This window comes from Furipterus horrens, unplaced genomic scaffold, assembly GCF_987537825.1.
Source record: "Furipterus horrens unplaced genomic scaffold, mFurHor1.1.pri manual_scaffold_7, whole genome shotgun sequence".
In the NCBI taxonomy this organism is placed as follows: Eukaryota; Metazoa; Chordata; class Mammalia; order Chiroptera; family Furipteridae; genus Furipterus; species Furipterus horrens.
In genome coordinates, this window is record NW_028327177.1 from 74,108,375 (window position 1) to 74,252,553 (window position 144,179).

The 144,179-nt window shown below is 39.0% G+C and overlaps 3 protein-coding genes and 1 pseudogene across 5 annotated transcripts; 1 reads left to right on the forward strand and 3 right to left on the reverse strand.

Moving 5' to 3' along the window:
• Window positions 1-981: 981 nt before the first annotated feature.
• NBN (nibrin) lies at window positions 982-69,823 on the reverse strand. 2 transcript variants are annotated; one of them, XM_090283816.1, is made up of 16 exons: window positions 69,680-69,823; window positions 68,614-68,744; window positions 67,727-67,875; window positions 67,156-67,315; window positions 62,709-62,812; window positions 52,745-52,862; window positions 51,967-52,157; window positions 49,988-50,085; window positions 44,053-44,182; window positions 42,309-42,584; window positions 38,117-38,555; window positions 27,560-27,631; window positions 25,987-26,142; window positions 21,122-21,235; window positions 2,441-2,490; window positions 982-1,165 (listed from the first exon to the last, which is right to left on the reverse strand). In XM_090283816.1, exons 1-16 carry the CDS (start codon window positions 69,714-69,716, stop codon window positions 1,135-1,137), a joined length of 2,256 nt encoding a protein of 751 aa, XP_090139942.1. In that variant the 5' UTR covers window positions 69,717-69,823; the 3' UTR covers window positions 982-1,134. The 2 variants fall into 2 exon arrangements, with proteins under 2 accessions (XP_090139942.1, XP_090139943.1); XM_090283817.1 differs by lacking the exon at window positions 21,122-21,235.
• An 8,462-nt stretch (window positions 69,824-78,285) lies between these two features.
• DECR1 (2,4-dienoyl-CoA reductase 1) lies at window positions 78,286-107,699 on the forward strand. Of its 2 annotated transcripts, XM_090283818.1 has the most exons (10): window positions 78,287-78,423; window positions 90,205-90,407; window positions 95,141-95,198; window positions 95,313-95,399; window positions 96,271-96,418; window positions 100,827-100,926; window positions 104,978-105,050; window positions 106,812-106,958; window positions 107,383-107,445; window positions 107,546-107,699. In XM_090283818.1, exons 1-10 carry the CDS (start codon window positions 78,373-78,375, stop codon window positions 107,603-107,605), a joined length of 990 nt encoding a protein of 329 aa, XP_090139944.1. In that variant the 5' UTR covers window positions 78,287-78,372; the 3' UTR covers window positions 107,606-107,699. The 2 variants fall into 2 exon arrangements, with proteins under 2 accessions (XP_090139945.1, XP_090139944.1); XM_090283819.1 differs by lacking the exon at window positions 107,546-107,699 and having other exon boundaries at window positions 78,286-78,423; window positions 106,812-106,929; window positions 107,383-107,447.
• A 5,400-nt stretch (window positions 107,700-113,099) lies between these two features.
• On the reverse strand, window positions 113,100-134,554 carry CALB1 (calbindin 1). The gene is made up of 11 exons (XM_090282919.1): window positions 134,382-134,554; window positions 133,898-133,974; window positions 128,153-128,227; window positions 121,245-121,328; window positions 121,081-121,137; window positions 117,875-117,952; window positions 115,416-115,471; window positions 115,289-115,328; window positions 115,106-115,159; window positions 114,271-114,342; window positions 113,100-113,967 (listed from the first exon to the last, which is right to left on the reverse strand). The coding sequence occupies exons 1-11, from the start codon at window positions 134,458-134,460 to the stop codon at window positions 113,854-113,856; spliced, it is 786 nt and encodes a 261-aa protein (XP_090139045.1). The 5' UTR covers window positions 134,461-134,554; the 3' UTR covers window positions 113,100-113,853.
• LOC150004646 (tubulin alpha-1A chain-like) lies at window positions 128,782-130,171 on the reverse strand (annotated as a pseudogene).
• Window positions 134,555-144,179: the final 9,625 nt, after the last annotated feature.

Genomic DNA, 144,179 nt, shown 5'->3' on the forward strand with positions numbered 1-144,179 from the left:
AGGGGAATGGTACACAGCTTCACAAGAAGGGCTGACTCAAGTTGTGCAGGGCAGAGCTAACAGCCTTAGGAAACTGTGCAGCACTGCAGCGCCTATGCAAAGCAGCTGGAGACTCCTTCCATCTGTTTAACAATACTTTCTATGCTAAACAGACTAAAAGGAATTATAAGATTCTGACTGTCACTTCCCAGAGAGTAGAAAACAGTGCTCATGAATCTAAATATTCAGTGTGTGGAGGGCTTGCTTGTATATAATACATATTTAATAATGTTTCCTAAACAAAAATCTTGAAGGGCTAATGAAACAAAGCTAACACGTTTACAAGCTATCTCCTAAAAGGAAACGACATTATGTTCTGAGGGCTTGTCTAATTACCTTAGCCAGATACTTACATGTGGTGACTTCCCTTGACTGGATATGGAGGAACATTGTATCTTCCAGGAAGACCCAGCAAGGGCTCTTCCACAAGTTTGATGAAGTCTTCCACATTGTCTCCAGTTTCCAGTACCAGAACATGTGGTAACATCTTCACCACCTTTGAAACCCATTTCATTCGGGTCACTTCAGGTCAGAGAAGGCCACTTGCATGGAAAAGAAACAAAACAAAACAAAACAAAACAAAAAAATCTCCCAATGTATGCAGTGAAAAAGAGTAAAGTGCAGAAATCTTCATATGTTATACTATCATTTTTGTAGGAAATTAATGAAAGATGATATTCATAGAAATTCAATCATTGAAAACCTTTGGAAAGACTGATAAGAAATCAGTATCATGGATTTATTTCTGAAGAGGGGAACCAATAGCTAGGAGAGTGGTGGAAGGGGGACATTTTAATCCTTACCCTTTTATACTTTTAAGACTATTCTAACTACTCACTAATAAACAAAAAACAAATTTAAAAATGAAAAAGATTACCATAAGTGATGAGATGACAAAGACTGAAAACAACAAACCATACTACTTGTCACACACAAAAGAAATGGAGTTTTGTCCATTTTATTTAACAAGTTCAGGTCACAGAATCTTTGTAACTTGAAATCCCTTTATCTACTATACACATGTATCCCAGAGGAAACAGGAAGTAATGCTTGACAGGAAAGCATTTTTCCACTGCTTCTTTATAAAATCCTCAGTTATCGTTTCCTTTTTACGTTAGGATTGTATCTGCAAAGGAAAAAATGGGTTAAACAATATCTAGGTAAATGATGGCATTTATTTTACTCTGAAGTTAAAGGCCTTTCAGCAAAAAGAAAAAGAACTCATAAACATGGACAACAGTGAGGTCATTACTGGGGGGTGGGGGGTGGCTGGAGGATGGGGGTATAAGGAGACAAAATGGCAATGGGAAAAAATACAATAAAGATGAAATTAAAAAAATAGTTACATGGCTTTCAAAATATAGGCAATATTAGCAAACAATTTTATCCTTAGCACCAGATGTTATTCACTAATATTTTTACTTTCATTTATCTCTTTGATGTTGCTTTGATAAATACTTGATAAAAATAAAGCATGATCAATAAAAAAATCTATGTAAAAGAATAAAATGATTAACAAGAACAATTATTTAAAAATAAATATGTGTTTATATTTCTTCCAGCATGGCTTCAAAGATTTCTCCACTCTCCCCCTCCCCGAATTAAAATATACCATTTGCACAAAAGAGCAATAATGAGCCTAAAACATAATTATTTCACAAAATGTTCTCCTATAGCAATTAAACAAATGTAGCTGGGCAACCAGATTATTTCACTTGAATAGTTATGAAAAACCAGCACTGTTTGTCAACATTTTGACCATTGATTCATATCGTCAATAATGAAATTAAGGAATCAAATAGGCTGCAAAACAGACTCAAAAATGTATTACCATTTTCATTTTGCCTTAAGTAAGTCTGGAAAAATGTCATTCTCCCCTAACCACACTATCTACCTACAATAGAGTATTTGAGAGTGGGTTTGTTGGGCCTGTAAGAATGCTGAAAATATGTCATTAGAACTCTTCTAAACCTCCCACAAGAACCTGCTTTGAAACTAATCCAGCCTCTTGTTTCTATATGTATGCAATTAAAGCTCAGCAAATGCTCTGGTATTTTACTTGTCTTAATTCAAAACCTATTCAGTCATAATTCTACTCAGAGTTGAAAATCTCACAAATTTTTCAGCCAAATTCACCTGGCTTGGGAACCTTCTTCTACTTGAATGCCCCCATACAAATTTCACTGAATCAACCCCAAACTTCGAAGCTATATCCAGTAAACCCAACAAATAGGGGCTCAAATAGTAAAAACAAATCTATGTTAAAACATTCTTTAGGTAAAGGGACTAAGTCTTTATTTCTAAGGACAGAAAAAAAAACAAATATTTAATCTACATGAATAGAACTGAATTTTATATATATCTCTCTAAGATTCATGAGAAAGCTGAAATTCAACTTTACCTAAAGAGATCATCAGCAAGAAACTCTTCTTCTGCATGTTGATTTTGCACCTGTGAAAATTAACATACCTTCAAGCATTTGCTCAATGATGCATGCATAGTTAATGAATTGCTATAAAAACCCTTCAATGACTTCTTCCACTGACCAAAGAAAACAAAACTCTCCATAGCCTGGCTCTTTTCTACTTCTTTTCTTTCCTTTTTATTGAATTTATTGGGATGATACTGGTTAATAGAATTATACACGTTTCGGTGCATAATTCTATAACACATCATCTGTACACTGTATTGTGTATTCACCACCCCAAGTCAAGTCTCTGTCCATCACCATTTCCTTTCTAGTTTTACATCACTTCCATCTCCTCTTAATGAACCATGTATGCCAGTCAAAACTGAATCACACAAAAAGAAAAAGACAAAAACAAAACAAAAAGCCAGATTCACCACCTAATACTGTGATTACCTCTGCTTTCGTTCATGTTCCTCCCTCTGCCCCCAAAATTACCTCTTACCCTTCCCATATCTACCATGTTTTAAAGTACATCCATTCAATATACACATCCTTCACCTCTTAATGACTCTGTGCTCCCCTACATTTAAAAATAACATCTATTGTGAAGAACTCCCATGAAACATCAGCTGAACAGCTCCTATGTTAATTTCTACACATCCTCTCCAAAGACCAGAAGTTCTTTAAAGGCAGATATGGTTTACTATTACTGTTAAGAGTCCAGATACTACCTTAAAAATCTTTCTTAAAAAGCTCATTTATTCTTCATATAACCTCATTACTATTTTTACACTAATATCCCCATTTTAACCAATAAGGGAACAGAGATGATCAAAGGGCTGTCATCTGGATGAGCTGGGACTTGACCAGGTCTAGTCAACAAAAGCACCAGCTCTCAACCAGGCTCTTATGCTGCTGCTGTCTTTGCAAAGAACCTGCAGGGTTCAAACTTACAGAGTGATTTTCCATTCATACACTGAAACAATAAATGAAATTACACCTTTTCTTTCCACATTTTCTCAAAAGTACAACAGAACACATATAAGAAGACACATGATTTTCACAAAGCAGCTGTCAAAAAAGGTGCTGTTATTATTGTCCTAAATATTCTTACGGCCTTTCTAACAGGAGATTTTAAAGTTATAATATAGTAAAGAAAAAGGTAAGAAAATCAGCCTTACTTAAATACATCTTAGTAGAAATAGTAAGTAAAACAGTATTAAGAAATAAGAAATCTTCCTATTACTGGGTTCAAAATGCAAATCAGGCTGGATAGAGTTCAACAAATTATTATGCTTAGTGCATGAAATGAAAATATACTAAATTCGAGAAAACTTCAGGAACTGACTCACTACTGGCCCACAGCAGCAGTAGAGAAAGAAGGGCTGAAAAGAACAAAAGGCAGGGAATATAGAAGAGCAGCTGGGCAAGCCCAGTGAGATGAGATATTACATACAGAAGTTGTAGCCACACAGAAGAAAGTCTAGTCTATTATCTTAGTAAATCCTCCTAAAACATCCAAAACTGTTCTAGCAAAAAACAGGAGAGATTTGGTAGAGTAAATCTAGAACACAGGCTCTCCCTCCTTCAATTCTAATGAAATAAACAGAACGTAGGAAAAAGTCAGCAGCTGTACCGTCACTCTCCCAACAGCCACAATTATTCAGGAGCAGACCCCATGCACAGACTTCACAAAGGTGGCCGTGCAAAAAAACAGAAGACTGATGGAACAGACTCATGACACTAACCCATTCAAAGATGCCACAGAATCAAGAAAACCTGAAAATTCTTACTAATATCCCAAATTTGGGGAAAAGCTGGCTAAGTAGGAAAGAGAGAAGGACTGCAGGTGGGCTGTGGGAGGGATCAATGGCTGGAGGCTAGTCAGTGGGAGCAACACTGACACATTAGCAAATAACACAAGAGCCAGGTAATTCTCCTCTGGGACAGGATGCACTCTCTCTACTGGGAGTGCACTTCATTTCAACCCCAGGACTAGTGCCCACAGCTGCAGCTGAGCCCTCCCCTCGACTCAAGTGTCTCCATGCTACAGAGACTAGATAGGACTCAGAATGGACCTCAGACCAAGCAGCTGCTGCACAAATGGATGGTGTGGACCCACCAGATAATTCCGTACTTCACGAGCAAGCTAAAGGGTGGGAGTTATTTCAACTACATTCAATTTCTGCCTTACAGATAGGCTTTAGAATGTAATCCCTGAGTAAAATGGCACGCGAAATTTCATATAGCAAAGAAAATATCTGGACAGGTTACTTTACTTTCAACAGCTGTAAGACAAAAGAAAACAGCAAAGCCACTCAACATCCCAGAGGAGAAAAAATAGGAAAATTAGAATAGAACTTGCAAAAGAGGTGAAGAACCTAATCTGTAAGAAACAATAATTCAAGAATAAAAGATAGAGATCATTCTAAGAAGCACCAACAAACAATAGGAGTCACAAAAATGGGGAGAGAAACAAACCCTCATCGAAAGGAAAGGTAGAATCCCCAGAAAGTGCTAAATGAAATAGAGGGGAGCAAACTATCAGATATGGAATTCAAAACATGGATTATGGAGAAGCTCAATGAGCTCAGCGGAAACTACAAAGAACTCCAGAAAAACTACAAGGAACTTACTGAGAATTACACCAGCATCAAAAAGGACATAGAAGCTATCAATAAGAGCCAGGAGGAAATGAAGAATACAATCTCTGAATTGAAGAACACAGTAGAAGGAATTAAAAGCAGGCTAGAGGAAGCAGAAGATCGGATCAGCGAGCTGGAAGACAATGTAGACAAAAACTCGCAGACAGTGCAACAAAATGAAAAAAGATTGAACAAGACTGAAGAGGCTCTAAGACAGCTGCAGGACAACATGAAACATAATAATATCCGTATCATAGGAATTCCAGAAGGGGAAGAAGAAGAGCAAGGGATAGAAAACCTCTTTGAAAAACTAATGACAGAAAACGTCCCTAACATGAGGAGAGAAAGAGTCACCCAAGTTCAGGAAGCACAGAGGGTCCCAATGAAGATTAATCCCAACAGGCCCACTTCAAGATACATCATAATTAAAATGGCAACATTCAAAGACAAAGAGAGAATCCTAAAAGCAGCAAGAGAGAAACAACTAATAACATACAAGGGAGCTCCAACAAGGCTATCAACAGATTTCTCAGCAGAAACACTACAAGCCAGAAGGGAATGGCAAAAAATATTCCAAGCAATGAAAAACAAAGGGCTACAACTAAGAATACTCTACCCAGCAAGACTCTCATTCAAAATGGAAGGTGAAATAAGGAGTTCCCAAGAGAAAAGAAGGCTAAAAGAATACATCTCCACCAAACCAGCATTGCAAGAGATGCTTAACAGTCTGCTTTAAGAAGATGAAGAAACAGAGAGAGACAGAGAGGAACACGAGTACAAAGGGGGGAAATGACAATGAATAAGTACTGAAAGAAAGAAGGAACTTCTACCATTTGCAACAACATGGATGGAACTAGAGAGAATTATGCTTAGCAAAATAAGCCAGGCAACGAAAGAAAAATACCTTATGCTATCACCTATTACAGGAAACTAATGAACAACACAAACAAATGAGCAAAATTGAACCAGAGGGCATAAGCCTATGATCTCATTACCTGAGTGATTGTCTGTACTATAGGCCTCACTTAATCCTGTCTGCAGTCCTGAGACTCAATGGTTTGGCTGAACTAAGTGGCTGGGTTGGTGAAGAATGGGGTGGTCTGTGGGCTTCACTTTAAAACTGGTTTCTCTTTTCTGTCCTAATGGTTTGGACAGAAAGAGCCCAGAGGTCTGAGAGGGGGGAAACCTAAAATATTTCCCTCAGCCCACACTAAATATAATGGGCAAAAGGGTTTTAGACAGGTGAGATGTACCTGGCACACCTTCCTCCAAAGAAGCCCTTCTTTTCGCTAATGTGGGACATTGAAAAATTAATACCTGCCTTTTGTCATCTAGTGGTTACGGATTGAATGATGTCTTTTAGCCCTGTTGCCAAATCTGTTGCCTCCAGAATACAACAAGGATGCCAGCCTGTTAAATCAAGCACGCCGTTTTCGGGGACAACAAACTGACCTGGAGTCTACATGATTCTTCCCCATGTGGGAAGGCCACCCTCCCCTCCACACCCCCACTCTTATTAGGGATTTCTGGACCCAAGAGTAGGTAGGACGATGACCATGTCCAGCTTGAAGCAGCTAGAAGAGCTCAAGACCTTCGCCCCATGTCCTCTATAAGATTATAAAGGGTCTTAAGTCTGAGAGGGAGGGACTGTTCTTTTTTATTGTTAAATTAATTAATTAATTAATTAATTAATTATTTTTAAAAAGAAGAAAAAGAATATATGAAACTGTGAGGCAGGAGAGCTTGTATGTACGACCCATGGGCATGGACTTGGGGGCTATTGTTTGGGGGAGTGCTGGGTGGAGGGGAGCAAAGGGGAAGAAATTGGAACTATTGTAACAATATAATCAATAAAATATACTTAAAAAGAATAAAAGATAAACAAATTAATAAGAACATAAAAGCAATAAAATAAGAAATTCAAGTGATAGAAAACCATACTGAAAAGGAAACAAATGCTATATAAGCAAACATTTCAGATTTAAATAAATTAGAAATAGCTAACACTGACTGACTCACTGTTATAAATGCTTTATACGTAGTATTAGAATGTACAGGGACTTGGAGGACCTGGGCCACTGCCTGTGCTAAAACAAAGAGGGTATGCATCACCAGCCATGCACCCGATCACAAGGTTCCCTATTAACAGAAGTGAATAAGGCTCAGCCACCAGCATCCAGTTGAGGACTAGTTACACCCCCAGTACACCTTCCTCTTTCCCTTAATCATTTTCCAGAAACAAGGACCATAATTCTCCTGACAGCCATACCTAGTCAGAGAACATTGTTCTTCTGCAAACACCTATACCCTGAACTCTGGAGCCAACCAGCAGGGTGACCCATTCCCCTTAGGGTCTGCTCCACACCCTTAAAAATCCCTCTATCCTTTCCCTTGGGGCTGCAGTCTACTCAGACTCAGCCCACCTGCTTGAACATCCTCCAATAAAGGCTTTGAACTGGTCCATCCGACTCCTCCCTTCTTCCGGACACAACCCTAATACCTTATTCAATCTTTGCAGAAAATCTATGAAGCAGAGGTGCTATGAAACGGAGGCATAAATAATTTACCCAAGGTAACAGGTCACATAGCTGGTGAAAAACAGAACACGCACAACTGAAATCTGAATTTCTGACAAAGAGGAAGAGCTTAAAAAATCACAATGAATGCAGAAGAAATTAATCCGGAAGGCCAAGATGACCTAATAAAAAGGGTTGTTGGGTCTTAAACACAGAGAACCCAGCAAATATAAAAACGTTTTTAAAGAGATAACAGAAAAGTTCCTTGAAATAGAAAGACTGCATCAGCAGGTCACAATGCAGTGCTCAATTCCAGGGAAATAAAGGAATAAGCAGCACTGAAGTGTGCTCTGACTAAAACCAACTTTTGGGCCTAAGAAGAATATCGCGGGCATCCGAATCACCTAAAAAGATGGGGAAACAGGTGGAGGAAGTACAAATAATTTCCTTAATCTTCACAGCAGGGAGCCAACAAATAGTTTCTAAATTCAAAATATGCAGTTTGTTACAAACACTGATTTTGAGCAGGTTATTAGTCTTAGAGGGATATCAGGGAATGAACCACCCTGGGGAGGAACAGGGACACAAAGGCAGCAGGCTTCCAATTTCACTTCCTCCTGCCAACCCCCCCCACCCCCGCTCCGGCCCTCAGTAAAGACATGTCTGCAATATTACTCAATCGTTAAATGGGAATTGGGGGCTGTAGGATTTTAGCTTCTTCATTCTTTTGGGTACTACCATGAATCTTTGGAATGCACATTTACAAAAGATTAAAGCTAAGTATTCTTTTAAAAAAAAGAGAGAGCTGTGACTCTATTCTTCCATTTTTTGACAGTAAATATCCTGAGTGACCTTCGTAGCAATTTTTTAAAATTATAAAAAAGCATTTTAAAAAACAATTTGTTGGAAGACTGCATTAAACCCACAATAAAGTAAAATACAAACCCTGAGAGGTTACCTGGTAGAACAGCCAGCTTTAGCCCTGTGCCATGGTATCTGCAAACCATAAGAAAACCAAGGCTCTGCTCTGATGTCTTCATGGGGATTAATGACAAGAAAGAAAATCCAGACAGGGACTTAAAGATGTCAACACGTAAGGGTGACAAAGGGAAAAACTTTGCAACGTAAAAGGCAAAGAAACTTGCCTGTCCTGGACCCTGGCATAGGGTAAAGGGAAAAAAAAAAATCTCACGTAGTTTATAAAAACAAGCCAGCCTTCACTCAGGCTTCTAGGCCAAATACATATTAGCTACCTGAGTAATCCAAAAAAATCACATCACAGATTAATGTAGTCTCATTGTTGGTAGATGTCAGAACATGGAAGCAGCTAAAATGTACACCTGGACTTTTGGTATATGCTAATCAACCTGACCCTGGATTTAGCCATTCCCAAAGGATATACTGATGGACTGAACCCATTCCCAGGGGAAATGGTAATAGACCTAGTCCGATATGTTAACTAACCTGGTGTGTGGGTGTGGCGGTTTGGGGGGAGGAATGAGATGTAAATGACCTACTGAATATGTTGATAAGCAAATTCACCCTTACTGAAAGGTGTGTTTTACAAGTATAAAAAACAGGTGCCTCCTGAAGTATGGGCGGTGGTTCCTACAGACCCACAAGGAGGACCGGGAGTCACCTTTCCCCTGCTTCCCTTGCTCTCCTTGCTCCGATAGGCCCTTGAGTCTGTCCAGGAGTTGCCTCGTCCCTTAACCCCCTTCCCTCTTCCTTTGGTTCCTCAATAAACCAGTTATTTGCCTCCATAGTAGTCTCCGGGTGATTTCTGAGCAGACATTTTGGTGCTGAAAGGCAGGAGGTGCTCCAAGAATGGTCAATGACAGCTTGCAGGCAGAGGAGCAGTGGGCTGCAGCAGCACATCCCAGGCTTACCCCCTGACAGGCCTGCTGGAACCCTCTCACCCCTGCCTCTTGCACCTTGCTCGAGAGATCTGCTTGTCTGACGACTTCTGCCTCCAGACCTTTTGCCATGGCCTGCCCTCCATCCACCAACTAGCTGAGTTTTGTTTCATTGGGTGAGTCTCTCGTCAGGTTGACCTCGTTTTCTGTTCGAAAATCCTAGGCCTAGGTAGGTCTTCCTTGGGGCCATTCGCCTCGTTGAACTTCCAGCGTTGAACTTCCAGCGGTGGTAGGAGACACCCACCCCCTGGACAGTTCATTTAAGACCTTTGTACCTCAGAGCTTTCGTGCTCGGTTGAACTTCCTGAGGCGGCTGGGGATGCCCTCCCCCTGGACAGTTCGCTCGAGGCCTTTGCACCTCATAGAATCAGGGGCTTAAGTGGGGACACCCCTTAACCTTCCTGATTCATTCCATCTCAAGGCTCGCCCTCTGTGTTGTTACTCTCAGTACCATGGGAGCACATCAGTCCCTACTTCCAAAGGACTCCCCTTCGGGTTGTCGCTGTTGGAATCTTTGGACCTTTCAAATAAGAGTCCCAGGTAAAGCTAAAAAGCTAATTTCTCTCCCCACTGTTGCCTGGCCTCAATAGCCTGTTGATAACAATGAAGTTGGCCAGAACATGAAACATTTGACCCTCAAATTCTTACCAATCTCGACAACTACTTCAGGTGTAATGGGAAGTGGTCCGAAGTTCCATACATGGAGGCCTTTTTTTATTATTCGCAGCAGACTGTCCCTTTGCTCCTCCTGCTACCCCAACTTATTCTCCTTCACCTGACCTCTGCCTATATTTCCTCTGCAACAATAAACTCCCCTGACACCACAGCCCCCACCCTACCCTGTCCTTGACTTTTTACAGAAACAGATCCCTCAGACCATGGACACCCTCATATGCCCTCTCTCCTGGTCAACAGCTCCCTCCACTTCTCCCCTGGTAAACTCTTTCACCCTATCCTCTCCTGACTCACTGGTGGAAGGCAAACCATTGCCATCCCCGGACTCCACCCCTCTAATTTCACCTCCCTGCACCCATTCTCGGGCCGCACTCACACTGTCATTCTCCCTGCCATCCTCAGGACTGTACCCTCTGTGAAGTGGCAGGAGCCGAGGGCATTGTCTGGGTACATGTCCCCTTTTCCCTCACGGATTTAGCCCAAAGTGAGCACCATCTAGGGTCTTATACCACAGATCCTACCCACTTTTGCAAGGGGTTAACATATCAAGATGTCTACGTCATCCTAACCACTTCCACCACCCCAGAGGAAAAGGAGCATATTCTGCCACCTCTATATTTGCGGACACTCTACAAGCCCAGGATCCCAACAGAAATCCAGCTGGACCCATTGCAGTCCCAACTGCAGATCCTCACTGGAACTATCAGTCAGGGTCCCCTGATTTGGCTAAGATGTCTCATTTTCTCACATGCCTAATTGAAGGTATGCATAGGGCTGCCCTTAAAGCCATCAATTATGACAAAATCCTAGAAATTACGCAGGAGTTCTCTGATAATCCAGCTTCATTCATGAATTGCCTTACAGAGGCTGTTCTCAAGTACACCGACTTGGACCCCAACTCGGAAGAAAGCAAGGTCTATTTTAATACCCATTTTATTATATACTCTGCCGCCGATATTAGAAGAAAGTTATGGAAGCTGGAGGATGGACCCAAAACTCCCCAAAGGGATCTAATTTGGATTGCTTTCCAAGTCTTTAATAACAGAGAAGAGGAGGAAAAACAACAAAAATTAAAAAGGGACCAGCAAAAATACCTTATGTTAACTACTGCCATTAAGGGTCAGCCAATGCAAAGTCAGGGGAACAAAGGCTTGCCTAAGCCTCCTCTAGAACTGTGCTTCAAGTGTAAGCAAACAGGTCGTTGGGCACAACAATGCTCCCAACCGTGGCCACTGCCAGGTCCTTGTCCATCCTGCATACAGAAGGGACACTGGAAGGTCGACTGTCCTTTGGCTTCTAACTGGGGGGCCAGTAGACTGCTTCTGAACTGTTTAGCTCAACCTGAAAGAGAACCTGAAAGGGACGAAGACTTCAACATTCCCCATCTGCTGGGGCTCGCCACAGACAACTGATGTTGCCTGGGCTCGGAGGCCCCGTCTCTAACCATCTCAACAGCTGAAATCAGGGTAATCATGGCAGTGGCAGGTAAGTTGGTCTCCTTTCTTGTGGACATGGAGGCAACCTATTTTGTTCTTATTGAATACACAGGTGTTTTATACCCACCCCCCATCTCTGTTATTGGAATTAACGGGGTCTGTAATAAAACCCTAGCTACCAAATCTCTCACATGTACATTACGGTCCTTAACCTTCACGCATTCTTTCCTAGTTATGCCTGAATGCCCAGTTTCCCTCTTGGGTAGAGACATCCTAGACAAACTAGGAGCATCCCTGTCTCTTAATCTAGATGGAGGGGCTAAGGCCTACTCCATTTTCCTTTTGGCTTTAGCACAAGAAGCTTCCCAGGGAGATACCCCTCATCAGCTGTACCATCATAGTGTGAATATTAACCCCCTTGTTTGGGATACTGAGAACCCAACAGTAGCCAGACAGCAACAGCCGGTATGGGTCACCCTCAAGACTAGGGCTTCATTCCCCAGTCAGTCTCAGTATCCTCTCAGCGCACAAGCTATGTGGGGCCAGTCATTCACTGCCTGCTCAAAACCGGACTCCTCTGACCAGCAAACTGCCCGCCAATACTCCCATCCTAGCTATTAAAAAACCCAATGGGTCTTTTTGCCTAGTTCAGGATCTTTAGGCAGTCAATGAAGTTACTATCCTGATCCCTCCCACCATCCCCAACCCATACAACTTACTCAATTCTATCCCACCTGGCACAACGGTCTTCACCATCTTGGACCTTAAAGATGCCTTTTTCACCATCTCGCTCAGCCCTGATTCCCAGGACCTCTTTACTTGGATGGATCCAGATACCCAAAAAGTTCAACAACTTACCTGGACTGTCCTGCCACAAGGCTTTCAGAATAGCCCCTACTTGTTCAGACAGGGATTAGCACAGGATTTAGCACAAACTGACCTGCCTGCCAGTCATCTCATCCAATATGTAGATGATCTGTTGCTGTGTAGCATCTTCAGAAAAAGACTCTCATTTGCACATGGCCCTCCTTCTCAACTTTTTGGCTGACAAGGGATACTGGGTCTCTCCACAAGGGGCAATTTACCCAACAAGTCACTTATCTAGGATTAACTTTAACACCTTATTCAAAAGGCCCGAGGAATGAAAGAAAGATGCTTATAGAAACCCTTCAGTTTCCAGCCACCAAGGCAGACCTCCTCTCCTTCCTAGGATTGGCCAATTTTTTCCAGAGTTGGATCCCTGCTTTTGGGGCTATCACTGATAGCCAAGCCCTTCTATCAGGCAACAACAGGCAACCTTACGGACCCCCTAGATCCTTCCTCAAGCCTTAAACGTTCCTTTAACAGATTGCAACAGGCCCTGATCTCGGCACCTGCATTGGCTCTTTGGCATCCTGAGAAACCATTCCATCTTTATGTTGACTCTAATCATGGTTTTGTCTTATGTGTCCTCACCCAGCGCATGGGTGTCTCAAGTACAGGCCATCGCTTATCTCTCTAAGCTGCTAGACTCCTCCTCACTTGGATGGCCGACCTGCTTGTGAGTTCTTGCAGAAGCCGCTTTGCTGGTTCATGATGCCCTTAATTTAATTCCTTTTGCAGTAATCCACATTGTAGCTTCTCATTCTCTCAAGAATCTGCTCATGCATCAAGCAGTAGTGGCAGCCTCACCCTCCCGCATCCAATTTCTGCATGTCATTCTTGTAGAAAACCCCAACATTCATTTAGAACATGGCAATGCTATCAACCCAGCCAAGTTCCTCCACCTGGCATAGACCTCTTCGACAGCCACATCCTTACATGACTGCATGGAAATTGTACTCTTTTCTAATTCCCTTCCCCAGCCTCCAAGACTTCCCCTTGTCTGGGTCTGTACCTACCCGGTACATTGATGGCAGTTCCCTAAAGGCCCCAGAACATGGGGTAGGATATGCTATTGTAAGCCTTAATAAGGTAGTAGAGTGGGGGCCTTTACCTCCTGGGACTACCTCCCAATAGGTTGAGCTCATTGCCCTCACCAGGGCTCTCCATAAAGCTGCAGGCATGGAAACGAACATTTATACTGACTAAATATGCTTTCTGTATCTTGCATTCCCATGCTCTAATTTGGAGAGAATGGGGATATCTCACAGCTAAGCAATCTTCAATAGTCAACACAAAGCTAATCCTAAAACTTTTACAAGCAGCTCAATTACCAAAGAAGGCTTCTATCATCTACTGCCGAGGACATCAGCACGATAACACCCATGTAACTCAAGGCAATGCTAAAGCTGACTATGAAGTGCAGTTACAGGCTCGACAAACTAAACTCTGTTTTCTCCTGCTGGACAACACCCCCTCATATATGGACCAGGAGCACCAGGAATATGGCCATGGGAGCCACCCTTTGCAATGGATGGTTTACCCTCAATGGACACATCATCCTTCCCCAGGGCCACGAAGACATCCTACATTCTTTACACCAACAAACCCACCTGGGACCTACGGCTCTCAATAATCTGTTGACACCCACACTATATAACACCCGACTTCTTAGCACTCTCACCAAGATCACTCGTCAATGTTCAGTTTGCCAAAAGAAGACAGCTCAAGGGTGAGTTAGACCTCCACTGTTCCCTACTCACCAGGCCAGGGGAGAAGTTCCAGGACAAGATGGCAAACTGACTTCACCCACATGCCACCAGTTAAGAAGGTCAAGTATCTACTAGTGTTAGTGGATACCTTTTCCAGTTGGGTGGAAGATTTTCCTACTATATCAGAAGGAGCAAATGGCATTTTTTGTGTTTTACTAACAGAAATTATTCCTAGGTTTGGACTGCCTCAATCCCTCTAATCTGATAATGGCCTGACCTTTGTTTCTAAAATTACTTCACAGGTCAGCATTACCTGGAAACTGCATGTTCCCTACTTGGCCTCAGTCCTCAGGGAAGGTAGAACGCATGAATGGGCTTCTTAAAAGCAACTTAACTCGGCCTGCTTTTCAGGTCCAGGAACCCTGGCCCCATCTGCTGCCTGTGGCTCTCCTCCACATTCGAGCCACCCCACCCTGTGAGCCCCACTTACTTAGCCCCTTTGAACTCATGGATGGGAGACCTTATATTCTAAGAAATTTACCAGATAATCCCATTTCCCTAGGAGATTACCTCCCTGCTCTCAAAGCTACACAACAAGTCCTGTGGGAACACACTGACTGCGCCCATCCTAACCCCCAAGAAGGTCGCTTTCTGGCACCGGTAAATCCTGGGGACTGGGTTTATCTCAGGTGGCTCACTCACAAACTGCTCACACCCCGCTAGGAAGGTCCCTATTTAGTCCTACTAACTACACCCATGGCAGCCAAACTCATAGGTCAGGCAGCCTGGGTACATCTTTCTCGCTTTAAACAGAGTCATCTTGGTACCTACCTCCTTGAAGACACCACTGAGGACACTGAAACCCCTGACTATGAGTGTACTCCCTCAGGACCACTTCGCCTGACCATCTCCGAAAGGCAAAAGGAGCCTGACCCCTGGTGAAATCTGCCTTTGAATGTTTGCTATTGTATAAGTCCTGTAGGAAATTTGACTGGTAATCTCTCTTATTTTTGAGTCATAATGTATATCCTCCTTTTATTCTGCCCCCTTCTCAATGTTCTCTCATCTACCTACCTAACCCCCACTCCTGATCCCTCAAGACTATGCTCCATCTTATTCTTGGCTTATCGAAATTTATAGGCTAGTAATTATTCTGACTCTCAGTGTTGGCTTTGCATGACCCTGAATCCACAGACACACTCAGCTGTTCCTATACAGAATACAGTGTGGGGATCTATTAACATCTCTCTTTTCTCCAACAACTCATAGAAACCTGACACCCTCTGGCTCCCTGCTCTCTAGAGATCAGAGGCCTTAGCCAACCAATATTTGAAAAACCTCTCCACTTATACTTCTAAGTCCTTATTTATCGCAGGTCCAGTCTTCACCGGGGTCTCTATCCCCCAAGGCTAACAAGTACCTATTTGTTTCTTATACTCAATATTCAGGATCTTCTAGCCCGATAGGTCACCTGCCAGCTCTCCTGTGCAACTTCACCATCAATATAACATGCCAGGAGCAACACAAGAATCACCCATCTTGTCTTAACCTAGTGTCAAAATTTACATACCCTCTCCAATTCATGTCTCCTCCCCTACTAAGACTTGTTGGGACTTCCAGTCATACCTCCTGTTCCTGAAGCCCCTCTCCCTTGCTGTTCCCCTCTGGCACCTCAGATTCTGACTCTCCTGCGAGTGCCAACTGTCACCAGTGGTCTAATCTTTTTCTCAACCTGCAAGGTCCTTTTATAGCAAATTCCATAGTACCTGGACCCATCCATGGAATGACTTGGGCAGAGACTATCTCGGTCTGGGAAAGAAACCCATACAGCACCTTGAGGAGGTACCTGGAACATATATGGGGCACTCAATACAGGCACATCTCTGACAACTCTAAGGCTCAGTTACCGTCTTCATCTTCAGGTCTGCCTACGACATTTTGGCGTCTTCTTTCTGTGTGAATCACAAGCCTACCTCTGTCTACCTACCAACTGACAGAGACCTGCACAATAGCCTTTCAAGCCCCTCCCCTACAGGTGATACCACCCAACTCAAAGATTCCCAGTCCCCTTTCTACAGCAATAAGAGCAAAGCGAGCTCCAGTACTAATCCCCACCTTGGCAGCCCTTGACGTTACTACTGGAGTCGCAATGGGAGCAGCAGTGCTGGGAACTTCCCTCAAATAACATCAGGAACTATCCCTAGAACTTGAACAAAGCCTAGAGGATACGGCCCTGGCTATTTCTAAACTTGAAAATCAGGTCAACTCCCTAGCCAGAGTTGTCCTTCAGAATATAAAGGCTTTAGACTTCCTTACTGCCCACAAAGGGGGTACCTGTGCCTTTTTGGGGGAAAACTGCTTTTTTTATGTTAACCAATCTGGAATAGTACAGGACATGGTTAAGAGGCTAATGGATCGAGCTGCCCAATTAAAGGATAAGGTGAGCAGCTCACCAGACTCATGGTTTGACTTCACTGTCCCTCTGAAGGCCATCCTTCTACCCCTTCTTACACCTTTGCTAACAATACTTTTAGCTTTCATTCTAGGACCCTGCCTCCTGTGACACCTTGTCAGCTTCATCAAAAGGACCGTCAATATAGCTACGGTATAGACAGCTCACACCCTTATTCTCCTGTCTACTTCTCAGTACCAACCCCTGCCAGCACAAGAAACACTGGAAATTTAGACATGGAGGGCAACGTACACTCTTAACTATGCCCATATGTCAGCAGGAAGTAGTACGACTGCAACACCTTTTTGCCCTAAACCCTCCACCCGTGACCCTGGACCTCAGCATCACTCTTTTTATTACAAACAAAAGACTGGAAATGTCAGAACATGAAGGCAGCTAGAATGCACACATGGACTTCTGGTATATGCTAATCAACTGGCCCTGGACTTAGCCATTCCCAAAGGATATGCTGATGGGCTGAACCTGTTCCCAGAGGACTCGGTAATGGACCTGGCTCGGTACTACGTTAACTAACCTGGTGTGTGGGGGGAAGCAATGAGATGTAAATGACCTACTGAATATGTTGATAAGCAAACTCACCCTTACAGAAAGGTGTGTTTCACAAGTATCAAAAAAGGGCGGTGATTCCTACAAGCCCACGAGAAGGAACAGGAATCTCCATTCCCCCATTCCCTTGCTCCTACAAGCCCATAAGTGGGTTTGGGAGTTGCCTCTCCCCTTAACCCTCTTCCTCCTTTCCTTTGGTCCCTCAATAAACAAGTTATTTGCTTTCACAGCGGTCTCTGGGTGATTTTCTCAGAACAGGGCTGCCCTGACAGTAGAACAACACTGGCAGGCACAAACACATCTTTTCTAGAGGAAATAAACCTGAACTCAGGACACAAGGAATTCCCATAGATCAAGTTGCAAGGAAAATGAGGGTGGACATTCAAATGCCATGAAGTATATACTGGGAAACAAGGCACCATAAGAGAGAACTAGCAGAAAGAGAAGACAAACACTTTAGGTATTGGTATCATCAGGCAAAGAATACAAAAGAGCTTAAAAATAGCAGCAGGAAACAAAAAAGATTTAGAAAAGAATGAAACAGACTTCCAGAAATGAAAAAATGTATTAAACTGTAAGACAATATGAAGAAATTACCAAGAAAATAAATATGCAAAATTATAGAACTCTAAAGCAATTTCAAATATCAAAATTATGTTGTGGTTCCTACTTCTTTAATCAATTCATAGTATTTTAAACCCTACAAGTATAAAGTACATAGAAAAGCACATATTTGATCAGAAATTTGTATGCTTGCATTAAGTGTATAAACATGAGCGAGATTATAAAATAATTGGGCTTTGCCTGAAAATACTCCACAAAAAGAAAAAAAGTTGGGAAAGAGAGTAGATAAAGCAAGACGTGCACAGTGTTGATGATGCTGAAGTTGTGTGCTGGGGGTGTTTTTTTTTTTTACTATTCTCTTTACTTGGTGTGTATTTAAAAACTTTCTATAATAAAAAGTTTAAGAACCGAAACTAAATATTAAAAATCATTACTACTCAACTATTAATATTATCTAACAATTTCTTTTACCTTTTCAAAACTTAGAAAGACTCTTTGGAGAAAAATGCGATAGATAAGTTTACAACTACCAATGAAATAAGGCATTAAGGCAAGTTTCCCTCAGAAGCATCTGTCAACAGTATAACTGACTTTAAAGTTCTCCCCACCCTCAAGATGCTGTGCTCATGTATCATTAAATCAAAGTGTAAAAACTTAACTACAAAGAATGAAGTTATAACCTAACCTAATACTACATCCAAAAATTAACTCAAAATGAATCAAGGGTCTAAATGTAAGAGTTAAAACTAAAAAACGCTTAGAAGAAAACATAGGGGGAAAGCTTCCAGATATTGGATTTGGCAATGATTGCTTGAATAGAACACCAAAAACACAGGTAACAAAAGAAAAAAAAAATAGATTAACTGAACTACATCAAAATTTAAAACTTCTGTGTACCAAAGAACACAATCAACAGAGAGAAAAGGCAACCCAGAGAAAAGAAGAAAATATTTGCAAGTCAGGTTATCTGAAAAGGGGTTAGTATCCAGAATATAGAAAGAACTCTTAGAACTCAACAACAAAATATAAACAATGATTAAAAATGGGAAAGGATTTGAATAGACATTTATCAAAAGAATACATACAAATGACCAACATGCATATGAGAAGATGCTCAACATCATTAATCCTTAGGGAAATACATAATCAAATGAGATACTACCTCACACCCATTAGGATGTTTACTAGCAAAAAGCCAGAAAATAACAAGAGTTGGAGAGGATGTGCAGAAATTAGAACCCTTGTGCACTTTTGGTGGGTATGTAAAATGGTATAGCTGCTACTGAAAGCAGTATCAAGGCTCCTTTAAGAAACACAGAACAGACCCCGAATAGCAAAAGCAATCTTGAAACAGAAGAACACAGCAGGAGGAATCACAATACCAGATATCAAACAATACTACAAAGCCACTGTAATCAAAACAGTATGGTACTGGCATAAGAACAGACATATAGATCAGTGGAACAGAATAGGGAGTCCAGAATCAAACCCAGGCCTCTATGGTCAACTAATCTTTGATAAAGGAGGAAGGAACATAAAATGGAGTGAGAAGAGCCTCTTTAACAAATGGTGCTGGGAGAGCTGGATAGGGACCTGCAAAAAAATGAAACTAGACCACCAACTTACACCACACACCAGAATAAACTCAAGATGGATCAAAGACTTAAATGTAAGCCGTGACACCATAAAAGTCCTAGAGGAAAACATAGGCAAGAAAATATCAGATATCTCACGTAACAATCTCTTCACGGATACATCTCCTAAAGCAAGAGAAATAAAGGAAAAAATAAATAAATGGTATTACATCAAACTGAAGAGTTTCTGCTCAGCAAAAGAAAACATCAGCAAGATGAAAAGGAAACCAACCATATGGGAAAACATATTGCCAATGACATCACAGACAGGGGACTGATTTCCAAAATATATAAAGAGCTGATACGACTCAACATCAAGAAAACAAACAACCCAATTAAAAAATGGGCAAAGGACCTGAACAAACACTTCTCCAAAGAGGACATACAGAAGGTCCATAGACACATGAAAAAATGCTCAACATCATTAGCCATCAGGGAGATGCAAATAAAAACCACAATGAGATACCACTTTACACCAGTCAGAATGGCCATCATCAACAAATCAACAAACAACAAGTGCTGGCGAGGATGTGGAGAAACGGGAACCCTACTGCACTGTTTGTGGGAATGCAGACTGGTGCAGCCACTATGGAGAACAGTATGGAATTACCTCAAAAGATTAAAAATGGAACTGCCTTTTGAACCAGCGACTCCACTACTAGGATTATACCCGAAAATCTTGAAACACCAATTCAAAAGAACCTATGCACTCCTATGTTCATTGCAGCACTGTTTACAATAGTCAAGTGCTGGAAACAACCTAAGTGCCCATCATCTGTAGATGAGTGGATCAAAAAACTGTGGTACATTTACACAATGGAATACTATGTAGCAGAAAGAAAGAAGGAACTCCTGCCATTTGCAACAACATGGATGGAACTAGAGAGAATTATGCTTAGTGAAATAAGCCAGGCAAAGAAAGAAAAATACCATATGATATCACCTAATACAGGAAACTAAAGAACAACACAAACAAAGGAACTAAATAGAACAAAGAGCAGAATAGCAGTCAATAGGGGGGAGGGGAGAGAGAGAGAAGGGGGATAAGTAAGGGAAGGGATTAGTCAAAGAACCCATATAAAAGACTCATGGACATGGACAACGGGGAGGGATATGATTGCGGGAGAGGGGGTGGGTTGGGTGGGGGAGAGAAATTAGGGGAAAAGGGGACAACTGTAATTGAAAAACCAAAAAAAAAAAAAACCAAAAAAAAAACAAAAAAAAAAACCAAGAAACAGAGAACAAAAAGACATTACAGAAAACAGGAAAAAGGTAGTATTCAAGAAAAGAGAAATTCTCTGAACTGCTGAAAGACAATTCCCAGAACTAGAAAGCCCAGTCCTTTCCACTATATCGATATATTTGTAATATCTATCCCTCCATATGACTATATGATCATTCGTCTTTAGTTTCCTTTTAAATTTTTGTGGCTTAAGTCTTTTTCTTCCCTTTACATGAGGATGTAAACTTAAATCATTTGTTTAGGTCCCACTTTTTAAACAAATAAATGTAGAAGTCCCTTAAAGAAGTGTTATGGAAAGGTGCAAATGAATCTTAATGCTCTGTAACTCAGGAATTTTCCTGAATAACCAACCTCAGGTCACTTAAGTTTGGTTTTAAAGAATTTACTCTAAGGAAACCACAATAATTAAAATGCAAATCAAACATGTTACCAGGCCTCACTTTCTACTAACCTCCATTTCCTGCTTTAACCACTCTTCTAATTCTGTATTCTTTCGAGAATGATGAGCTATTAGATCTGATTCTCCAATGATCTGTGGAAATTTTCCTGCTCCAGGAAATGTGACCTGTTAAATAATAAGGTTAACTACGTTAACAATTTAAGACAATCATCGTAGGCAGATGTGGCTCCACATCAAAATTACAACTAAAATATACAACAACCATTAGCCAGAACTGTCAGAAATCGAGTTGAATGGAAGCCTGACAACTATGGACTTAAAGAAATCATGTCCATTAAGATGAGTGGGAAGGGCGCATATGCAGAACGGGCTAGTCTCTCACCCACTTGTGATGGATAAAGATGTGGGAAGGATATCTCAGGAGGAAGGGTCCCAGTCCCACACCAGCCCCCCCAGCCCAGGGTTCCAGTGCCAGAAAGGTAAGTTCCCACAACTTCTGGCTGCAAAAATCAGTGGGGATTGATTGGTGGAAGAAACTGATGGAGCCCCAAGCAGTTCATCGTAAAGAACCCACACATGGACTCATTTGCTCAGACTCACTCCCTCTGAGCTCCAGCACCACGATAGCAGCTTGAAAGGCACCAGTGGTATATAAGGAGGAACTGAAGTGTCTGGCATAAAGGTGAGCAGAGGCCATCACCTCTTTTCTAAATCCTCCCCACACAGAGCCTGCAAGCTAGCACCATATCTGAGACTCCATCAACCTGGCTAACACTGCTTGACCCATACTGAAGATTCCCAGAGACTCCGCCCCACCCAACTTACTGGCCCACACAAGCTGCTTTTCCATATGAATGTATGGTCTTGGCTCATGCTTAGTAACTTCCTAAATCCTATCAAACAAGCAACAGCTGGCCTCAGTGAGCTCTAGGCTGGAAACCACCAGCAGATAGCTCAGATTCACAGCTGAGCTTCGCCTGGGCCTCTCCAAGTCCAGCACAAGTAGCAGGAATAACAGATCGCCGTATAGATCAGGCAGGGTGGCCCGAGCAGAACATGGGTGGTGACTGACCTTGGTCTGCACCACCCAGGAAACCTCAGGGCCAGCGCACCCAGTGGACAGCTACAGACCACACTGGAGCACCACCACCCTGCCCCTGCACAGCTGCTGATCTTCCACAGAAGGCAGAGGTTAGTGGTAGTGGTCACAGCCAGTCTTTGCAGCTGAACGGCCTGAGTAAATTTCTCCCATTCATTTGCCAACAGAAACCAAAGCTCAACTAAAAGAGGGTATACTCAGCCCACACAAAGGGCGCACCTCAAGTAACAAGCTTGGGTGATAGGGGAGGCTGTGCCACTGGACCGCACAGGATACCTACTACATTAGGCCATATTACCAAGACACGGAGTCAAAGCAACTCCACTTTATACACAGAAACAAACACAGGGAGGCTGCCAAATTGAGGAGGCAAAGAAATATGGCCCAAATGAAAGAACAGAACAAACCGACAGAAAAGGAACTAAATAAAACAGAGATAGCCAACCTATCAGATGCAGAGTTCAAAACACTGGTGATTAGGATGCTCAGAGAAATGACTGAGTACAGCCACAAAATAAAGGAAGAAGTAAAGTCAAACAAAGAAAAATATACAGGGAGCCAACAGTGATGGGAAGGAAGCCGGGATTCAAATAAATGATTTGGAACTAAAAGGAAGAAATAAACATTCAACTGCAACAGAAGAAGAAAGAAGAACTGAAAAAAACAAGGAGAGGATTAGGAACCTCTGGGACAACTTTAAACATACCAACATCTGAATCACAGGGGTGCTGAAAGGAGAAGAGGAAGAGCAAGAAGTTGAAAACTTATTTGAAAAAGCAATGGAAGGAAATTTCCCTAATTTGACAAAGCAAATAGACATACAAGTCCAGAAAACACAGAGAATCCCAAACAAGTTGGATCCAAAGAGGACCACACCAAGACACATCATAATTAAAATGTCAAAGGTGAAAAATAAAGAGGGGATCTTAAAAGCAGTAAGAGAAAAGCAGAGAGTTATCTACGAAGGAGTTCCCATAAGACCCTCAGCTGATTTCTCAAAAGAAACTTTGCAGGCTAGAAGGGGCTGGCAAGAAGTACTCCCTCTCTATATCGCGGTTCACTTATTGCGACCTCACTGTATCACAGGATTTTTAAAAATATTATATTTATTTATTGTGGATTTTTCGCTATATCGCGGGATTTTGCGGTACTATATACACATGTTGTTAAAGTTACATAGGTTTAAGAGTGTAGAATATGTTTAAGAGCATAAGTAGTGTTTATAAAAGTGTGGAAAAGGTTAATAAGGGAGTAGGAAAGGTTAATAAAGGACTGGGAATGGTTTATAAGTGTGTGAGAAGGGTTTATAAAGCCTTAAAAAATATATAAATACTAAAATAAATGTAAGGTTCCTACTTCGTGGGAAGGTCTAGAATGTAATACCCATGATAAGTGAGGGAATACTGTATTCAAAGTGATGAAAAGCAAGGCCTATAACCAAGATTACTCTATCCATCAAAGCTTTCATTTAAAATGGAAGGACAGATAAAGTGCTTCCCAGACAAGGTAAAGCTAAAGAAGTTCGTCATCATCAACCCATTATTATATGAAAATGTTAAAGGGAATTTAAGAAAAAAAAAAAAAAGATCAAAACTATGAACATTAAAATGACAACAAACTCACGAGTATCAACTGAATTAAAACAGAACAACAACAACAACAAAAAAAAAACTAAGCAAACAACCAGAATAGGAACAGAATCATAAGTATGGGGATGATTTGGAGGGTAATCGGCAGGGAGGTGGAAGGGGGAGAAAGGAGGAAATGGGATCAAGAAGCATAATTGATAGGAACGAAATAGGGAGAAGTTAAAAATAGTATAGGAAAGAATGAAGCCAAAGAATTTACATGCATGACTCATTGGCATGAACTAAGAGGGGAGGGACTGTTGGAGGGAAGGAGGGTATTGTGCAGAGGAGGGCAATGGGAAAATAATTGGGACAACTGTAACAGCATAATCAATAAAATATACTTAAATTAAAAATAAAAAAACAAGGATTGTAAATCCTATGTAACCTAAGTGCCAAAGACATATATAATCCTATAAATGATAGTGCATGAAACAGAGTGGTAACTGTGTTACAGCCATGTGTTTTTGCCCTGTATTTTGACTATTATTATACTCGTATTTAGATATGTAACTGGAATTTATGTACTAAGAGAATTTAAGATTTTGATTTTGGAGGTTTTATTAAAAAATGATCTTAGCTCATCTTCCACAAATTAAAGCAACTCAAGGTGAACACACACACACTATAAAGTATTATTCTGTGTTCTAAAGATATCAAAGCCTAAATCCTTTCTAGAACTTGTGAATACTGAAGTATTCAAACTTTCTAATTTATACATCCCTAGCAAGAGATCTTGGAGATTTCAACAGCCTATACTTTTAATTGAAATTTTAATTGCTTACAAACAAAAAAGTGCTTAAAAAATACATGGAAATGCATAACAAACACACTGGTAATATTGTATTTAGGGCAAGTAATAAATTATTAATATTTATGGAACATATTTTCAAAATAGGAACTGGAAAGGAGATGTTAAATTTGTTTCATCATTAAGCAGTATTTAAAAAGTACAAATATAGCCATGTCATTCATTTGGGTATATAAAGAAAAACTTAAGACAAATTCTTTCATTAGAAGTAATCTAACATCTTTTCCTGCAAATTTTGGATTGAATTTCTTATTCACTCTCAAAAAAATTCCTTGTCAGGTTATTAGTATTTTTAAGGGTTTTAAGTTTTTCCCAACTACTTTCCAGAAGTTTGTACTGCTTTATATCTCTTGACCACTCCTTTGCCAATGGTGAATATTATTGTTTTTCCTTTGGTAACTCAATTAGTTTAAAATAAAATTAGTATGCATTTTGGATTTTGATTGAACAACGGGATTTTTTTAAGCAGGACACTGAACATGAAGTAAGCATGAGAAAAGAATGTCCCTGTGCAATTCATGAGCCACGGCTGAGGGGTGGGAAAAAGTAAATGAGCCATGTGATGGAGATATTTCCATCTTCCAGTCTAAGTAGAAGAGATTCTCCCTCTTAAATGGAATTTAGAACCCTATAGAGCCTGCTATAGTAAGCAGAAAACTAATTTAACTGAAACATGTTAATAGTAACTCACATTAGAGAAAAAAGCTCCAACACCTAATGGTTATAGCAAGAATCATACAGCTCTTGTTCTAGAGAAAACTGTTTTTGGAAAAATATTGTATTCTTATCAAATACATAAGCAAAAGCTAACAGTCAGTAGTAGGTTTACCGGTGGACAAAAATATCCCAGAATAGACAACAAAATAATACAGACTGGGTCAGAAATATTCTTTTAAGTACAGTGATAAAATAATAATCTTATTAGTTCTGACAAGAGGAGGAACTCAGGTCTGATGGTAATACACAGTGTATGAATTCATATTTTATTTTATATATATACGTTAATAATAAAATGCCCAGTTTTCTTATTCAATGTGTTCAGTTATTTTCAACAAATCTGTTATCTTCATAAAGTACTGCATTAAAGTACCCCTTCAGGTAGTAACAAATCAACACTAGAACTCAGAGGACCCTTTCAGTATGCTGATTATGGTGGGAAAATCAGGTAAACACACACTAAAGAACTCAGTCTTAATGAAGTTTGTTTCAGTCTAGGTGTTCCATATATTAACTGTTAGTTCATGTTAAAGTTTTTATGCAGAAGAAATAGCATCAATTCTCAACATGAAGTGCTTTTACTACTGGTTAAATATGCAGTATTTCTAAAAACATTTCAAACACAGCCCTCTTGTGATATTTTAATTAAAGGAATACATACCTTTCTGAATTTCTTGAAATTCTTTAGTTGACCATAATCATCACGTACACTGGGTACATTTCTGGAGGCACAGTTACTAACCACCAGTGATCTAAATTCAGTCAGTAACACCTTCCTTAGAGGCACCTCATCACCATACTGAAATCTGTGATTGTTCTTAATGGGGGTAAGATGGGATGGATAAGAGGAAAAAGGAAGAAAAAGCAGAATTACTTGTCATTTCATGATCTACAGAAACAAAGTCAAAATGTCTGGAAAAAAAAAAGTTTAAAAGGTTTATTTCGGGAATCTGAACTTTGTATTTGCAATCAAATCCTATCTATTTGAAAACCAGAAAAATTGTTTATTCAAGTACTCAATAACTTTAGAAATATTTTTAACACATTAATTTATGACAGAAGGCTAAAAGCCATATGGGTAGCTTTTAGTATGTATTTTAATAAATATCATCTCAATAAACAATTTATCTTCTTGTATATATTTTCTTGGCAAGAAATCTCAGTACTGTCTGCTTCTCATTAAAACTGTACTCCATCCCTGGCGGGGTGGCTCAGTTGGTTGGAGCATTGTCACATACACTAAGAAATTGTAGGTTTGAGTCCTGGTCAGAGACATTCCTAGGTTGTAGGTTAGATCCTTGGTGGGGGAACATACAGAAGGCAACCTGATCGATGTTTCTCTTTCACATTGATATTCCTCTTCCTCTCCCCCACTTCCTCTAACCTCTAAAATCAGTAAGCATATCCTTTGGCAAGGATAAAAGAAAGTACGCAAAAGAATATTATAAAATTCATTACACATGTTCTTATATTTAAGCTTTCTTAAATTTTCAATAATTTATATTTTTAAATTATTTTTGACATCTTAGAAAAATCAGTAATTAATTCTGGACACACTACTTTTTTAACTGAAAGTAACTTTTCATTCTGGATTAACAGTTATTAAATCACCCTGAAGATTCCTTCCTGTGGCAGACTGAGATTCTTTAAATCATTTGTTATTAAGAGTTACATATCAACATTGTCAGCTGCTCGGGCTGATCATATTTGTTTTTAAATTGCTTTATATATTTTCAGAGGGAAGTTGTTAACAGGACTAAGATAAAGACAGGGAGAGAAGAAAAAAGAATTCAAAAGGTTCATTGGATAGTGACAGACTGTAATCAGAAACTCTAATAAAATAACAACGGCCGCAGACTTTTCTCCTGTGTTTTAGAGTTTAGAAAAATTTCCCATCCATTACTTTACTTGATAGAAACAATAACACTGTTGGAAAAGTGCCAACTTCATTTTATAAACAAAAGACTTGAGGTTCATAAATGTGAGAATGATTTGTTCAAGGTCACTTATCTATGGAATAGAGGGCAGAGAATTACACTTGGGATTTTCTCCATATTCCTTTTGCTCTATCATGGTTATAATATGACCTATCCATTTCCAAAGAAGGCATAATTATGAGACCAAAATATAGAAAGAGAAATAGTTAATCCTAAGAATGTACACTGACAGAAACTGTTGAGATGATGGTTCATAAGTCAAACCTTTACAAAAATTAAATTAAAAAATTTCCTCACCAATGGGTCTTCTTTGGTTGACCATAGTAATTCTTTCTTGATCACACATTTCTTCTCAACTTCATTTTCTTGCTAAAGAAAAAATGTTGTTCAAAGGAGTTATAAAATACTACCTTTCTGAAACCCTCAGAGATAGTCATGCTCTTGGAGAGTTATCTGATTTTCAAGTATCTTTCCTAGAGGACTTTCAGTCAAGGTAGAGGCATAGGTAAACACGCTCTGTCTCCTTACACAACTACAGAAAAAATTACAACTAGACCTCAAAACAAATAACACCCAGCACCATCAGAAAACTGAGCTGTATGGAAGTCTGACAACCAGGGATTTAAAGAAGCCACATTCATCCAGATGGGTAGGATGGGTGGAGACACAAAGAGAGAGGCGGAGAGGCACAGAGAGGCGGCAGAACGGAGGGTCCCCTATTCATGTATGATGGATAAAAATTGGGAAGGATACCTCAGGAGCGAGGGATCCCAGCCCCTGACTGACCACACAGCCCAGGGCTCCAGTGCCAGGAAGATAAAATTCCCATCACTTCTGACTGTAAAAACCAGTGGGGGTTAGGGTGGCAGAAGAAATTGAGGGGTTCTCAGGAAACTCCGCTTAAAGGGCCTGCATGGACTTAGAACATATGCAGACCAACACCCTTTAGGATTCAGCACAAGGGCTAAAGCTGGAAGGGCACCAGGTGCATATGAGGAATAACTGAAGTCACTGGAAACAGGGCAAGTGCCGGGCAAACCTCCAGAAGCCAGGCAGCAGCATTGTGCCCTCTCCCACCCTTCCCCCAACACAGAGCCAAAAAGCAGTGAGGCAGGTTGTCTTTCCCTGGTGATTACTTAAGGCCCTGCCCCACACAATAAACGGGTGCCTCTTCTACAATAGGCCACACTACTTAGACAGGGAGACAAAGCAGCTCTACCTAATAAACAGAAATAAATGCAGCGAGGCTGCCAAATTGAGGAGGCAAAGAAATATGGCTCAAATGAAAGAATAGAACAAAACCCCAGAAAAAGAACTAAATGAAATGGATAGCCAACTTATCAGATGTAGAGTTCAAAACACTGGTTATCATGATACTCAAGAAACTCATTGAGTATGGCAACAGCATAAAAAAGACCCAGGCAGAAATGAAGGTTACATTAAGTGAAAAAAAGAAAAATCTACAAGGAACCAACAGTGGCAGAGATGAAGTTGAGATTCAAATAAACAATTTGGAACATAAGAAATAAGCATTCACAGTGCAGCTAACCGTCTTAAAAGTTTTTCACTTAAAATATGTTTTCACTTGAAAGTTAAACCATGTCTGTGGTATCATCAAAGATATTCAAGTTGCAGGCAAGTAGAATGTCAAGTGCCTTGCAACTGGATGTCTTTCCAATAAGACAGTCTTACAGATTTAGAGACTTGTTTGTGGGTTATGTTACATAAATTAACATGTGTTTTCTGTTTTCAAAGGGCATAAGCTTATGATCTCATTACCTGAGTGATTGTCTGTATGTATAAGCCTCACTTAATCCTCTCTGCAGCGTTGCCTCCTGAGACTCAACGGTTTGGCTGAACTAAATGTCTGGGTTGGTGAAGAATAGGGTGGTCTGTGGGCTTCACTTTAAAACTGGTTTCTCTTTTCTATCCTAATGGCTTGGACAGAAAAGGCCCAGAGGTCTGATAGGGGGGAAACCTAAACTATTTCCCTCAGCCCAAACTAAGTATAATGGGCAAAAGGGTTTTGGACAGGTGAGATGTGCCTAGCACACCTTCCTCCAAAGAAGCCCTTTTTTTCTTTTCTTTTTTTTTTTTTTTTTTCCCTAATGTGGAATATTGAAAAATTAATCCCTGCCTTTTGTCATCTAGTGGTTATGGATTGAATGATGTCTTTTAACCCTTTTTGCCAAATCTGTTGCCCCCAGGACACAAGGATGCCAGTCAGTTAAACCAAGCACGCCGTTGTCCGGAGACAGCCACTGACTTGGAGTCTGCACGATCCTTCCCCATGTGGGAAGGCCACCCTCCCCTCCACACCCCCACTCTTATTAGGGATTTCTGGACCCAAGGGTAGGTAGGACGACGACCATGTCCAGCTTGAATCAGCTAGAGGAGCTTGAGACCTTTGCCCATTGTCCTTTATAAGATTACAAAGGGTCTTAATATCTAAAAGGGAGGGATTGTTAATTTTTTTTATTGTTAAAATAATCACATAATTACTAAAAAAAGAAAAGAGAGAAGAAGAAAGCTTGTATGTATGAACCATAGGTATGGACTTGGGGGAGGATTGCTGGGGGAGAGAGATGCTGCGTGGAGGGGAGTAAAGGGGAGAAAATAGGAACTATTATAACAATATAATCAATAAAATACATTTAAAAAAAGAAATAAGCATTCAACTAGAACAGCAAGAAGAAAAGAACAATTGAAAATAATGAGGATAGTATAAGGAACCTCTGGGACATCTCCAAACGTACCAAATTCGGAATCATAGGGCTGCCAAAAGGGGAAGAAAAGAGCAAGAAACTGAAAACTTATTTGAAAAAATGAAAGAAAACTTCCCTAATTTGGCGAAGGAAATAAGACATACAAATCCAGGAAGCACAGAGTCCCAAACAAGTTGGAACCAAAGAGGAATAGACCAAGACACGTCATACTTAAAATGCCAAAGGCTGATTATAAAGAATCTTAAAAGCAGAAAGAGAAGAGTTACCTACAAAGGGGTTCTTATAAGGTCATCCGCTGATCTCTCAAAAGAAACTTTGCAGGCTAGAAGGGCTGGCAAGAAGTATTCAAAGTGATGAAAAGCAAGGACCTACAACCAAGACTACTCTATCCATCAAAGCTATCATTTAGAATGGAAGGGCAGATAAAGCACTTCCCAGACAAGGTAAAGCTAAAGGAGTTCATCATCACCAAACCATTATTACATGAAATGTTAAAGGGACTTCTTTAAGTAAAAGAAGATGATCAAAACTATGAACATTAATATGGCAACAAATTTACAGCTATTAACAACTGAATCTAAAAAACAAACTAAGCAAACAACCAACAGGAACAGAATCATAGATACAGAGATCATTGGAGGGGGAAGGGGGAAAATGGGTGAAAAAGTGCAGGGATTAAGAAGCATAACTGGTAGGTACAAAACAGATACAAAATAAAGACAGGGGGATGTTAAGAATAGTGTAGGAAATGAGAAGCCAAAGAACTTACATGCACGAACCATGGACATGAACTAAGAGGGTGGGAGCACTGCTGGATGGAATGAGGGTACCAGGAGGAAAAGGGCAAAGGGTGAAAAATTGGGGCAATTATCATAGCATAATCAATAAAATATACTTTTAAAACATATCTTTCTTAGAGAAACTATGAGATGAGAATAGAAATATACGTAGAAAATATAATGTAGTACGAGTTAGTCATAAGAACAAAGGGCTGGAAGCAATCTAAGGTCACGTAAGTAATATACGTAAGGAATACTTAATAATATGAGAAATGATCATAATGTGTCTAAAAATGGCTATAAAATTACATTAACGGTGGAGTCCATGTTTACATAATATGATTTAAAAAAGGAAGCACCAAAATTTTACCTATAGTTACAACAGAATTATCAGCAAATGTCACTTTTCTTTCTTATTTTCCATATTTCTATATTATTATCTATTACTTTTACAGTTAAAAATAAAAACAAACACTTTTAAGGGATTTTATTTAAATTTATGTTTAAAATTTCAGTTTAAATCACCCTTAATCCAAGAAGTTACTTTAATTATTTGAGATGTTTATCTGTAATAAACTGAAGACTGCCTTGTATATAATCATACTCTTCCTTTACATTCATATATCCAGACTATGTTCTGGACAAAACTGTATTACACAGATGGCTTTCTAATACTTGCAGTGAAAACTACAGTGCCTTTGGATACAATAGAGGTATACTATTTTACATAACATTTTCAACAATTCAGTAATAAAAATACAGAAAAATTTTAATAAGTTGGACAGAAAGGACAGAAAAACAAATATACTTTGTGCTTGCTTAGGGACTAAAATATATTAATGCCTATTTATCAATAGTGAGATTAAGATTTATATTGCAAGCCTACCACATGCCCTGTTCCTGAGTACTCTCACATGCATCTCTCCCATTAGAAGCTGTTTTCACAAGCAGAACAATTCACTCCCCGCACCTGCTCCCCATCTTGTCCCACCCCTTCACACCTACTCATCCTCTTAAGCAAGTTTTTATTTCCTGTCTCAGATAATCATACTATACCCTACCCAGACACCTGGACTTATTCCAGCAGGGTAGACCAGTGTTTTGTCTTGTTATCAAAACCTAGCTATGTGACACTGGCAAGTTACTTAACACCTCTTACTGTCAATTTTTGAATCTGTTCAATTCATAGAGTATGCTTCATTTCAGAGCTGCTGTAAACAAATGATGGTGTCCAGTGAGTGGTAGCTATTGCATTGGGCTTTGGAAGATGCTAGTTTTTAAATTTAGGATTGGAGGTGGAATGAGGTAAAGGAGAGATGTGTGACAGTGGGTGTTGTTAGGAAGGAGAATGTTAACAAGGGTGCCAAGTCATGTTTGTATTTTAAGGAGGCTAGAAGACTGAAAGTAGGCCAAGACTCAGGCATAATTGCCATTTATATCAGGATAAACTCCTAGCAGGAGAATCTAGCCAATAGTTTTTTTGTAAGCCAAGTTCAGCTTACAGAAACTCACACGACAGGCTAGAATCTCTGTTTAAACCCCCAAGTAGGAAAATGTCAGTTCTTCCATCAACATATTTTAGAAATTGCCTTTCTGAAATATAACCAAGGAATCTAATGTCAATGAGAAATATCACTTTTTGCCTTCTTAAAACTGCAAAGCTTTTTAAATGAAAAGATTAAGAAATAATTTTTCTGATAATCACTTCTGTAGCTAGATATTAAGTGCAATTCCTTTAACCCATGAACATCCACAAAAACTTTCAGACATTTTAAAGTCTTAAAAATGACAAAAATGCAAGAATTAAAAATTACATCACACTGTCTGAGTAAGGTTGATGAGTTGTACCCACATCAATTCCTTGATACATACTCTAGGTATGCAAGATGTTACAATTAAGGGAACCGAAAAGTATATGGGACCTCTATATATAATCTCTTACAACAGCATGAACATCAATAACTACCTCAAAATAAAGTTTTTAGAAATTACAAAAGTATTTTTACTTTCAGTGTAAGGTAGCAAAATTTTCACTTAAAAATTATAGAGCTACAATACAGTAATTGAACTTTTAGAATATCCAAAGGTGTGGCAACTAATTGCTATTCACTCTCCAAAAGTCTACAACATATTTATTTTGTACTGTATTTTTATTCAGAATATCATGAATTCTGAAATAGTAAAATAAGGACAAAGGAAATTATGCTACAGAATCATACGGAAAAATAAAATAATATTCCCTAATAATATTACATACCACGTGAACTTCGGTATTTAAATGAAAGATCTTTTCAGGTCCACAAAAGCCTTGCCTAATGTTTCCCACATCACTGGGGTCTGGTGCATACTTCTTGTATCTCTTAGCCTGGGTTATAATGCCCACTTCCTTAGTGACATGAGCCTTTGGAGAACGTGCAGTCAAAGTAGATATTTACGAAGATTAATTAGCAGCCATACAAGATGGACCAGAAAATTCTGTGACTAAAACCACAAACACTACTAGACAGAGCTGTGGAACAATCTGGGAGAACTGAGAAACAAAAAGGATATTTGAAAAAGATTAACATATGTAATAGGACCAGATAATGAGAAAAAGAAAATAAAATTATATCAGAGAAAATTACAAATAAATACAGGAGGAAAGAGTACCACGAAGCAAAGACATTTTCACACTAATATGACAGGGCTTAACTTTTTTTTAAAGTATATTTTATTGATCATGTTGTTACAGTAGTCCCAATTTTTTCCCCCTTTGCTCCCCTCTGCCCAGTACCCCCTCTTCCCTCCAGCAATCCCACCCACCTTAGTTCATGTCCATGGGTCGTGCATATAGGTTCTTTGGCTTCACCCTTTCCTATATTATTCTTAACATCCCCCTGTCTATTTTGTACCAATCAATTATGCTTCTTAGTCCCTGCACCATTTCTCCATTTCTCCCCCTCCCCTCTTCCAGCTGATAACCATCCAAATGATCCCCATACCTAGGATTCTGTTCCTGTTCTGGTTTGTTTAGTTGGATTTTCTTATTTTTTAGATTCAGTGGTTGATAGTTGTGACTTTGTTGGCATTTTAGTGTTCCTAGTTTTGATCTTCTTTTTCTTAAGTCCCTTTGACATTTCGTATAATAATGGCTTGGTAATGATGAGCTCCTTTAGCTTCACCTTGTCTGGGAAGCACTTCATCTGCCCTTCTATTCCAAATGATACCCTTGCTGGATATAGCCCTGGTTGCAGGTCGCCTTTCATCATATTGAATACTGCTTGCCAGTCCCTTCCTGCCTGCAAAGTGTCCTCTGTGAAATCAGCTGATAGTCCTATAGGCACACCCCTGCAGGCAACTCTCCACCTCTCTCTTGCTGCCTCCAGAACTATCTTTCACCTTTGGCATCTCAGTCATCATGTGTCCTGGTGTGGTCCCCTCTGGGTTCAGCTCGGCCACGACCCTCCTTGCTTCCTGGACCTGTATGTCCACCTCCTTCGCAAAATTTGGGAAGTTTTCCTCATTTTTTTCAATTCTTGCTTCCTCACTCTGCACTGGTTGATTGTTTTTTTCTTCCTTATGTTCCAAATCATTGATTTGAACCCCGGTTTCCTTCCCTTCACCATTGGTTCTGTGTGGATTTTCCTTCATTTCACTTAGCATAGCATTCACTTCTTCTCTTATGTGTTTGCTGTACTCAAGCATTATCTTTTAAGCCAGTGAGCATTGTTATCAACAGTGTTTTGAATTCTGCATCTCTTAGGTTATCTATCTCCTCCTCGCTTAGTTCTTCCACTGGAACCTTGATCCGTTTCCCCTTTTGGGCCGTACTTCTCTGTCTCCTCATTCTGGCAGGCTCCTGTGTTTGTTTGCCTCCATGTCCCAGGTAGATCTGTCGGAGCCTTAGGGATTTGTCAGTACAGGGAGACCAGTTTCACCACATTGTGGTGCTGTATGTGGGGGAGGGGTCTGAGAGGCAACAATGCCACCAGCCCAGCACTCACCCCTTTTCCAGGCACCTCTCCCACTTCCGCACCTGACTGGCGACCCTCTAGCTGCTGCCCTGGCTGTCGTTCCCAGAGTGGGTGGGTCTGCAGATGTTCTAGGACTGTGGGGGCCCTTTAAACAAGCGGACTCTGCTGAGAGACTGGCAGTTTCTGCCTCCACCCCAACCGCCGCTGGTCTGCACAGTCAGAAGCAATGAGGCTTGATTTTTCCCGGTGCTGGGACCATGAGCCTCAAGGTCTGGTGAGGAGCTGGGAATACTCCCCGGGTGTCCCTCCTGACTTTTTAAAACGTGTGACTGTGCTTTCTGCCAGCCTGCCTCTGCTGCTGCTGCTGCCACCACCACACCACATCCTCTCTGCCCTGGCTCCGACCCTCCTACCTGTCTGGATGAGTATTTCTTCTTTATATCTTTGTTTGCTGGACTTCCATGTAGTTTGATTTTTTTGGAACTTCTGGTTGTTTCTAGTTTTGAGGTAGTTGTATTCCTTCTTAGTTGTGGAGGAAGATGCAGCGTATCTGTTTATGCCTCCATCTTGGCCCAAAGTTGGGGACTAATTTTCTAAAGACTAAACACTTAATTGACATTGAGCATCTTTTCATATGTCTATTGGCCATCTGCATGTCCTCTTTGGAGAACTGTCTATTCAGATCCTTTGCCCATTTTTAGTTGGATTTCATGTTTATTTGGTGTTGAGATTTATAAATTTTGTATAAATGTTGGAGATTAGACCCTTATGAACTGTATCTCCAAATATGTTCTCTCACTCAGTGCACTGTCTTTTTATTTTGTTGGTTTCCTTTGCTATGCAAAAATTTTTTAGTTTGATGTAGTCCCATTTGTTTTTTTTTCTTTTGTTTCCCTTGCCGAGGGGATATATCAGAAAAAATATTGCTACGAGTAACATCACTAATCATCAGAGAAATAAAAATTAAAACTACGATGAGATAACCGCTCACACCAGTCAGAATGGCTATCATAAATAAATCAACAAACAATTGCTAATGAGGATGTGGAGAAATGGGAACCCTTTTACACTGTTGGTGGGAATGCAGATTGGTGCAGCCACATAGTGGAAAGCACTATGGAGATATATCAAGAAATTAAAAATATTCCACTTCCAGGAATTCATCCAAAGAAACACGAAACACCAATTCAAAAGAACATAAGCACCCCTATGTTCATTGCAGCGTTATTTACAATTGCCAAGATATGGAAGCAGCCCAAGCATCCAGCAGTAGATGAGTGGTTAAAATAACTATGGGACATTCATACAATGGACTACTTGACTGTAAAAAAGAAGAAAATTTTACCGTTTGTGACAGCATGAATGAACCTGGAGAACATTATGCTAAGTGAAATAAGCCAGTCAGAGAAAAGACAAACACCATATGATTTCACTCATATGTGAAATCTAATGAGCAAACTAAACCAATAAGCAAAATAGAGACAGACTCATAGATGGAGGGCAGGCTGACAGCTCAGTTGTGTGTGGGGCGTGGCTGGAGGTGGAGGAATTGAGCAAAAAGGCAAAAGGACTCATGGACATGGACAACAGTGGAGAGAGTGGGGTATAAGGGGGATAAATGGTAATGAAAAAAAATACAATAAAATTTTAAATAATAAAATAAATAAAGACTAAGCACCTATAAGAGGCCCTGGCACAGGTTCTGGAACAGGCTAGAGCTAACATGACAATGTAGATTCACAACTGATATAGAATAAACATATCTTTATGGAGATGTGATTTTATTAAACTTGGTTAGGAAATCATTGCTTGGATTTCACCACACGCCACATTAAGCTAACTTACCTAGATCTCTACTGTAGTGGCATTTGTTCTACAAGTGACCTATAAGATATTTAAACCACTTGGTTTAATTAATCTCAGCTGATCTTCAACCTTTGATAATAAAAGAGCCCTCTTTCTCTGAAGTTCTCAATCTGGCTACAGGGTATCCATTCTTTTTCTTCCTTACAATGATAAGTTCATTAGGGACAGCCATGTGCCAGGCTTAAAGCATCTCCTAGACAGGGAATTGTACAGACCATGTCTAAATTCAGCTAATAAACCAAATTATCAAGCTGGGTTTCTGAGGAAGCTCCTTAGAATATGGGGAGAAACTCTAGTGGAAAGGCTTTCACCCTGTCCTCTCTGGACCATGCTTCCTCCATGGAACGTCACTGTAATGGCTGGAGGTACCATCTCACAGAGCAAGAAGGCAGACTCCCAGGAAATTAATAACATGGAACAGCCAAGAAGCTTTGCTTACCTACTTCTGGGCTGCTTCTATAGCGGAAAAAAAAAAGGATCCTATCTTATTTAAGCCACTGATTTTAGAATTTTAAAGACCACAAAGGAATTCTAACTAATACAATAAAGGAACTTTTTTGGGTGCACTGAGTCAGGATCTCTGGGGCTCTACTCTTGGAAGCCGCATTTACAAGTTCACCAGATGATTCTGATGCAGCTGCTCCACCGTGGACATCTGGGATTTACTCTTAAGAAATAAGTAACAAGGATTCTCTCCCTTGTGTGAAGATGCCAATATATAGGCTAAATAGGACATACACATTTTTCTTTCAATAGTAGTTATTCATTTATATAGTGCTTGATACACACCAGGTTCTCAACAAGCATTGTACCTCACAATTACTTAATCCTATCCTTTTACTGTCCTGTCCTTACCCAACAGTGGTTTATAGGAGGGGATAACCACATGTGGCCATGAATGAGTGGAGCTAATGAACCTAGGTGGGAGACCAGAATATTAAATTGTATTTCATGAGGTCTGTGCTCTCACATAATGAGGTAATCAGTGTACAGATAGTAAGCAACTTATTGATGCATAAGATAGGAAGTAACGAAGCATTTCTTAGACCAAAGTGGGCAAAACAATTATCAACATGCATCAAAACAGGATAGGACATTAAAGATCAAAAATGAAAAAAAATTCCTAATGATGTTATATAGGATTTATCCTAAAGATTTATTTAGTTGATATGTTGTTTCACTAACCTTCTTCATCTTTCTGTCTTTAGTTCCTCTATTAAAGCATCTCCTATATCTACATTCATGGCCAAATGTCTGATACAATAGTAAAGCCTGGAAATCTATTAAACAATCCTAAATAACAGTTTTATTGGCTGTCATTTATTATCTACTGTCAAAGAACTGGTCTTTTTTTTAACATTTACCTTATCAACCCACAAATTCTTATACTTAATACTGGGTGTTAAAGATACTATTTTTTTCTTCAAGGAAACATAACAGGTGATCATACTGTCAATACAAATATCTAAAATACTTTTTAACCTTCTGAGTTTCTACATGCAATATTTTTCATTAAAAAATGTTACTTACAGATATTTTGTTACTTTCTGGTATTGTTTTATCATTAAAAGAGTCATTTGTTTCTATATCCAATCTTGGCATTTTTCTAATTTTTACATATTCCTTTTGTTCTTGAATTTTCACTTCAATTTCTAACTCTGGTTTTGTGCTCTTAAATAATTCTTCTAATACTTCATTTTCTACGGCTTTATCATCAATTTTCCTTTTTTCTAATCTTAGTTTTTCTGTAGAAAGAGATTTATTGGCAGAATTTTTCACAGTGGATTTCGAATCCATATCTGTAAATAAGTTATCTGTTTTTCCCACCATTGGCTTATTCTTAGATAGATGCTGCTCCTCATTTTTCGACATTGAGGATATAGCAGGTTGTGTTTGTTCTAGAAGAGTATAAGGTATTTCCATTTTTGCTGATTTAGATGACATTTCTTGATATTCTTCATCTCTTTCCCTTAGATTTAAAAAAGAAGAGAAAATAAGGAAACAAAAACAGACAATGAACACAGCTAAATAACTTAATAGTTTGGCAATATTCACCCCTCCCACATTTAATTGACCATATTCTTGGTTTTATTAATTAACAAATACACTGATAATTACGAAAGACATCTGAAAACAGTATATAATTCATATATACTCTACTGTTTTGAGAGGACTGACCGGCTAGCTATACGGCTAAAACAATATAGAAATGTCTATCTTTGCTGAAGTAGCAATACTTTACAAGTCGATATGGAGAAAAGAACAGAAAAATACAAAAATACAAAGGATTTGTTGCCAAGAAACAATAGCTTACTCTATAGTATAGGGAACTTGTGGGTAGGAATAAAACTTGATGGGTTTATGAGCTGGATTCAAGATAAGTCAGAGGGGCTAATCCAGAATAAACTACAGACTACACAGGGCGAGTGATGATGTAACTTCACTAAATGACTAAGGATTTTCTAGACAACATGGTATTGCTCATTCCATAAATAATAAACACTATTCATTTAAGTTGTACGAAGGCCCAGAGAAGACACTAAAGCTCAGATTTCTGTTCTTTAGGACTTTACTGGGTTCACAATGAACTGGAACAGTCAGGTGACATTTTAATAATTCTAAGCTAATGTCAGGGTAATGGACAAACTAATCAAGGGGATTTTGTAATAAATGAAGTGGTCAGAGCTTGAACCAGAGAGTTAGCAACACAACTGATGGAAAGGGAGGAATTTATAAGACTCTCAAAATACGAATCAAACTATTGGTTTTCGGGGGCAGAGAAGAAAGAGTAAAAGCAGTAATCAAATAACTCCTAGCACACAAAAGCCCTAAACTGGATGGCTTCACAGGCAAATTTTATCAAACTTTTGGGAAGAAATAACTCCTACCCTTCTCAAAGTATTCCAAAAAAAATCCAAGAAGAGGGAAGATTCACAAACTCTTTCTATGAAGCCAGATTTACCCTGATTCCAAAACCAGGTCAAGACACAACAAAGAAAGAAAACTACAGGCTAATAAACATAGATACTAAAATCCTCAACAAAATATTGGCAAACCAGATCCAGCAACACATTAAAAAGATCATATACCACGAGCAAGTGAGATTCATCCCAGGGATTCAAGGATCATTTAATATTCACAAATCAGTAAATGTAATACACCACATAAACAAAATGAAAGACAAAAATCACATGATCATATCAATATATGCTGAAAAAGTATTTGATAAAGTACAACACCCATTTATCATAAAAACACTCTGCAAAGTGGGAATAGAAGGAGCATACCTCAACATAAAAAAGGCCACATATGAGAAACCTACAGCCAACATCATACTCAATGGGCAAAAAAAAGCTTTCCCCCTAAGATCAGGAACAAGACAGGATGTCCACTTTCTCCACTTCTATTCAACATAGTTTTGGAAGTTCTAGCCTCAACAATCAGACAAAAAGAGAAATAAAAGGCATCCAAATTGGAAAAGAGGAAGTAAAACTGTCATTATTTGCAGATGGCATGATAGTGTACACAGAAAACCCTATAGACTCCACCAAAAAACTACTCGACCTCAGAAGTGAATTTGGCAAAATAGCAGGGTACAAAGTCATATTCAGAAATCAAAGGCATTTCTGTACACCAACAATAAAATATCGGAGATAAAAACTAGGAAAAAATCCCATTTACTATAGCAACAAGAAAAATAAAGAATTTAGGAATAAACTTAACCAAGGAGGTAAAAGTCCTATACTCAGAAAACTACAGAACACTGAAGAAAGAAATTAAGGAAGAAACAAATAAATGGAAGCACACATCATGTTCATGGATGGGAATAATCAACATCATTAAAATGTCCGTACTACCCATAGCAATTTATAGATTCAATGCAAATGGTGTTGGGAGAATTGGACAGAAACACGCAAAAATGAAACTAGACCACCAACTTACACCATACACCAGAATAAACACAAGATGGATAAAAGACTTAAGCCATGACACCATAAAAGTCCTAGAGGAAAACATAGGCAGTAAAATTTCAGATATCCCATGTACCAATATTTTTGCCAATATAGCTCCTAGGGAAAAAGAAATAAAGGAAAGAATAAACAAATAGGACTACATCAAACTAGAGTTTCTGCTCAGCGAAAAAAACATCAGCAAGATGAACAGGGAACCAACTGTATGGGAAAACATATTTGCCAATGACACCTCAGACAAGGGTTTGATCTCCGAAGTATGTAAAAGAACTTATACGACTCAACACAAAGAAGACAGACAATCCAATTAAAAAATGGACAAAGGCCTGGCTGCTGTGGCTCAGTGGATTGAGCATTGGCCTGCGAACCAAGTCTTGCTGGTTCGATTCCCAGTCAGGGCACATGCCTAGGTTGCACACCAGGGTCCCCAGTTGGGGGGGCATGAGAGGCAACCACACATTGATGTTTCTCTCCCTTTCTCCTTTCCCCTTTCTCTAAAAAATAAGGACAAACGACCTGAACAGACACTTCTCCAAGGAGGATATACAGAGGGCCCAGAAGCACATGAAAGAATGCGCAACATCACTAGCCATCAGAGAGAAGCATATTAAAACCACAATGAGATACCACCTCACACTGGACAGAATGGCCATTAATAAATCAACAAACAAGTGGTGGCAAGGTTGTGGAGAAAAGAGAACGCTAGGTGCACTGTTGGTGGGAATGCAAACTGGTGTAGCCACTATGAAATAATATGGAATTTCCTCAAGAAAACTAAAAATGGAACTGCCTTTTGATGCAGCAATTCCACTGCTGGGATTATACCTGAAGAATCCCGAAACACCAATTCAAAAAAAACCTATGCACCGCTATGTTCAGAGAAGTGCTATTTGCAATAGCCAAGTGCTGGAAACAGCATAAGAGCTCATCAGTGGATGAGTAGATCAAAAAACTGTGTACAATTGTAACAGAAAAACAATAAAAAACAAATCATTCCCTTTTCTGAAAAATTTAACAGCATTTATAAGAGACAAAAGGCAGTAGCAAGTCTAAGGGGAGGATCCAAGATGGCGGAGGAAATACAACAAGGATGCCAGCCTGTTAAACTGAGCACGCCGTTGTCCGGCGACAGCCAACTGACCTGGAGTCTGCGAGATCCTTCCCCATGTGGGAAGGCCACCCTCCTCTCCACACCCCAACTCTTATTAGAGATTTCTGGACCCAAGGGTGTAGGTAGGATGATGACCACGTCCAGCTTGAAGCAGCTAAGGGAGCACAAGACCTTTGCCCATTGTCCCTTATAAGATTGTAAAGGGTCTTAAGTCTTAGAGGGGAGAACTGTTACAGAGCAGGGGTACCCCCCGCCAAAATTAATTTACCAACAACAACAAAAAAAGGCAGTAGCAAGAGGAAGAAACTGAGCCAACGGAGGGTTTTAAGAAATGAGATAGCGCTCTTGCATATCAAAGAGGACCCAGAAGACACTAATGGTACTAGAAATAGAGAAAACATTGATGGAGCAGGTCCTCCCTCATGAAAGTGAGAGGTTGAAACAAGCAAGCTGAAAGACAAGTGCAGCTAAGGAAACAATACATGAGCTAAGGCAGAGAAGGAAAAAGATGAGAGTCCATTCTGTGACGATAGTGAGGAAGCAAGGTCAAAGGCCATAGCTTTGCACAGACTGAATACCATTCTACAATCACATAAACATCAGAGTTTCTCAGAGACACAGAGGTGATGTAAAGATGTACCTTTTCTTGGTGGATGGCTGGAAGTAGTTCCGGATGGTGTTGGTCTGAGGCTGCGGGGACGCTTGATCTCTACCTTTATTTACAACTGGGAGCTGCATTGGTGAGAGCTGATAGTTCAGGATTTTCATCCTAACTCGAGTATTTGATAGTACAGTATTATTATCAGAGCTTATTTGGGGGGGTTCCTTTACAGTGGATATTTCTTGCGAAGGCATTCTATATTTTTGTTCTATTCTGGAAATTTTTATTTCTTTTGGTTGTTCACTCAAATCCATACTGTAGCAGAAGAAAAGAATGTAAGTCAATGAAGTTTACAGCAATTCTTGTATAGAAACAAGTCATTTCAGTAGTACTAATGTAATGTAGTTTTAGAGCATAATTATCCTTAGACAGTAATTCAGCAAATGTGTTTTACTCTCCCAAGAAAGTAGCTCTTGTGTCATTGACACTCCCTGAAGATGACTGACATCTTCCTTCTTCACCCCGTCAGACAGACCCTGTCAGGAAACACTGCCAAGCGTACATGGAATATCAACCTCATGTCCTATTATAAATTAAATGAGGTGAGAATCCTAGGTAATTTTTGCTTGGATTAAGATTTTTATATTATTTCCATGTAAAAAATGAATTAAAAATGGGAAATCACAAAAAAGAATAATCTCCAGTATCATATAATAGGCTATTCAGATCACTTTAGATGAACTGATGTTATACTCCAGACAGTAGTCTGTACAATAGAACTCAACTCTATAGACCAGTGGTTCTCAACCTTCCTAATGCTGCGACCCTTTAATACAGTTCCTCATGTTGTGGTGACCCCCAACCATAACTAAAGCATAGTGATTAATCACAAAAACAATATGTAATTAGATATGTGTTCTCCAATGGTCTTAGGTGACCCCTGTGAAAGGGTCGTTCGACCCCCAAAGGGGTCGCGACCCACAGGTTGAGAATCGCTGCTATAGACTGCCAGAAAAATATTTTAAGTTCACACACACACACACACACACACACACACACACAGAGTTCTGCAATGCATGGTTGAATATATAAGGCCTTTGCTATTCTTATTTTACAGAAAAACATGTAAAGCTGTTGTTCAAGGGACTTTTCAAAACATTAAAAGTTTCTCTTTAAAAAGTTATATCTGGCCTCAATATAAAACATGATGCAGAAAAACTGAAAGGTGGTCATGTATAGTGATATCCTAAATATCTTTCAATATGAACAGTTCATTATGGATTATTTAAAATACACTGTGTTAATTATTCAGATTAGTCAGGTGAGCACATATAAAGCATCTCCAAAATTATAAGTAATTAATGTTCAAATACAGGCAATATCATATAATAAAATTCATATGATATTTACTTCATTAGTCACAAATAAAGCATATAATTCTTTATTATCTTCTGTGTACATCTGCAAGTAATAAAAAAATTTTTATCACAAGATAGGTTGGCAAATGACGGCCTGCCACATGTTCTGTACATTAAGTTTCTGAAAGCACAGCCACTCTCATTCATTCACATGTGGTTGTAGCTGCTCCCATGGTAGCATGGCAGTTTAGCAGCTGTGACAAAGTCAAAAATATTTACAGTTTCGTCCTTTATAAAAAGTTTGCTGATCTCTGTCCTAAAATATTATTTTCCCTTGGCACCCCTCGCTCCCATGCTGCTTTTCCCAAGATACTAACTTAAGTTGACATAATTATAATGATAGTTTTTTAACAATGAAACTTTACCATGTGTCTGCTTGCTCCAACTCTGTGTTGGCTACATATGTCATAGTGTTCACTAGGACAGTTGGCATAAGCTTCCCTTTGACTGACAAGTCTTGGGAAAGGCTTGGCCCTGGTGTCATCATCCTGGAACCTGTAAATCATACAAGTGAGAAAAAGAACACAACTGCTGGACCCAAGGAGGACACTTGGTCACTCACCATTGTTAGACTGTGTCATGCAGAGGGAATTATGCAGGTAAAACAGCACACAGTTGTCTCCATTCGGTGGCACTAACGAAATGTCCTATCTGCAGCCTGTTGGCATCTGTGATGAGCCTATCTAAACTGAATCATTTTATAGGAACAACAAATCCTTCATAGTAAAGTATTATCCTAAATAAAAATAATCAACTTAAATTCTAATTCAAAATAATGCTTTAAGTCAACAGACAAAAAAAATTACATTTCTTTCCCACAGAAAGTATATTTACCCTACCATCTAAAGAAATCAAAATCAGTGTTTTATTTTATTTTAATGTTTTTATTCCTCACCTGAGGATATGTTTACTGATTTTAGATAGAGGGAAAGAGAGTGAGGGAGGGAGGGAGTAAGGGCACGAGAGAGGAGGAGGGGGAGGGAGAAACATGGAGGGGGAGGAAGAGATGGGGAGAGGGGGAGAGGGAGAAGGGGAGAAGGAGAGGAAAGGAGAGAGACAGACAGATCGACACATATTGAGAGAGAAACATCCATCAATTAGCTGCCTTCTGTATCCACCCCAACTGGGGATAGAACCTGCAGCCTAGATATGTGCCCTGACTGGTAATCAAACCTGCAACCTTTTTGGTGTATGGGATGACACTACAATCAATTGAGCCACCCAGCCAGGGCAATATGAGTTTTATTTTTAGAAGGAATACATTATTTAGAAAAAATACATAAACAGTTTTAGACAAATTTTTTAGCTACTACAAAAAACCTTGATTTATTCATAATTTTATATACTAGGATAGCGACTTAACTCAAGTACCAATTTCCTGGCATATTTTTCCTGAACACCCTGCACTTCTGAAGTAGGTGCCCCTCAGTTCAGCTCCTGCGCCACCCTGTATATTATCACTCTATTAACTTTAACACACTTATGTCTAGTTGTGTGACCTGCATTACTTAACCTCTCTATGCTGCACTCTCCTTATCTATAAACTGGGGGAATTATAATACTTTTCCTCAAAAGTTGTTTGGATAGCACTGAGAAAAATGCTTGGAGCAGTAAGCACTGTGCATGTGAATGTTATCACTGCCTCACTGTACACTGCACTTTTCACATATTACTTTCCCTTTTGACTTGGAGCAGGGACAGACTCTGCTCATTTCTCAGTCTCCAGTCCCTGAGCAATTTTTGGTATACAGTGAATATAAATAAGTTAATGGAATTAAACTGTTAACTGATTTTTTTTTTACATTGGTATTTACTAAGTATATAAGCTAAATTATCACTGTAAGGTCCTCATGACATAGGATGTGTTTAATAAAATGTTTAGTAGTGATTCCAAGTTCAGATATCTAAAGACTTCTGACATTCTCCTTATGTGACCACCTTCGAAGCTCACTGGCATCTTCTTAAACACGCATATCCCTAAAATTCATTTTTGCTTGTACAGACATTTGCAGAAAATAATAATTATGGATGCTTATGTCATCATTAAAAGAAACATTTATAAATGAAATCTAATGACCCAAGGTAACTGATGTTTGTCAACAAGATTATTTACAATGTTCTCTTGCTACAAATATAAGATAGGCATTTATTCTGATCTGCTTACCTCTTTATTCCAAGTGTTTAGAATACAGATATATAACAAATGTTCAATAAAAACTTGTTGAATAAGTAAATGAATAAATACAGAAGAAAAGGAGGAAAGAAAGTAGGTGGTAAGAGAGGGAAGGAAACATGCATATTCTGTCCCTCCAAAACTTTCTTCTAAAATTTTAAGTCAGATGTCTATGATTTGGAACCCACACAGACCTATGAATATGTACAAAAACTAATACTACTAATGATAATGTAGATTTTTACCAATTTCTTATGACTTTGTTTCTACATGAAACAATACAATAGGGAAGGTACTGGCGATAAACCCAAACTTTAAGATTGGCTTGGACATAAAGTATCTCTGGGACCTTAACTTTTTTCAGTCTTGAGATCCCATAACTTTTAATAGAATGACAGATTAGATTACCTTTAGGGCCCTTTTGGCCATAAATACATTTCTAATCTTAGATGATAAAACTGTTGTTCCACACTGGCACAGATAATCTTATGCACCAATAACTTAGTTCAATTAAGTAAATATTCGTAACTCCTACAAACAAGTGATGTGCTTGGTGCTGTCAGAGAAAGTTAACAAGAGCTTACTTTCAATTCAGTAGCTGAAAGAGCCATAAAAAGGCCAGTTATATTTCAAAGTAGGAAGAAACTCGTAACTGAAATACAAAGAAAAGTTATTGGGGTAAAGAAAATAGAGTAATTAATTTCTATTTGGAAGAGAATTATGGGAGAAAAAACAACTCAGAAAAACTCCATGAATTAGATGAGCATCTGTGGAGTGAGTCAAATTTGGAAGAGCAGTGCTGGCATTCTAGGAACAGGGACCATGATGAGCGAGGTCAAGGAAGGTGAGGACTATAAACAATATAGCTTGTGTATTCTGTAAGGATGTGTATTTTTTAAAAGGTGAGGATGAAGAGAGACAGGCTGTAGCTAAACTCTTGAGGGCTCAGAAGTCTAGACAGAGGGTTAGGGACTTACCTTTAGATAATGAGGACTAAAAGTTTTAAAGGGAAACAGCAGTGGCAGAGAGAAATGGCAACTATTGAGATGAATACGGAGACAGAACCTCTACTGCGGGCAATAAACAGCCCTCAAGACAGACAGACATGCAGGGTTCCCACAGGGCAGTGGCTGTGGGTGGGGATGGGAGCAGGCCTCTGGAGCAGGAAGCAGCTGCAGAGGAAGAACTTCAGATCTTGTCAGAATGAGGACTGACTGAAGTTTGTAGTGGAGTGGCTCTTCTGTTTACATAAGAGAAGGCTCCTCTGTAGTTAGTCCTTCCCTATATATTCTAGCCCAGTGGTTCTTGGCCACTTGTATGAGAAACACAAGCATAAAACCAATCAAATCAAATAAACAAAAAAACAAGATTCCTTGGCCATTTTCCAGACTATTTTGAATTATGGAGAATGTGAATTTCTAAAGACAGAGGACAGTTGTCCCAAACAGGTGCTGGACAAGTGGAGCTACTCAGACACATGATTCTGTTTGTTTTTTACATGTTTTTTGTTGTGTTGTCAAAAGCCTGAAATTGACAGGTGGGTTTTTTTCCCTCTCCCTATAACAGAACAGAAATCACTGTCCATAAAACAACACCTATAGCATATGCTATTTCTGAAATAGTGTAGCTTTTCCAAGAACACTGCTCTCTCTACTATCTATACTGAAGCAATTCCCTCTAAGAGGCTAAGAAGTTTGTCTTTTGCTTTAACTCTAAGGAAGAATTCTGGGAATATTAGTCATGAATTTTGGGGAAATACTCATATCACAATTCCAGCAAAATAAGTTATTTGGACATATTGGAAACTTTAAAAGCATTTAAAAATAGCTATATACAAACAGAAACATATAATATGCTCAGTAGAAAAGGTAGAAATATAAGGAGAATAAGCATTCTTATCCACAGTAAAATACTAGTCTGTCAAATTTTCATCAGACATCTATCCTTTCAGATCTGCTCCCCATCATTCTATACCTTTTCTCCAAACTTCACAAAGCAAAATAACTGCCATCTGCACTGTAGTGTAACAAAATCATAATAGCTTTCACTTAAGAGTTAGTTTGAATCAAATGATTTGCTACAGGACCTCTGGCTAATTTCTTAACCTCTCTGTACATCAGTTCCCTCATCTATCACGTGTAGATGATGTCATCTATTTTAAAGGAACTGTTGTACAGATTAAATTTTGATGATGTATGTAAATTGCTTGCTTCAGTCTCTGCAAACTGAAGACAGCCATCATATTACTAACCATTACTAGCAGTTGTTAGGTCCAGTGAGAGTGAGAGGAGAAACAACAAAACAGGCCATGAGTGTAAAAGATTTACAATATTCCCTCACTTATCGCGGGTATTACATTCCAGACCCCCCCACGAAGTAGAAACCTTACATTTATTCTACACTATTAAACCTATGTAACTTTAACATACATATACAGTACCACAAAATCCTGCGATATAGCAAAAAATCCGTGATAAATAATTAAATATAATTTTTTAACAATCCTGCGATACAGTGAGGCTGTGATAAGTGAACGGCGACACAGAGAGGGACTACTGTATTTGGCCAGATGCTAAAGTCAGGCTTAGACCCTAAGGTGCCAACAGCAAACAAAAGTAAGAGAGGTTTTTAAAGGGGATAAGGGGGGAGGGAGTTGAGGGGGATTTCTGCTGATGGCTTTGGGGGAGTTGGCTCTGAGAACAGAGAAGTTTACTAAAACAGAGAAGTTACATTCCTGCCAGCAGACCAAGATATCTCTGAAGGACATAGGCCTTGCCAGCAGGCTAAGATATCTTTGAAGGACATAGGCAGTCACTGACATCATCAGTTACCGGAAGGAAGAGAGCAGATTTAATGGGGTTTGCTAAAATTATACCAGAATTTCCAGAGCCCAGGTCTTATGCCTAAGAGTAATGACCTATATACCTAATCAATTCCTGGTCATTAGGCTCTAATGCTTCACTCCTTCCAAAATCTAGCTTAGCAAATTCCTAACCTGTCTAAAATAGGTTGCAGAGTATAGCCACCCAGGAGGGTCACTGTCCAACTCCACAGGTGGCCCATCAGTGGGCCACAATGTGAACAATACCCCTGGGTACATGATGCAGTACTGTCTCCTTTGGCCAAGGTCCAATAACTGCTAACAAATAACTATAGAAAAATAAATGTACAGGAATACAGAATGGATGCTCTCATGGCCAGGTAAAGAGGAGAAGACCTGGGGAGAATAAACATAAAAATATCTAGGGTACAAAAAAAAGCAAAAAATAAATAAATCATCATGATGACAACATCAGCTTATTTTCAAAAGTAGAGGAAAGTGTTTTAAATAACAAAGAGGCAAGCTCTGCTGCCTCTGAGTACACCAGCTCTGTGACAGTCATCACTGAGCTGACTATAGTATCCATCCCTCATCTCAGAAACAGCACAACCAGCAACTCATACCCAAAACTACAAGCTGTTTCCAAAATATACCCTGAATCTTTTCTTCTGTTTCTCCACAGCTGCCACCACAGTCTAAGGCTCCTGGTGCTACCACCATACCCCCATGAGAGCTTTCCACTCATATCCCCACTCCCATTCTGGACCCTGGAATCCATTCTCCACACAGATGTTATTGTGTTCAGGTCCTCCATCCTGGCACTCTCCTCCCCAGATCCCCCCATGTGGCCCTTTCTTGTTTGCAGAATGCCGGAGGCAGCAATGTTACATCCTCAGTGAGACCCTCCTGACCACCACTTAAAACAGTCTGCTCCAAATCACTACCACCTCATCACGTTTAGCTTTCTCTCTGTACTTGGCCCCAAAAGAACTTATCAGAAGTATCTGTCTACTTGCTTTTTAACTGTCTGAATCCTGACTTTCAAAATATAAAGTTCACAATAATAGATAACTATTCATCACTGTATCTTCAGGACTTAGAATAGTGCCCAGTATGCAGCAGCCACAGATATTTATCAAATGATTAAGTGACTGAATTGAAAAGGTTTTTTAAAAAGATGTTGAAAATGGTCACCCCTGGCAAGTATACAGTAATGCGCATACAGCCTATCATCAATGTGCATATAGCTATCACCAATTTACATAATAAAGTTACTAAGGAATCAATAAAATAATGTTTTAATTACCTGTACAGGGCTGGCCCTGAGGATTACAGTAATTCTCTGTAGTCATGAAAATAACTGCCAATCCAATTTCTGCTTCAGGAATAGGTCTAAGACTCTGCCTATTAGAATAAAATGGTTTAAGTATGACAATATATTCCAACTAACAAATTTATTAAGATGATGTTAAGTTGAATCTATCTCCCCACCTCACCACACCCAAGAGGCACAGCATTTTTACGGTATGGAGAGAATTTCAAATACATAGAGTGCTGGCTTCTCAACGAGCAATGTTACACTGGTCAAGTCCACCATGCTTTACTAACTCAGTTATTTCATCTGTAAAGGTCTAGAGTAAAGGGTGCAGTTCTAAAATTCTATAATTTTAGGAAGCAGTAATATCCACATGAAACAATAAAAAATTTTTTATAAGCAAACCTATGATTACTAAAATCCTAACAGAAAACTTGAAGAGAGAGAAAGGAGAAGCAGAGAGAAGGGGATAAGGGGAGAGGGAGTTGAAGGGAGAGAAGTACAAAAAATTATGTATAAGTTGAATCTATATAGTATTATGATTTAAAGTTTGGTGATCATTTTACCATATTTACGTGTGTTAAGGAATCTTATTAAAGGAATCTTATGGTGAATCTATGTTCTGTTATTTTGTAATGTGAGTAATGACTGAATTTATAAAACAAAAATAATTTAATACAATGCTATATAGAAAGTACACCTCAAATTTTAAGAACTTACAAAACTTTTTAATAATTATTGCAAGATATTTTGAGTGACTGCAGTAGTTTAAAAGGTCTTTTTCAGAGGCTTTAATATTTGTTTTTGAATGTATTAACCATGTTAAGTTAGAGTTCAGCCGTATGTGCGATTATAACAGTATTACACTAAAAAAAGGTTTACAAAGTATTATAAACAAGTGACCACACATACCTACTTATAATTAAGGCAATTTAATATTGATATTTTATCACTCTACTATGTTTCTGAAACTATAAATATACTATGAAAATTAGTTATAAAGACTGGCTGTATAAAATAAAAAATTTTAAATATATATTTAATAACAATGTTATACAGACATAATGCCATCTTAAATAGGGAAACAGTATAAACATATGTGGCTACTAATAACATGCTCTTTCAACACTGTTCTGGAGGTCCTAGTGGGCATACAACATAGACAGACAAAGGGAGGTATCAGAGACACGAGGATTAAAAATAGAATAGAAATGTCATTATTTACAGATATGGTTTATACTAAAAAAGACTGTAGATTAACTACTAGAAATATAGAGAAGTTCAGCAAGGTGGCAGGAAATAAGAATTGCAGCTGAATTTCTATCCATCAACAGTAAACAATTAGAAAATATACTTAAAAGAAATATCATTATGTTTATATTACACCTACCAAGGATAAAATATCTACCAGAAAATATGTAGTATTTAGGAATACCTTAAAAAAGGTATTTAAGATCTCTACGGAGAAATTATAGAAGTTGTTAATTCTCCCCAAACTGATTGGGTGGACTCTCTGAAATTCCTAATCAAATTCCCAACAAGGCTTCTTAGAAGATGATTCAAAAATGCATATGGAAAAATAAAGAGCCAAGAACTGCCAGGCTACTTCTGAAGAACAGAACAGAGAGCTTGTCCAACTGGACGTGAGGATGTTAATGTGGTGTTGATTCAGTGAAGGAGGATAAAGCCAAACCGTTCCCATGCATGTGGAGCTTTGGTATAAACAGAATCCATTCCATGTATATTAAAAACAAATTTCAAAACAAAGTATCAAAATACTAGTAAAAAACATGGGTGAATAATCTGGTCTATGAATAGAAAAAGATTTCTTAAAGTACAAGTACCATGCATAATAAAATCTCTGTAATAATTATTATATACCTTTTCATTGTTATGTAGAATACAACAGAAGTTACCTATAAAACCAACTACTTCCATACATTCTTTTTTAATAATAAATAATAAAGTACCTTTGGAGCATAATCATAATTGAATGCATCCATTTTTTCTGTGAGTCAGAAATTAAGGTCTGTGAATCTGTTATTCCTAGATCAACAACACAAGTTCCAGGAGCCAAAAAGAAACGATCTTCTTCATTTTCTTCTGTTATCAACTTAGCATCTCCTCCTCCAAAAACAACTACTGAACTTAACTTTTTATGCTAAAAGTAGAAAGAAGAAAAAATAAAATAGCCACAACTAATTTCTTGAGTATGTTCTAAAAATTCTAAGAATTTGATTTGAAAGTAAAATTTAAAAATTGACATAGAATTTGTCCTGCTTCTTGAGAGGAAATTCTGAACCTCCATTCTGAGAAAACCCCTGCTTCACAAGCACCTCTCCAGCCCTGGAAAATCATACTGTCTGCAGGGCCAACTGGCAGGGTTTCCCACCTGCGACAGAAACTCCTGAAACCACCCCCCCCCCCCATCAACACACAAGACATTCAATACCTGTTTACTAACCCAACAAGTCAGAACTTAAACCAGGTCCTCCCTCCGCTAGCTTACATATTTATATAAACTTAATTAATAGGCCAATTGACAGATGTTAAGGATTATTATAATCATATACATTGTATGATTATATAATATAAAGGGCAGGCACTGGTGCCTGGGAAGTTTTTAGTTCCACATCAAACCTCTACACAAAAATCTCAAGAGAAAATGCATTAACAACTATTTAAAACAGTAGTAATCTATCCTAGTATGTAATGTTTTCTTTAGGAAAATTTAGCTTATAACATTACCTGCTTGGCATTCAGAAATACAAATGTTTTCCCTTTGAAGATCTGTTTTCGTTCCTGCCGTCCCGACAGGTCAATATTTTTACTTCCAATGGATGGCTCATCAATAGGTGGATAAAAACTTAAAAAAAAAAAAAAAAAAAAAAGTTAAAGTATATTCTAATTATAAACTACTCTGTATGCATGCCATTAAATTTGTAAATAGAGTAGCTCTCTAGACACTAGGAAGGCTTAATTTCCATAATACCATTAAGTTATTTAAAAAATAATAAATTTTTATCTGAACAAAATGACAAAAAGCATCTAAATGCTTTTTCTAGAAATATGGTGACAGGTGCCACACAGAATAGCAGAAATGTTCTTTATTTCCTGAGAATTTATATCCCAAGAGTAGACAATCATAACAAGATACGATTAAGTACATATATGTATATAGGTTAAATGAATTGCAAAAGGTTGAGAGAGACATCATCCATGAAGATCAAATTCTATCAGCATTTTGTGTTTGCTTGGGAACCAATGCATAATAATAATGTTTGTACTTCAATTCTGTGAACTTCTATTTTAAGTGTTTTGTTATAGATCTCTTTGGAGAAACTTGGTAAATTAAGACAGTCTTTTGTCAGTTTAACTAAAACTTCCTGAGAGAGATTTAAAAATATAATCTATTAATTCTTTTAATATAATTCTATAAAAACATCTTAATTATCCATGGAAATGATGAGGGAAAGAAGAAAATAGGAAATAAAAATCAACAGATTTTCAGCCAGTTTCAACCTTCTATATACTCAGATCTTTTGCTATAGCTATTCGTAAGTGACCAACCTTTCAGCTTATCTCTGCCTTCTAGTAAAAATTACTAATGTCCATGGATAATGGAAGGCTCAATATTGTTGAGTTGTCAGTTCTTCCTCACTTGATTCATAAATTCAATGCAATCCCAATTAAACTATCAGCAAGTTATTTTGTGGATACTGACAGATTCTAAAGTTCATATATAGAGAGGCAAAATCCCCAGAATAGCAACAATACTGAAGAACAAAGTTAGAGTACTGACACTATTTGAATTGAAGACTCACTATAAAGCTATAGTAATCAAGACTGTGGTACTAATGAAAAAATAAACAGATCAATGGAGGAGAACAGAGAGCTCAGATATAGACCCACATAAATATAACTGATCTTCGACAAAGGAGCAAAGGCAGTACTGTGGAGCTTAGACAGTCTTTTCAACAAATGGTGCCGGAACAGCTAGACATCCATGTGCAGAAAAATAAATTTAGATTCAGCCTTCATGCCCGTCCCAAAAATCAACTCAAAATGGATCACAGACCTAAATGTAAAACACAAAACAATAAAACTCCTAGATGATAAGAGAAAAACTGAAATACCTTAACTATGGAGATTACTTTTTAGATACAACACCAAAGACATAAGAAATAAAAAATAATTAACAAGCTGAACTTCATTAAACTTAAAAACGTCTGTTCTGCGAAAGGCAATACCAAGAGAATGAAAAGATAAGCCACGGACTAAAAAATACTTGTAAAAGGACCATTAGCCAAAATACACAAAGAACTCTTAAAACTCAAGTGTAAAAAGAAAATATTGCCCAATTTAAAAATGAGCCAATCATATACTTTATACAAAGTGATCCCTTATATATTTCAAGTACCCACCTGGCACCACACAGTTTTTATAATATTGACTATATATCCCTATGCTCTATTTTTACCTCCCCAATTGCAATAAAAATTTGATATTAAAAATTGTAAAATAAAAAGAGGGGCGGCAAAGACTTTTAACAGACACCTCACCAAAGAAATATACAGATGGTATATAAGTACATCCATCACACGTCATCAGAGAAATGAAACTAAACCATCAATGAGATACCACTCCAAACCTATCAGAATTACCAAAATCCAGACACCAACAACATGAAGAGCTGGTGAAGCTGTGGAGCAACAGAAACACTCATTTACTGTTAGTGAAAATGCAAAATGGTGCAGCCATTCTGGAAGACAGTTCAGTGGTTTCTCACAACATATTCTTACCATATGGACAGCTATTTACTTCTTTAGCCTTGTAGACATATGTTCATGATTTCCAGAACTATTTATTGTTTTGCTTTTTGGTGATTATCTAAAAGGCTTCAATTATATTGAAATCCTAACTTGTAAATGTGAGGTCTATCTCCAGGAAAAAATTCCTGGTATGTGCTATATTTTGTTGCCCTGAATTTTAATTATGTAAGGTCAGCTCTATAAGCTTCCTAAACTTTCATTTACTGAGACTGTTTTAGTCTAATAGTCTCCTGAGTCTGAGATTTAATTACAAGCTACTAAGTTAATCTGTTCCTGTTTCATGAATGCTGGCAGAAGACACAGACTCCTGGGTCAGAGACAAAGCAACCAGTTGAGCCTCAGCATGTTTGCAGCAGGTCTCCTTCCCAAATAAATCCCAGGGGGATGCCATCAAAGGACACACAGTGGGTATGTTACACTGAACATGGGAATGCATCAGTTCTATAACAGGCTATACGGGCCTGCTCTTTGTCCAGAGAGAGAGATGTTGCCTCATCTCTCAAGGTTTCTCACTGCAAACATCCCAGAAAAATGGAGTGGGTACAGGGTGGTCAGGGCCTCACACTGTTGGCATATCCAGCAAGTTTTGGATAAATGCAAGGACTCTTTCCAAAAACAAAGCTTGCTGTCTCAAAAAGAGTTAAGAAATTACTCCACAATATAAGACTTTATAAAAATTCAAATGGTAACTCCCTCTCTTTTCTAAAGGATAATTTCTTTACATTCAGACATATTATACATAATATTTTATTTTTAAATTTTTATTTATTGATTTTTGAGAGACAGAGGAAGGGAGGAAGGTGAGAAAGAGGAGGAATGGGGGAGGAGAGAGAGAGAGACATTTATTGTTCAACTTATTTATGCATTCACTGGTTGATTCTTGTACGTGCCCTGATCCAGATTGAACATGTAACCTTGGCATATCAAGACAATGCTCTAACCAACTGTGGGATTAATGGACATGGCCCATCCCTCTCCCATGACTGAGGGCTGATCAGGGGACCCCTGGCCAGAAGGAATGTGTATTGTTTTGAAAGTGGATTGTAACTTCCTCCTTATCACCTTTTGGGAGTAGCTTCTGGTCCTATGACTACTTCTTGACATTTTCTTCACACTAAGGTAACGTAGTTTAGAGTCACCTGTAGGATACATGCCTCCTTTGTCTGGGACCCCTTAAAACAAGTCTCAGACACAAGGGGGTTAGGTTCTGCTTGCTGTCCTGCCACTGTCGAAGTTTTCAGTAATGTATAATAAATAATAAAGGCAAGGTCTATTCCACACAGTCCTCCTCGTGGATTTTTCAACTTATCCCAGCCAATAGTCGATATCCCTGGACTCGACCTCCTGCATTACAATTGGCATAGTCAGTAGAACTTGGGTATCCTGAAAAATCCCCAAGTTAAGTCGACTGTGGACAGCAACATACTGGGTGGAAAACAGTGTGGGAAATCCCAAAAATGAATGACGGGGATAAACACAGGGTGCCCCAACACTCCCATAGGTCTTGCAGAGTACCTGTGTGAAAAAAAGGAAAACCAGCAGAAGCAAAAGACAGTTAAGAGGGTAAACTTAAGTTAAAAAGAAAAATGAGGAAATAAACCCTCCTTGAAACTTTTGTTGATGGGTGAAACCTGATTCTTCTTGATGAAGCAGTAAAGAATTACAGATCAGCAAATCTATTAGGGTTTATTGGTGGTATATTCTCATGGAAGAGAATGGACCTTGCTGAGGTGAGAGGGGGAGGCATAGGTTCAAGGCAAAGCTTTGTTCTTGTTCTCCCTCTTTTATGAAAGAGAAGTTTTTGACTAATTAGGCCTATTTAATATGCTTAAAGTACATGGGAAGCTTTGTCAAATAAAAAAATAGGTATGCTCTATTTGTATATATATTATTAAAATAAATGTTCTAAAAATTATATAAATTCTAATATACTTTCATTTATAATTTTAGTTTTATCTTCAAATGTTACAGGATAGCAAATTCCTTTGTCAGCTGCTTTACGCTCAACTCTTGTAACCATGTCATTTTAAGTTTTGTCAATTTTACAGTTTTTACTCTAATGCATTTGCAAAAATAAATATTATGTCTTGGGAGGGGTTCATGGAAAGGACTCTAACGTGTTTTAAATTGCATATTTCTAAGAATGAATTTTTGAAACGTACCTTTGAACTAAAAGAAGATGGCTAAAGCTCTATTAAATGACTAAATTTACAGAGATGGTTACAAATAAAATAAATATTATGAAACATAATAAAAATAATTGTGGCTTTTATAACCTTTTTATTAAAAATATTGCTATTTAAAAAATATTGCTATTTTAATCATTTATTTTTCAAACACAAGAAAGTTGTTTCTTAAAAGATTAATAAAATATAATTTCATAAATAATATTGATACTTACATTTTTCTCCCTACCTAATAGCTCTGAAATTTGGAAACTCTTAATAAATATTCTTTCCATAACAATATATTTGTTTGTACAAACCCAATAGAAATCAGATTTCTTCATAAAAGGATACATAAATTCAGTTTCCTTTTATAATTTTATTAATCAAGACTGTGATTGAAATGTCATGCCTGATGGAGGCATGCTTGGACTCTGGTTGTTATCAGAAAGCCTTAAGGAGCTGAACTTAACTTTTAGAGCCAATAAAAGCCCATTTAAAAAACAGCCTGGTACTGTGTTTTGTCGTGTGGTTCATGGTAGTCATTCCCAATAAGAAATGAAGGCTACTTCTTAAAAAATGGCAAAAAGGAACCTCAAAACACAATTAAGAACCTCGGGGACTTGAGAAATACAGGTATTGCAGGCAAAGTCTAATGACAGGTGTGTGGCTTGGTTTCCATGTCCTGGAAGGCTGACTGAAACTCAATCTAAAGGTTCCTTGCATCAGTTCCAACAAAATAGTCTTAAAAAGTCTATATAATCAATTGCTATTCCTGTTGTGTTTATGTAAATAATCAGGCCAAAATTAAAACTAAAGACAATAAATGAGTTAATCTTAATTTGACTAATAAAAATAAGGGTAATTTTAAAAGAACCCTGGCTGGTTTGGCTCAGTGGATTGAGCGTCAGTCTGCGAGCTAAGTGTCGCTGGTTCGATCTTCCAGTCAGGGCACATCAGAGAAGGAAAACTCTGATTCCAAAAAACCTCCGCTGCCTTGCGGCATACCTCTTCAGGGGAAAGGCTAAGGGAGTAAACCCCGACAGAAAATCCGGAGCCGGAGTCCCTAAGGCGGTTTGACGTTGTAGTCAACACCGGCAACTCCTGCGGCGCACCTGAAGCCAAGCTGTATTGACTCCGTCTTTCCCTTGGACCCTTCAGCTGCGAAGAGAGGGGGGGTCTGCTGCATGGGCAACAGCAGACGCTCCATATCACCCTGCCCAGGCTCTGTAGCTTCAGCTTCACTGGAGAGGACACTCCAGCGTCATCGCAAGATGTCGATTCAACACGGGAGGAGACAGATACCGTGTCACTCCCGAGTCGGACTGCACAGCCATTCTCGGCGGTGCAGATAGACTCTTAAGAAGCTACACCATCGTCTCTCAAGACGGACGGCTGCCGACGACGGAACTTTAAAAGAAAAATTATGTTCCAATAAAATCTCTTATACGCAATTGTGGAAATTGACTTTAATCCAATGAATTGTCTGTAAAATTTTATTTCTCACCCATAAACTAAACTGAATATTACTGTTTCATTTTTCCCTCATTCTTTTAATTTGAAATGATTAAGAACTGCTAATATAGTATCAACCTTACAGAATATACCTAAGCACCTAGTATTATCACCAGAAACATTTAAACTACAAATAAAAAAAAATATATCATATTGTCACTGCTTAATTTTATTCCAGCAAAAGCTTCACAAACTGGTTTATGATTTGCTGTGTTCCTAAGCCTTAGTATTCTTTCTATTTTCATAAAATGTATACTATGACCTTGTTTACCTGGTTTCTCTTAATTCTTGGGGGTTGTCTGGTTGGATTCTGCAAAACCAACACCTTCCTTCAATAAGCAGGAATGCTGACTGATAAAAACAACTGCTCAGACTGTTGGGTCTGCACGAAGTTCCCAAGCATGGCCTCTGCTGGCCTTCTATGAAGAATCTGTCCTGCAAACCAGACACACTGGGACTGGCTGCAAGGCTGGAAGGCTTCTGACCGCCTCTTCAAACACATGCCTAAGAAGGTGTTCTCCCTCATAAGGAAGCAGAACCACCACACCAAGCCGTAGCTCATGTACACAGTTTGGGACAGCGTGGGGCGACTGTCAAAATTATATGTAAAAATACAACAGCCTGTATCTATATTAAATACAGAAACAGAACTGCTCATAAAGTAAATGCCAGCAACCCTGTATAAGAATATCACAGTACAGCATGCTACAGACTATTGGTGGCATTCCCTCCTCCTGGGTCTCTTTGGCTGCTGTATTGCACTTTTAGTCTTAGGGTATAGCCTTGACTGTATCTATAATATATTAATACAATGTGCCAATATGCTCGCACCCATCTCCCACTGAAAAAATTAACACAAAAAATAAGGTGGAAAAAGCAATGATGGGGTGGAGTATGGGGTCAATGGAAATGGCCCTTCCCCCTCCCATGACTGAGGGCTGATCAGGGGACCCCTGGCCAGAAGGAATGTGTATTGTTTTGAAAATGAATTGTAACTTCCTCCTTATCGCCTTTTGGGAGTAGCTTCCAGTCCTATGACTGCTTCTTGACCTTTTCTGTACACTAAGATAATGTAGTTTAGAGTCACCCATAGGACACATGCCTCTTTTGTCTGGGACCCCTTAAAACAAATCTCAGACACAGGAGAGTGTGGTCCTGCTTGCTGACCTGCTGCTGTCAAAGTTCCCTATAATGTAAATAATAAAGGCAATGTCTATTCCATTCAGTCCTCTTGTGGATTTTTTGGCTTATCTGAACAAACAGTCTAAATCCCCAGACTCAACTTCCTGCATTACACCAACTGAGCGAACATCCTTTAACAGAGTTTAAAGTATTAAAATTAAAAACTTGTTTAAAGTGGAGTCTTCTAAACCTGCCTTTACTTACATTGGTATTATGAAGACAGGAAAATGAGATATGATACACTGGGTCAGTGCAAGAAGCTTCAACTCATCTTCTCCATCTCTCTTTTTTTTTTTTTTTTTAAGATTTTATTTATTTATTTTTAGAGAGGAAATGAGGGAGAAAGAGGGAAAAGAGAAACATCAATGTGTGGTTGCGCCTCACAGACCCCCAAATGGGGACCTGGCCTGCAATCCAGGCATATGCCCTGACTGGGAATTGAACTAGGAACCCATTGGTTCACAAGCCAGTGCTCAGTCCACTGAGCCACACCAGCCTGGGCCATCTTCTTCATCTCTTGATAACAGTGCAGAGATGCAGACATAACTCATAACTGCACCAAAAAGGACAATACTTTCTGTGAGATAAAGATTGTTATATGCCTTCCTAATTCAAACCCAACACTAGCAATGATGCTTTTTACAGAACTAAAAGAGGCAGTTATGTAATAAAAAGTTACAATTTATTTCTTATCCTTTTTGTAACCCATCCTACTACTAAACTGTAACTCTTCTTTTTATTTAATAGTTGAGCATGCAGTCAAACAAGTCATTAATAAGCACATCAAATGGATACCACTAGGAGTAGGGATCAATTAAGGAATTAAAATAATATTGAAAATTTGATTATCAATTGCCACCACCAAACATGTGTCTTTCCTGGTTAATAGTGAAGGGGTTACCAAACAATCTCATGGCAGAAATGTTTTAGTGTAGTCATCTAAGTTAATAAAGTGATAAATAGAAGCCAGAAAAAAAATTATACTGATCGCAGTCAAAAACTGAATTAGTCAAAAACACCTGAAAATCTGAACAATAAGTAAGAACCAATGACTAATTCTAAAATCTCCAAGACCACAAAACACTCCTATTTTCAGCAGTAGAAGCCTATCAGACAGACTCCTCCACTCCCAAGTAATCTAGAATTAACAATGTTTTATTATCTGTAACAAGGGTGGTTATTTATAAGATTTATCAACTTCCCTAAGGAGGTTTATAAATAGGCTTTGGGGGACAATGTGATTCTATTGAAATACCATGCAAATTGGTAGTATATAAGTGAAGTTTCAAGTTCTCTAAGGGTCTAGGACTCAAAAAAAGGTTAAGAATCATCTATTATAAAATCTGATGATCTCTTTCCAGAGTCCAAAATCATTACATTATGTGTTAATCATATTTATAAGATACAAGAAACCTCCAAATGAAAATTAAAAACAGAAAGAAAAATCTAACTTTGTTACTTTTAAAAACAGATACATAGTATCAGGTATAAATGGTCCCTTAAAAACCCTGCACTGGGCAAAATAGCTTATACTAGGTAGTAATACTTTAAAATTATTAATGAAATACTTGAGTAATATTTTAATTTTTTAATCTCTTTAAATATTTGAAGTTGTCCTACAGAGATAAGCTTATAAATGTAATCAATCTAATATTCCATGTACTCATATCTACTGATATATATTTTATGAAGCACGCTCTTGTGCCAAGATGACTAAAACACTCACCATTTTAGTTAGCTACCAGCATTTTAACCATGCAATCTGAGAAAAATAATCAAAGTACCTCCCTCCTCAACCATAGTTTATGTTGCTTTAAACATTACTAACACTAAGCATATTCTATATCTTGGTGGGTAACAAATTTAGCAAATCATCCAAATATTTGGTTGGCAAAAAAGTCTGTATGGTATTTCCATAAAATAAAACATATTTTTCATTTTCACCAACAACTTTATTGATTTGGATATTTTGACTGCATTGGCTATCTCCCACGTGGTATTACAATGACTGTTCTCAATTAGGGTCTCAATTTGATCACTAACAACTTAAATTGGCCTACCTGACTGTGGAGCATCATCCAGCATGAAATCTCTAGCACAAAACTTCGCAAACCACTTTTGACAACGTTCGATTAGTCACAGCACTATCTCCATACACTGCACAAATCTTTTTTTGCATTTCAGTTGTTTTTACCTTTCTTGAAATAATAAGGCATATTATGCCAAAATTGTGTATTTTCTCCCATTTTCAATGTTAAAATGGCTACACAAAAATTCATCAACTTTGATAATTTTTTTAAAATGAAAGCTGTCACAAACAATCTAACAAAATTGTTTTGAATGAAGTAAAAGACTGCTACTGGAGCCATCTTACAGAAAAAAACAAACAAACTTTTTGGTCAATCCAATAAATAAGTAAATAAATAAAGCAAACTATTATGAAACTTCGCAAATATTGTAATGAGCAACATTTCTTTTAATAAGCACCCATTATGATGCCAGGCAATATGCTCAGACTTTGTATATACTATTACTTAAAACACCTAACATGTACACTAATACTAACAACACTAAATACTTAAAATATTCAGCAGTACAGGTGTCAGTCTCAGGAAAAACAAACTCCATCCTCAGGCCCTGGTGCTGTTACTATTCCCTCTGGCACCATGCATCTGTGGAACAGGCTGCCGTTGCACCACACAGTTGAGGTAGTGTCCATGTGCAGGACACCTGGCACTGGCAGATGTTCTCTGCTGATGGCACCTCTGTGCCACCACTGCCCTTCAGTTTGTTTCTTTCAATATTGGCACATATGTATAACATTGTTTCACCAAGATAAACAACCAACAAAGAATTTAGGGACATTTTCTTTACATTTTAACAAAAAACTTCACCAGTAAAACTGAACTATAACATTACATTCTGAAACAGCCATTAATGAGCAAATTAACCTAAATAAAATTAGTGCTAACATACTTCATATGTCATATTTTATTATATTTCAGGCATACAATATACCTTTCAATTTGTGGAAGCTGTTTCTTGGACTGAACTGCTTTAACAAATTCAGTGAAATATTCTGGCTTTATAATCGGGCGTCCACAAATGAGTGCACATATTGTCTAAAAAGAAGAAAACATATGTCAATATATATACTCATGCTAATTTTAAAGAAAAGTTTTAAGTTATAGACTACAAAGGGGCTATTCTATTCCTTTCCCATTCATCTCTCTATAAAAAAGCCACAAACTATAAAATAAGTCAGTTCAGTCACTGCTTAATTTAGTATACAAATCTCTATATAATCACTAAATTATAAAACCTACCAATTACAATATTACTTTAAAAAAATTAATTAAAAAACTTATTTGGGGCGGTCAAACAACATAACATAAAATTTAAGTCAATTTTAAAATGTATTCCGATTTTTAAAAAACATTAATATGCTAAAAAGTATAAGTTTGGATTGAGGCAATGTAACATCTGCCCTAGAGAACACATCAAGAGATAAAACATGACAGAAGATCTTTTCGGCCTAAATGTCTTTCCAACAGATTGTGACTATGGAATCAAGTCTTCTCAAGAAAGTAAACAAAGGGAATAACTGTTTGGGATTGGTTAAAAGCTCAAAATAAGTATATACAGATGGGGTGGAGACTTGAAGTAGCAGTGAATTAAGCTATCGACCTTAAATAAGATATATACACAAAATTTGAGGAACGTTAAAAAATACCACCATTGCCAATGAAAATAAAAAAGATACAGCAAAATTCTAGGAATTAATTCAGCTAAAGAACTTAAATATGTTTCTAATAACATGGTGTTTTACCTAAATATGAGCAAGTAATTTGGACTGTCTCTCAAGAATGGAATCTGAAGACATCAATGAATAAAATAACTGACTTCTTATATGAAGCAAAAGCTGAACTGAGTAAGCTCCAAAACATGTAATCCTGGGCAAAGTATTTAATTGCTCTGTGCCTCAGTTTCCTCCTCAGAAAATAAAAATTGAACTGAAAGTTCTTGAAGTTCTTTTTTTTCCCTAAAATTTAATGATTTAAAAAATATAAGCTAAACTGTACTTCTGGAAAATTTACCAAAAAGTAATGACAAAGTTTTCTTTTTTGGCAGATTGATCAGAAATATCGAAAAGGACAGCTCTGCAAGCCTTTGTTAGTGTATATCCAACACCCTCTAATTGGGGAGAGCCATATGGAGGCTGTCAGGTCCCAGTCACTAGAATAGTGTGTGCTCTGGTGAATGGGTGCTAGTTTCCATGTCTGTCACAGACTCAGCTCCTATTATACAACCACCAAGCAAGAGCACAGTTAGCTCTTCTGTTTCTCAGCTACCTTGATATCTTAGAGTCCACACAAAAATATTCTGATCACTGTAAGGGTGCAACCCAATGTAAACTAGTAAGTGAACATTTTGTTTATCTGTGGGTATACCAGCATAAATTAATACTCTGCTAAATTTAGAAATCAATTTCATAAACTTGCAAAGATGACACAATCCTTGGTCAGAGATAACCCCACCAAGATATAAGTTTGACATGAGGTTCAATCTGAACAGCAAGCCCTCCTCTACCTCTGTAGCTATAAAACACACATTCTGATTTAAATAATTATATTAGATATTAAAAGATTTTTCTATCATCTAATAAAGGAATCTAAATTCACAGGGGAACAATTTTTAACGTAACTCCTGTTGAGTTGGATTTTTCAGCTGTTTTAGACTTAATAGGCATGCTGATTTCAAAAGTGCAGTTAATTTTCTTCTATCATGTCAAGTTTTTTTCTGTACAGCTTATCTTAATGCAACCATTCTAGGCTGGATTGACCCTGGATCAAGGGACGCACTAGTGCTCTCCTACTGGCTGAGAGCAAACCTCCCTCGAGTGGGGAGGCGTGGGGGACAACCTTGGAGACCAGCAACAGGTTCATACTTGTCTAGGTTATTCAGTTACACATGAGACAGTGTGGTGAGAGGTTGTGTGCTGCTCTATATAGTGAATCGTATTCTGAAGTGTAGCCTGAGTTCTTGTCTGTATACAAGGAGTTAGAAGAATTTACTTTTTTATTTACATACATACTTCCTTTCCTTCGGATCATGTCTGCCTCTGCTATTTCTCGTCGTAAGTGCCTAAACAACCCTGATTCATTTCGTTTTATCCGTGGCAGTTTCAACTTTCCCAGTCAAAGGACAAACATCAGCGCATTTGTCAGGCAAGACTATTTTGCATATTTTAAAGTAAAACTTGGTGATCAAGATAAGTCTTGGGCCCCTCACAAGGTGTGCAAGCAGTGTGTTGAGAGTTTACGGATGTGGATGAAGGGAACACGTGAAAAACTGCCATTTGGTATACCTATGGTTTGGCGGGAGCCCAGAGATCATTCAAGTGACTGTTACTTTTGTATAGTGAAAATGTCAGGATGTAACAAGAAAAATAAATGTAAAATAGAGTATCCTAGTCTGCCATCAGCTATACGCCCAGTGCCTCATTGAGCTGAAATCCCAGTGCCAGTTTTCATTGAACTATCCTCTTTCAAAAAACACAAGTATGGTGAAGAACTAAGTGACAGCAACGATGAAGATTTTGAAATTGAAGATGACTCAGTTTGTGAGGGATTTGATCAGCATGAGGGATTTGGCATGAGATTTGGAACTATCCAAAAAGGCTTCAGAACTCCTTTCATTCATCAAGACTGCATGAGAAAAACTTGCCTGAAAAAGATCTCTGGGCTCTCTCTAAACCATAGGTATACCAAATGGCAATTTTTCACGTGTTTCCTTTGTCCACATCCGTAAACTCTCAAGACACTGCTTGCACACCTTGTGAGGGGCCCAAGACTTATCCTGATCACCAAGTTTTACTTTAAAATATGCAAAATAGTCTTGCCTGACAAATGCGCTGATGTTTGTCCTTGACTGGGAATGGTGAAACTGCCACAGATATAACAAAATGAATCAGGGTTGTTTAGGCACTTATGACAAGAAATAGCAGAGGCAGACATGATCCAAAGGAAAGGAAATAAGTACGTATGTAAATTAAAAAATAAATTCTGCTAACTCCTTGTATAAAGACAAGAACTCGGACTACACTTCGGAATAGAGTGGCACACAGCCTGTCACCACCCTGTCTCATACGTATCTGAATAGCCTAGACAAGTATGAACCTGTTGCTGGTCTCCAATGTCATTCCCCACCCCTCCCCACTTGAGAGAGGTTTGCTCTCAGCAGAGCACTAGTACTTCCCTTGATCCAGGGTCAATCCAGCCTAGAATGGTTGCATGAAGATAAGCTGTACAGAAAAAGTTGACATGACAGAAGAAAACTAACTGCAGTTTTGAAATCAGCATGCCTATTTGACTGAAACAGCTGAAAAATCCAACTCAACAGGAATTATGTTAAAAATTGTTGCCCTGTGTAATCAGCATCTTCTAAAAGTATATACCTAAAGTCTGTAGATTGTGAAGATACTTTAGGGTAATATTAAACTGCAACAACTTAAGAAGTATTTGTGACTAGGGCCTTAAACCAAATAAAAAAGGACATAAGACGACAGATATTTGAGGAAAACAATTTGAAGAGAAGACAGGAGATAACTAATTCTGAAGACTGGCAGTTGCTCTCCAGTTACTTTGCTCTTAAGCTGAAAACACAACCTATACACTGTATATATCTTGGTGAACAGATAACGTAAATCATTTTTTTAAATGCTAAATCATAATCTGAAATATAATTTTATGTGCTTCTGTTGTATCACATTAATAAACATGTTATTGAAAAGCCATTCCAGCCTAACTATTCACAATAGCCAAGTGCTAGAAACAGCCTAAGTGACCATCTGTAGATGAGTGGATTAAAAAACTGTGGTACATTTATGCACTGGAATACTATGCAGCAGGAAGAAAGAAGGAACTCCTACCATTTGTGACAACATGGATGAAATGGGAGAGTATTATGCTTAGCGAAATAAGCCAGGTAGTAAAAGACAAATACCATATGATAATCACCTAACACAAGACACTAATGAACAACACAAATGAACAAAATAGAACCAGAGGCAAGTAAACAAGGAGCAGACTGAAAGTGACCAGGGGGGAGGGGAGAAGAGGGAAAGAAGGGGAAGGGTTTAGTCAAGGAACTAGTACAAATGACCCATGGACATGAACAACTGTGTAACTGGGGTGGGGATGGACTGTGAGAGAAAGGGGGGGGGAGCAATGGGGAAAAAAGTGGGACAACTGTAATAGAAAAAAACAATAAATAAAAAAAAAAAAAAGAAAAGCCATTCCAGCCTAAATGGTATACAAAAGGCATGTGGGTGGCATATATAAATTTACAATAGTTCTGATGGGTTTAAATTAAATGATTTTAAAAACAACAACTGTGTATAATGTATGAGTAAGCTTAAATTCACAGGACTCATTTTAACATAAAAAAAAGGACTTCAACCTACTTTAATGGTAACTTTAACTGCTACCATGACAAGGTGAGTGCATTCTTCTGTCCAATTGTTTACAGTCAGTCCTCCAAGCTGCAATATAGCTTGATTTAAAGCAGTTTTCCCAGAGACATCTAAACAAGAAGAGCATGCAACCAAAGGCTCATACTCCACTCTGTAAATGAAAATGAGTTACGTAAAGTTATTATCATAGATACAGAGATGGCAACTTATAGAACTTTAAAGTTGAGGGTCACATCATGTGTTATTTTAATTTTTTGTGTATAATTAAACTTTCTAACTAATAAAAATCATCATTCCCTAAATCTGGAGTTGAGATTAAGAAAACACAATAATCAAACTTAACATTATACTCTCACCTATGTGAAATCAGGGTTCCCAGGGTCCACTCAAACGTTCCCTCCTCTGGTCACTTCCTATGACTGACAAGACCCACTGACCACATGTGATACAAAGTTCACCACTGCACTAAGTAGGACCTAAATTAGACGTACTTGTCATTTAGAAATTGATTAAAGCAAAATAAAGTGCTCCATTTTTTAAAATCGATTTTTAAAATTCTTACCTGAATTTACTTTCAAACACTCCAAAAGTAATTCTATCCCCTGTCTGCAAAGTTTGGCAAAGACCATTCTGCATTTTTTCCTCATTAAGAAAGGTACCATACTTAGAATTATCTCTTATTGTCAATACAGGGATTTGACATGTTTGATTCTGAAAAAAAAAAAAATCAACAAATAATTTAAAGTGTTTTATCAATCAGTAATATTCAACAATAACGTTTTTCTATACCTATAAGAATAGAAATACAAAACCTAAATTATCATTGAATGGATCCAGCATCTGCTGATATGCAGTACTTCCTAAAAATATTGGTTTTCTTTCTTACTACCACTAGCATTATCAAGAGAATAGCTGTTTGAAGGTATTTTTAGTACTTTTACCAACCAAAGTTTTAATTAAAACCAACCAATCCAAACAAACTCAAAGCCATTCAAGGAAGCTGTAGGGCATAAACAACAGCTGTTTTCCCCAATAAAACAAATCAGTTCCTACCGAGCAAACCCACCTTGTATTGTGCAATACCTACCTTCACAGGGCTGCACAAACCCTTTAAAGCAGGAGACATGAGCATCTGTTCATTGCTCCATCCCCAGGCTCGGCACACTGTAAGCACTCAATAAATGCTTAAGTAAATAAATATAAGTATGTTCTACTTCCTCTGAGATTCTAAATCATTAAAATAACCCATAAAATACTGGAACAGAAACTTCAAATATCAAAATTAGCTACTACCACTGGTACCGCGGCCGAAATATATTTAATTATTTAACATTCAAAACCCAACAGCTTTATGAAGTGAAAAGTCCTGCAAACTCTTCCGCATGCAGCAAGGCAATCTTTTGTGATCCCACCCGATTGTGAGCCGGCGAAGTACAACCAATAACACACCAGGCCGGTCTCGGGAAAGTTGGTGGTTAATATGGCGTGACTGCGACTGATGGACTGATCGTTTTCAATGAGAATGGCACCGTTTTTCCTTCCAACCACATACTCCACACCCGTCAGAAGTCGGTATGGTTCTAGAATTAGAGAGAAAACTGATAAATGCACACGTGTACACATACATACCCGCGTTTACATGAAACAGGTCCTTAAGTATTTTTATTTTGCTATTTTAATGTTAATGCACTAATAAATGATATGTTTTTCCAGTAAAACCTACTGAAGGAAGGTCACAGAAGGCTGCCTAGATGGAAAACCACACCGAGGCGCATGAACGACCTCTGTTCACATCTAAATTCAAGGCGTTAAACAATCTTCCTGTAGCGGCCTATGAAAATGCGGTTTGCTCCGCGCCAACCCCGCGCAGTTAAAGGTCAAGGTGCTCCCTATGCAATTGATGGCCGGACTCGACAGCCCCTCGAGAAACTACGACGTGAAACCAGGGCCACGAGAAACGCCGAATATCACGGGAACCAGCGGTAGCAGAGGATGAACAGGGAGGAAACCAGAGCAGCACGCAAGGAGCTCACAGTACTCACAGGTGCCTGGCCCCATCGCCGTGACGCACAGGACAACACACCCATGTCCCAGGTGATCCAAACACAGACCGGCGTACCGTCACCTCAGCTTCTCACAATGAGCGCCTGTTGTCTCCTCACGGCTGGACCCGCCACAGCCGACACCAGACATTCAGCCGGCGGGCCGCCAACCCGCAGGGATCGCGGTCACCGGAGCTGCCAGTCCACTTCCGGGAATCCGCCGGACCGGGCAGCGTCATACCGTGGGCTCCCCAAGAACCGCACCGCCTCCACACCCGACCGGCCCGAAGCCCCGCCCCTGCGCACGATCCACCGCCCCATCTCAAGATGCTACCCCCGCCCCCGACACTCCGCCTCCTGCCGTCGCCGGAAAATGGCAAGACCGGAGGGACCGATCCGGAAGCGCTCCTCAGACCCTCTCCCCCGGCATGTTCCTGGAAAATAGGCCCTCGATCGCCTCCCTTCTTCCTCACCTCGGGCTGGGCCCGCTTCGGGAAGCAGCTTCCACATGAATCCCGTCTCAAAGTCGGGGAGACGTGTGTCTGCGCAACCTCAGCTAACAGACTTGCACAGCCGCCGCGCCTGCGAACTCTCGGGCTTCGTCACGTGCGCGCTCCCGGGACCGCGCCTGCGTAGCAGACGTAGGCGCAGGGCGGCATGGTGCCGGGTCACCACCTGGTGGCTAGGCAGGAATAATGCGATTTCTTTGGAAGTGTGCTGTATTTAAGGCCGCCAGTATGAGATCGTTTGCTTTTTATCTGGTTGGGAATGGAATAGCTTTAAAAGTTAACTACAAAGCAACGTAAGGAAACTTAGTACTTCAAGACACTAACACTACTTATGTAATGCCATGTATTAGCAATTTCCTTAAATTGCAATCATTCCTTTGTATGGATCATAATGGATGGTGATGATGATTACAGTGAAGATAAGGATTTCACCTTTCACCCCGTCAGCTCATTATTTTCACTCTTCTTTAATTTCAAATCAAGCTGTCCTTCTCTGTTTCACAATGTTACACTTTAATCAGGAGCTGAAATCTTTCACTTGGGTCTAATTGGTGCAGGCTCTGCTCCTCCTTCGGGAGCCCCTAATCCTTCACCACCTTTTCCTGTGCGGATCCATTCCACGTCCTGCATGCGACGAAGTGAACATTCTAGAATAGACTCCTAATCATAGAAGTTATGGTTTCCAAAAGCACCCAGTAATGTAATAAGAAAAAAAATTGTCACTTGTAAAGGTTGGCTTACCAATCTCTGTTATGAACACGGAGGCAAAAATCCTAAATACAAAATTAGCAAATTGAGTCAGGTGATATATAAAAAGGATAAGCATGATTAAGAAGACTTCATTCCAGAAATGGAAGGGTGGTTGTTATCACCAGAATAACAGAGAGAGATCTATGATTATATTGGTAGTTGCAGAAAAAGCATTTGATAAAATTCAACATCCATTCATGATAAAAAACAAACAAAAAAATCTTTCACCAAAGTAAGAATAGGGGAACATCCTTGATCTGATAAAGGGTATTTCTGAAAAGACTGTAGCTTACATTATACTTAAGGTGAATTATTGAACATTTTCCCTGGCATTAGGAATGAAACAAGGACATATTTGTTCTTGCCACTTTTCAACATGGCATTAGATGTTCTGCCAATGCAATAAAGGATAAAGAGAAAAGGCATATGGATTAAAGGAAAGAGACACACTAATCTTATCCACAATATATATACATTATTATGTATGTTGAAAATCTAGAAGAATCTACCGACAAACTATTTGAATTAAGTGAATTTAATAAGGTTACTGGGTACAAGTCTATATACAGAATTAATTGTATCCCTTAGTCCAGAAAATAAATAGAAAATGACATACATAAAATAGATAATTGTAATATGCCAAAGTCATCTATACTTAGTAATAAATATATCAAAAGATGTGATATAAAACATTATTGACAGAAATTAAGTCATAAATATACCACATTCATGGATTATTAAGATGTCATTTCTCCCAAAATTTGTCTCAGAAGATTTTTTTTGAGTGGAAATTAATAGATATATTCTAAAAAATATATATATGGAGATGCATAAACTGAGAATAGTCAAAGCAATTTTGAAGAATAAAGCTGAGGTACTTACACTACCAGATAATGAAATGTATTATACAGTTACAGTTTTAAGTCTGTTCTATTGGCCCAAGGATAGAAAATAGGCAAATGGATCAAAATAGAAAACCCAAAAAAAGATCCACACATATAAAGTAATTTAATTTTCAAAAGTAATAACACAGCAATGATAGAAAGGTTTTTTGTTTGTTTTTGTTTTGTCTGTTTTTCCAATAAGGATCCTGGGGATATTGGTAAACACTGCAGAAGAAATGAAGACTGACCTATAGCTCACACACATATAAAAAGAAAAAAAATCAACTCCATATGGATCATAGACCTAAAAATGAAAGTAAAATAAATATTTTAAAAGAAAACACGATCAAGAAATAAGTAAATCTTTCATAAACAGAACACAAAAAACGTATGTCCTGGACCGCATAATCTCTACAGTTCACTGATTTGTTAGATCCAGAACAATTAGTAGAGGTTTTCTTGACCCTTTTCTGGAGGATATACATGCTCACCAAGGCCTCCAACACACTTATACATTCTTGTGAATCCAACCTGATTGGCAGAACACCAGCAGCAGAGGTGGGTTCAGGTGATGCCCCCAAGCTAAAGCCTGAATCTGTAGGAGACATCAACACAACACTCTGTTGCGAGCGTATATTTGTGATCCAGTCTTTCTTATAAGTCAGCTGAACAACTGCTCATCTAGCTGCTTACTGAGCAACCTGGCAGGAAGGAGTAGATAACAGTTACACAAAGCAACTATGCTATTCACTTAACTTTTATTGAAAGCAGGATTACTCAAAGTAGAAAATCAACATGTATCAATATCCTATTTCTACACTAACAATTTAAAAGAAATAAACACACGCACACAGAGCAATTTACGGGGAATAATGAACCCGAGTCCCAGAGTCTCAGTCACCAGATCAAAGACAGCATGGTGGGCAAGGGAGCTGTCAGTGTCTTTCAAGGAAGGATTTCCAGAACCAGGTGGGCAGCAGAGCAGATAAAGTCCTTAGTCCGACAGGGCAGAGCCCCTGGTGGCCGATACCAAAGTAGATTAGTGTGACGTGGAGCAGCGCGCTGGTGTGTCGAGCTCAGCTGTCTCAGCAGTGGCCTGAAGCCTGCCTCAATTATACCCTTGAGAGTGGTATACTTTGTCCTTCTGGGTCTTTTTATAAGTGTTTTGGAATTTCTGATGGCAAGTGGAGAATTTCCCTAGGAGCCTATTTATGGGTGGTCCTGCTTTGTATTCATGGGTGTTCTGGTCACATGTGCAGATAGCTTAAGAGTGTTTATATAAATATAAATCTATATATATATATATATATATATATATATATATATATATACAGTTATATATATTATTTTTTTGGTTCTCTCTCGTTTTTTAGGGAGGGAGGAAAGTACCAAGTTGCATTGAGCTGTAATTAAGGAACATTCTGTATTATTTATGACACATTTCTATACTTGCAAAAATTATATCATTTTATGGATATAAGAAAAATGCCTTTTTATAAAATTTCAGTTTCTGAGAAGTGTGTAATTTGTTTCTTTTCTGAGACTGGTGGTCAAAGTAAAGAAGGAAAGAAACTTCTTGAACGGAATGGGTAGATCTGGGCTGAGTGGAGTTTAGCTTCTCTTCTGCGCACCTCCTAGCCCTTTCAACTGGAAGAGGGGGCAGTGGGCGGGGCTGAGGCACATCACAGGGACTTAGTATTCAGCTGATGGGTGCTTAGGACCTTGAACCATTCCCTTTTCTGAACACAAGCCAACCTCTCCTTTGTGACATGTGCCAAATGGGTGCAGGGGAAGTCCCAGGTAAATATTTTGTATATGTTTGCTTTCACCCCACACCTTTTCCCTTGGCACCAGCCTCACAGACTAACATCTTCCTGGCTTTTCACAGAAGTGACTGTCAAAGGACCTAAGAATTACAGATAAAACTGCAGGAATTTAAGGTTAGCAAACAAGGTGAGCTCGCCTCTAGGGGAAGGGAGGGTGGGGTGAGGACCTATGTCCCAGGAGAGCTCAGGACTAGGGGCTCCTGCTGATGTCTCTCCACCTACACCTTCCCCCCCACCCCCAAGCCCCAGCCCAGCCTGGTTTCCCCTCTGACCTAACCAGTCTTTTCTGTTACAGAGGCCATCCCTCTTCTAACCCTTCTTTCTCATAGAGTTCCAGGTAGATGCTAAGCTCAGGTGGGAGACGACAGGGCAAGACCAGTTTTTCTTCAGGAGAAATAGTCCAGGGCAGGGACAACACAGACCCTCGGGACACAGACCAGCCTTTCTGTCTGGGTTTTCCTGGGTCTTTCAGTCAGCAAGTGGTACCTGGCATCAGTCCCCTCACCCCCAGGACATAGAAACAGGCCTTAATCCCTTGAGGCTGATTCTTGTCCCTGCTGTCTTTCACCCCCACCAAAAGGCTGACACCCTCCTCAGTCCCTGACAGACCCTCAGGGCTGTCATTCAGCACTACATGTGCTTTTGTCCCCCTTTGCTCCCAGCACTGACCTATGAGAATGGTTTGGTTTCAGAGAAGAGACAAATCCTATTCAGCCATGGAGAGAATGTTTTCCCTTGCTCCTCAGATGAGGGGAGGCTCTCCCCACACCCAAGATCCCATTATACAGATCTGAGGGAGGGGCCGGCGTTACTTTTATGCTTATGGCCACTTCTAGACATTTTTTTCTTCAATCTGAATAAACATGCTTCCTCTGAGTTTCTTGCCACTCAGATTCCCCGTTTTCTTCCCTTGATCTCCTGCTTCCTTCATTGAGGACTTGGGCACCTGTCTGACTGCCGTCCAGGCCCCACCTGCCATTACTCCAGTGCCTTCCCCTGCTGTGTGGATGAGAAGTGTCTGATGCCCTGACTCTGTTCTTCCTCATTTCAATGGCATTTCCCGCCCCCGTACTAAAGCAGCGCACTCCCACAGACACCCACTGTCCCCAGGAGCAGCTCTGCCTCTGAAATGTCACAATCATGGCTGACCCTCCTTATCCTTTAGTTCATCCACCCTTCACCTGTGCTCCCAACACATACTACAACCTTCTGCCTCTTCTAACAGTCGACCAGCTCCTTCGTGTGGGCTCTTTATTTCCCAACCCAGCCCAGAGCCTATGTATGGTTTGCATTAACCACTCTTCCCAGGAACACTCCAGTTACTGCCCTTCTCCATCCCCTCTCTGACTCTTCCTAACCTTTCCTTAGCTCCTTCCCACCACCTCCTACCCTTCCCTCAGCAGATGGTCTGCCTCCTACTTCACAGAGGAAAATGGCTTCTTCAGCATCCTGCAATTTCCAGGTTTCACTGGGCAGAAGCAAGGCCGGGTCCCCTACTCTTTGTACTCTGGATCCTCTGCTCCCCCCACCTCAGTGCCTTCCCCTGGCCTCGGTCCACAGTCCTCTCTCTACTTCCCTTGACCTCCCTCTGCCAGTTCTTCCTTTCACCAAATAAATGTGCTCAGGTTTTATCTCGCCTAGCCCCTTCCTCAGCCCCATAAACTATTGCGTGATCTGTGTCCACGTCCTCACCCTCTTCCTCATTTCACCCCTGCAGTCCCACTTCTTTACCCAGCCCTGGCATGCTTTCACTGAAATTCCCTTTCATCTTCATGTGGCCATGCGCAGTGGATACGTGCAGCTCTGATCTTGCAACTCCTTAGTCATTTGACTTTACTGACCACTTTCTCCTAGAAACTCTGTCCTCTGGCTGTTTTTTTATTTTTTTAATTAAAAATATTTCAGTTACAGTTGACATTCAGTATTGTATTAGTAAAAGGTGAACAGCATAATGTTAGACATTTATATAACTTATAAAGCAATCATTCCCCAATAAGATGTGCACCTACCTAGCACTATATAGTTATTATGGTGTTATTGACTATGTTCCCTATGCTATACTTCACCTCCCTGTGACTTTTTATAACTGCCAATTTGTGCTTCTTAATCCCTTCACTTTTCTCACCCAGGCTCTCAACTCTTCCCACCTACCCACCCCTGCATAATCTGGCAAACATCAGTTCTCTGTATCTATGACTTTCCCTCTCATTTGTTTATTCGTTTATTTTGTTTTTTAGATTGTACATGTAAGTGAAATAATATAGCCTGACTTAGTTCCCTTGGCATAATACCCTCTAGGTCCATCCATGCTATTGCAGATGGTAAGATTTCATTCCTTTTTTTAAATCACTGAGTAATATTCCATTGTATGTGTACACTTTCTCTTTTCCATTTGTGTCTTGATTGGAGCATTTAATCCATTTAGATTTCTATTTTTTAAAGATTTTATTTAATTTTAGAGAGAGGGGAAGAAAGAGGGAGAAAAACATCAATGTGCAAGGGACCTGGTCCACAACCCAGGCATGTGCCCTGACTGGGAATTGAACCAGTGACTTTTTGGTTTGCAGGCCAGTGCTCAATCCACTGAGCCACACCAGCCAGGGATAATCCATTTAGATTTCATAGATATGTAGTTATTGCCATTTTCCTGGATTTTTTCTGATTATAGTTCTCTTCCATTTCTTTTTATTCTCTTGCTCTCTTCTCTTGCATGTTAATGAGTTCCTGTAGTGTTGTGTTTGAATTCCTTTCACTTTATTTCTTGTGTATCTCTTGTAGATTTTTGGTTTGTAGTTACCATGTGTTTCCTATATACCAAGCTATGTTTACAACAATCTATTTTAAGTTGATGGTTGCTTAAGTTCAAACACATCCCAAAATCATTACCATTTTTTCTTACCCCCTTTACGTTTGTTTTTGTCATTATTTTTACTTTGTGTGTGTGTATGTGTGTATCCCTTAATTAACTGTTGTAATTACACATGATCTTTCTGCTTTTGCCTTTTAATCTTTGTACTAGCTTTAGCATTGGTTGATCCACTGTTTTTATTATGTGTTCATCAGCGAGGTTTTTATTTTTACAATATTTTCCTATTCTTTAACAAAATTTTTTTTCTTCTCGAAGTCCCTTTAACATTTCCTGTAATACTGGGTTGGTAGTGATGAACTCTTTTAGCTTTTTCTTGTCTGGGAGGCTCTTTATCTGTCCTTCAATTCTAAATTATAGTTTTTCTGGGTAATCTTGGTTGTAGGTCCTTGCTTTTCATCACTTTGAATATTTCTTGCCAATCCTTTCAGGCCGGCAAAGTTTCTGTTAAGAAATCAGTTGACAACTTTATGGGAGTTCCCTTATGGGTAACTCACTGCTCTTCTCTTGCTGCTTTTAAGAATTTCTCTTTGTCTTTAACCTTTGCCATTTTAATTATGATGTGTCTTGGTGTGGGCCTCTTTGGGTTTATCTTATCTGGTACTCTCTGTGCTTCTTAGATTTGTATGTCTATTTCCTTCACCAGGTTAGGGAAATTTTTTTGTCACTATTTCTTCAAAGAGGTTTTCAATCCCTTGCTGTCTTCTCCTTCTGCTAATCCTACAATGTAAATGTTGTTACACTTGATGTTGTCCCAGAGGTCCCTTAAACCATCCTAATTAAAAAAAAAACTTCACCTAAGGATATTTATTGATTTTAGGGAGAAAGGAAGAGAGAGAGGGAGGAACATTGACGTGAGAGAGAAACATTGATTGGTTGCCTCCCGTATGTGCCCTGACCAGGGATCAAACCCACAACCTAGGTATGTGCCCTGACTGAGAATTGAACCCACAACCTTTTGGTGTATGAGCTGATGCTCTATCCAATTGAAGCCACCTGGCAGGGCCTAATTATTTTAAATTCTTTTTTCTTTTGGCTGTTCCGATGGGGTATTTCTGCTACCTTGTCTTCCAAATCCTGATCTGACTCTGCTTCATCTAATATGCTGTTGATTCCATCTAATATATTCTTCATTTCAGTTTGTATGCTTTATTTCTGACTGGTTCTTTTTTATGTTTTCTATCTCTTTTTTAATGTTTTCTATCTCTTTGTTGAAGTTCTCACTGAGATCATCTATTTTTCACCTAAGTTTATTGAACAATTTTAGCACCAGAGTTTTGAATTCTCCATCTGGTAGATTACTGCCTTCCTTTTGTTTAGTTCTTTTTCTGTAATTTCATTCTGTGCTTTCATTGGGACGTGTTCTTTGTCTCCTCATATTGGCTGCCTCCTTGTGTTTGTTTCTATGTATTAGGTAGCACATCAGAGAAGGAAAACTCTGACTCCAAAAAACCTCCGCTGCCTTGCGGCATACCTCTTCAGGGGAAAGGCTAAGGGAGTAAACCCCAACAGAAAATCCGGAGCCAGAGTCCCTAAGGCGGTTTGACGTTGTAGTCAACACCGGCAACTCCTGCGGCGCACCTGAAACCAAGCTGTATTGACTCCGTCTTTCCCTTGGACCCTTCAGCTGCGAAGAGAGGGGGGTCTGCTGCATGGGCAACAGCAGACCCTCCATATCACCCTGCCCAGGCTCTGTAGCTTCAGCTTCACTGGAGAGGACACTCCAGCGTCATCGCAAGATGTCGATTCAACATGGGAGGAGACAGATACCGTGTCACTCCCGAGTCGGACTGCACAACCGTTCTCGGCGGTGCAGATAGACTCTTAAGAAGCTACACTATCGTCTCTCGAGACGGACGGCTGCCGACGACGACGACGGTTTGCTCTCCAGATGTGTCTAGTGTGACTTAGGTAGTTTCTTTTTGGAACCAAAGTGTCATGGCTGACTGGCAGGCAGCCATCTTGGTTGACATGCGTGACTTCATTTTGTTTTATATATATATATATATATATATATATATATTTTTTTTTTTTTTTTGCTAGTTTGACCTGGCCAACGTCATTTTATTGGTCCTGCTCTCCACACACCCTCGGAAGACACGCAATTAAGAGCCAGCAGTAGCCTCGGAGGGCGTAGCCCCCAAGGGTCCTCCCCCAACAGACTCCCAGCCACGCCCAGATTCGTCCTAGCCCCAGACACTCTCCTATTCCGCCCCGGTCTCAGACACGCCCCAACCCCGCCTCCTGGTGTCAGAACTCTCCTACCAGGACCCAGTCCAGGCCAAGCTCCGGTCACCGCAGGCTCATTCCAGATTGCGTCCTGCTCCGTCCATGGCGCCGCTGAGCAGAGTTTCCTTGGCTCGGGGTCACAGTCCTCGGCGGGTAAGGAGGCGCTGGAAGGGCCAGTTTAGATCCCAGCGAGGACCCTGCTTCTGCCCGCATCTAGGGCGGCGTCCGGGCGCTGGACGACGGGAATCCTTGGCGGGGGTGTGTTGGGGCGCGTGACGTTCTCAGGGTCGTCGCGTTCCCAAGTCGTGTGCTGACTGGGACAAAGGGGACCGTGCACACGCTACCCTGAGACATGCTGGGGACAGGACTGGGTGCACTGGCCTTATCTGCGGCCCTTTTTATGAAGGAAACTCGTTCCTGTGCTATCTGTGCGATTAAACATTAATACAAATAAATTCACATGAACAGAGAAAGAAAGAACAGAAACCCGCTGTGCGGACGCTTCACCTGGAGGTGGTGATGGGCGGCGCCCACAGATTCCACCCCCCAACCCCCACCTCAGCATCCAGACTGGAAGAGTGTCCACAATAGCCCCTCCCCCGGCTAAATAAAAATTATCCTAATAGTCTCAACTAAACCAAGAAGCACAGTTTCGGTGGCCAGGTACAAAAAATAACCTGCCAACTGTGAGAACACTTTTGACATTTTGATAAAATGGCCGCCCTGGTTTTTTCTTGAAAAACATGGACAAATTCCAAATAAAATAAACACAAGGAGATGGTGAGTCTCCCATGTAACAGAACTTTCTTTTAAAAAGTCAGATTTGTTCAAGGCTGTGGTTTTGCTGATGTTTCCTCTTCCTGTGAAGATTTAGGTTATAGGTCATTGTTGGAGAAGCTAATGGTTTCTGGGTTTCTGATTCCTTCTCACAGGACTTTTCTCATTTCAATCCTACAACATCCCTGGTGTGAAAAAAATCTCCAGATTCTTTTAGAGCACACATCATTAGGACTGTGGTAATAAGGCCAGAGCTCTTCTGACACCATTAGCACGGGTTAAGAGGGAGAAAATGAACTCGTTTAAAAATTTTAATCTGACAATTTTGAGACAGCCAGTGGCGGGATGGGGGCGGGGGTGGGAGTGGGGGTGGCGGATCCCTCGGGTGAGTTTGAATTCCTGGGATAAGACAAGTATGCATCTGTAAAGCTGCGTGGTTTTATATGCAGATAAAACTTGATACAGTTAAAACCACTCAGGTTTCTTTTGTTATACATCCTATTTAAGAAGTGCTGTGTTAGAGTGTGTGATTAGCTACAAAACAAACATTTATTCAGAACTGGCTCTGTGTCTGGCCCTGGGGACAAAAATTAAAAAATAAATAAATTAACACCCTGCTCTCTGATTATATTGATGAAATCATTCACTCATCCAGTGGTTTATCAGGAAATGCTAATTATGCATAGGAGTGCCTACTATGTATTGGGCATTCTTTGGTGTTCCTTGTTTGAAAAAGATATCTACCGTTATGGAGCCCATGTATGTTTTTAAGCTAAGGATGATAACTCATGAGTGGGCCTTAAATCCATTTAGTGTAAGAGCAAAATAAGTCTTAAAAAAATAAATAAATTGAGATTGAGTAGGAAATACCAGAATCCATCTTATGTAAAGTTTATGAAACTTTAAAAAAAATTTGCCCTTCTTCCTTTTGTAGATTCATTCTTTGATATGTGATACATATGGCCAAGCTTATTTTTCTTTTGTTTTCATCAATAGTAATAACTTTATTACTTTTATAAAAATGATACCTGGCTAATATGGATTCAGGTAATTCAGTTAAATACATTTTTTTTTAAAAACAAAGTAACACATGACCCCACACTGGCCACTCTGAAATAACTATCGTTAACAGTTGGTGACCGTCATTCCAGGCATCTGACTGCTGATAAAAGGACAGATGGATGGGCATATTTTGGCTTGATTGTATCACATTTATTTTTTCTATAATTTATTTATGTTTGTTTTTATCCTCATCCAAGAACTTGTTTTTTTCATTGCTTTTAGAGAGGCAGGGAGAGAGAGTTTGGAGAGAAGGGAAGGGAGAGAAAGGGATGTTACAGAACCCCTGTGCTGCTCCAATTGAACAGAAATCCACGGGCTGTTTAGTTAGGGGCCCAACTGTGCGCCGCCAAAATTATAACTCTCAATACCAGAGTTTAGTGAAAAGAAAAAGAGTTGTTTATTTAACAATTATATAGATCTAATTATTTGCAGATTTCTGTTGTTAAGTCTTATGTTCTTTAAAATACCCATAAACATATCCTTGCCTCCCACTACCAAACCAGGCTAGTTTTAGAAAAGTTAGAGATACCGTTTCCCTACTTTCCAAACACAGTTCAGCTTTACCAGTAGCTGCCAATTATTCAGTTCTGATGGGGGAGACCTCATCTGTGTTATGGTGTCCACCAGCTTTTAATACAGAACCTCATGGATTCTCAGCCTCCTTGTAAACTGCATGGTTAGTCCTTTGTAATCTTCATGGAGAGCGTTCCTTTTCAAAGCAGCAAGGTACGTCCCTTCCTTAAAACTGCATTGTCAGTTCCCCAAAACCACATGATCAGCCGGGCTAAAATGTCTGCCACTTATATTTAAGTCCCTGACTATGTCCTCTGATGCAGTGGGTGTGGTAACCAGTTCTGACCATTCATAGGACCTTACGTAGGCTCTGTATGCTTTTTCCATACTATCCCAAGGTCCAAGCCCCCTCCCATCTACCTGAGGCCTTGGATGCATTAAAGCCATTTTTCATAACGAGGACACTAGCCATCAGCCTCAAGCATGTGAAGGCATCCTGAAAGCTGCTTCCTTCTCCCCATCCCCCAGGGGCAAACTCTGGGGTTTGTTTTTGGACTCCCTTGTTTCTGTAACAGGGAGAGAAACATTGTTGTGAGAGAGAAACATCCTTGGGTTTCCTTTCATACACACTCCAACCATGACTAAAATTGCAACCTAGACATGTGCCATGACTGGGGATTGAACTGGTGACCTTTCAGATAACGGGATGATGCCCAACCAACTGAGCCACACAGGCCAGGGATATTTTTCCTTTAGAACTCAACATTTGTTCATTGATTTCTGACACTGAATATTGTCAGGGAGAAGTATAAGATCAGCTAGATTTGCCCTCCCTTATTTGTGTTTTGCTTTTCTATCTGGAAAGCCTAAACAATCTTCCTTTACGAACTAAAAATTCCAGAAATAAGCCTTCTGGGAGCAAGGATATTCATCTGGTTTGTTCATTGCTACTTTTATAAGCACATTGCCAAATTAAAATAAACGCTTTTCAAGAGCAGCGGTTCTGCTTCTAACTAACATGACTAGCAAAAAAGAGTCATGTTAGTTTGGGCTAATGTGACAGGGATAAATAAGAGATGACATGAATGAAAAACAGCAGGAGTGAAGACTACAGTTGGAAATTTTGAACTGCCTACAAATTCACCTCTTTGATTTCCTCTCCCTGTATTGTGTAACCTTGGCGAAGCATCTGTTCCATCCACATCTAACTGCAAGCAAATAACTAATAAAAAATGGAAGTCTGCCCTGGAACACATAGCAACTACTTTTTCAAGGCCTTCTGTTCATTGCTATAATACATGTTATTATTCAAAAATGTAATTTCTGCCTTGCTACTGGCAACAGCTGCATCATTCAGCCTGGCCACCAGAGCCTGGAATCCAGCCAACTTCTTTTTATGTTTTCTCAGCCAGACCTTCATGTTGCTGTTGGCAACAAAGTCTGTGTTCTGCAGAAGCTTAGAACATCTGTGCAGTGTGCTTTGAGTCAAGGAGCTCAAGCCATCCTCACAGCACAGAATGGGAGCTTCACAGAGCCTGTAGCAAAACATTGTGTAGGGAGTTTGACCTCTTTTAATTTCTGTAATGTTTACAAACTGTTGTCATTAGTTTATGAGACAGTACCTCATTCTGCAGGACTGTCCTTTTCTGCAATGGAGCATCAATAGTGTTTCCTCCAGCTGCCCTTTTTATTTCCAGATGCCTCCAGTTGTGCACCATGTCTACTGTGCTGCCCTGGCAGTGATATGGGCATTGAAAAGAATGAATGCATGGCACAAGATGGTAGCTTCTAGCAACTGAACAAAATTAATTTGGAGGTAGTAACTGGAGGCTTACTGTGTACGTGGACTATATGAGTTGCTTTGGGAATGCCAAGATGTGCATTTTTCAGAGTCATTGTTTGAAAAATAAGATTGTCCACTGTCAAGTCTTTACCAGGCTGACATTTTTATATTACAACTAAGGCCCAGTTTGCAAAGCACTTATTATGGGAGTTCAAGTCGGGGTAAATTTGATCTGAAAAGTATTCATTTTGACTTAAACCAACAAGTAATTAGAAACTATTAAAAATTGAATATAGTATTATTCCATTGTCTTTATAAACATAGCTTCCACTTAATTGTGGAATAGAGAGTAATGACATTGATTCTGTGCTAGTTTTAGTTTCTTGCTATAATGTTGTCTTCCTCTATATCCTTACTATATTAAATGCTTGCATATGTGATTTGATTTTGTTAACTATTTTAAATGAAAATTTTATGAACATATCAAACATTCAACAGTGCAAAAGCATAGGCTATAACAATACTCTAAAGTCCCTCTCCAGAGAAGTTACCACGATGAGTAATAGTTTCTTGTGGTCCTTTCAACAATTTCTGTGCATATATCAACATATACATGAAGATATCCTCATTTAAAAAGACCACACAAATGGAGCATTTTCCTTAACACAACTTCCACTACAAATATTTGTTGAGTGATTGAATAAACAACATAGATGTAGCAACGTTTACATTAAGCATGTGAGCTCTAGTTTTTAATAGATGCACAGTATTTTGTATGCACAGTATGGATGTGCCCTGATTGATTGGTTATATTCACTATGGAAATACAGATTTGTTTCCTACTCTTTTCTTTTACAAACAATGCTTTAATGAGTGTGTTGGGCTATTTTGAGTTCCTTCCACTTCTGAGTCCCTAAAAAAATAATAAAAATGAATTTTAGGATAAGTGTGTCAGCTTTTGCAAAAAGCCCACTGGGATTTTGATAAAAATGGAATCTGTAGATTATTTGGTGAGTTTTGCCATGTTAAGAAAATGAAGTGTTCCAATCCATGAACACAAGGTGTCTTTATAAGCCTTGCACTGTGTTTATTAAATTTATTAGTATTTTATTCTTTTTGATGTGATTGTAAATAGAATTGCTATTTTAATTTCATTCTCATTTTAATGTATATCTTTGGACATAACTTTGTCCCCCCATCCCAACTTCATGAGGACATCTGTTGCAAAAATTCTCAAACATGGAGTCACTGGCTTAAAGGGTATTTATAGTTAGCATTTTGATAAATGTTCCCGAACTGGCCCCCAAAGAAGTTGTCCCAATTCATATCAGCAGGTTGTAAAAGTGAGTTTAATAAGCTGTTTCTTGTATCATGTACTACTAAATTTTGAACCTCAATAATTTGATAAGGGAAAAAATATTTCCTTTGGTTTAGATATGATTACTCAGCTATAAGTATGTTTATATATTTTCTTTGTGTGGACTACTTTTTAAAGCTCATTGTCTAATTTTCCTATTTGCAAATGACTTCTTAATACTCATGTCAATAAACTTGCATTTTCTTTTCTTAGATGTAAATGAACTTCAAGATGCCATTATTTAAAGTCATTGGAAATAACTTGTTAAAACAAGTGCCAGAGAGCTATATTTATATCATATGTCTGCATAAAACTCTATTCATCTGTTCTCCTGCAGCTGTGATGGCATTGGAGCCTGGCGTCAGTGTTATAGGCAATTAAACAAGCATGTGTGGAATGCTTTGGTGCCAGAAGCCCCATCCCAGTGGGGAATAAGACAGTTTTGCCTTTTTGGTGCCACAGTCTACTGTGGAAGCCTGTCACCCTGGTGGTGGGAGAGGGTCATTAGGCTCATTTTTCAAGAGGCACCAGTTTTAAAGTGTCAACAGAGTGTTTGGCACTCCTGCTTAGTTTTGAAGGTTGATTCTGCTGGGTTGAGAAAGAAATTGGCTGGTTGAGGCTGAAGAGAAAGCAGGATCAAAGCTCAGAAGGTGAAAGTGCTTCTGGAGCATCACGAATGTTGAGGGGGTGGTACACACAGATTACCCCCCTAACTGGGACCTGGGGGAAGGAGGTCTGTAAAGAGGGTCTGAGATCATGTTGCCCTACCACTCAAATGCCTTACTTAATGAGCTTAATTTTTGTATTTTTGATTCTGGAGGACATCAATGGTTTTGAGGGATGGGATTTTAATGTGGATAATAGTAACATGACAGTTATGGGGGAAATAACTAAGTGTTATTTTAATATTGACTTAGATCCACAGCTTCCACTTGAGGGTCTATTATTATGTGGTTTTTACAGATTTGAAACTGGATTTTCTCAGTAATATACCTAGCACATTAAACAGTGATGTTTATAGAAATTTGTTTTACATGAAACTTCAGAAACTTCTCTATGGTGTAAAAAGGTATGATGCTTTTTCTCCTTTTTTATTGGTTTCTTGGGTTTTATTTAGACAAGGAGTCACACACACTCACATGCTTCAGGTCCCTGAAGGCCCTGTACTGAAAGAGGCCACCCAGTGACAAGGGCTCCCTCTGCAGGTACTGATAGAGCTTCTGATTTTTATCTGAATTCTCCCAGTGTTGAAATATTGGCTTAAATTTTTAAAAACACTGGGAAGGCCTAAGAAAAGACATTTGGTCTAGTATCACCCATCTACCTGTTTTTCAGACGAGCAAAAATTCTTTAGTATTAGGAACAAATTTCATTGATCTCAGTCCTCATCCTCAAGGGAAGAGACAGTCAAGACTCTCAGAACTGTATTTTGAGTGTGAAAAGTAGGATCATTTTCCAAGATGCTGTAATGTAAGGACACATAAAAGAGGGGGATATGGTCTATATGATGTGAGTAAATGATGAGTGTGGATGGGGAGGCAGATGATGGTTAATTTTTTTTTTTTCTGGGAGATTTTAGAACTTCGAACTCTAAAAAATAAATTTGTATTGCCAAATTTGGAAGACATGTTATAAGAATTTTAAGAGATTTTAAAGAGCTCTAGGAAACCCAATCTTGATAGGAAAGGTGTTATTTCCTTTTTCAAAAACAACTTACATCCAGAAAAACCACGGAATGAGATTTGAAAATCTGTGAAAGACTATTTTGTATTCACTTTTTATGACTCAAATTAAATGGTCAAAATGCGATTTCAGTTTATTCAGAAATAGAAGCTTAAATACAGTAAGATCCTGTGAGATCTGTTTATATCTATGGATCTTACTGTTTAAAGCAACTTGTTTTTAGGCAAACAGATGACTTAATCTTCAACAGCATATATGCTTTGAATTTTCTGAGGCTAATGTGAATTAAAGTCGTCGTCGGCAGCCGTCCGTCTCGAGAGACGATGGTGTAGCTTCTTAAGAGTCTATCTGCACCGCCGAGAATGGTTGTGCAGTCCGACTCGGGAGTGACACGGTATATGTCTCCTCCCGTGTTGAATCGACATCTTGCGATGACGCTGGAGTGTCCTCTCCAGTGAAGCTGAAGCTACAGAGCCTGGGCAGGGTGATATGGAGGGTCTGCTGTTGCCCATGCAGCAGACCCCCCCTCTCTTCGCAGCTGAAGGATCCAAGGGAAAGACGGAGTCAATACAGCTTGGCTTCAGGTGCGCTGCAGGAGTTGCCGGTGTTGACTACAACGTCAAACCGCCTTAGGGACTCCGGCTCCGGATTTTCTGTCGGGGTTTACTCCCTTAGCCTTTCCCCTGAAGAGGTATGCCGCAAGGCAGCGGAGGTTTTTTGGAATCAGAGTTTTCCTTCTCTGATGTGCCCTGACTGGAAGATCGAACCAGCGACACTTAGCTCGCAGGCCGACGCTCAATCCACTGAGCCAAACCAGCCAGGGCTAGAATTAAAGTAGCATATCAGTATTATGAGATCAAATCAGATACAGTTGGTGAGACAGTGCTGGGTCATGATCTGTTACATTATAGACACTTGTTAGGAATTATTATCAAACGTGATTATTTTTACCTTTATAGCCTTTCACCTGCCTGTTAGGAAATTGAGAAACATTTTAAAATAAATCAAAATAGAAAGTTTGTTTGAAAATATCTTGCTTAATTTATCTTTCATAAAGCACCACATCAAATTCCCCATACAAATCAACACTAAATAAATAAAGATTCATTGTAGGAACTGTAGAAAATAAGAGCACATTTTTTCCATTATTACTTAGTAATGATAAACTCACCAGCCTACTAGTGGAAATTTCCAGATTCATCTCCCTAATGGAATAGCTAAGGAGGCAGTGGCAGCCTTAATAAAACTACCACTTAGGTGGAGAAAGATCATTGTGGGCTGTGTGGATTTCATGTTTTGGCAAAAGGATACAAAAAGAAAATACTTTGTCAACATGAAACCAAAGGAAATAAAATGACCAGTGTGAAGCATAACCAGATTTGCAAATATATTTTCACCAATTATTTTTTATACCGTCTCAAATTTTGCCCTTTGATAACTTTTTTTTCCTGTTATAAAATCAAATTATATTTATGGAATAGATTTTGAAAATACTAAAAACCAACCAGCCAAATAAAGAGCAAATAATCATCCATAATCTCATCACCTAGAGATGACAACTGTGTGAGGTAATGGAGGACTCAGAAGTCACACACATCTTGAGTTTAAGTCAGGTCTTTACTAATTATTATTATTTGTAAAAGTTATTGACTTGACCTTTCTGTGCTTCAGTTTCCTCATCTATAAAATGGGGATAACAGGATTTACCTTTTGGAGTTGTGAGATAGTGCATTTAAAGTATAGTAGACCTTGGCATGTTGTAAATAGTGAATCACTACTTCTAAGCATTTATTCTTATACAGTTAAGAATATCCTGTGTATTTCTTTCTTAACTTATCATCATATTATAACTGTGCAACATGGGGTTTGGCCACTTGTTGCCTTATTACGTGACCCGGAGATTTGTGTTGAAGGAAACAGGTTTTTATTAACAGGGTTGCAGTTTGGGGGTGCTGAGAGCACTCCTGCTCTGAGCTCTTCTCTTCCATAAGACCCAGAACTTCTCTTGCTCCCCAAAGGATTGCAAGGAAAAGCCACTCCCAGAAGTACCCCATTTCATTATCTGTCCTTTTAGAGCTTAAGCTGGCCATGCAAACAGATCTCCATCCTCTCTGGAATGTGCACTCATGGGTTTCAGAGTTGCCATCTTCTTGCAGAAGCTATCTTTCAGGATCCGGGGTGCACTGCTCTCAGTCTCCCATGTAACAGTCCAGGACGCATGTGCCATGCTGCACTGGATCATAGTGTCCCAGAGGCTGAAGCCCAGCGAGGCATGCCTCCCAGTGTGGGACCCTGCCTCCAGGAGCGGGTTTCTAACCATGTGGGGGCCCAAGTCCCTGGTGAGTCTGGCATCTGCTTGGTCTCACGAGTGCTCCCATCAGTGTGGGAAGCAAGGGCCAGAGACCCAGAGCCTCCAAGCGCACCTGTGACCAAAAGTCCCAAGCCAAAAGCCTGCACGAAGTGCCAAAGTAAGAGCAGAGAATGAGCTTCTCTCTGTCTATTTGAAGAGTCCTCTCTCCTGGAATCCCACGTGCTCCAGAAGCCAGGGGGAGTGCCCGTGCCCCTCCTATTAAGCTGCTAGCAAGGAGTCTCCTCTACAGCCCCTTCCTGCTGGGGAGGCGCAGCTGCCTGGTTGTCAGGGTTAGCAGGCAGGCTCTTTTACCGTTGATAGCTGCCTTTGTTATGTAATGTGCCTTAAGTACAGAGCCTTCTGCTCTGTTAGACTCCTCCCTGCCTTGGAGGAGGTATGGTGCTTTTAGTCTGCAACTTAAGCAGCAATCCCCACCCCTCTGCCTTTCCTGGCAAGGGGGAACAATCTTGTACCAGATTTGGGAGTCTCCTGCCAGAATTGGAGTCCCTTGCTTTCCAGGGATCTTTGCTCTGACACACCCCATTACAATATCATAAGCATTTTCTCGTGCAATTTCCTGTTTATGAACAGCCTAATTTTAAACCATTGACTGTTTCTTATAGTTTTCTTAGGGTACAATTTCTAGGTATCCTGGACCAACAGTGGTGGCCCACTTGGCTTGCAAGAAGACTCTAGCAGGAGCTATTGTTACACAGCGAAAGGGGGTTCTTCCACGTGGCAACTTGGTGTAAAACCCAACAACTAGTGTTGAGGAAAACAGGTCTTTATTTACAATATTCCAACCTAGGATGGGCAGTGAGCACTTCAGCTCAAAGCCCTGTTTTCCCATAGGACCCAGCACTTCCCTTGCTCTCCAAAAGGCTATAAACCAGAACCATGCCCAGAAGTTCCCCACCCCTATCTGTCAGCTGCCTCCTTCAGGATCTGGGGTACGATGTCATCAGCCTCCGAATAACAGTCCAGGAAAACGTGCTGTGTTGCACTGGATCATGCATGGTTTTCTCTTTGCACTTTAAAAGCTGCATGGATCTCTCTGTAAACCATGTGTTTCTCCTCTCCAAAATGGCTGCTGCCTTATTTTTAAATCCCTGACCGCAGGGCCTGTGATGCAGTGGGCGTGGTAACTGGTTCTGACCATTCACAGAACATTGCGCAGGCCCTGTATGCTGTTTCTTCACCATTCCATGGTCAAAACCCCTCCCATCTCCTTGGGGCCTTGGAAGAACCAAAGCTATTTGCATAACTAAGATACTAACTATCAGCTATAGATATGCAAAGGTATCTTAAAAGCTGCCCCCTTCCTCCATCCCCCCAACAGCAGGCTTTGGGGATTTTTTTTTTTTTTTTTTTTTGGTGGGGAGACCTGCTCTGTAACAGTATCACAGGCGTTTGTTGTGATTATTGAATTTAGTAGGAGCTGAGGGAATGGAGAGAGGCAGTATTAAAGGTGATTGGATACAGCCCATGTTGGGATCTTGGTTCTGCAACCCAGGAGATATGTTTAACCTGCTGGGCTCCTCCTGTACAATGGAGTAAAAATAATTCCTACTTCGTGGGGTGAGAAATATTAGGTAGATATCTAATGAGTGTTGGCTCTTCATTGTTTGTTATGCTCAACACTTAAAGTTTGTTTTTATAATAAAATGTAAGAGAGAATGGCAGTGGTTTTCACAAGTAATGAGAGTGTAAGCTGTAAAATATAACACAAAGCAATGCAAACATTTTTAAATTCAAAATGGTTTGATTCCCCCTCCCCCATTTTAAATATAACAAACATAGTTTATCTAAATTTTATCATCCAGAAGGCAACATGAGAAGAGACATTTGACTTAGTAAACCTTATAAAGAACTTTTTTGTGATCTTCTTTAGTGATTCAATGGCAGTATGTGATTTTTATCCAAAATATTTTTGTTAAAAGACAAATATGCTTTATGTTACTTTTTTATAATTAAATTTCAGTAAAACACCTGCAAATAATGCTAGCATTTATGCAGTGCTCAGTATGTGCTAAACAGTGTTGTAGGTATTTTACTTATATCAACTCATGAAATCTTTACAGCGCCCTCTGGAGAAGATTCTGTTATTGTCTTTATTTATAGCAGCTAAGACACAAAAAAATGAATTAACTTGCTGGAGGTTGTATGACTGGAGAGAAAATTCTGTGCTATGTCATTTTGCTCCAAAGCCCATGCTTTTAAACATTCCACTATGTCACTTAACATTCCAATAAAAAAAGAATAATAATTGATTAAGTACAATGCCAGTATGTTTACAGGGAGTTTGTGTCAATTCAAGAATTTAAATAATATTAAAGAATAAGTTTTTTGAAATTCATCTCTTGTGAAAATACATGTGTGCAAATTTCAATTCATTTTTTTCTCTTTTAGTTTTTCAGTTATGGAATGAAAATACTATATCAAAACAGTAATGCTTTTCAGTCTAAATTCTTTCCACCCCTTCAAAAAGTGATGTTACCACCCAACAGCTTTCAAGGAAAAGTGGCTTTCATTACTGGGGGAGGCACTGGCCTTGGCAGAGGAATGACCAGTCTCCTGTCCAGCCTCGGAGCTCACTGTGTGATAGCCAGTCGGTGAGTCCTTTGACAAGTTGCCGAGAGAGAACTTGTTAGATGATGATTCTGTGCCTCAAAATTGAAAACACTTTGCCAGACAGAGTTGTTTGACTTGCATCTTAAGCTTCTATGAAATATCCTTTAGATTAATTAAGTAAATTTCCTTGGAAAAACCTGTTATAACTTGTGGTGATAGAATAATTATTGATTATGGAATGGTTGATGAGTACATTTCCCAAATGAAATGATAGAACTTTTTTCTGTACATGCAAATTAAGTTAAAAGGTATTATATTGAGGCTGCTTTGTTCTCAGAGGAGTGATTATAACTATTGCTTCAGTAGACAGCCATGTACAAGGATAATGGATGTAATCCTTCCATCTTCTATAAGATGGGTTGATATTTTAAAACATCCGTGGTTGTGATGAATGTAGGCAAGATGAGACAATATGGAAGGAATTCTTACTGAGGCAGATCCTGATCCCTATAACTGTAAGTCTAGAGCTTCAGAGACTGGTCAAAAATCTACCCCATCTATTTTGAATAGTGTAAACATTTTAAGAAGGTAAATCGTAATCTGATTGACAGTCACTATGTAATTTACAAGGGGTCAAAGAAATTTTCTTTAGTTGTTTCCCTTAGTGCAAATTGGCCAGAACGTTCTTTTTGTTTTTATGTTGTAGTATTTTAAACAGTGTTAAAATATTTTGTAATGTTACATAATTTACACTCATAGTTTATTTTTTATGTTTCTTTCAAGAGTTTAAGGTTCTTTTTTAAAAGTATATTATATTGATTATATTGTTGTAGTTGTCTCAATTTCTTTTCCCTTTGCTCCCCTCTGCCCTGTATACCCCTCCCCTCCAGCAATTGCACCCCCCCTTAGTTCATGTCCAGGGGTCATGCATAAAAGTTCTTTGGTTTCACTCTTTCTTATATTATTCTTAACTTCACCCTGTCTATTTGGTACCAACCAATTATGCTTATTAATCCCTGCACCATTTCCCCATTTCAACCCCTTCCCCATCCGTGCTGATAACCCTCCAGATGATATCCATACCTAAGATTCTGTTTCTATTCTGGCTTGCTTAGTTGCATTTTATTTTTATTTTAAAAAAAAATTATTATTCATTTATTTGTTTGTTTATTTTTAGAGAGAGGGGAAAGGAGAAAGAGAGGGAGAGAAACGTCACTGTGTGGTTGTCTCTCATTCTTGCCCCCAACTGGGGGCCCTACGTGCAACCTAGTCATGTACCCTGACTGGGAATTGAACCAGCGACACTTGGCTTGTAGGCCGACGCTCAGTCCACTGAGCCACAGCAGCCAGGTGTTTTTACTTTTTAGATTCAGTTGTTGATAGTTGAGAGTTCGTTGTCGTTTTAATGTTCATAGTTTTGATCTTCTTTTTCTTTAGTAAGTCCCTTTGACATTTTGTGTAACAATAGTTGGTGATGATGAACTCCTTTAGCTTTATCTTGTCTGGGAAGCACTTCATCTGCCCTTTCATTCTAAATGATAGCCTTGCTGGATAGAGTAATCTAGGTTGTAGGTCCTTGCTTTTCATCACATTGAATACTTCTTGCCAGTCCTTTCTTGCCTGTAAAGTTTCTTTTCAGAAATCAACTCATAGTCTTATAGGCACTCCTTTGTAGGTAACTCTGCTTTTCTCTTGCTGCTTTTAAGATTCTCTCTTTATCTTTCACCTTTGGCATTTTAATTATGATGTGTCCTGGTGTGGTCCTCCCATGGGTCTAGCCTGTTTGGGACTCTCTGTGCTTTCTGGACTTGTATGTCTATTTTATTCACCAAATTTTGGAAGTTTTTCTTCATTACTTTTTCACATAAGCTTTCAATTTCTTGCTTTTCCTCTTCTTCTGGCACCCCTATGATTTGGATGTTGGCATGTTTAAATTGTCCCAGAGGTTCCTAAGCCTCTCCTCATTTTTTTTCAATTCTTGTTTCCTCATTCTGTACTGGTTGACTGTTTTTTTCTTCCTTATGTTCCAAATCATTGATTTCAACCCCAGTTTCCTTCCCTTCACCATTGGTTTTATATGGATTTTTCTTTGTTTCATTTAGCATAGGTTTCACTTCTTCCCTTATGCGTTTGCCATACTTAAGAATCTCTGTCAAGTCTGTGAGCATCCTTATCATCAGTGTTTTGAACTCTTCATCTGTTAGGTTGGCTATCTTCTCGTTGCTTAGTTCTGTCACTGGAACCTTAATCCATTCTCCCTTTTGGGCCATACTTCTCTGTCTCCTCATCTTGACAGGCTCCTTTGTTTGTCTGCTTCTATGTCTTAGGTAGAGCTGTCGCATCTGTTATGTTGTAAGGGGCATAGCCTTAGGTATTCGTCAGGACAGGGTGACCCATTTCACCATGTTGTGGTGTTGTATGCGGAGGGAACTGAGAGGGAACAGTGCTGCTTGCTCACCACTTGCCCCCTTTCCAGGCACTTCTCCTGCTTCTTATATGGGATTGGCACCTCTCTAGCTCTTGCCCTGGCCATTGTTCCCAGATAGGGTGGGTCTGTGGACCATGGGGGCCCTTTAAACAAGTGGACTTTACTGAGAAACTGGCAGTTTCTTCCTTTGCCCTAACCCCCACTGGTTTTCACAGTCAGAAGCAATGAGGCTTTATTTTCCCCAGCACTGGATCCATAACTGCGCAGTCTGGTCTGGTGCTGGGAGTGCTATCCAGATGTCCCTCCCTACTTTTTAAAATGTGTGACTGTGCTTTCCACCATCCTGCCACTGCTGCAGCTTTTGTTGCCACCACACAACATCCTCTCTGCCCTGGCTCCGTCACTCCCACCTATCTGGATGAGTATTTCTTCTTTATATCTTCATTTGTTGGACTTCCATGCGGCTCGATTTTCTGGAACTTCTGGTTGTCTCCAGTTTTGAGATAGTTTTATTTCTTCTTAATTGTAGAGGGAGACGCAGCATATATATCTAGGCCTCCATCTTGGCTGGAAGTCCAAGAGTATAAGGTTCTGAATGCATATATGATGAGGTCTGTCCTGAAAAAGTCCAGCCATTTTAATATGAGAACAGTTTGCATGTCATCGATATAAACTGGCAGCCATGGAGAATGGACTGGAGTACACATGTGTGAATAATGAAAACTTCACTGTGCTTGTCAGTGGGGACAGTAGATGCCATTGAGTGAGCATGTGTATTGTGTGGCCATCGCATTCAAAATGACTGAGCAAGTAGATCAACGAATTTGCATCTTGAATGTGGAAGCTATTTGGATGGTTCAGATGGCTTTGGGGAATGATGCAATGAATGCAGCACAAATAAAAGTGTTATACAAACACTTCAAAGATGGTCGAGAATCTGTTGAAAGTGACCCATATTTTGGAAGGCCTGTGACAAACAGAATGCCTGAGAATGTTGGATGTGTATAGGTTTCAATCAACAGAGATCTGTGATTGACAGTGCAGGAACTAGAAGCTGAACTAGAGATTCCAAAAACTACTGTGTCTGAGATTTTGATGCAGGATCTTGGCATGAAATGTGAGGTGACAAACGTTATTCTGTGGCTTTTGCTACCAGAGCAGAAGGAACATCATGCTGCAGTTGCTAATGACTTGATTCAAACCACTTCCAGTGAACCAGATTTCCTCAAGGAGGTCATAACCGGAGATGAATCATGGGTCTACAGCTATGATCCAAAAACAAAGTTCAAGTCATGCCAATGGAAGTTGCCTTGCTCTCCATGCCTGAAGAAGGTGCTGCAAAGTTGAAGCAAGATCAAGACCGTGTTAACTGTGCTTTTTGATTGGGAAGGTGTTGTCCATCATAAGTACACCCCTCCAGGCCAAACAATTAATAAGGAGTACTACCTCAATGTTCTTTGTCAGTTGAGAGATGCAATACGATGAAAAGAGCTGCAGCTATGGGCAACTGGTGATTGGCGGCTTCATCACAGTGACACACCTGCTCATGCATCACCTCTTGTGCAGTTTTTGGTGAAATGTCGAATCACCCAGGTGACTCATCCCCACTACAGCCCAGATTTGGCACCCTTCAACTTCTGGCTTTTCCCCAAACTAAAATCACCTTTGAAAAGGAAGAGCTTTCTGACCGTAGATGAGATTCAGGAAAATACGACAGGGCAGCTGATGGCGATTCCAGAAAATGATTTTGCATAGTGTTTTGAACAGTGGCAGAGACACTGGGAGAACTCTGTGAGGTCCAAAAGGGCCTACTTTGAAGAGGACTGAGGCATCATTGTCCTGTATACAATGTTTCTTGTATCTTTTATTTTCTTCAATAAATGTCTCTGTTTCATAGTACATGGTAGGATACTTTCTGGACAGACCTTATAACGCATTTACATACATAAATTTGGTCTAAAAATCTACTATCATAGATTTTATGCACAGTGTAGATTTTTATGAAGTAGAATATAAGCTTACATTATATCATGAATATGTTTTCTTTCTAAAGTAGGCTTGGGGACAGATATAAATTATTTTAATTCAGGAAAAAAATTAAATCTATGAGTAGATACAAAACAAATGGTTTAAATGTAAATAATTCAATACATTAGTTTCATAAAAATTGTTTGAATCAAGCTTTTAGAAAATGCATTTATTCAAACTGATTTATTTGTAGCTTTTGTATGGCCTCAAAAATGCATCTTTTCAACCTATAGATACTCTTTGTTTTTTAATTTATGAAATTAAAAATACATTACATCATTTCAGAATTAATGCAAAATACCATGTGTTTACTTATAGGAAGTTTGATGTTTTGAAAGCCACTGCAGAAGAGATTTCTTCTCATACTGGAAATAAGGTACAATTAAAAATAGTTACTTGATTCAAATTTAAGAATGATAACATACTTAAAAATAATCTTTTGCTTTTGGAAGTCTGAAAAATGATAGAATTCCTTTGTCTTTCTTCACAGGTTCACGTGGTTCAGTGTGATGTGCGGGATCCTGACATGGTACAAAATGCAGTGTTGGAGATGATCAGAGTGGCAGGCCACCCTGATGTGAGTCGTGGTGATGAGGCCCCGGTGCTGGTATTGTCCATTGAGATCACTGCAATGCTGTGTGAAGCACCTGTCTGATCCATCAAGAAGCAAGCTCTGCTTAAAGCAGGGACCAGATTAGAACTGACAGCTGCACCATGTCTCTTCAGGAATACCTTAAATGCATTTACAGTCATGCAGAACGAACTGGATTTCACTTTATTTAATAAGATTGTGAACTTATTAAGAATAACAATTATCCAAGAGCACAGTACCTAGCTTAAAGGATTCATGTTCTTTGCGTTTCCTAATAACCTTGACCATCCCTGTAGGTAAGAATAATACAAACAAGGAACCTACAAGAAGGTCCAGGTTTCTCCTTTTAAGACCTGCCATTTGCATGGTCATGATGCTGTTGTTAGGTCTACATATTGGGAGAAATTCATTTCCTCCAGTAATTTCAAAGAGAGCTCTTTTTTTATGTTAAAGATATGTCCAGACAGCAATAATATCGACTCTGCGGTAGAACTAAGTGGGATCTTTATTGATAGTGAAGAAATAGATCATCAGCCAGGAGTTTCATTAGGTGACTTAAGCCATAATTAAAGGCATTTTAATTGAGATTCCTTGAAATATAGTCACATGGTAGGTATTTCATCTGTATTTATGTTCTTAATAATAGACACTACCTTGATTTTGACAAAGAATCAGGATTCTGAAATCTGGTAAAATAACAGGAGATTTTCACAAGCTCAAATCTAATGGTGATTAAGAGCAGACTGTATGCAGTTTTATTGTGTTAGTTGGATTAATAAGTTTCAGAAATTGAAGTCCTTGTGGAAGAATGTTCTTCATCTAAAAGTTTCTCTAACTTGCTGTATTCTTCTATTAGATTGTGATAAACAATGCAGCAGGCAATTTTATTTCTCCCACCGAAAGATTGTCCCCTAATGCATGGAAGACCATCACTGACATAGTTCTGAATGGCACAGCCTTCGTGACCCTGGAAATTGGGAAGCAACTAATTAAAGCACAGAAAGGTAGGACTATGTATTCTTCTTTGTTCACTGTGCCCACTGTGTGTGGGTTCCGTGTGAAGCCCTGGGGCCCTGATCGAAGTCAGTAGGGCAGTATTTGCACTCAGACAATTGTAGTCTCACAGAGAGTAAAGATCCTTTAGTCATTATTATGTGCTGTGATGAGCTTTGATTACTGTTTTGAAGGCATTGGGATTCCAGGACAGGAGTGACCATCTCTCCCTTGGATGACTGTCAGGTTTTCAGAGATGGTTAGAGTCTGGAAGGAGAGCAGTAGGAAATGGGATGGGAGGTAGGCTGGGTGTAATTGGGAACATTCCCAGTGGGAAATTTGGTGTTGATTCTGAAGCAAACAGGGTTATTTCCTTAGGATCTCTCAAAGTTGTCTCATAAAGGATGTGACTGGTTGGAAAGGTTATGGCAAAGTATGGGGGTGGAAAAGATGAGGGGATCATTCAGGGATGGCTGATTTCTTCTGGCACATAAGTGGGTGGCATGAGGGATAAAGCAGGATGTTTAGAAGATAAGGCTTTACTGATCAGATGAGGGGTTTTACGTGGTGAGTTGCCTGGGTAAGGAAAACCACAGGGAGGCTGAGACACTGGAGGGACAATCTGTTTATAGGGGGTTACTACAAGGACATTTGTTTTTAGTCCCGTGAACCAGCTTCTGGATAAAAGTCCATGCATATGAATAGTAGGTACATGTGTACATGTGTGTCTAGAACAGTGTGTGTGTATTCATCTAGCATACTTACTGGTATTCGTGCACCAGCCTCTGGTGACACAGGACAAAACATTGTCCCTGAGGAATGTGGGGGGGGGGCTAAAGAAGGGAGGTATTTTCTCAGAGAGGGAATATTTTTAGATGCTCCAAAGGGAAGGGTTCTTGTGTTGTTCCCTGAAGGACATCCTTCAGGGCTTGAAGCCTGGGGCTAGCCAGCTTTCTTACTCTGTGTAGTATGGGTAGTTCTCAGACCAGCTTGGGGAAGGGTGTCAAGATGGGTGGAAGGCATTGGTCAGACACCAGCTTTATGTGTGTGCTGAGAACACCTGCCCTTTATCCAGACTCTCACTGAAATTCAAACCCAGACTACTCATTCCCACCACACAAAGGGGATATGAACTAGGTTGGAGTTTGACTGGGTTTCTGTTATTGATTTTTCAGAAGGGATGAGTGATGGGGAGGGGAGACAGAAGCATGGGCTGACCCCTCTTTCTCCCTTCTGCCCCAGCAACTTGGTCTCTGTATTTCTTTCTTTTTTTTTTTTTTTTTGCTTTCTTTTCTCATTTTTATTCAGTTTGCACAATGGAATAGCTCAATTATTTTTCACTCATCATTTAAAATAAATGCATACATATATATTTAGCAAAAAAATTGAAGTCCATTTGTAAACTATAAATGATAAATCATAATATTTATTTCAATGTTTTAAAATTTGGACTTCTTATAATGTACATTTAAAATAAGTAATTTTATAAAATTTTCAATGGTAGAGGGTAATAATTATCCAAACATTGGGAAAGATTTTATTTAACAGAATATTTTGGTGCTTTTTGAGTACATTATTAATTTTTTAAATATATTTTATTGATTATATTGTTACAATAGTTCCAATTTTTTACCATTTGCTCCCCTCTGCCCAGCAACATCACTCTCCCAGCAATCCCGGACCCCCCGCACCCAGTCCATGAACATGGGTCATACATGCAAGGTCTCTGGCTTCACCCTTTCCTATATTATTCTTAAAAAAAAAAAAATTTAATTAATTATTTTAACAATAAAAAATAACAATCCCTCCCTCTCAGGCTTAAGACCCTTTATAATCTTATAAAGGACAATGAGTGACGGTCTCGAGCTCCTCCAGCTGCTTCAAGTTGGACATGGTCGTCGTCCTACCTACCCTTGGGTCCAGAAATCCCTAATAAGAGTGGGGGTGTGGAAGGCAGAGTGGCCTTCCCATATGGGGAAAGATCATGCTGACTTCAGATCAGTTGGCTGTCTCCAGACAACGGCGTGCTTGATTTAACAGGCTGGCATCCTTGTTGTATTCTGGGGGCAACAGATTTGGCAACAGGGTTAAAAGACATTATTCAATCCATAAACACTAGATGAAAAAAGGCAGGGATTAATTTTTCAATGTCCCACATTAGGGGAAAAAAAAAAAACGGGGCTTCTTTGGAGGAAGGTGTGTCAGGCACATCTCACCTGCCCAAAACCCTTTTGCCTATTATACTTAGTTTGGGCTGAGGGAAATATTTTAGGTTTCTCCCCTTTCAGACCTCTGGGCCCTTTCTGTCCAAGCCATTAGGATAGAAAAGTGAAACCAGTTTTAAAGTGAAGCCCACAGACCACCCCATACTTCACCAACCCAGCCACTTAGTTCAGCCAAACCATTGAGTCTCAGGAAGCAGCGATGCAGACAGGATTATGTGAGGCCTATACATACAGACAATCACTTAGGTAATGAGATCATAGACTTATGCCCTTCGAAAACAAAAAAACACATGTTAATTTATATAACATAACCGACAAACAAGTCTCTAAATCTGTAAGACTGTCTTATTGGAAAGACATCCAGTTGCAAGGCATTTGACATTCTTCTTGCCTGTAAATTAAACATCTTTGATGATACCACAGACATAGTTTAACTTTCAAATGAAAACATATTTTAAGTGAAAAAGAAACTTTAAAGACGGTTAGCTGCACTACTTTATAGTCCACCACTGAGCATTGAGATTTTCCTTGAATCACGATTTTTCTCCTTAAGATTACCCTCCTTATTATTAAAGGGACTGCATTAAGTCCATTTTTAATTAATTCTGTTCATTTGCATAAACACAACAAGAGCAGCAAATGATCACTTATAATCTTTAGTTCTGTTTTGCTGGAACTGACACAAGAAACATTTAGGGTGACCTTCAGTCTGCCCTTCAGGGCACAGAAGCTGAGCCTCACCTGTAAACACCTGTCTTTTCCAAGTCCTTCAGGTTTTCCATTGTGCCTTAAGGTCCCTTCTAGCCATCTTTCAGGAAAACAACCTTCATTCCTTCCCTGGAAAGATTGCTGTGGACCGCACAACCAACCATGGTACCAGGCCTTTTATCTCGTGGGCTTTTATTACCTTTGAATGTCAATACTAGTTCCTCAGGGCTTTTTGGTAACAACCAGAGCCCAAGCATGTCTCCTTTAGGCATGACATTCCAGTCAAAGTCTTGGTCAACAAAACCTCTATTAACAACTGGTCTTATTAGTTTTATGCAAAGAACCTTATGTCATTACTTCTTCAGAATGCCAAATTCTGGAGGGGTCAGATAGGGGAGAAAAATATACAGTGTGAAGGAAAATCCTTGTCCTTCTAATATTCACTGAACTGGCATTTCCATTCTTTATATTTTCATTTTTTCCCCCCACTAAAAATTTTTTTGTTTGTTTTTCAATTACAGTTGTCCCACTTTTTTTCCCTCTTGCTTCCCTGCACCCTGCCCACCCCTTCTCCCAGTCATTCCCCACCCAGTCGTCCATGTTCGTGGGTCATTTATACATGTTCTTTGACTAGACCCTTCCCCTTCTTACCCTCTTCTCTCCCTCCCCTCTTCCCCCTTGTTCCTGTTAGTTTATTCCTTGTTTACATACCTCTCATTCAATTTTGCTCATTTGTTTGTGTTGTTCATTAGTTTCCTGTAATAGATGATAGCATAAGGTATTTTTATTTCATTGCATGGCTGATTTCACTAAGAATAATTTTCTCTAGTTCCATCCATGTTGTTGCAAATGGTAGAAGTTTCTTCTTTTTTCTGCTACATGGTACTCCATTGTGTAAATGTACCGCAGTTTTTTGATCCACTCATCTACAGATGGGCACTTAGGCTGTTTTCAGCACTTGGCTATTGTCAATAGAGCTGCTATGGACATAGGGGTGCATAGGTCCTTTCGATTTGGTGTTTCAGGATTTTTCAGATATAATCCGGGCGATGGAATTGCTGTGAGATGATAGCTCATTTTGGTTTTAACTTGCATTTCCCAGATGATTAGTGTTGTGGAGCATCTTTTCAGGTCTATTGGCCTCTCTATGCTCTCTTCAGATACATATCTATGCAGGTATTCTGCCCATTTTTTAATTGGATTGTTTGGGGGTTTTTGGTATTAAATTATGAATTCTTTATATATTTTAGATATTAACCCCATATTGGATATATAATTTGTGAATGTGTTCTCCCATTCAGTAGGTTGTCTCTTTGTTTTGTTAATGGTTTCCTTTGCTGTGCAGAAGCTTTTTAGTTTGATGTAGTCCCTTTTGTTTATTTTTGCTTTTGTTTCCCTGTCCAAGGAGACTTATCCAAAAAGATACTTCTAAGAGCAATGTCAGATTTAGCTGTATTGTTAATTCTATGTCCTTTTAAAATTCCAGGAGCAGCATTTCTTTCCATCACCACCATCTATGCTGAGACTGGGTCAGGCTTTGTGGTGCCCAGCGCTTCTGCCAAAGCTGGAGTGGAAGCCCTGAACAAGTGAGTACACCCATGTTACTCCTGTCACAAATGATAAATACTGGCCTTTGGTAGCACGTGGGACTAAATTCCTGCTGAAGTCTCCATCTGGAAAAAAGTGAAACAGAGCTTAATTTGGATCCACCAGGAGACAGACATCCTATCTCCTAGATGAGGGCGGCTCTCCACAGCAGCACCGTCTAGTGGAACTTTCTTAGTACTTCCGCATTACCCAAGAGCCATATGTGAATTGTGGCTACTGTGACTGAGAAACTGAATTTTATTTAACTTTAATTACCTTAAAATTAAAAGTACACAGCCTTGGGTGTCTAGTGGCTACTGTATTATTCAGCACATGACTACAGCCTTCTTGTTCCCTTCACTGGTGCCCTACCTTTCCCTGAAACACACCTGCACCCTTTCGTTGTGAGACCAACAGGGCTAACATAGACCAGTGACGATTTGCCAGGTTCTGTGACCATTTATCAGCAGCATGAGTGCTTTTTGAGTCTTCACCACCAATCTTTTCCACTGTTTTTGTTGAGATGCAGGTTCTTGGTGGTGCTTATCTGGCTTACTGTAACCCTGTAATATGTTTCTCTGCGATCAGTCTCCTCCCTCTTTCTGTTTTATTTATATTTTCCCACCAGAATCATCTTTCTAAAAATATATATCTGCTTATGGTACTCTCTTGCTAAAACCTTACATCATTTTTCTATTACTCTTTGGAATTAAATGCTTTCTGAACAGACTTACCCTTGGCTCTGTTTATTTGTTGATTTACTGAATAAATGTTTACTGTGTGCCAGGCACTGCCCTGGGTACCGAGGAAATGATGGTGATGGGGGCAGAGCCAGCTGCATCCTCATCTGATCCCATGTTCTCACACCATAGTTGTACTGGGCTCTCATTTTCCTTCACCTGTTCCACGCCTCCTTAAACACACTATGCAGTGTCACACCTCTGTGCCCAGTTCTGCTCCTGTTGGAATTTGTGGTGATACTTTGCATTGTGTAGCCCGCTCTGGGATGTTTTCTCTCATTTCTCTGGAACAGAATTAATTGTTCTCTACTCTGTGCACTCTGAAAACTGTTCCAATCTAGTGGGAAGACTAATATTCTAAGAAAAAAATGCCATCCAGTGTTGTTGATTCTGAGATACAGGCCATGGACCAATACAGTGGGGGCACAGAGAGGGGCATCAGGGACAATTTTGCACATGCCATTAGAGCACTGACTTCCCACAGCCACATGTGACCATTTACCTTCACACACACATTGCAGCAGGACCTGGAACACCACTGGGCTCAGTGTCACCTTCACACTCATTATGGTGGTACCCAGAACATAGTTAGGTTCAGGGTCACCTTTGTATACTCATTCTGGCAGGGCCAGGAACACAGTCAAGTTCAGTGTCATCTTTGTTCACTCATTGCAGTGGCTTCTAGAATGCTGTGGGGCTCGGTACCCCTTCGCACACTTATTGTGGTGAGATCTGGGGCACAGCAGGACTCAGCGTCACATTCACACACTCAGTGCGGCAGAATCTGGAACACAGGCTCAGTGCCACCTTTGCACACTCATCATGGTGGGATCCGAAACACAGCTGGGCTCATTGTCACCACTGCACACATCACAGCAGGATCCAGAACATAGCAAGGCTCAGTGTCATTTTTGCATACTCAATGTTGCAGGATCTGGAACACAGCTGGGCTCAGTGCTTGCGGAGCTGCTTGATTTCTCTTTTTCCTATAGTAGTCTCAACATACTTTTTTAAAATTTTATTTTATTTTTGCATTTAAATGTCATACATATTTGTTTCAGATAAAAAGAAATACTAATTTACTCAGAAATCGAATCTTTGTCTGAATAGAAATAATTACCTATTTTTATAAGTTCAAATGGTATTGGAAATAAGGGATTGGAACTTGACTATTTCAGAAATATCTATACAATATCAAACTTGTTTTGTTTTGACCTTTCAATCTTGTTAGAAGTTTCAATTTTGTGTCCTTTAAGGGCCTTAATTCTGGGCAGCTTTTTTTGTATCACAACATAGTGATTTCCCATAGTGGGTGCTCAGTAAATGTGTGCCTCTCTCTGCAGCTGAATCCCTATCCCCTTACTTCTCCTACATGTGCTACACGGTCATCCTGGATAGGGTTGATAGGTCCCTAATCCTGTATGCTGTCTAGCCTTTCTCCTTTACTCCTACTGGCCCAATGCCTAGTCATCTTTCTGATATCTTCCATCCTCTCCTTCCCCCTGGCCCAACATAAACTTCTAATCCTCTTAAAGTGTCTGCTCAAGTGTTACCTCCTTAGGGAAGCCTTCCAGTTCCCCCTCGTAGACTTAGGCACTTCTTTCTTTAAGCAGCCATGACACACATTACTCACTTCTCAGGACAGTAAATCATTCATCATACAACCAAGAAAGAGGGACTGTACTCATAACAGCACATCTATGGGTTGAACAGAGTGATGGTGACATATGTTGAGCATGTTCTCATTGGCATCCTGATGTGCAGAGTGAGCAGACATGATGGGTTCTATCATGTCACAACAGTTCCTCAGATGCAGCTCATTATCGAGAACCAGCATTGGGTGGACTTACCTGGGCACCTCTGAGAAGAGAGGACACCTCTCCTCCAGGCAGTCTCCTTACTGGGTTGCTCAGCATTTCACAGGACACTACAGACTGCTTGACTCAGGAATTCTACTGAGCATGAAGGCACTATGTCCCCATCAGATTTCATGCAGTAGGTACAGAGGACTCACCTAGTGGAGATGTGGTCATGAACTGTCAGAGCACCATGCAGAAAAGCAACTTTTGTATATGATTTGTGTGAAAAACACGCAGCCCACTCATTGTTCTAAGTACTCCTGAGGATTAACTCAGACAAGACTGTTTGACACACATACCCCTTCTAGAACTGGCTGCTGAAGGAATACTGTCAGGACACAGGAATGGGTATGTCACAGTTTCATAAAAATGTATTCCCTTGTATCTATTATGAGGAGACATTGTCTTAAGGACAGGATTTTATTACATAACTTTTCTTTTATATAGCTTACAAGAAATGCTCTTTTTGTCATTTATCAGAAACAGCATGCTTTTCCTGATAAATTGGCTTGTTTTTTTATTAAGGGCACTGTACATTGTGTAACTGACTAGACTCACCTTTCTGTGTAGCATCATGGAAAGAGTGACACAAATTTGTAACACTCCTGTTGTAATTATGTGGACTCTCACAATATGTTTAGGTACTAGTTCTATTCGTTGCCCTGTTATATTTCTTTATAATTGTTCCTTTTTCTTTATTACTTTCAAATTATCTTTTCTTTCTTATTTGCATTATATATATTCTTGTAAGTTACCTTAAGCCAGTTTTTAAGACTGCATTAAGTGTATACACATGAAGATAAAGTCCTAAAATAAATTTAGGTAATAAAGTTAGACCTTTCTGTCCAGTAGGTTTTTCACACAGGTTGTTTTCAAGTTCCATGTTTGCTATTGGTGTTATATTTGCTTCAGGGCACTTAGCAAGATTTGATTAGATTCCTGTTTCCTTTTTAGTGCAGTTCAACAATGGTATTAAAGCCTAGTTAACCATGTACATGGTCAATATTTTTTATCTTTCTAACCCATTCCTTACATAATTCAAGCACCTGTGAAGTCACAAATATAATCCAATATACTGTCATAATTACACTGAAACTGTAAATACAGGACTGACTTCAGAACATGAGGGGTCATGCTTCTCTCATGGTTTTATGCCCAGTATTAATACCTGCTCGAGATGTGAGTGTTGATACTGTACTTGGTTCTGAAATGTGAATAGCAGAATGATTATGGACATAACAATGTAAATGACAGTGTAGCAGTGACCAAGGGCATGAACTCTGAATCAAGACCACTAAGATGACTCATTAGCCATAGTGATTTATTATTGAACTTTTGTGCTTTAGCTGCCTTGTCTGTAACACAGAGATAATAATAGTACTTGTCAACTGATGTAGTTATTATTATTTTTAACATAGTCTAAATTTTGTGTGGTTTATTTTAAATTTTAGGTCTTTGGCTGCTGAATGGGGCAAGTATGGAATGCGATTTAATGTGATTCAACCAGGACCTATAAAAACCAAAGTAAGTCACAGTTTGCTTGCTATCACCTTGTGAGTGGTTAAGGAATGAAACATGAATGGATATATTCTGATTGTGAGTGAAGGACTTTCAGGGAGGCCTGAGCTTGGAACATTGGTGGTAGGAAGGGGTTTTGCATCATCCAATCTGAGAAATAAGAGGGGCAGAGGTTCAGCATTATGACTATCATGTTGGTTTCAGTGTCTTCATCTACTGGAATCTTTTATGCCATTAATTTGCTTCAATGATTTGTTTCTATCTCATAGTTATTAATTTTTACCATGTTTTAAAGATTCTCACTTTGACGTGCTTTTTTAAAAATAATGGAAATCTATATTTTAGTTTAAGAAGTGCTATAGAAATGGATCCTGGAGGCCTGGTCTTACTCTAGATAGCATTTCTTTGACTCTTGTCTGTGCCTGTTCACTTGTAACACTCACTGTGCATGTCATGTGATTCCCATCTGATTAAACCTTTCTGACTGCATACATTTCTTCTGCATCAGTAATCCTGCAGAAACTCCTGCAGCTCAAGATCCTCACTAACACCATTACAGGTGGTGCTCTGCTCCCTCACCTTACCCCAAATGATATCACTCTCACATTTTTTGTTTTTATGTAGAGCAGGAATTTATAATTCCAGCTGGGATATAGTTGGAAGGCTGAAGTGATGTTTGGTAACTTGTTCTAGGTGTAGAAACACATTGGAAGATAATGCTAAGGAGCATTTGGGTTGTAGGTGGTTCTGGGGTATTAAATATTAACATCGAAATGGCTGTATTAGTTTATTTGACAGTTTAAAGGGTGGAAAATGTAAAGAAAAAACATCAGAGAATGAAATGCCATTGAATAGCTTATTTGGCACTGTAGTAATAGTCTAATGCAGGTAATTGAAAATAACTCAAAAGCTTATGTCCAAACACATGATCAGTGTGGCATTGTGCTAGCACTCTTTGAAAAGAAGCTTCATTCTAGAATCTCAATCTAGGAAGGATCCCCTGCATTTTACTATTTATTTAATATTTACTGAGTGCCTACTGTGTGCAAAGGTGCTGAGAAAGATAGAAAAAAGTTTGTGACAGTGTTTGTAGTAGAGGTATGAATAACAAGCATATGGTTTTAAAGAGATTAAAGGAAACCAAAGTATAGAAACTCCTAGAGTGACCCGGCTCAAGGGTCATTCATGTCGTCACCTCCAGGCTCTAGTGCAGCAAAGTCCAGGCCTTCTGTTCTTCCAGGAATGTCCATACCCAACCGTGGTCTACTCCTCACCATCACAGGAAGCAGAAATTGTTTTCTTCATTTCCTATTATTTGAGAAGAAAGGAGAAGAAAAGGAATTTCCTCTTAGATATTTCCTACTTGAGTCATTTTCTGTGTTTGCTAAGTCACACAACTGTGGCCCCTTGACTCCCACACACTAAGCTTTTGCATATCAGTGTAGTGTCATAACCTTTACTCGTTTGATGCTTACAGCAATTATGTGAGGTAGCTGAGATAAGTATCCTGATTTTACAGAGGAAGAAACTGAGGTTAAAAAAGTTACACTTTCTAGTGATTTTTTTAAGGTCCATATTATAGAAAATGACCTGTTTTGTGCTAAGTTAATGTGGAAGAATTTGGCAAACTCTGTTGCTTATAAAGTCCAAGATATGAACAGGCTGCCATAGTAACATTCCATTTTATGCAAGTTTATTCTTAAATGAAAAAGGGGTTTCATTAAAAAAATTCAATCTAAATTTTTTTTTTTTTTTTTAATTTTTAAGGGTGCCTTTAGCCGTCTGGACCCAACTGGAGCATTTGAGAAAGAAATGGTCGACAGAATTCCCTGTGGTCGCCTGGGGACTGTGGAAGAGCTTGCCAATCTTGCTGCTTTTCTGTGCAGTGATTATGCTTCTTGGATTAATGGGGCTGTAAACACTCTTTTCTCTTCACTTTGGGGAGGTGGATGTGGGGGTAGAGGGAGGCATACTGTGGAACTAAACTTGATGTTGAATTCAGATATGATTTAAAATATTTATTTTGCTTTACATAATATCCAAATATTAATATACATTGTTTAGCCAACAGAATTGACTCATCCATAAATTAATTTTATTAAGTGAAAATTACTCTGGTAGATGTGTCTTTAAGGTGATCTTTAAGACTGGGAAGAACTTGAAATTGTAGAGATGGTAGAGAGAAGACTCTAAAGAAAATAAATCAATTTAGGTTTAATCATCAGTTCTGTCTTTCAAACTTCAGTTGTGATTGAAAGTGCCAAGGATGGGGAAGTGGCTAATGATTCAGAAACTTGAAAAAGGAGTTAGTTTCAGAGTTTTTATTTTTTATTTTCAGGTCATTAGATTTGATGGTGGAGAGGAAGTATTTATTTCAGGGGAATTCAACAGCCTAAGGAAGGTAATGCCATTTTTGAATATAATATAATATTAGAAGCAAGGATACTAAGCTTTAAAAACATGCAAGAACCACATTAAACTGATCTTTCTTTTTGTTTGAGGTCACCAAGGAGCAGTGGGACACCATAGAAGGACTAATCAGGAAGACAAAAGGCTCCTAAGACACTCTGGCCTTCGTCTTGGTTGCTATGGAAATGACAAAAACTGCCTATAATCTTTTGAATATTTTCAGGTCTAATAAATTGTTAACTGACATTCATTGAACGCGTGCTATGTGCCAGGTCAGTGGTAGGTACACATTGTATATCCAAAGATATATGAGGTGGGATCTCATTTCTTTAAAATTATTTTAAAAATAAAAAAGAGTGAAAAAGGTGAAGGCTTTGATAGAGGTAAAAAGGTGATTCGAAGTGCAAGAAAAGGGACCTGAGAAAGTGAGGAGACTCTTAGTGGTGGAAGTAGCATTTGAGCTACATATTAAATCATGTCCATGTGATAAGTCACAAAAGGAAGAAAATCGAGGTTCTGGGATGGATTTAATGGACTCTGCCTTTCCTATATAGTTTTTTTTCACTTGACCTGTAAGTTATCCTATTTGGATAGCTCAATATTAAGTCAAACAAATTTGTAGCCAGGAATTCTATTTGGTACTAAGGAAAAAATATGACTGATCTACAGCCTTTGCCCTCTAGAAACTCACTGTCAGGATAGACAGATCTGTAAATAATTATTTATGACGCATTGTGATAAGTACCGTTCCACCAGTAGTAATGTGTGCAGGAGGAAGTAACTCATTCTGTCTCCAGATTTCAAAGAAGACGATACCAAAGAGGTCGAATTCTGCCTCAGATTCAAAGAGAAATAGATTATCTTTGTAGAGAAGATGCACAAAGCTTATAAAATATTTTTGTGTATCATTTCATTTCAGTTCATATTTGGCTTGACTAATTTGTCATCCTGAGAATCAAATAATAAGAAAGCCACAGTCTCAGGCCTATGTAGCTATAATTTTGAGCTAATATTTTTAAAAGATCTATTTTACTTTCACAGAAATCACTCATTTCATACTCAGCAAACTGACTGTCCCCACTGCCCAGCTTTCCAGAAGAGGGCAGTAGCTTGTACCTTGCCTCCTCTGAATGGATCTACCACAGAGTCTGGTTCCTCTGTTTGAGTATATATGCTCTAAGCCCACATGGAAACCCTTATTGCACCAGCAGTTAGGTGTGTACACAGATGGGTCTGTTCTAGTTTTGGAAGAAGTAGCTTTGACATCCCACTGTACCAGCTTTGACCTGGTTTTTTAGGATATCATCCTTTTTTCGTCTTCTTTAAATTATAGATACCTCTGTGGTTTAGGAAAAATACAGTGCCACTATTTATATAAATGACCTTGTATAAGTTACATCACTTCTTATTTTCTTCATTATAAATTCAGGACTACTTCATAGGGCTCTTATGAGGATTAAGTGAGATGCAAGAAATAAAAACACCATGGAAAATGTAAAACATATATGTGAAAGGTAGATCCTCCTTTCTGAGACATGGTTGTCATAGACAATGTGAGAATACAAAAGAATAGAGAGGATAAAAAACTATCTTTCTGAAGAAAACTTCTGTTAATACTTTTGGTATATTTGTTTTCAGACTTTACCTTTTAATTTAATTTGTATTTATATAAAAGTAATTTGTATATTTTACACAAAAGTACTACCATAGTGCCTGCTCTGACGGTCTCTTCTCATAGTAGCCATCTTCAGCCCTTTTAACTGCCCCCCCCAGAATATATACTCTTTCTCACCATTAATTCAACAAATATAACTATATCCCTATTTTTGGTAAAATTAACATTATGTTTATAATTTTATAACTTTATAAATATTGGTTTTTGTCACAATATTTTTGTAACCTCCCTTTTTTTTGAACAGTTGAGATTGTATGATAAATCAGATTCTGTTTTTTTTCATAAATATGATTTTTTCACATTTCATTGTTTATATTTATCATTTTAATTCTTTATCTTTGGAATTAGGTTATTTTTTATTTTTCAGTGTAATATGTAAACCTGGGAAGAACTCCTTGGGCATAAAACATTTTTAGAACTTGGACTTATTTCCTCATGATGGATTCCTGGAAATATTGTTATTAATTAAAGGTTATGAAGCTTTTAAAGACCCTTGACATACATTTCCAAATTGTTATTCCTAAGGTTTTTATGGGTTTGTGTGATAGTGCCAATTTCAACAAATACCTACCAACATGGTGTCTTCTCACTTTCAAACTACCAACTTTATGAGTAAAAAATGATAGTTCCTTCAAACATATTTATTTATTTATTGAATACTTTTCTACTCTTTTAACCTATTGGGTCTTACTGTGGCAGTGTAAAATTTTTGATTTGTCTGAGCTTGTATACAATTTTTTCTTGTATCAATCATCTGTTAGCATTTGCTTCATTATTTGTATTAACAAATAATGAAAGAGTGAGCAAAGCTTGCAAGCATGGAAAAAGGACAGAAAAGAGATCATGGGATATCAATTGACTGAAAGTTATCCTTAAGGAAGAAATTTCTTCGGAAGTCTGAAAGAGAAATATTATTGATGCACAGTCACTATATTTGGTGACATACCACGTTTGAGCTGTAATCATATCAATGTTTACCTTAAGAATCATAATGTTGTCACTCCAGTTAGTACCTTTGCTAACAGTCTTCTTCTACTGCACTGTTGGAAGAGCTAATACTTAGAAAATTACAGTGAGGATTATTGGTAACAATATCACTCATCTGACAATGTATGAAAGCACCTCCAGGAAATGTTTCAGGTATGGAGTAACAGGTATTTCATTATGGTTCTTGTTGAAAACTAAATCAGTAGAAATTTAAGTGATTTTGAATAATAAAATTTTAGAGCTGGGAGAGCCTAGAAGATACTATTCTCAACCCCTTGGTTGTACAGTTAAGGGAACTAAGGCCATCATAGATGTGACTTGCCCAAAGTCACGGTCAAGCTTATGTTTCCTGCCCATTTGGACCAATTTCTTGGGATCCTGATTTAAACAAACAAACAGTAATAGGGTCTTCATGAAATATGGTTCTATTGCAAATGTCTTTCTGGGGGAAAAACCTATTATTTTTCTTTTGTTCTTGATCAACATTATTTTGTTCCTTGAATATAAAAATTATTATACTTTCATAGATTCATTCTCAACCTCAATCCCTTTAATTTTGTTCTAAGATCTTACATTTCTCAACTGTGAAGTAAATAATTGTTGGGTTAAAGGTAGAACATGTGAAATATATGTTTTTGAGGAAGATCCTGCCTGCTCTTCCCCAGGCACACTGTTTCCTCCACCCAGGTCACACACCATGAATGGTTCAGCCTTTTACTTGATGCAGGACAAAAAAAAAGGACATAAATCACAAATTATTACAAGATGAATACATGTGAGTAGCCACTGCCCAAGGAAGAAATGCCACTAGGAGTTGAAGCTTTGCTGTGTCCCATCAAGACTCTTCTGTGCCTGAAAGGAAGCAGTGTTGTTTTATAGCAGGGCCAGCTGCTTTGAGAGCTGGTGTCAATGGAATCACCTGGTATTCTCTGTTTCTGCCTTTTCTCTGCATAGCAGTTCATTTTGCATCCTCTTTGTTACAACCTCCCAGTGTGTGAGTGAAAGATATAGTTGCCTTGTCCATTGGGCTGATGAACTAGAGGGACGTTGGTGTGAGGGACATGTTTTCAGAGAGTGGATTCTGCTACCTGGTCCAGCATCTTCTTCATTTAACGGCTGGCCCCCCACCCTCCCTCAGGCAGGCTTTGTCCATTGTGTTCCGACTACACTGTCCTTGGCATCCAAATCTCAATCTTGGCCTTTGTGATGGGTGTAGGATCGCCTTCTCCTTATTTCTGATAACCTCGGTGACTTCCATTGGACATCCTTTTATTGTGGAAAGCTTGCTTTCTTAACCAATTTTCTGTTGGGTGGCATTTTTGAAATTTATTTGTGGAATTGATGTGCACGTGCTTTGGACATGCGCCTTTGTCAGCTGTACATGCTCTAGATTGTTTGGGATCATGAGGAGGGAGTGACCCTCGGTGAACCCGAGCTGCACCAGCCAATGGGCACCCTTCAGGCTCCCAGCTGTGGTATGTGGGTTCTGCCCAGCTTTCCACAGACGAAGTAGTTTTTAGGGACACAGCCTCCAGAGCCAAAAGGGTGGAAGTAAAAGAACTGTGTAGCAAATGACATAGGGCCTCTGTACAGACGCTCTGGTCCATGGCCCTGATTCCCTGGTTGGACCAGGACCTGCATCCTCCATGTCTGGTCATAGGCAGGCCCATCCTGCGCAGCACCTTCTCCGCGCATGGTTGCATCTCAGCTCTCACTGCCTCTGCCGACAGTACTTCAGGTGTGAACCTGTACAGCTTCTCCGCTTGTCTCCATCGCTGTCAGTAAGAGGCTGTCTGCGAGGTTACCATGCCAGTTTTGCCCGAGAGTAATGGTCGCTGAGGTCACTGCGCTGGCTCTGCATGGGAGAGATGGTCACTGTGGTCACTGTGCAGCCTTTGACCGGGAGTGACGGCCACTGTGCTAATTAGTCACTGGAGTAATGGTCATTGCAGTCACCTTGCAGACTTAGCCCAGCTGTGACAGTCCCCTCAGCCAGCAACGATTGGTGTCAGGGGCCTTGGGCACAGACACCCCAGCTGTGTCCTCTCTGCTGTGACACAGCTTCCTGCTGACAGTCCCAGGCCCTGGTGATGAGATGGAGGGAGCTGTGTGTCCCTCCTGTTCCTGTGAAGATCCTTAATGAAGAAACATTTAAAGTTAGTTGGATTAAAAAACTCCAAATATTTGGACTTTTGAAGTTTCTTTGTATGACCCTCCTATTGGAGGCACTTGTCCCTTCCATGAGGCATCAGCAAGACAGGGTGGGAGGTATTCCATAGTGGGTAAGTGCCACCAATGTTTTCAACATAAATACAAGAGGTTAGCTTCACTTTTCTCCTTATTCATCATCAGTGGCTCACTCACCAGCAGTGAAGCCCCTGCCACCCACATGGTTTTATAAATTCCATTTTTGCATAGATGTCCTCTTTGTTCATTCAGGAATAAGACATACAACTTTTTAAATGTTATTTCTATGAATTAAGAAATTTGGCACTGAATTCTTAGATAAGGTCACTGAAGCTGACTCAGGACCACAGACTCCGAACTCCTGGATATGAAGACTTTCACAGTAGGAGTCACAACTGCCACTGGGACTGACCCAGAGTGGGACCTTCCAGCAACAGACACACAGACTATAACTTGGGGATCAAAGGATGTGTTAAATCTCCTTTTATAAAAAAGCTGAATGGTTACACTAACATTTCTTTTCATATGTTAAACTTATTTGAAACTATTTGCAAATAGAAATACAATTATTTTGAGTGCTCATGTCAACATGAAATAGAGAATTCACAGAATACATAGTTATTGATATAAGACTCAACAATCAGAGTGCTATGATTTTACATTAGAATTCAGTGATGTACTAAAAAGTAAAGTTGTTAGAACTAGAATGTAATTTTGGAGGCAGCAGAATGCTTGGTGGGAATGAACACTTCTGTGTGGAAAGAAATTCCAGGAAGGACACAAACTAGACACTAGGATATTCAGCACATATATTTTAATCAGAGATAATGCAGAATATGGCATAAAAACCATATTTTACTAAAATAATTATCATCTGAAGCATGTGACAACAGTTTATAAATGGGTTGAGGCCATACTCTCTGACAGAGGGCTTGTTGAAAATGCAGACACATTTTCATACACATTTACACATCGTCTAGCACTGTCTTGTCATCACATCACCTTGAACCAGTAGATGGCTGTGGGTGCAAGCAGGAGATGTGTTGATTAACTAAATCTTGTCATCATAGAGCCACATGAACTAACTATGGATAGATATTTTGGTATTTTAGATGCAAAAGCACATTCCTCTTAATTGGAAATACAGCTTAAAACAATTTTGTGCCATAGACTTATGATTGTCTGAAATAAGAATGCTTCAGTGAAAAATTTGCATGAACACATCATAGACTAGAACTTTAGAGATTAATCCTTGTGGAATTTTTAGGGAAATCTCCAGGTCTATGTATGAAAGCAAGAATATGTCAGGTTATTTTTTAAATGGGTGTATTGACTGGCCTATGCATAGACAATCTCCTTTTCAGTGTGGTTACAAAATCTGTACATTTCAAACAGTATAGAAACAAGCAGAAAAGACTGCCACACACCCTGGGAAGTTATCTATATGCAGTTAAATTTACACATATAAAAGGAAATACAGACTACTCCCTTATAGTACACAGTTATTTTTTAGATACAGTGTATCACTAGTGAGTGGCTGTGGTCACAACCCTAGTTGTCCCCAGCACAAAGAATGAGGGCGAGGTCAGTCCGGTACAGCTTCCCTCCATCTGACAAGGCCATGATGCTCTTCTTGTAGGTGGGGATGTTGTTACTGTCCAGATCCTGCACAAAACACAGAGGGCATGCGGTCCAGTTACATGTTTCCACCATGGCCCAGTGAAAAAATTTGACATGAAAACTGTTCTTTACATCGATCCATTGAGAGAAGTTGGATTATTTCTTACACAAATGTGGGTAATCACAAGGTTGTTTTAAAATATTTTAATCACATTACCAAATCAGAGTAAGACTTGAAATCTACTTCTGCTCCTCTGTAAATGTTTAGAGTTCCAAAAGTGGTGTGTGCTTGTGTCTGGATGGATCCTTAAAGTCTGCCTAGGAGGTAAGTGCACAGTAACTAATTACCTGTTTGTTTTTCTCGCACAGATCCCTCAGTAAAGCGTCCAGTTCATTTTCATCTATGTATCCATTGCCGTCCTGAGGGAGGAGAAACAGAGCAGGTACCCCAATACTATCGCAATGAGGGGCAATGCAAACAACTGGAATGCTCAGAAAATCCCCTCCTGCGTCCTGGGCAGTTTTCTAACCCTTTTGTTGGATCCCCACATTTCTGATTGCTCCAAAGTTCCAAAATAGATCTGAAGTGCCTTTCATTCAACACCTTACATTTGTAACATACTTTGACCTTTTCAAAAAGCTTCACATTTAATGTTTCACTTCATGTTCACATCACCTCCTGTTGAAATAAGTGGTCACCATATATTTATATGAGTGAGGACACGGAGGCCTGGGGGAGTCATGTGACTGGCCTGGTGTCACACTGGTTTGGGTCAGAGTACAGACTTTAGAGCAAGTAACAGAGGTTAACTAGTGGCCTTGCAAACAACCGTTATGCACACACACATGTATACGTGTGCATACAGATGGTGGTGCCTTCCACTAAATGAGGGGAATCTGCTGGATAGCTGGATATTTTTATTCAGATTAATCCTTATCCCACCTGGAGAGTGAGGGAACAGAGGGTCAGAGGATCCTCATAGCAGATAAGTCATAGTGTGGGTTTAGCATCAAGATTTTCCTAACTTGGAACACCACAATACATTTCCTATGATGAGAATAAATCAGCTGGGTGATTTTAATAGCTCATGTTGCTTTTAATATGAACCTTGTATTTGAGGTTTTCTTCCTCAGTCAGCATTTCCCAAATTCTAACGAATTATAGAAAAGAACAAACTTTTACCTGATCATATAACTCAAAAGCTTTATTGAACTCCTTCCCACACATTTTGACTCCCTGGAGGATAGAGAAGAAAGCAAAGTTTAAAATGTTGCTAGTAGATTTCATTGTGTTTTTCTCAGCCACTCTCCCACATTCTAACTGTTCAAGAAAAATACTACTTATAATAGAAAAAAAGAGAACTACCTGAAATTTAAGAAGAAAATTCTCCTGCACTGGTAGTAATCTTTTGAGAGAAAACATAACATTAATAGATTAGATTTTTCGACAAGGACAGCTTATGATTATAATATTTGCACAGTCCTAAACTCACCTGGCCATCTCAGTTAATTCCAGTTTCCCATCATTATTTGTATCAAATAATTTCAGCTGAAAGACAGAATGTCATTATTGTAGCCATTGAAGAATAGTTTATTGCATGAAGGAGAAGAAAATTCAAAATAAAGCAGTTTGAATTACCAATTACTTATATAAATAGCAAAGTTGTAGGAAATAGCATTTATTAAACTTTCAGTGCAAATTTTCAATTCTATAACTTGTGTAATTGCCAAAGTTCCTCAGAACAATTTAGAATAGTCAAACTTGGAGTAGTGATCTTAACTAGGCTTCTACAATACTGTCATTTATTTTTCTTGCAAATATGTGCATATACAGGAGTGGGAAAAAGTAGGTTTACTGTTGTAATGAATAAAAAACAAATAAATAATACAAGAATAAACAATATAAGAATAAATTTTATGTTTCACATACACTGTAAACCTACTTTTACCCACCCCTATATGTATCAAGATGTGGGGGAGATGCTGTCTGACAGTGTGCAGCATGTCCTGACTCTCCAAAACAATAGTATGAAAATAAATACTTGTTTTATCTTTTAGAGCATAACAGGGTCAACACAGAAGCAATAGTCAAATACTGTGAATAAATCCTTGGAGAAGAGAAGTTTTGAGTAATTTGGAATTGTTTTAGTTACACTTGGTTGCTGGATACTCTGTAAAGCTCCAAACCTGCCCATGGCATGTACACATACCACACACCAGACACACTGGGAGGAAGGTAGAAATACTGCTATGCTATATTAAATAGAGAATTATGTATGAAATATATGAAATATGTATACTAAATACGTGGAAAAGTGCATTATTTCTGTTCATAAAGGAATGTGATCATGGTCAGAATGGAGCTTCTTTAGGCATGTTGTGGTGGGAGGCAGATTTGTTCAGGGTCTTACACTGACACATTTTATAATTAATTGATCATCAGTTCTAATATTGTTTCACTAATAGCAGTACCAAGACACTGGACAACCAGATCACACAGTTTAGTGCCCGTAGGGAAATATTTCCTCACATATATATTTAAATTTTAATTAGTTCTTGATTAATTTGCTTCTCAGATTTGAACTGGTTTATGACATTTAATCAGATATGCCAGGCTAATCCAACAGGGGAAAACTCCCATCTGAGTGGTTTTAAAAAGGCTACTTCAAATTTCTATCTGGAAAGGAGTCTTTACTTTAAATAGATATCCCTTAAGATTGGTACAAAACAGAAAATTGGTAAATGTAGGTTATTGTCCTTTTCCCAAAAGTTAGTCAGTGCTTAGATCTGCCCTCTGTGACACAACTGGATGCTGATGCTTCGATGAGGACACTTCCTCACCACTTTATAATAAATGTCACTGTATAATGAATAAGGCAATAGTTAGGTTCTAGAAGTTTTTTCCCCCTCATTAAATAAGTGGACAGGCTGAAAGTGAATCTCAGTTAAGTCAAATATGTGTAACCAAATCCTTGACAAAATTACTCCTCAGGGTGACTAATCAATCTAATATAACATAGTTTTTATAATATGCACCTACATTTTCTGGATTATTTATTTAAATCCATGAGGTAAGAATTCACTGTATCTTTATAGTCCTTAAAGGATGGACATGTAAGTTTGTACTGATCTGGATAATGAAACTTTGAATTTCAAAAAGTAAACAAAATAATGTTGCCAAAATATTGGTGCATAGCTTAATCAGTTTAGGAAAAATCCTCTTAGTCCTAATGCTATAATGAATCAAAATTAGCAAACTTTACCCACCTGAAACTAACTTCAAGGGCATGGGATGATCCTATATGGGACTTCATAAATTTATTTGATGTTCATTCTTAAAACAGTAAGTGCCTGTGTGTAAGGCAGTTTTCTTGGCTCTATTTTCAACATTCTACAATAGATTTAACTTCTACTGTTCACCATAACATCAGAATAAAGGTATAGTTGCATTTCCTCACCCAAAGCACCAAGATAATATTCCAAAATAACAAAAAGCAAAAGAGGTAAAAATACCCATTTTTAGTGTCTCAACGAGTAAGGTAGCTATAAGTTCTTTTTAAATTCTAACAAAATCTATGATTTCCCAAGTAGTGATAAAAAAATGATTCAGAACATCTATAATAAAAGTTTTTAGTGATATAGTTTATATATCTATAATGTCACTTACATATGTATAAGTTACAGAATTTAGTTATATAATTATAATGGCTTTTAAGAAAAACCAGTGATTTTTAGATAGACAAAATTACCAACTCCACAAGAAGAGAAGTGCTCTTCTATTGAGCTTGCAGCATTGAAACTTACAAGGCCTTGGCATCATTACATATTTAGTTTTTCAAGTTAAATGGTACCTATGTGGCATGGTGCCCACACCATGGGTTACTTATTTCATTCTCTGCAGCCTGGGGATGAGCAAGGCTCTTGGCCACAGTCTTTTCAGGATCACTCTTACCATTAAGTCTGTATACTCGGCTAGTTTTATATCATCAACAGTCTTGTTTGCTTTTTCTAGCAGGTCCTTCAGAAAGTTCTGTTAAAACAGAGAACACTCAGATAAGTTTCATCAATAACAAACAGTATGCTTCTGCTTCACATGCTGTGAAGTGCTAAGAAAGTCTCTTTTTGAAGGTAGGACTGTATGAGGAGCTTGGAAAGGTGACAAGATCATGTGGTCCTCCTGACATTCCAGCAGAGACACTGCCATTGACAGGTATGGTATCTGCCCTTCCCTGAGCTGCTCTTCCCTTGTCTGTGTGACACTCTGCTTTTATGGTTTCAGTGAAAGGAGTATCTGAATTGTACACTGTATAGGAATCTGAGCAAATACTTGTGAACCCAGCCAGCTCCATGTATGCATTTCTAGATAACAGTACCTTCACTGATAATCAGGTGACTTTGCAGGAACACAAATCCCCTCTCTGTACTTCATATTTTATGTGGGAGACTATCAGTGAACTCTAATTTCAAGTATATCATTTATAGCCAGCAGGAAGTTCCTTTCCCCAGAGAGTGGCCATTAGCTTCAGGACACAGTCACAATACCAGAACTTTTTAGCACAGTTGGGCACAGGAGATGTCATCTCACCTCTGGAGGATATGTGATCATATTAACATGGAAAGGAATAGGGAGAGAATGAAAAACATGACTGTTAATTTGACAGCTGGAGGTTAAGAGTGAGTGTAAATTTTTTTGACAGAGACATAAAAGCTTTTCAAAATCTTGCCATACAATTGACAGTGTAACTATGTGAGCAAATACCAGTCTTTCATTTTTGTCTAGTGCTGTTCATTCTCGACTCCTTGTCTTCTTGGAAAATGATTAATGCCGGTGTGGAAAATGGGCATATCTGTGCATGACATTATGGGAGGATGGAATATCTTTTGTTCTGCAGAAGTTTTTGTCCCTCCCAAATGTACCAGCTCTTTGGGGCTGATATAACTTCATTCTTTTCACAAGCAGAGACATTTAGGGATGCGGGTTGATAAATTTACTTTCACTTCAAACATTCCACTTCAAATCCAAAGTGAAGCGTGGAAAATTCAAAATTATCTGTTAGGGATGAATTTCATCAGAGGCTTTTGTCAGAGATTAATTGGGTTAAATATCCTCACCAGAGACAAAAATGGTGATCACAAAAATAGCTTGGGAGAAACCTCGGGACTGAGGTTCATAGTCGTGTCTGAGAGCAAGCGATGTTTTACTCTATTATAGATTTTAAAATTAGCTTTCTTGAAAGATCCATTAAAAAAGAATGCCAACTTATCTTCAAAATTCCCCAGAGAGGAAGACTTCTATTTAGAATACCTTTCTGAGAACAAAATTTAGAACAAAGAAGGAGACCTTTAGAATATTTTGAGGTCAGTGTTAGAAATGAGCTAAGCTTTCCACTATAAACGTGAAGTAATTTTTAAAAGAATTTTTTTAATTCAATGGGATAAAAACACAATAGCTTAGCTATCTCCTTATGGGCTCTACATTGTTGAACTGCAAGTTTATCAAAGACCTTATTTTTGGTTATTTCACATTACAAATATTTACATTTTCAAGAGGCTATAGGTAAATTATGTCTTAGCAATCTTGAAATGGTCCAAGTCCCATGTATGACTCAAACCATGTCCAACATGACCAAGAACCCACATTCATATTTGTATTTCCCTGTAGCTGCAGAGGAGTAGCTCTCAGAACAGAGGTCTGGCCCCTGGTGGTGGTGAGAGTGTTGTGACATCATTGTATATTCTGTCTGGGTCCACATGTGGTTTTTTTCCCAGGCACCTGTGCAATCTTGAAAATTATCCAATATCCCTGAACTTTAGTTTCCTTGTATAACGGGAATACAGCTGTATTATACCTGTTTGGTAAATTTTCTGTAAGAATTAAACATTTTTTTATTATTTATTTTTATTTTATGTTTAGAGAGAGGGGAAAGGAGAAAGAGAGGGAGAGAAACATCGCTGTGTGGTTGCCTCTCACTCGTGCCCCCAACTGGGGACCTGATATGCAACCTAGTAATGTGCCCTGACTGGGAATCGAACCAGCAACATTTGGCTCGCAGGCCGATGCTCAGTCCACTGAGCCACAGCAGCCAGGGCAAATTTTCTGTAAGAATTAAATGTTAAAATATATTTCAAGCACCTTGCACTGTTCTTGCCATGTAGTAGGTGCTCAATAAATATGAATATGTTTCCCTTTGAGTCACCATATTTTGAAGATAGTCAGAATAGGGTCTCCTCAACTGAGAAGTCTTGGGATTGATATAAGAAAGTGAAAAACAGATGCTTCCGTATTTCTGAAAGGCTAGTAAATTATTGAGTTCATGAGTGATAGTTTATTTTGCCTTGAATTTCACAAAATCTTTCTTATACAACATGTCACTTGAGCTTCACAATAAATCTGAGAAGAATGTACTGTTACCCCGTAGTACAGATATACAGATCAGACAGAATGATACAAAGATTTGTCCAGGGAACAACAATTTCAGATCTCCTGGCCTTTCTGTTATATCCCCTTGTCCCTCCCCAACTTCTCTGTAGTCTGTGGATGTGAACAGATATATTCATTTTTAAAGTAGCACTTTTTAGCAGTCTGATCAATTATATGTTATAGCTATAAGGACTATTGTTGAGAGGTGGCCGGGTGTATGGATATCTAGGCTGTGAGGCCGATAAGGCAGGGTCTACATGCTGACCCACTCTCTGATTTCTGTGAGGCTGCCATGACTTCACTCCACTTGTTACCTTTTCCTTACAGAGGGTAAAACTGATTTCACAGTTAGACATGGTAGTGTGTAACGTATCTAGCAGATAGTAAGTGTCTAATAATTGTTAATTTTTCTTTCTCTTGAAAGAGAAATCTACTTATATAGGTATTTAATTTATAAAATAAACTATCAAATTCCAATGAAAAGAAGTGGCATATTCAGCTTAGTATTTGTTATATCTACTTTATATAACAATTTGTGTTATATAAATTGTTAATTTCTTGCATTGCTAAACAGAATTTCAAGAAGTACTTGAATTCTCACTTTTTATTTGATTCTTCATTAATGATGTGGGAATGTGGGTGAAAATGTGCCATTGCTCAACATCAGTTTCTTTTATGGGAGGTTTTTAAAAAGCTACAAAGTTTTAATTGCATTTCAAAGGGAAGAACTTGCTTACCTTTAGCTCCTCTGTTTCTATGAAGCCACTATGGTCAGTGTCGTACTTTCTCCATGTCTGTAAGTAATTGTGGACAAGGAAAACCAACATGTTACAAAAAAGTCAACACTCAGCCTAAGTTGAGCAGCATTCTGAGCCTCTACCCAGTGACAGCTGTCTCTTACCTTCATGAACTCCTCACAGGACTTCAGCTGCTGGCATCGGAACAGAAGCAGGAAGTTCTCTTCTGTGGGTAACACGTGAGCCAGCTGCAAAAGATTTAGAAAGTGTGTGAGGAGCTGAAAGCAAGTCTGTGGCATTTGCTACTGCTCAGTTTTTCTTGAACATGCTCTTTGGGGGCAGTTTCATTGCTTAGAAAACCAAGAGAGGAAACACTTTAGACTTGACTTTCCTTTCCTGATACTTTGGTCCTGGAGAGCCATGGTTTCCCCAGCCTAGCTGCCCTGCTGGACTGTTCCCTGGTGAGGGCAGTGGCTGCAGCTGACGACTCCACCTTTATGACATCATGCAGCCCTGCCAGTGGCTTACACCCTCCCTCTGTCCTGTGTCACAAGCTCCTTTCAGGCACAAAGAACAGGACACATGAGCCATGCACTTCATGTAGCAGGAAAGAAACAGTAATATGAATGAGCCAGGAAGAAGCACATCCCCAAGTCTGAAGAGGAAGATGAGCCCAAGACAATTGTAAGACTCTGGAAAGAGGTGAAGAAGACAACTCTGATCAACAGTGGGATCTAAGGAATGATAGGGATGTCTGCTGCTTGAATCTGGGGCTTGGATTTACTTTATAATCTTTCTTTTGTGACCCTGTGACATTTCTCCTTAGATCTCATTTCATAAATTCAATGCCCTCTTTATTTTTTGAGGAGAAAAGGGCTCCATCTTCCATTCTAAGATGAATATAATTTATCTCTTGCATGCAGGGAAGGAGGGAACTGGATTGATGGCCTCACTGCAGCCCGGGTTCTATTTCTGGCTCAACTGCTAATTAACTGTGGTCCTGGCAACTCCCTGGGCCATTTCTGCTCTCACCACTAAAAGAAACAGTTGACATAAAATCCAATGTCTCTTAAATGTAGTGGGTGCAAAAAGACTGTGAGAATCTGTTAGAATGGCTACATCATCACCGTTAAAGAATGCACTCACACCACACCTATAATTTCTAGAAACTGAGAAACCTTGAACTGCAGGCATGGACCCTAGTCCCTGGATGTCAGATGGAGAACCTGGGAGCTAGATTAACCTTAAGGTCAGCATATGTTCAAAAGTTCTACTGAACTATTGAAAACACACTTTAAAAATTTTTTCATCAATTTAAGTCCACTAAAATTTTTTAAATTTAACATAAAATGTATCAGTTTACCTGATATGCAAGTAATTTCAGCTTCTTCATGCCTGTATAAAATGTCCTTTAACTTACCTTGTTTTTTGATTTTTAAAATAACATCTCAAATTAGAACCATTCTGTTTATAGGCACTACATAAGAAGTTGAAACTAAGGGACAGGGGCAAACATCCATAAAGATGTTTAGTGTGGCTCAGTCAAAAAAAAATGTGTTTGTTTATTCTGAACAAAGGCCACCAAAGACCACTAGTTGGTTGAACATTAACATAAACATTCATTTAGGAAACAGAAACTAGCCAAAGCCAAGCCTTCCTGTATTTTTTTGGTATGGGACTTGTCAGATAGTTTGCAAGGTTTTGGTGGATGTCCACATAAACTGTCAACTCCAGAAGGGCAGACGCCATTCTTGGTCTCCATCCCCTAAGTGCCCCATGAGGCACTCAGCATCTTATGTGCCTGACAGATTTTGTGGATTGGTTGATAACTTTACTTTATGAAAATACCCATTTAACATGATTTAGAGTGAATAATTTGTTTCCCTGTGTTCACTGTAGTTTTTTATATTGGATTTTCACAATTATTCTAAAATGCTTTGTTTTGAACCAAAAAGAGTGCTTATTCTTAAATTCTAATTATAAAAATCTACCAAATACATGAAAACACACACACAAAAAATAAAGAACAAGCTAGTAAACAATGGCCAAGGGTAAATTACGAAAATTGTAACCATCTTTGTTTCAAAAATTAAAATTCATATAACTCGCATGAAGTTCATAGATCTTCAGAATGTCAGACGTAGAGATGGCAAAATCACTCTTTATTTCAGTGTAAATGTACATTTCTTTGCCCATGCCGTTTGCTCTTACTTGTTTTAATTATTTTTAAAAATGTACATGCAACATATTCCATCTTTTAATTTCACTAAACTCTTCATGTTAAAATGAGTACAGTACATAATATTTTGTAGACATAAGAAATTGTAAACATGTAGAAGGTAATAAGAGACACCAGCCATTGAGAGAGAAGCAGTGACCATGTGGTTAGCACAGGGCTGCGGTGACAATGAGCACCACCTTTTCCAGGTGTGCTGCTCAGCGTGGTGGCCCCATGCCTCAGACCATGTCTGCAAAGTGCAGGGTCTCTCAGTGCAGGTGTTAGACAGGGTTTCCTCATCTCATATTTACTAGGTTACTGCTGACCAGAGAAGTGTCTTGTTGCCTATCCCAAGATTACTGGTGATTTCGTAGTCCTTGGGCTGCCTGTCTGCTCTTTTATGAACTCCAAAACGTTTTCATGGGCTGGATGATGCCAGGTAATGAGTGGAGGGTAGATAGGTGTGGCCACACAGAGACTCATCTGTGAGCACAGGTGGTCTGTCACTGAATGCGAGGAAGCAAACATCTCTTCCCATTCGCCCAACTGCCCTACTAGTCTGTGTATGCCTGGATGACAGGGTCTGTTCCTGCTTACTGTTTCCTTGACCAGCACCTTCAAACCTTTCAGTCAACATTTTAATAACTCAGTAAGTGAAGGCTGCTGATTCTGTTTACAGTTAGCATAAGTGAAGTACAGTTTCTTTGCAGACATTATTGAGGTTTGGGTGGGCCAGGATGCACACTGTGACATGCCATCCAGGGTTGCTTTCAGGTTCTGGGGGTATTGCTGTGGCCTCAGCTGTCAGGTCTCTAAGAGGTGACCTGGCTGAGGAGAGCTGTGTCTCCAAGGTCACAGGGACATAAAAAGGCCCAACCCTCTCACTCAAAACTTGGGACATCTTTGAAAGGTCTTCCCAGCTTGAGCACACTGTGGGGTCCTCTGAAGCTTCTGTGGGGCTGTATCACAGTCCACCGTGTCTCCCTTTGCTCAGTCCTGTCTTTCCATTACCCTTTGACAGGCACTGATCCCAAGAGTACTTCTAATAAGACTCCTCATTTCTCTTCTTCCAGGCAGGCTTGCTTCCCAGGGAGCTGAACCTACAGCGGCTCTCTACATCCCTCTTTTATGGCTGTCATATCCCAGAGCCTTTGCTTTATGTTTGGAGTCGACTGAAATCCCTGCTGTGGCACCAAGCTGTGCTGGGAGCATGTACCGGGGTATGGAGACTCAGTTACCCTAGGAAGAATTTACAGGGAGGCAAACAATTTCAAAGCAGGAAGTAGATAGAATGAGAGAGCTAAGTACCAGGAGAAAGACAATTTCACTAGAAACAGTGATTGAACGAGATGCAGCAAAGCTCACACAGAGCATATCCCTAATGTTTAAGACAGTCCTGGTGCATGTTGACCTCCTTCAATAAGTATTAGCAAAGCATTTGCTTTTAATTTGGGTACCAGAGAAATGGTTTTTCGTAGCCAATGAAAAGGGGATCCAGGAATTTTGGAAAGCAAACTAGCTTATATACATTTAAGTCTACCTGAATTTAACAGTTTGAAGTTGACAAATTATATAAGAAGTAGGGAAAAGTCTTGGCATTAAGAAGAGTGTAGTAGATTTTCCAATGAATTATTTTTATTTTAAATAGTAATAGCAAATACATTTATTGAGTTTTGCAGTGTGCCAGTTTATCTATTTGCTTGGCATGTATTGTCACATTTGACGTCAATACTCAGATATCATCTATGTTCACAGCCAAGGAGATGGATGATCTGAGGCCAGATGGGCTACTACCACATAGCTTTTAGTTTGAGCCAGATATGAAGTTGGACAGCCTGATTTTCTTGATTTGGAGACACTGGTCCCTTACTATCATCACCCTCAGTTAAAAACCTTCAATAAAAAAGTTTTCCTAATAAACCATTTTAAAAAATCTATCCAGAATTCAGCTTTAAATCAGATTTTATTGTCTGTCATCTCCCCAAGTTCTCAGGTAAAATAGTAGTCTGCTAGAAAATTATATTCACTGTGTTTGAATTCACATGGTCACATCCCATTATAGAAGGAGGGAATTGCTAGGGAAATGCCTGCTTCCCTGGGAGGGCTCTTACCATTTCAAGAATAAAATAGCTTTTAGATCTATCTTTTCAGTGGATGCAGTGACATGGACAAATAGACATAATAGAGTGGAGAGGAGGATGGATTCCCACTCAAGCCCAGGGGTCAGGTGCAAGCTTGTGGATTCCACATCCTATCAAGAGAAGCACCTATACTTAATGTAAGCTTGGAGAGAATTTCCATTATCTGCTAAATCATTCATCTTCCTCTTTAATTATTTTAATCAGCCTTCTCTGCAGTATAGTCATTAGTCTCCATCAATTTAGAGTATTTTTAACTGTCATGACATTTGTTAAATTATCTCAGAATGTCAATACTCCTGTTTTGACTTCATGTTAACAATCTATTACTTAACTGTGTATGAATTTTAAAATCTATTTAGATTCTCAAAAAGAAAGCATTCTTTTTATGTGTTTTTAGGTATAAAAAAAACGTTGTTGGAGAGTGTCAAGTCACTTCACAAGGACAGGACTTTGAAAATTAACCACTATCTTTCCTGATCTTTTCCACAATTAGAACTAATCAATCTGGCCTGTTCCCACCAGGAGAACAGACTGCTGCATGTATGTTATTTGGTTTACTCAGATTTGATTTAAAAAAATTTTTTTTAAATTTATTTTTAGAGAGAGGGAAGGGAGAAAAAGAGGGAGGGAAACAAGGATGTGTGAGAGATCTATTGCCTCTACAAGCGCCCTGACCAAGGACCAGGGCCCCAACTCAGGTATGTGCCCTAACTGGGAATTGAATCGGCAACCTTTCACTTTGTGAAGAGACGCCTGACCTACTGAGCCACAGTGGCCAGGGCTTCAGATTAGATTTTGATGAGTCACAAATCACCTATTAAGTAGGCATAACATTTAGGCAAATCCAGCCTTTTCTCTATGAACACCAGACTCATGGTGCAAGGTGTGAGTGGGTAGGTAAGTACTAATTTTGGATGATATGGTTTTTCCTTTCCTTCGTAGCTGGCTGTGATGTCTATGTTTGTGTCCCATGTTATATATCAGATTTTTTAGCAAGTGACACCTTATGACAGGTTGAAAACAGAAGGGATGAACTTGATTTAATACTACTTTTCTGTGACACCAGAGGGCACTTTATAAATGCAGGTACTCCCCTCCTCTGACCCATTTTCTACCTGTGATTTGGAGCTTTCTGTCTCTTTTTCCAAGTGTTTCAGAACCGATCCTTCTCTCTTTGCCCTGATTTAACCATCCTGGACAGAACAGATATTCACAGGAACCATTTCTCCCCTCTGTCCTCCAATTATCCCCTCCTACTGTCCTGTCTCCCCTCCTCCAGGTCCCTGATTCTCTCCTTTCCAACTGTCACCCCACCCCCACTTCCTGAGCCTGGGCTAATGAACTCAGATTGATGAAAAGCATTCTGGGGTCAGAGGTAGATCTAGGTTTTCTTACTCCACCCCAGTGGGAACTTAGATGCATCATTCAACTTTTCTGGCTTCAGTTTTCTCATCATTAAAATAAGGAATTTTGGCTAGTTTTCACCAGGGGTCCCATCTAGCAAAAGTTCTGTGTGTTGGAATACCTAAACCTTCCATTCCATCTTATATGTCTCATTTCTCTCCCTTTAATATTTCTGCTTCAGCTGATCTGAAAGTTATCTTCTTATGCACCATGATTCCACATTTGGATCAGTTGGCCTCTTTCTTAACCTGTAAGTCCCATTATTATAAATTTATCTCTTTATATAACAACGAGTTACACATAAGCAAAGGAAACTGCATACTCCAGAGAACTACTTTAATTACAAAGATAATAATAGTGTGTCCTTCCTTAACACTATTTGTAGTAGCTATTTAAAAGTGTATTTCACATTGATATCACAGCTGTCCTATTAGATCAATTATTTGAAAACCAGGTTAGTTCTCTGAATCAAAGATAAATTATGACTACATGTTAATATCCAGGATATGTCACAATCTAATACATTAATACAATGTATATAACATACATTATATAAAGAACATAATTATTTTTGTGATTTAGCATATTTTAAAATAGAAGTTTCTTAATTTTTAGGAAATCTATCCACTCAATTTCTCATATAGAAATAGAGATAAAAGTAGTAGGAGAGATCTTAAAGAGTAGGTGAGACATCAGCATCTGAAAGATTGGAAGTGAGAGAATGTAGAAGCACTAATATGGGATCATGGTTTTGCCCCTTGATTCACAGACAAAAGTCATCATTAAAAGATAAAATTTGACATCCCATATTTTGAACTTTTAGAGATCTCTAACATCATAACATACTCACTCACTAAAGCCATTTGCCAATTTAAAATAGATTTCAGAAACCAGGACACAGCTTTTGGCCATGACATTCTCACAGGAACTGAAAACATTTCATTTTATATTTAACAGAAATGTTTGTTCTGTTGAATGATAAGAAACACCCGTGAAACATGCACATGGCTGGTGTTGTACTGAGTGAGTCAGGTGAGGTCATGAGATGGGTGTGTACCTGGAAGCTGGACACTTGGTCTGTGCTGACACTTGGTCTCAGTGCCTTGTGCTAAACTTAGGCTGAGGATTCAGCAAACTCTTGGATCTCTTTAATTTATCAACAATTTTTTATTTTGTATTTCTGAGCAGAAGATACCATGTTACTTAGGCAAAATAAGACTCTGAATGGGTCTTGCCATATCATGTTTGATACAGCTACAAAATGAAGTCCATTTATTAAAACTGTGTCTGAAAAATGCATGTTTCTTACCTCTACAATTCCTATTTTTCCATCATCTCTCTGCCCGTACTGATCCACAAAAGTTTTCATCTCAGGTGATAACTCCTAAAATTATATAAAAATAAGTAAAAAGTTTATAAAAATAAAATCCAAACCTGGTTATGCTTGTGATGATGTTAATAACTTATTGCAAAGAAAAGCCAGAATTGGAACCCTTTAGAATATGTGTAATGGTTAACTATTTTCATAAAAATTAAAGACATAACTGATATACAGTATTTGCTGGTTTCCAGTGAAGCAGTTATAATTATCATGACTATTTTTGAATCAATCACTATTATTTATCTTCTATTATTTGTCTTGAGAATATGCTATCCTTTAAAATATCATCATAATTATTCAGTTTACAACCTATAGTGAATTTAAATGTAATAATCACTGTTTATGTACTTTTATTTTTTTATTTTTATTTTATTTTTTTAAGACAGGGAATACTTTATTCAAACCCTTCAGAGAAGTGGACTAGCTGGGTCTGTAACAAAAAAGCTTCATGTTTTAAAGCATAGGCCAGTAATTGTATGAGTATACACTGCTACATACAAGTTAACTGATCAGACCACAACTTTTCATGTTTGAAACAGAATAAGCTTCCCTGTAAAAGCAGTGCCATTGACGTTTTAACTTTAGTATTCCTCTCCTTCTTCCTCACCCTCTCCTTCAACAGAATCCACACCAACCTCCTCATAATCCTTCTCTAGGGCAGCCATGTCCTCACAGGCCTCAGAAAACTCTCCTTCCTCCATGCCCTCACCCACATACCAGTGGACAAAAGCATGCTTGGCGTATATCAGTCAAACTTGTGATCCAGGTGAGCCCAGGCCTCAGCAATAGCTGTGGTGCTGCTCAGCACGCACACAGCTCGCTGTACTTTGGCCAGGTCTCCACCAGGCACCACAGTGGGAGGATGGTAATTAATGCCAACTTTGAAGCCAGTGGGGCACCAGTCCACAAACTGGATGGTACGCTTGGTCTTGATAGTGGCAATGGCAGCATTGACATCTTTGGGAACCACATCACCACGGTATAACAGGCAGCAAGCCATGTATTTACCATGGTGAGGGTCAATTTCACCATCTGGTTTGCTGACTCAAAGCACGCATTGGTGATATCTGCTGCAGAAAGCTGTTCATGGTAGGCTTTCTCAGCAGAGATGACAGGGGTATATGTGGCAAGAGGGAAGTGGATGCGGGGATAGGGCACCAGGTTGGTCTGGAATTCGGTCAGATTGACATTCAGGGCTCCATCAAACCTGAGGGAAGCAGTGATGGAGGACACAACTTGACCTATCAACCTATTCAGGTTAGTGTAGGTTGGGTGCTCAATATCGAGGTTTCTACGACAGATGTCATAGATGGCCTCGTTGTCAACCATGAAGGCACAATCAGAGTGCTCCAGGATGGTGTGGGTGGTGAGGATGGAGTTGTAGGGTTCAACTACAGCTGTGGAAACCTGGAGGCTGGGTAAATGAAGAACTCCAGCTTGGATTTCTTGCCATAATTGATAGAGAGATGCTCCATCAGCAGTGAGGTGAACCCAGAACCAGTTCCCTCACCAAAGCTGTGGAAAACCAAGAAGCCCTGAAGACCTGTGCACTGGTCAGCCAGTTTCCAAATTCGACCCAGGACGAGGTCACTGATCTCCTTGCCAATGGTGTAGTGTCCACGGGCATAGTTATTGGCAGCATCTTCCTTGCCTGTGATCAGCTGCTCAGGGTGGAAGAGCTGGCGGTAGGTACCAGTGTGAACTTCATCAATGACTGTGGGTTCCAGGTCTACAAACACTGCCCTGGGCATGTGTTTGCCAGTACCTGTCTCACTGAAGAAGGTGTTGAAGGAGTCATCTCCACCCCCCCCCCAATGGTCTTGTCACTTGGCATCTGGACATCAGGCTGGATGCCATGTTCTAGGCAGTAGAGCTCCCAGCAGGCTTTCAGGCTTTACCAATCTGGACACCAGCCTAGTCAACATGGATGGAGATACATTCATGCATGGTTGCTGCTTTGCGGCTGCCAAATGTTTATGTACTTTTAAACATTGCTTCAGAAGAAGTTCTTTCATATCGTTATACTAATTGTCCTATAACATTGTCCTTATTTAACACATTTCATCTATGGAAGGTAATAATATATATTTTCAGTTTGGACAAGCAAAAAAGTTGAGAATTGTGGAGTGACTCACCTTGTAAACAAAGAATGTTCTAACACAAAAGTGACATTCATTAATTCAATAAGTAAAAAAAGTAAACATCAGAAAAATATGTCAGATAAAAAAATTACTTACACTTTTATTAGAGACAGAAACATTGGTGATTTTATATTAGGCCACTGATTATGTATACAGTGTTCCAGTATTTTCCTTGTTTCCATTTTTTTCTGAGATGATGTTCTCTCTCCCATGAGTTTTAGTTCAATAAGGTATGTTTAAGAGTGACAAAGTGAATGCTTTGATCACTTGGCTTTTCCCCTCAATCTGCTCTATTGCATGTCTTTCCTCATATTAACAAGTAAGAGATCTATGAACTGTTAAGTGGTGATCTGAGCATAGGGCTAGTATTCAGGAGGTTGAATGTAGACCAGTGGTCTCCAACACAGCCCTTTTAAAACAGCCCTGTTACATTCACTGAAGCCTGTTTAAAGTAGGTCAGCCTTTATTAATATCCTGTTCTATGTTCTGTAGAGTTGCCATAACTTAAAAAATGTGCTATTTACCAGCTATTTGATCTAGGGATAGACTGGTTAATATAATTTAAGGGGTATATTGAGGCTGAATATCATTATTACAAGATATACAAAATCCTTTATGAACCAAAGTAAATATTGTAAATAAAATTGAGGTAGCAGATAGTAATTAAGCAATTTAATTATAACATAGTCCTTAAAAAAAAGTTTTCTAGTATCAATTAATTTCAACTTGCATTTATTAAATTTTACCAAAGTAACAGTTGTAAGAAAATGAAACTGGCAATAGTGGGACTCTTAAGTTCTAATGTAAATTATAATTTCTTAAAGTAAACAGAAGACAAAGCATTCATTCTTAAATCTTAAAATCATATATTACCACTAGGTTAACTAACAGACCTGACATTTAGTTTGTGAGCTTTGTGGATGATAACTATGTCAAAATCAATGTTTTAAACAGTGCAAAACATAATGATAATAATAATAATAAATTAAGCTTTAAAAAATGAATGCAAATTTAAAAACTTAATACCACGTGTAGTGTAAAAAGGTAGAAGATATATTGGATTGTTATACTTCATTAATACTATATTCATTTATAGTTATTATTAGTGAATTTTTTGAAATTTTGCATTATTCATACAATGAGCCAAACATTTCCATTAATGTAGCAAAATCTGTTCTCCTAAGGCCAAAAATGAAAAGAAACCTTGTACATAGGTCAATCTTTATGTCCCCCCCAAAAAAGAAGAAGAAGAAGAAGAAGAAGGAGAAGAAGAAGAAGAAATATGTAAAAGGTTTATTACAGTGAGGCCAGCAGCATAGTGAACTGTTTTTCTGGTACCTGAACTTCCCATCTCAGGTCATTATTTAGAGTTTAACTATTCCAATACTATATACATAATCCATAAAAATAGTCAATAATCAAGGTACTAGGCAACTTCATATAATACTGTGTCTGTGTTCAGATTTTATATTGTTGGATTATAACCTAATAATTAAAGTTTACAATATTCTAAAATTGAAGTTTAGGCAATAGAAAAAATAATTAAGATCTAAAATTTTTAAAGCTCTAACATAAAGTCATTATTTACAAAAAGTACAAATATTAAAATGGGAAGAGGAAAAGAAAAATCTGAAAAATGTGGTTTCTAAATATTTGAATTTCTAAGATGAAAATAAATCTCAATATTAAAATTACTTACAGAAAAATTAAAATGTAATCATTTAGCTGCTGGAAGTATCTTTTACAAGGTTTACTTTGAAATTTTTTAACAAGTAAGAGTTTTCCAATCAGTTGTTTTAAATATATATTTTTAAATGACAAAGAGAGTTGCTTTTGCTTTAGTAGTCAAAAATACATAGAGCTATAATGATAGTATTGCATGAAGTTATTTACATGGTAAGGTGTAAGGTGTGAGAGGGTGTAAAGAGAAAGAATGTATAAAACATTTTCTATTTTATTTGATCCCGTTCAATTATACTTCCAGATTTATATAATATTAAACTTGGGTAAAACAATCCCTAGAGTGTTGTCTGGTTTTAAATTGATTCGGTCAATGATTTCGGTCAATGATTTTAGCAACTGATAGTTCTGTAATGGATTACATTTTCAAGACCTCTGGGAGTCTTTTGAATATGTTGGACAGAGATGTGTGTTATACATAGAACAAAATGTAGCTCTATTAGTACATTATATATAATGTGATGATCAGCTAAGGGTTACACACACCTATATTTTCCTCCAAATATATATATGTATATGTTTATACACACACACATGCACACATACACACACATACAAGGTGGGGCAAAAGTAGGTTTACAATTGCAAATATGTGAAACACAGACTTTATTTTGCATTATTATTTATTATTGTATTATTTTCTATATGAACAACTGTAAACCTACTTTTGCCACATCCTGTATATACAATCTGTAATATAAAATCTCTTTCTATTGGCAGTCGAAAAAACCAAAGAGTAACATCTAACTAGCCCAAATCCAGCACTGCTTTTGAAATGCAGTCTTACATAAATCTCAATAGATTAGTAAAATTCTTAACCTATTTTCATTTATATAATCCTCTCATCTATGATTAAAAGCTGGGTGTGTTTTATTTTTATGCTTATAGCATCTTTTCTTAACAGGTTAGCTTATGACCAAATGAAGTCATTTAGAATTAGTAAGAATTGTCATTTGTTTAATTAGCAAATGACTTAAATTACAAATATACTTTATTTTCAAAATGCCATAAATGCTTTCTATCAGAGTATCACGTTTTAGCAACATATTGAATTGTTAAAATTGCTTTACTTTTTACATTTCTAACTTCTGAGTTTCTCCCTTTTGAAAGAAGTGAACACCTTTCTTGCTAAATTCTTGACTATCATGTTGTAAGTTGTCCAACTTTCCTCCAGTGAAGAAGGTCAAGACAAGGCATTATCCCATCTCTCTAACCACATCAATAACACAACAACAATAAGTGGCAATAGAAAAAGATTCATAATCGGTAGATCTGCTTCCTGACCACCAAGAGGCAGAGATGTATTTCTATCCCCTTGCTTTTCACACAATTAAAGAGAAGTTAAAAGTTACCTAACCTGACTCAGCCCCAGGGGGTGCTGACCTGCTAGGTCTCTAGCACACATACTTTCCTCTTATACACCATTAAAGCACTGCGAGTATAGAAACTGGATTTAAACATTCCGGTTTCAGATTGCACAATTTTTCCCTTTAGGGAATCTCTCTTTGACTCTGTCTCTGTCTCTCTCTTTCCCTTTGTCTCTCTGTATGTCTCTCTTCCTCTGTCTCCTTCTCTCTGTCTCTTTATCTCTTTGTCTCTCCCTTTGTCTCTCTCTTTATCTCCCTGTCTCTCCCTCTGTCTATCTGTCTGTCTCTCCTTCTCTTTCCCCTACGCAATTTGGAAAGGCCCTTTCTCAATAGATGTTCACCTGCCCTGGAAACAGCTGCTCCGCCCTGGCTCTTTATGAGAGGGTAAAAGAGCTATATTTTCCTTCTTTGCAACTTGAACCTACCAGCCCAGCCTTCTTCCGCGCCTGCTGCAACTCCTGGATCAGGTTCTGCAGCTCCTTCCCCTCCAGGTACCCACTTCCTGCAAAGAGAGAGACGACAGTTGTCAGACATCATACCAGTCCCTTCCATGTTCAGTGTTCAGGAAAGGTGTCTTTCTGGCCACCACAGAGGTTCTCTCTTGCCGGGATCTGGACAACCCAGAGGTGGGCATGCTGAGCATGGCCATGGGACCTTTGGTAAGCAGTGTTCCCCAATCCCTGTCCCCTCCAGTTTCTTAGGGAGAAAGAAGTTTGGGTTTAGGGTAACGTAGAAGCAATATATAAACTTCCAAGTTGACAGTCACGCCAACCGGGAGGTAAGAATGGGGACCTGAGGGGTGGAGAAGAAGTTAAGAAGAGGAGCACGGGAATGGGATCAGAGGCTGGCAGAGAAGGGGACGAAGAGGCAGGGGGTGGGGCTTAGACAGGTAAAAGAGGAGATAGTCACCGTCAGCGTCGAAGTGAAGCCAGATCTCGAAAAACTGTGAGGCTGAGATGAGGGACGACTGCAGGTGGGACTCTGCCATTGTGCAGCGGAGTGTGTGTCAGAGTGAGTATTAGTGAGCGCGCAGAAGCCGTAGGCCGGGCGCTGTCCACGGTGCTGCTCGGCCAGCACAGCTTAGGTCCCCGCCCCTTGCGCTGCTCTGGGTTCCAGCCTTTATCCCACGCCCAGTGCCTGCACCGCCCATCGCCCCGCCCCGTTCATTGCCCGCCCGTCACCCTTTCCTTTCCCCTCTACTCCCGTCCCGGAAAACTGCAGGCGCGGGGAAGGGGGACCTAGCTCAGACACTCATTCTCGCACATTTGCCTGATTCAGAAAATATCTCACTCCTGAATATTACAGTAAAATAACGTACGTGCATAGGTTTTGATTTTCAGGTGGAGGAGGAAAGCTGATACAGGGTAGAACCACATAAATGATGCTCGTAGTGAGTGTGTGAGTGTGTGATCGCTCCAAGACACTTAAGTGTTTATTTGAACAAAGTCAGGTGAAAGCTTGGCAAGTATTAGATTGATCTGATTAATGAATACAATGAAGTTACTAATATCAGAGGTAAATAAACTGTATTCTTGGGCTAAATAAGCATTCATTAAATGCCTATTTATTTATATTTTCACTCACCCAATGAACATTTATTAGTATTTATGTCAAGCACTGTGCTAGACACTGAAACAAATGAAGTAAAAGACCTGGTGCCTGCTTTCTGAAAGTTTAGACTTACAGGGATCAGGCCAACAGCCCACAAAACAGTACATATTGATATAATGGAAGTTTGCACACAAGTTACTATGTTTGCATAAGACTCCTAATTTTTCTGAATGTGTGGAATCGAAGTTAGAGTTATCTAAATTTGCTTAGAGAACAAACGTAGCCTTCCATGGTGGATACCGTTGGTTATTAGGAGAAATGGTCATGGGAATGAAAGAGCAATAGCCAGTTAGCTCATTTCATTTCCTGGAAAACTAATTTGAAAGGCCCTGTTCTCCACTATATTCACAGCAGGATCTTTGGATGAGAAATGTGGTATGTTGACTTGGAAGCGAATGCGAGGGGATAAACCTTGAAACTAGGCTGAGAAAGCGTTGACTAGGGAATGATTTGGAGAAGCACTCTGACCCTTTCTAGTCCTCATGATGAACAATATCTAAAATTGGGTACAGTGGAGACTAACAGGCTGGGGCGGTGGGGTGGGGGATGAGCGGGGCGGGGAAGGAAGTGAACAAACTGATGGAAAAGGAAATAATATTTCTATTATTTTCAGTATCTGTGACTAATTTCCTTCCCCACCCCCAACCTCAGCTTACACATAGTGATAAAAGTTCTTAAATAGTTCCACCACAACTTTTTTAGTTTCATATTAAGTTCCAAAAATATTACATGATCATTTTTTTTAATTAGAAAAAAATATATATGAAAAAGCAATTGCTTTTCCATTTCAAGTCTCTGAAGCTACAACGACTTCAGAATTTCCATGTTGCAATGTTTAAGTGTAGTGACAATGTAGTGAGCTTTGTGCAAATAGCAAGTACCATTTTACTTCTTTTTATGTTTATGTGATTAGGGAGATCTAAAGCCTTTACCATTGTGAGGAAATCAGTATCAAAGGCTTCAAATTCATACAAATATAAAATTACACATGTGTGGGGTTTTTGTTGTTGTGGTTATTTGGTTTTGCAGAAAACAGACAATAGTCTTTATATTACTCTGTAACTTTATATCTTTAATTCAAAGTCATCCCTCCAGAGTTAACATCAGTATCTAATTTATACATTTTTTACAGTCAAATAATATTTTTAATTGTGTAACTGTAATTATATACATTTAGGTCACTTAATGTGACAAATAATGCTGCAGCAAACACCTTCATACAAAAAGTAGTATTGCTAATTGAGAAGTATACATATTTTACATTGTAATACATATTTCCAGGTGCTATCTGCTACTATGTAGCAACTCATTCTCAAATGACAAAGCCTGACTATGACTTATTCTCATCACTTATAAATATTATTGCTTTTTAAACTTTGTATAATCTAACAAGTAAAAATGTTTATTATTTTTCCCTTAATTTTCATTCTCTTATTTCTTTTTAAAATATGACAGCAATTAATTACAACTTAATTTTTTAAATTGTTGCCCTATTACAGTTATCCATCTCCCCCCCCCATTATTCTCCCTTGCCCCAACCACCCCCTACTCCCAAAGTCAATCCCCACCCTGTTGTCCATGTCAATGGGCCACTTATACTAGTTCCTTGACTAGACCCTTCTCCTTCTTTCCCCCCATTTCCCCTGTCCCACTCCCCTCTTTTCACTGTCAGTCTGTTCCTTGTTTATATACCTCTGGTTCTATTTTGCTCATTTGTTTGTTTTGCTCATTAGTTTTCTGTATTAGATATTTGGTATATAAATATCATATGATATTTGTCTTTTGTCATCTGGCTTATTTCACTTAGCATAACACTTTCAAGTTTCATCCATGCTGTAGCAAAAGGTAGGAATTCCTTCTTTCATTCTGCTGCGTAGTATTACTTTGTGTAAATGTACCACAGTATTTTGATCCACTCATCCATGATGGGCACTAAGGCTATTTCCAGCACTTGGCTATTGTAAATAGTGTTGTTATGAACATAGGGGTGCATAGATTCTTTTGAATTGGTGTTTCAGGATTCTTTGAGTATAATCTTAGCAACGGACTCGCTGGATCAAAAGACATTTCCATTTGTAGCTTTTTGAGGGAATTCCATACTGTTTTCCATAGTCGCTGCACCAGTCTGCATTCCCACCAACAGTGCAGTAGGGTTCCCGTTTCTCCACATCCTCACCAGCACTTGTTTGTTGATTTGTTGATGATGGCCATTCTGACCGGTGTGATGGCTAGTGCTGTTGAGCATTCTTTCATGTACTTATGGGCCCTCTGTATATTGTCCTTGGGGAAGTGTCTGTTCAAGTCCTTTGCCCATTTTTAATTAGACTGTCTGTTTCCTTGGTGTTGAGTCATAAATTCTCTAAATATTTTGGAGATCAAATCCTTGTCTGAGGTATCATTGGCAAATATGTTCTCCCGTACAATTGGTTCCCTTTTCATCTTGCTGATGTTTTCTTTAACTGAGCAGAGACTCTTTAGTTTGATGTAATCCCATTTGTTTATTCTTTCCTTTATTTCCTTTACCCTAGGAGATATATCAGTAAAAATATTGCTACATGGGATATCTGAAATTTTACTGCTGTGTTTTCCTCTATGACTTTTATGGTGTCATGGCTTACATTTGAGTCTTCGATCCATCTTGAGTTCATTCTGGTGTATGGTGTAAGTTGGTGGTCTAGTTTCATTTTTTTGCATGTCCCTGTCCAGTTCTAACACCATTTGTTGACGAGGCTATTTTAACTCCATTTTATGCTCCTTCCCCCTTCGTCAAATATTAATCGACCGTAGAGACCTGAGTTTATTTCTAAGCTCTTTATTCTGTTCCCTTGATCTATAGGTCTGTTCCTATTTCAGTACCAGACTATTTTTATTACAGTGTCCTTGTAGTATAGTTTGATATCAGGTATTGTGATTCATCCTACTGTGATCTTCCTTCCCAAGATTGCTGAGGCTATTCGGGGTCATTTTCGGTTCTATATAAATTTTTGAAGTATTTGTTCTAGTTCTGAAACATGCCATTGATATTTTAATAGGGATTACATTGAATCTATAAGTTGCCTAGGGTAGTATGGACATTACCCTGGCTGGTTTGGCTCAGTGGATTGAGCGTCGGCCTGCGAGCTAAGTGTCGCTGGTTCGATCTTCCAGTCAGGGCACATCAGAGAAGGAAAACTCTGACTCCAAAAAACCTCCGCTGCCTTGCGGCATACCTCTTCAGGGGAAAGGCTAAGGGAGTAAACCCCGACAGAAAATCCGGAGCCGGAGTCCCTAAGGCGGTTTGACGTTGTAGTCAACACGGGCAACTCCTGCGGCGCACCTGAAGCCAAGCTGTATTGACTCCGTCTTTCCCTTGAATCCTTCAGCTGTGAAGAGAGGGGGGGTCTGCTGCACGGGCAACAGCAGACCCTCCATATCACCCTGCCCAGGCTCTGTAGCTTCAGCTTCACTGGAGAGGACACTGCAGCGTCATCGCAAGATGTCGATTCAACACGGGAGGAGACAGATACCGTGTCACTCCCGAGTCGGACTGCACAGCCATTCTCGGTGGTGCAGATAGACTCTTAAGAAGCTACACCATCGTCTCTCGAGACGAACGGCTGATGAGTATGGACATTTTAATGATGTTCATTCTTTCCATCCATAAATATGGAATCGTCGGCAGCCGTCCGTCTCGAGAGACGATGGTGTAGCTTCCCAAGAGTCTATCTGCACCGCCGAGAATGGCTGTGCAGTCCGACTCGGGAGTGACATGGTATCTGTCTCCTCCCGTGTTGAATCGACATCATGCGATGACGCTGAAGCTACAGAGCCTGGGCAGGGTAATATGGAGGGTCTGCTGTTGCCCATGCAGCAGACCCCCCCTCTCTTCGCAGCTGAAGGGTCCAAGGGAAAGACGGAGTCGATACAGCTTGGGTTCAGGTGCGCCGCAGGAGTTGCCGGTGTTGACTACAACGTCAAACCGCCTTAGGGACTCCGGCTCCGGATTTTCTGTCGGGGTTTACTCCCTTAGCCTTTCCCCTGAAGAGGTATGCCACAAGGCAGCAGAGGTTTTTTGGAGTCAGAGTTTTCCTTCTCTGATGTACCCTGACTGGAAGATCGAACCAGCGACACTTAGCTCGCAGGCCGACGCTCAATCCACTGAGCTAAACCAGCCAGGGTCATAAATATGGAATATACTTCCATTTATTTGTATCTCCCCTAATTTCTTTCTTCAGTATTCTGTAGTTTTCCTAGTACAGGTCTTTTACTTTCTTGGTTAAGTTTATTCCTAGGTACCTAATTTTTCTTGTTGCTTCAGTAAATGGGATTTGTAAATAATTTCTATCTCTGATATTTTATTGTTGGTGTACAGAAATGCCTTTGATTTCTGAATATTTTGAAAAATTCACTTATTAGGTTCAGTAGTTTTTTGGTAGAGCTTATAGGGTTTTCTATGTGTATTATCATTACATCTGCAAATAATGACAGTTTTACTTCCTCTTTTCCAATTTGGATACCTTTTATTTCTTTTCCTTCTCTGATTGCTGTGGGTAGAGCTTCCAAGACTGTGTTGGATAGAGATGGAGAGAATGGACATCTTTATCTTGTTCCTGATCTTAGGGAAAACACTTTTAATTTTTGCCCATTGAGTATGATGTTGGCTGCAGGTTTGTCATATATGGCCTTTATTATGTTGAGGTATGCTCCCTGTGCAAGACTGGTATGTATGTTACAGAAGGCTGTAGCCACTGAGTGGAGCCTGGACCAGAAATATGGGCCTATAAGCCTTAACTGGCTGGCAAACATGCCTCACATACCATGCTTCCAGTCCCACACTCCAGGGATTTTAGAAGTAGAATAGGAATACAATGTACTCTTTGAAGCTGTTGAAGCCTGCTTGCTCTGTGTAGCCCCAAATTCTTATCAGTAGAATGTGAAAACAAAATGTTTAAGTAAAAAGAGGCATCTGGAGTTTTATGATATGCCTTGGTGCCTCACAGTCTTGCTACCTATCTGCCTATATTGATTTATGCTTCCCTTTGTTCTTACTCCCAACCATTTGGTGGAGGTCTGCATGCTTACCCCGTGCATTTCTGCATGTAGCAAACTCAATAAAAACCCTGACTGAGAAAAGAGTGATGGGTGATCTCATATGAGAGACACTCACTCTTCTCTCTCTTCAGGCAATTCATTTCTGAGTCAGTTCTTTCATCCACGCTGAGGGAGCTACAGGATGGGGAACCTCTCACTACCTCTATTAACACTGCTGATCATTTTTATCATAAATGGGTGCTTTACTTATCAAATGCCCTTTCAGCATCTATTGATACGATCATGTGATTTTTGTATTTTATTTTGTTTATGTGGTGTATTACATTTATTGATTTGCAAATATTATACCATCTTGGCGTCCCTAGGATGAATCACACTTGATCATGGTGTATAATCTTATTAATGTATTGCTTGATCCAGTTTGCCAATATTTTTTTGAGGATTTTAACACCTAGATTCATTAGTGATATTGGTCTGCAGTTTTCTTTCTTTGTTGTGTCTTAACCTGGTTTTTGAATTAGGAAAATACTAGCCTTATAGAAAGAGTTTGGGAATCTTCCTTCCTCTTGGATTTTTTGGAATAGTTTGAGAAGGATAGATATTAGCTCTTCCCTAAATGTTTGGTAAAATTCACCCATGAAGTCATCTGGTCCAGGGCTTTTGTGTGCTTGGAGTTTTTTCATTATTGCTTCATTTTTACGAGTTGTTACCAGTCTATTCAGGCTTTCTTCTTCTTCTTAATTCAATTTTGTATGATTATGTTTTCAGGAATTTGTCCTTTTTACCCAGGTTGTCAAATTTTTTGACATAGAGTTGTTCATAGTAATTTCTTACAATCTATTGTCTTTCTGTGGTTATCAGTTCTGACTTCTCCTCTTTGTTTCTGATTTTATTTACTTGGGTACTCTCTTTTTTTTCTTGATAAGTCTGGTTAAATGCTTGTCGATTTGTTTATCTTCTCAAAGAACCAGCTCCTAGACTTATTGATCCTTTGAATTATTCTTTTAGTCTCTATGTCATTTAATTCTGCTCTTGATTATTTCATTCCTTCTACTGTCTCTAAACTCTGTTTATTGTTGTTCCTCTTGTTCTTGTAGCTGCAGGGTTAGGTCATTTACCTGAGATTCTTCTATCCCTTTTAGGTAGGCCTGTATTGCTATTAACTTCCCTTTCAGGACTGCATTTGCTGTGTCCCATAGATTTTGGGCTATGTGTGTTTATTTTCATTTGTTTCCAGAAAATTTTGATTTCTCCCTTGATATCATTGTTAAGCCATTTATTATTTAATAGCATGTTATTTTGTCTCCATGAATTTGAATTATTTGAGTTTTATTCCTTGAGGTTGGTTTTAATTTCAAGCTGTTGTGATCTGAGAAAATGCTTAATATAATATCAGTTTTCTTGAATTTGTTGAGGCTTGTTTTGTGTCCTACCATGTGGTCTATCTTTGAAAATATTCCATGTGCATTTGAACATAATGCACATTTTTCTTCTTTGGGGGTGAAAGTTTCTGCATATATCAATTAAGTCCATTTGATCTCGAGAGTTGTTCAATGCCACAATATCCTTGTTTCTTTTCTTGGAAGATTTGTCCATTGTTAATGATGAGGCATTAAAATTCCCTACTAAGAGTGTTTTTCTGTCGATATCCTTCTTGAAGTCCTCCAATTTTTTCTTATGTGTTTGGGTGCTCCTACGTTGGGTGCATATATGTTTATAAGGGTTATATCTTCTTGATAAATTGTTCCCTTAAGTATTATAAAATACCTTTCTTTGTCTCTTTTTATGACCTTTGTTATGGAAAATATTTTGTCTGATGTAAGTATTGCTATCTCTTTTTCATGTCCGTTTGCTTGAAATACTTTTTTCCATCTCTTCACTTTCAGTCTGTGTAGATCTTTTGTTCTGAGACAAGTCCCTTGTAGACAGCATATATGTGGGCTATGTTTTCTCATCCATTCAGCTACCCTATATCTTTTGATTGGAGCATTTAATTCATTTACATTTAAGGTTGTTATTAATAGGTATTTCATTGTAATTTTTCCCCTTTGTACCTGTGTTCCGCCCTCTCTCTCTTTCCTCATCTTCTTACAGCAGTCTCTTCAGCATCTCGTCCAATGCTGGTTTGGTGGAATTGTACTCTTTTAGCCTTCTTTTGTCTGGGAAACTCCTTATTTCACCTTCCATTTTGAATGAGAGCCTTGCTGGGTAGAGTAGTCTTGGTTGTAGGGCTTTGTTTTCCATTGCTTGAAATATATTTTTGCCATTGCCTTCTGGCTTGTATTGTTTCTGTTGAAAAATCTGATGATAGCTTTATCAGAGTTCCCTTGTATGTTGTTAGCTGTTTCTCTCTTGCTGCCTTTATGATTCTATCTTTGTCTTTATATGTTGCCATTTTAATTATATATCTTAGAGTGGGCCTCTTTGGGCTCATCTTCATTGGGATCCTCTGTGTTTCCTGGACTTGTGAGACTTTTTCTCATCAAGTTAGGGAACTTTTTTGTCATTACTTTTTCAAACAGATTTTCTATCCCTTGCTTCTCTTTTTCTCCTTCTTGTATCCTTATGATATGGATATTATTACATTTCATATTGTCCTGCAGCTCCCTTTAACCCTCTTCTTTCTTTTTCAGTCTTTTTTTTGTTTTGTTGAACTTTTGGGGGATTTTTTTCTACAGCTCTCTGATCTGATCCACTGTTTCATCTAACCTCCCTTTGATTTCTTCTTCTGTTTTCTTCAGTTCAGATATTGTATTCTTCATTTACTCCTGGCTCTTATTGATAGTTTCCATGTTCTTTTTAATGCTGATGTAGTTCTTAGTAAGCTCCTTGAAGCTTCCCTGAAGTTCTTGTATTTGCCTTGGAGTTCTTTGTAGTTGCCCTGTAGTTCTTTGTAGTTCTGCTGGAGTTCTTGGTATTTTTCTCTGAATTTGCTGAACTTTTGAGCTTTCTTATAACCATTATTTTGAATTTCATGTCTGATAATTTCCTTGCCTCTATTTTATTTAGCACTGTTTCTAGGGATTCCTCATTTTCTATTGATGGGGAGTTGGTTTTTTGTCTCCCCATTTTAGATGACTGTTCTTGTTTGTTTCTGCTTCTTAGGTTTATCTACTTTTACTCCCTGTCTTCATGGTGTGACCTTCTGTGGTAGGAGACCTGTGGGATTCAGCGGTGCAATCTTCTTGATATATTGCCCTTGATGCTCTTGGGCTCTCTAGCGGTACTTGGGTTTTGGTTTTGTTGTGTTGCCTTTGATGGGTCCTTCCCTCTGGCTAGCTGACTGACAGTCGCTCCACCAACCACGTCTTGTATACTGTTGTAGAGGCACTTCCAGAACAAAACCACACAACTCAAGCATAAACCCACAGCCACAAAAATGGCCCCCACCCACAATCACACTATTAAGAGCAAATGAGCCAGTATTAATATAGATGTAAAGAGATTAAAACTATTATAAGAAAAGAAAAATAGATGAGTTTACTAACTGAAAGAAAAATAATTTTTGGGAAGGGAGAGAGAGTAGCAATACTAGTGAGTAGGGACAAGGCAATGAGAGAAAGAAAGTAAAATTTACATCATATATAAAAAGTGGGGGTGGGGAGGGCAGAATGAAGTAAGAAATTGGATGTGTATAGTATCAGGTTTAAACAGAAGTTATATATATATATTATATATATATAATATATATATATACTGAGAGAGAGAACAAGAACAAAAAATAAATAAAGAAGAAGAAGAAGAAGTAGAAACCAAATTAGAGAAAAAGTTTCACCATAGCACTATTGACAACAAATGAGCTAATATTAATATAGGTGGAATGAGAATAAGAGAGGGAAAACGAAAGCAAAGCTTAAGAGATGTCTAGCAAAAAGGGAAGTGATTATGGGATGATAGTAGGAGAAGGTATACTAAGAGTGAGAAATAAAAACCAAGCTAAGACAGGGAAAAACTCAAATTTAAAGTAAAAGAAAGGGCTAGAGGATGGTACCAATGGTGTAGGAGAGGGGGACAATAAAATTTGAGATTTGAAATGCCAAAATGGTGAAGATCTATGAATAAAAT

Coding starts and splice junctions, on each gene's coding strand:
- DECR1 (XM_090283818.1), top strand. CDS start 78,373: ATGGCGCCGCTGAGCAGAGTTTCCTTGGCTCGGGGTCACAGTCCTCGG. Junction 100,927..104,977: donor GGAGTGGAAGCCCTGAACAA/GTGAGTACACCC, acceptor TTTAAATTTTAG/GTCTTTGGCTGCTGAATGGG. Junction 107,446..107,545: donor AATTCAACAGCCTAAGGAAG/GTAATGCCATTT, acceptor TTTTTGTTTGAG/GTCACCAAGGAGCAGTGGGA.
- NBN (XM_090283816.1), bottom strand. CDS start 69,716: ATGTGGAAGCTGCTTCCCGAAGCGGGCCCAGCCCGAG. Junction 67,316..67,726: donor GTGTTTGAAAGTAAATTCAG/GTAAGAATTTTA, acceptor TTTCATTTACAG/AGTGGAGTATGAGCCTTTGG. Junction 52,158..52,744: donor TATTTCTGAATGCCAAGCAG/GTAATGTTATAA, acceptor TTCTACTTTTAG/CATAAAAAGTTAAGTTCAGT.
- CALB1 (XM_090282919.1), bottom strand. CDS start 134,460: ATGGCAGAGTCCCACCTGCAGTCGTCCCTCATCTCAGCCTCACAGTTT. Junction 121,329..128,152: donor GAAAAATAGGAATTGTAGAG/GTAAGAAACATG, acceptor AATCTTTTGCAG/CTGGCTCACGTGTTACCCAC. Junction 114,343..115,105: donor CTTTTGAGTTATATGATCAG/GTAAAAGTTTGT, acceptor CTCCTCCCTCAG/GACGGCAATGGATACATAGA.